The following is a 144179-nucleotide window of genomic DNA, read 5'->3' on the forward strand; positions in this document are numbered from 1 at the left end:
AAGTGGCTGCATATATTACTTCCTGCCTCTGTTACTGACTGTTGATTTTATAAATGTGTATGCAACTGCCTCTGTTAATGCTGAATGTATAGGTGATGTGTGGATATGTCACAGACCTTTGTCTCTCCCTTACAGTCAAGGTGAGTAAATCTGTTTTTGTAAATATGTATATAACTTGCAGTATGGGTAAAGTACAGCATATTTAACTATGCCTAGGGCTCGCAAAGCACACATGTGAGTATGGGTGAAAGACTGCATATGTAACTATGACTAAGGGTCACAAAGTACACATGTGTGTCATGTGAGTCAGTGAGACTTTTAAGTGCATGTCTAACCCTCTAAGCATATACCACCCTGTCCTATGGCTTACCTACACTAACCCTGGGCGTAGTTCGCGAAGTAGCACTTTGCGAAGCTACGCAAAGTGCAGTTCGCACTACGCGAGCTACGCGTAGCACTTCGCGAACTGCGTAGTACCTTGTTCGCACTGTGCCAGATGTCGTTTTCAATGATTGCACAGTGCGGACAAGCAACCGGCACTGTGCAATCATTGAAAATGGCATCTTGCACAGTGCGAGCTGTAGTTTTCTGCTGCTCGAGTAGATTTTTACTCGAGCGGCAGCTTTCTCAACGCGAACTGGTAGTTTCTCATCTTGAGCGGTCGCGAGCATACGCGACCACTCGCAATGAGAAACCTGACCTCCTCGCGTTGGGAATCTCGCCGGGAGGTTTATTTTCAATGCTCGCAATCGCCAACTTGATGTTGCTGATCGCGAACAAGGAAAAAGTCTCGCCAGGATGTCATTTTGCTTGCTCGCGGTCGCCAACTTGACGTTGAGGACCGCGAGCAAGCAAAAAATGACCGCAGCACTACGCAACACTACGCTACGCGTATTCGCACTGTGCTACGTGCAATTCGCGTAGTGGGAAGTAGCGCAAACTTTGCTAACTACGCGAGCGTAGCGTAGTGCTTTGCCCAGGCCTAACCTACACCCTACCTTAGGGGTAACTAGTACACAGAACAACAGAATATTAAAGCTCATCAAGGAGTTTTAATGACAACTCAACCATGTAGTCAAACAACACCGACACTCTACAGTTCTAGGACAACACATGATTAAAGGACTTCTCACACACCTACTCTCAGACCCAGACAGACACTGAAATACTCACTCAAACGTCGATAGGGACAATCACGCACATTCATAAACCAACAAAAACATTCAAACACCCACTCACTGATTCTTTCATACACTCACAAAACTTTTGTATATATCGTGCACACTTTTATTAACTTCACTATGCACGTACCGTTAAAATCATATTTTTGTAAAATGACACCATAATCCAAATACCTGTAAATTGAGTTGGTTGATCAGGTTTTTTCTTATGCTCTCAGTTAGACTGTAGGCTCGGTGTGACTGTAAAAACTAAGCATAAAAATGGTGCACCACTCTCATATAAAGCAACCATTAACGGCAACTTTTGCAACTTTGCTCTCAGTGATACTGCCGAAGGTATAACATCAAAGTCTCCCTTTTATACTTTACTTTTCTTAACCCACTTCTAAATGGTCAGTGTTTCTTAACCCTTTCTTGCACTCCAGTAAAGAAGCCCAATGTGGTGGACTTTTTGGTAGTATTCGTAAATTCATCGGCCCCTCATGTAACTTCGAGACAAATTTGCAAATATCTACGGGAGTCCAAAAACATATTTAGCTTTGTATTCTTCATACTTTGCAACTGCTCTAATCTTTGCTACATGCATACCACTAAGACAATAAACCCTCATTAATACAAAATTAGTGTAAACCACAAGAATTTTAACAGACTACAGTTTAAAAAAAAAAAATGTAATACAACATGTCCAGAAAAATATAAATGCAAATTCATACAGATTCAGAGAATGAAAAAAGGAGACAAAGAACAATTAACTTAAACTTTACAAGTTTGAGAGATAGATCCTAGAAAGGTTAGATTAGGAGGATCAGAAGAGCAGCAAAGATTTCATTACAACTTAGTCAAGATAATATTCCCTTCCTTTCTTCCCCACCCTTCCCCCCCCCTACTCCATCCTTACTTCTCTGCTCCATTCTGCAATGTGTGCCCAAATCTTCCTCCCCATGGCTCTAGCCTGTCTGCCTCGGCATGAATATATGGACAGCTCTTGTTTACATATTCCTAGGATTCTAGCAAGCCACATATGGAAGCTTGGTGGCTCGGCATCCTTCCATCTTGCAGCTAGTAGTATCCTAAATACCGCTGCCCCCAGAAACAAACCATATTCTTGTTCGGTATTAACAGCCAATGTACTATCGTAGCCGAGAACCAGCAGGGTTGGGGTTATTTCTAACCTAAGACCGAACAGTGCCTCCCAAAAACCTAGTAGCCCTTCTTTCAATGGAGCCAGCTTCTCACATTCATATAACATATGCATCAAAGTAGCGGGTCCTGAACCACATCTAGGACATTTGTCATCTGCTCTTTTTCCCCAAAGATACAGTTTAGCAGGGGTAAAAAAGAGGTTAAATAATGTTTTATATAGTTGTGCTTTTAGGCTCGAGGATACCAACATTTTTGAGGATAAGGAAAGGCACATATAAATATCCACATCTGGATTTCCCAGTTTGTTTGCCCAGGACGCCTCCGTTTTTTCCAAGTCGTCCGGGCTTTTGTCGAGAAGTATTTTATAGAAATCTCTAATTCTGCATGTATCTCTAGCTGCTACTTCCAAAAGCGGTATCTTTTCTAGCGTAATTTTGGGGCCCCATATAGTAAGAATGTTCTTAATCTGAATGAATTTAAAGTATTGGTTGTCTAAGATTCCGAACGTCTGTTGTAGCCTAGAAAATTGGAAATCTTGTCCTCCCCCACAGAAATCCCCTATTGATCCTATCCCATATTTTTCCCATTTTTTCCCCATATCGTCATTAGCCAGACGGGGCAGTAATTGCGAACGCCATAGGGGGTGTATCTAGAGATTCTCGGAATTGCCAAAAATTTTGAAACCTGCTTCCAAATTTTCCTGAACTATAGATTACTTTGAACCACACCTTTTTATAATAGCTAGGTTCCAATTGTCTCAGTAGCAGCCCGGGGGCTTCCTTCCCCATGGAAAGTTCATAAATTGTGGGTATTTTTAGACCCTGCGCTGGCTCCCTAGTGTTATTTACCGATAATAGGGGGGTCATCTGATGTAAAAAAGCTGCCCAGTAATATAAAGTAATATTCGGAACTGCGAGCCCGCCCCTGTCCTGGGGTAATGCTACATATTTCAATGCTCCTCTGACCTTCCCGTATTGCCCTAAGAAGCTAGAAAAAATAGATTCCAGCGCCCTCAATAGATTATCCTCTACGACCAGGGGAATGGCCCGAAACAGATATATCGTATTTTTGGTAACATAGTCATTTTTAAAAAGTTCCCCCGCTCAATAATTGACAGATGTAGCCCATTAACCCTTCTTAATTCATTTCCTATATTTTTAATCAAAGGTTCAAAATTGATTCTGGTAATTTGTTCCACTTTGGCGCTAATTCGAACCCCAGGGTACACTGCCGAGGTTGCTCTTTTAGAATCATTAAAGACAATATTGTCCATGCATAAAACTATAGTTTTCCCAGCATTCAAGGCATACCCAGAGAGAAGGCCAAAGCCTTCTGCAATCCTACTAATTTCTTTGATCGCCTCAGCAGGGTTCGCCGTTAAAACCGCGATATCATCCGCGTAGGCCAAAACTTTTATCTCAAACCCACCGGTAATTATTGGCTCAATTTTCGAACTCTGCAGCAGCATAGCCACAAGGGGGTTGATATACAATGCAAATAAAATAGGGGAGCAGGGACACCCCTGCTTGGTCCCCCTTGATATATTAATATTTCCGGACTCCCCCCCCCATTAGTTGTAAACGTGCTTTAGGCTGGCAATACATTGCCTTAATAGCCTTTATTAACTGAGGGCCAAAACCATAAAATTCCAATATCTGCCATAGATACTCCCAGGCACCCGATCAAAGGCTTTTTCGGCATCGAGGAGGATCATAGCCATCTGGCCCCCCACCCTGGTTACAATATCAAAAAGAGAAATAACTCTTCGGGTATGGTCTGTTGTTCCTTTGCCAGGGGTAAACCCATGTTGCCATAGGGAAACCAGATGCTCTATGACCCTCCCCAGCTGATTAGCCAAAATCTTAGAGTAGATTTTAGTGTCAGAGTTGATCAGGGAAATCGGCCGATAAGAGGATGGATCATCCACCGGTTTCCCTTTTTTAGGGAAGATTATAATGGCTGTCTCTTTCCAAGACTCAGGGGGGGGGGGGGTTCCATTATACTGTACACCCTTGAATAGATCTAAGAGCAGAGGAGTTATAACTATGCCTAGGGTTTTGTAAAACTCAAGGGGTATCCGGTCAGGACCAGCCGCTTTCCCTGAAGCCATTCCTAACAATGCAAGTTCAACTTCTTCGAGTGTAATTTCTGCCTCTAACTCCTCTCTAGTTAGCCTGCCCAGCCCCTCCCCAACATTAATATCGGCGACCAGCCCTGCCATACACTGAGAAACCTCTTCCCGGCTCTTGTTAATGTCATCTTGATACAGGACCTGGAAATAATTTTGAAACCCCCTAGTTATCTCCTGTGGATCGGTATAGACTTGCCCATTTATTTTAATCATAGATATAGCATTTAGGGAGATCTTCTGCCTGGTACAGAACGCTAGCCTCCTGCCAACTTGTTCTCCGGTTTCATAGACACTGTTCCGGTGAAATTGATACTCCTCAGCAGATTTCTGCGTTAGCCAGTTGGTTAGTTCCGCTCGCAGTGCCATTATTCAAAGCTGAGTTTGATCTCCCCCCTGTCCCTGTGCTATCTTCAAAATATGCTGTTCTTCGGCCCTGGCTAGATCCTGCATTAGTTGATGATTCTTTTTTTCCTGAAGCTTCCAAGCCCAATTGACAAAAGAAATAGTCTCACCTCGAAGAGCGGCCTTAAAAGAGTCCCAAACCGACCCCCTGCTGGCACTAAACCTGTTTATATCGAAAAATTCCTGTGTCCACTTTTTCATATACTCAATGTATTCAATGTTGACAAGAAGTTTCCTGTTGAAGGTCCATTTGGTTCGTGATCTTTTAAAATTGGCAAGTTCCAATTCTAAAATCAGAGGGTTATGATCGGAAATTATTTTGGGGAGTTTCTTAATCCCAGCCTGCCCTACTAAATCCCTTGTGCGAAAAAATTAGTAAATTCTGACGTATTTTTTATGGGGACAGGAAAAGAATGTGAACCCAGGATTAGCAGAGTTCTTCGTAGCCCAAATATCCACCAGACCATGACTAGCTATTAAGGAGTTAAAAGCCCTATAGACTCGTGGCTTTCTACCCGCATAGCCCCCTGGGCCCTGATTGCCAGGTTTATGATCCAAAGAAATGTTAAAGTCTCCGCAAAGAATCAATGAGGTTGGCCAAATGGCAAGTTCAACTTCCAAAGCCTCTAATATCTGAGGATCATCTTGATTAGATCCATAAATTGCGCAAACAGTACCACCCATAGGAAGCTCTACAATCACCCATCTGCCCAGGGCATCCACTAATTTACGCTTGGTGATACCCAGAGACGTCTTTGCTAAAACAGCCACGCCACGTATATTGGATGTCTGGGTTGTACATGGTAATAGGTTATATCCTGCTATTCTTAATATTTCTCTTCTACCCCAAGGAATATGTGTCTCCTGTAGACATATTACATCGGTGCGGTTAAGCCTTATCAGTTCAGCATATCTAGCCCTCTTTGCCCTGTCATTCAACCCAGCAATGTTCCATGAACATATAGTTATCCTCCCCATCTTAACTTGGACTTGGTTTCGCAAATTCCTCCATGGAGCCTACTCAAGCTCATTCCCCCATTAAGTTCTTGTCTCTCTTGCTGCCACCTATTTACCTCCTTTGATTGTCTCCTTATTTTCTTATATTTTCTAGATATGTTCTTTTTCCCCAAGCATTTCGCCCCCCCCTTCGCCACCCCTTTTGCCTCCCTTCCCACCCACTATATGCCCACCCACCCCTCGAAAATCGCCTCCTCCCCACATGAAACAGACTACAGTTTGTTTAATGCCCTTACCCCACACTCTTCTAGCAATGTTACCATAGGAATCTCCTTAGAACACACTCATGAACCAGGTCGCAAGTTCACAACACATTCTAGAAGCAGCACATTACTTTTAAACTCAACTGCAGCAAGTGTGGTTGACTGTTAGTAAATAAAAGCAAATGAAAGATTGCATTACATTTTTTTCTGTTCACCAGAACCTACAGATCTACCTACTTTTTCATAAAAATCACTACTGAATTTTAACTGCCTCCATATTTACACCATCCAATCAAAGATATCCTTTTTAAAACAGGTCCTATCCTCCATTTTAACTGCCTTTAATTTTAAAAGCGTCTCAATCTCCTCCAGCCTTCTCCTGTGTGCCACTCCTTATTGCCTTCAAAATGGTTAGCATGTGAATTGTGGGTCACAGCTTTGTGTTTTGGGCTAGAGAGTATGCTAGAAAGAGTGGTATTGGCAGGGACATGGGGTTGCCTAATGTGGACATTACATGGATTAACCAGGGAGGGTTAAACTGGCCTCAGTTGCTGCCTTTGGTAAAAAGCATTATGGACTGCAAACACCCTGACCTCATGATAATGCACTGTGTGCGGAGATGACCTAGGCACACTTACTGGGGTAGAAGTGGAAATCGTAATGAAGGATACCTTTGCTCAACTAATGGTACTTTTCCCTCAGAATGCCTTGGTATTCTCCAACAAATGCCAAAGACAGAAAGGAAAGTGGTCATACACATCCTGTCCACAGATAGACAAAGCCAGGAAACATGTAAATAAAACTGTTTCTGCATTTCTCAGAGACTATAACATGGGCTTTATCTCCAACAACAACTTGAGCTTTATCATGGAGGGTATATATAGAAGTGATGGAGTTCACTTCACAGAGAAAGGCAACAGGGTGTTTCTCAACAACTTGAAACACTGCATCCTGTTTTATGTGTAATCATCATCTACACACAATAAACACAAAGGCTCTCATCAGAGCCACCCTATTTCCCAAACACTGGTTCATTTTCTTTTAAAATCTCTTTTTAAAGAATTTTTTTTATTCGCAAATACATTGCAACTATGCAAAACAAAAGCAGATGTTCAATAGATACAAGCACATTTATAATTCACTATATAAGTGATACTGTGCATCTGACTGGGTACATTAGTATGTGAATGGGTCTGTGAGTGGGTGTAAGAGTGTCTTAGTGGGTCTGAGTGTGAGTCTCTGAATGGGTCTGCCAGTGGGTGCATGACACTCTCAGTGGATCTGTCAGTTGATACGTAAGAGTCTGTCCAGTGGGTGTGTGAGTCTATGAGTGGGTGCATGAGTCTCTGGGTCTGTGAGTGGGTGCATGACTCTCTGGGTCTGTGAGTGGGTGCCCGAGTGTGTCTGTGAGGAGGTACATAAGTCTCTGAGTGGATCTGTGAGTGAGTTTGTGAGTCTGTGAGTGGGAGCAAGAGTCTCTGAGTAGGTCTCTCAGGGCTGTGTGATTCTCTGAGTGGGTCTGTGAGTGGGTGTGTAAGTCTCTAAGTGGGTGCTGGAGTCTCACAGTAGATCTGTGAGTGGGTGCATGAGTCTCTGAGTGGGTCTGTGAGTGGATATGTGAGTCTCTGTTGGATCTCTCAGTTGATGTGTGTCTGTATGGGTCTGTGAGTGGGTACATGAGTCTCTGAGTGGGTCTGTGAGTAGGTGGGGGAGTCTCTGAGTAGGTCTGTCAGTGGGTGAATGAGTGTCTGAGTGGGTCTGTGACTGGGTGCATGACTCTGTGAGTGGGTGTGTGAGTGTCTGAGTGGGTCTGTGAATGGGTCCAAGAGACAGATTGTATCTGTGAGTGTGTGCATAAGTCTCTGAGTGAGTCTGTGAGTGAGTGCATGAATGTCTGAGTGGGTCAGTGAGTGGGTGGGTGAGTGTCTGAGTCAATCTGTGAGTGGGTGCATGAGTCTGTGAGCATGCCTGTGAGTGAGTGTGTGAGTCTGTGAGTGGGTCTGTGAGTAGGTGCATGAGTGTCTGAGGCAGTCTGTGAGTGGGTGAGCGAATGTATGATGAGGTCTGTGAGTGGTGAATCAGTTTCTGAGTGGGTCTGTGAGTGGCTGCATGAGTGTCTGAGTGGGTCTGTGAGTGGCTGCATTAGTGTAGGAGTGTATCTGTGAGTGGGTGTGAATCTATCATGTTTTTTTCATTTTAGCTCCGATATTCACAAATTTGTCACAATGTAAAAATAAACCATTTTACTAAATATTTTATACATAACGAGCCTCTGAAACACCCTTATATTGCATCCTGGGTTGGATCTCTTCCAATGGAACCTAGGATATTCGTGACTAGCCTTTCATAAGAATTTAAGAATTTCCTTAAAAGACAAGTATAATTCCCTATCCTGTGCTATCATTTGCTGTTTGTGGCTTGATTGTTGTCCTGTTCAATGCTGGAACACCCTGTTGGGGAGCTGTGCATTCTATAAATATATAAATAAATGGTTTCAGGGTTCCTCTACCCTGAATCCCTTATACCACTTTTCGTTAATAGTTTCAGCCCTGGGGGCTGTGTCCCATTACGTAAAATGATGGCACCAACTTTCCACAAAGGTTGTGAACAGGCAATCACAGAATTCCTCGGGGCATTGATATTCATGATTCATTGCGAAATAGTCGCAAATACTTCATGACCCTAGATATACAAATTTAGATTTTCTTTAATATCTTCGAAACTACTGAACTGATTTACACCAAGAGCACGGTTCTGCCAAATTTGGTGTAATTCCGAACCAGTGATACAGGCAGTAGTTGTGATTAAAATCTCTCAGTTAAATAATTTGGAAAGCGCACTTTTTTGGACCCCCCCCCTTTTTCTCGACCTACACTTGACGAATAACCCTGAAACTTTCCATATACAATAAGACTCACTGGCATACTCTTTACTCTTTTTTGGTAAATTTTGGGAATATTCAACAAATGGTATCACAGATATAGGCAAGTCAAAAAACGCTTGTCCTATGGAAAAAAAAGTCCTAACTATAGCTACCTACTAGCAACTGCAATCCATCAAATTGCCCTTGGCTGAAAATGCACTCCACAAAAGACAAATTCCAGGAATTCTTTATTTTAGGCAAAACCGGCATTCTTGCATTTGGAGTCATTCCTTCGCCTCACGCGTTTTGGACCTCCACAGCTCCTTGATCACAGACATGCTTGTTAGTGCCCAGTACTGAAGAAAAGGCAGTGCTCCCTGCATGGTGATTATATTGCCCTCCAGTGGGCTTTCAAAGTATGAACAACTTGTGTTGCATGCAGGAGAATGAAGTACCTTTGCCTCTGATTATTTCCTTGAGTAGGATCTGTAAATTAACAAAATTTACATTAATTATTATTACCCTCAGTGGGCCTTTAAAATTGCAATTGCCAGTCAAATTACGCTTGTCTTTTGTTCCATTATATAACTCGGGACAGTCCCAAGCTCTCGTGGCCTGTAAATGTCGGTATTGATAAAGGCACACTGCCGAAACACATCTGAGTGTACAACAGATCCAATATATATTGGATTTTCCTCTCCCCCGTGAGTTCTGCTCTTTTCGTTAAGAGCATTGGATTGATCAAACAAGTGCACCCTCGTGTGACTCAGCACCCACCGAGCATGCAGGGGCACTGGTGCAAACGGAGCTTCAAATATTTTATATATAAACGCGTCTGGCTGATCATGATTTTGGATGCCTTTTCCTTGCGGGGTGCCTGCTTGAGATGTGTCATCATAATTAAAGGGAACATTTCACTACCTGTTTTGGCGTCTCCCTTGGAGGTTACCTTTGCGATTGATGTTAAGAGGCTGAGCCTAGCCGCGGGAGTTTGCCAGCCACTGAAGAGTGGATCTGTGATGGCGCCATGTCAGGTGCTGTCGGAAAAACAGACGGTAGTTTCCGGAATGGCATGCAGCAACGTGGCTGGTGCTGCTTTAAGGACTGTGCATCCCCCACATGGGGTATCAATGCCTTGTTCTAATTCAAATTCTGGGAAAACTGACTCACTGTAGTTTAATTATCCTAACACTGCAAGATCCAGAAGTCCATGCAATGGGCTACGCCCACAGGGGCGGGGACTTTAATATTTAAAGAGTGTAGGAGAACCGCTTTCATGTTTTTTCTTAACGAATCCACTGAAGAAAGGTTAACACCCTGAAACGCGTCTGGGTGATCATGATTTTGGATGCCTTTTCCTTGCGGGGTGCCTGCTTGAGATGTGTCATCATAATTAAAGGTAACATTTCACTACCTGTTTTGGCGTCTCCCTTGGATGTTACCTTTGAGATTGATGTTAAGCGGCTGAGCCTAGCTGCGGGAGTTCGCCAGTCACTGAAGAGTGGATCTGTGATGGCGCCATAACAGGTGCTGTCGGAAAAACAGAAGGTAGTTTCCGGAATGGCATGCAGCAACGTGGCTGGTGCTGCTTAAAGGACTGTGCATCCCCCACATGGGGTATCAATGCCTTGTTCTAATTCAAATTCTGGGAAAACGGACTCACTGTAGTTTAATTATCCTAACACTGCAATATCCAGAAGTCCATGGAAAGGGCTACGCCCACAGGGGCGGGGACTTTAATATTTAAAGAGTGTAGGAGAACCGCTTTCCTGTTTTTTCTTAACAAAGCCACTGAAAAAAGGTTAACACCCTGAAACGCGTCTGGCTGATCATGATTTTGGATGCCTTTTCCTTGCGGGGTGCCTGCTTGAGATGTGTCATCATAATTAAAGGGAACATTTCACTACCAGTTTTGGCGTCTCCCTTGGAGGTTACCTTTTTGATTGAGATATATATATATATATATATTCACTGAAAAAAACATGGGTTTCAGGGGCGTTATAGTTAGCTGGACATTTCCCTTGTACAAAACCCTAGAAATTCCCCTGTTATAGTTAGTTCAGCTAACTATAACTCGCGCCCCCGCAATGCACTGCTGATGACGTCACATATCACATCACTCATGACATGGTCAGTGACATCACTGATGACATCACTGATGACATCTCAAATGACATCACTGAGGACATCACTGATGACGTCATCCATGTGATAAATTAATGCATCTTCTCACACCCTAATATAACCTTTGATACACCGACTCAAAATTTCAGATGGCCATTTTGACAACCATAGATACTACAATACCAATAACTACTCACCCACTCATTGACTTTTAGGTCTACATACATGTCCACTCACTCACCTCTACAGTCACTCATACTTACAGTCACTCTGTGCATTTATACACCTATATAGACACTCACACACCACCAATCATCCATTGAGGTACTGACACATCTAGTCAGTCATGCAAATAATTAATCACAGTCCAATTTACTCACCTATACAGTTAAACACACTCAAGTTCACTTACTCATAAAAATACTAACAAATTCTGTGTCTTCCTGCAGAAAAAACAAACAGCACATGACACAGATATCCTTGCACTATGGCGTATACAGCCACTCCCAAAATCTCACACACTCAGATATAGATTGTTATATACTCTTACACACATATACACTGTGTTTCACATATGTAGTTACTGACACATGTACAACTGAGATATACATTCAATCACTAACACACCCATACATACACTCACCCAACCATACAGTCCATCACAGGTGCACTCTTAAAACCATGCACCCAGTGAATCACCCACTCACACATCTAGTCACAGAGTCTCACACACCCTACCCACACAAACACTCAGGCACCCATACAGATACTCAGACAACTAATCAATAACCCATATAGACACTCATATAGCTATTTACAAAACCATACAGCCACTTATACACCAACACACAGACACATACAGACATTCACACAGTTTAGTCACTAGTCTGCAGTAAGATACATTTAATGACTCACTTATAGAGTCAGTTACGCACCTAGAAAATCATCCATTCACACACTTGTACACCCACTTATTCTTCAACAGGCCTTTCACTATATATATTAAACATAATAAAACTGTTCAGAAACACATACTCAATGGATGATGTCATCAGTGATGTCATCAGTGATGTCATTTGAGATGTCATCAGTGATGTCATCAGTGATGTCACTGACCATGTCATGAGTGATGTAATATGTGACGCCATCAGCAGTGCATTGCGGGGGCGCGAGTTATAGTTAGCTGAACTAACTATAACAGGGGAATTTCTAGGGTTTTGAACAAGGGAAATGTCCAGCTAACTATAACACCCCTGAAACCTGTTTTTTTCAGTGAATTTCTAAGGTTTTTTAAATGCCAATTCCTAACTATAACGCCCCTGAAACCTTTGGTTTTTTCAGTGAATTTCAAAGGTTTTTTAAATGCCAATTCCTAACTATAACGTGCATGAAACCTACGGTTTTTTCAGTGAATTTCAAAGGTTTTTAAATGCTAATTCCTATCTATAACTTATCTCTGAAGATATCATGAAAAGCATTCTTTTTTAAAAGTAGGGTGCACATTAGTTTTGTGGAAAAGCATCTTTGTGATTGGTTAAGAAAAAGCAGTTTCAACGTGGAGTATATATCATAGGATAAAATTTGCTCAGCTCAACCACACCTGCTACTTGCATTTGGAAGGCACTGTCAACTTTTAACCTGCACGTGTCGTTAAATGTTCAAGAAAATGTTACAAAAAAATATCGTAAAGTTTTAAAAAATTGATGAACTTTTAACCTGCACGTATTGTAGAATGTTCTAGAAAGTGTGTTGATAGAATACGTTGCACTTCTGACTTCTATGTGTTGTTGAATATTTATAAAAATGGTTCATATGGAAAATTAAAAAGAAACCAATAGAGAAGATTTGAAACCTAAAAGAATCAAGGAACTATTCTAATTTATTCTTTACATGTATTTATGTGTGCAGCAACAAAATTATAGACACAACAGCACTAGGAAGAGGAAGAAGCAGGGAGTGGGGGGAGGGGGGAGATGGGCAGAATGGCACACATGCACAATTAGGTACAACACACATATAGACTAACAATGGCCAAAATGAAACACACCAACAAGGAGCACAAGTCACACAGCCTGCCAACATCACACCACTGAACGAGCATAGAAGTGAAAACCACGCTGCATTCATACAGGATGTGTACAAAGGCCAGTCGCTGGTGTTGTGGGATGTCTGCGACCGTGGTCATCATGGATGAGATGCCCAGCATGTGGCACATGGTCGAGATCACTGTGTGTTATGTTGCCAAACAGCTGCTCCTCCCTCCCACGAGCCCCCACACTTTTGTACAGTGAGCAGTTGTATCTCGTGCACTCATACGGCACGCCATTGTAATGCCTATTTGCGCATGTCCTGCTACATTCCAACTACAACATCACAGTGCCGTTTGGAGGTGGTGCATGCCACTTTACAACATCGACTGCTGCGGCTCTTGTAACAGGCCACACCAGAACACAGAGACACACTTACCGTACTTCCTGTACACCGACATGTCCGAGACACCTCGTTCCCCTTGCCAGATAGGCACACTCCTGCACTGACCTGTGAACAACAGACCAGCACACGCCAGTTGTGCATGCAGGAGGATGCGTATGTAGCTACACATCCAGGCTCACTGCCAACGCTGAGGTGACAGCACACTGTGATGTTGCAGGGCTCGTGCCTATCATGCTAAGACAATGACCACAGGGACACATTTACTAAGATGTGGGTTTGGGGGGCATTGGCGGTCCTGGAGTTGTTGAGATGAGTCTTCTGGCCCTCATGGGTATCCCTGTATCATGCTCATTGACTCTATGGCACCTGTGGGTGTTCTGGTGTGGCTCTTGGCTGTGTTCCCTTTCATGGCGCAGGTAGTTGTCCTGCTTAACACCAGCAGAAAGCAGGTGTAAAATCCCTGGTGCTAACGTGTCTTATCGCCGGAATTTGTTTCGCATTGCAATTGGTGTGAAAGTTGTGATGTGATTTTTTTCGTGTGCACAACAATATACGAACTGAGCAGTGTATCTCGTCAAGATCCAGCACTATTCAGAAGTTGGTGCAAACTGCACATATCACCAGTATTCCAGCGATAAGTGCCCCAAAATTTAACACCATGGTGGACTCCATCAAATAACAGTAATAAGAACAAGAAAGAGTCACACAGCAGTTAAGAGAACAACCAAAAACGTTAATAATTTTTTTCAAACTTTATTTTTTATAATAATAAATATATAAACGAAAAACTATTTTCAAACTTTATTTTTTTATTAACATATATATGAACAATAAACTAATAAACAAAATGTAACAACGATAACAAAAAACAACAAGGCGGAACACTACTGTGGGGACAATGGATGTCGATGACAGACCTGGAAAATAAGAAAGATTGTTAAAAAAAAAAATACATGGTATTCTCAAGAAAATACCACAAGAAACAAATCACAGATATATAAAATGCATACAGCTAACAAAATTTTATAAGTTTATCTTACAAAAAAACTGTAAATGTTGCCGCTTTAAAATATTTACCGAATCTGAAGAAAATGTTTTGCAGAAGGCACCACACCAACAACGTTTTTCTTCAGTGGTGAGGAAATTTTTTACTTTTTCCAAGGAGAAAACAAAGACCAATGCCACCTTCTTCACTCGCAAGATTTGCCAAAGAGTTCTGTTACGAGGGGATCCTAACAAAAAATACTTGTGCGGCACAGCAAGTATGATGAAACACCTAAGGACCCTTCATCCAAACAATCTTGCACGAGAAGAGTGCAAACAGATGAGAAACACTCCTGTTCTGTATCTGTAAAAAAGAATCACAAGTAAATGTATATTAATAACTTTCAAATTTATACTATTCCATTACTGTACAAACACATTTTATATAAAAACTGACCAAGAAACTATAGCCCTGAACCACAAGTGTGACGATCGTTAAAACACTACATGCATAGTGCATACTACTTTGAAGCAGTTCATGCCCTAAAGACTACCTCACTAAAAGACTACATGCTAACTGACTAAATAATTACAGTACTATAAGGAGACACACTGGGTGAGTGACAGGGTGTTTGCTAGAAGAGTATGAATACTAACTAGGGAAATGAAGGTGTGAAACACAACTGTGTAGGTGATTAGAGGACTGCATCCATACTGCATAGGCATTTAAAGCAGTCCATGTGCTAAGGCCTGGCTCACTGCATGACTACTTGCGTACTGACTGAATGATTAGAGTACAGCAAGGAGTGTGCCTAGGTGAATTTATAAGTGCTAGGCTTTTCGCACAGGGAATGGATTAGTACTTGGTACTGAATGGGTCACTAGAGGAGTGCAAAGGCAGTGTCAAGTGCTGGACTGTATGGATACTGACTAGGAAATTGAAAGTGTGAAAGACAAGTGTCTAGGTGGTTATAAGACTGCATGCATAGTGCATAGGGGTTTGAAGCAGTCAATGTGCTAAGGCCTGGCTCAGTGCATGAATACTTAGGCATTGACTGAATGATTAGAGTACTGCAAAGATAGCATCTCGGTGAATTTATAAGTGTTTGGGTTTTAGCACAGTGAATGGATTAGTACATGGTGCTGAATGGGTCACTAGAGGACTGCAAAAGGAGTGACAGGGTATTTCCTGGAAGTGTATGGATACTGATTAGGGAATTGAATGTGAGAAAGACAATTGTGTAGGTGGTTAGAGGACTGCATGCATAGAGGATAAGGGTTTGAAGCTGTCCATATACTAAGGCCTGGGTCACTGGATGAGTACTTGGGTACTGACTGAATGATTAGAGTACTGCAAGGAGAGTGCCTGGGTGAATTTATTAAAGTTTGGCGCTGTGAATGGATTAGTACATGATGCTGAATGGGTCACTAGAGGAGTGCAACGGCAGTGACAGGGTGTTTGCTGGAAGTGAACGGATACTGACTGGGGAATTGAAGGTGTGAAAGACAAGTGTGTAGGTGGTTAGAGGACTGCATGCATAGTGGATATGGGTTTGACGTAGTCCATGTGCTAAGACCTGGCTCAGTGCTTGAATACTTAGGCAGTGACTGAATCATTAGAGTACTGGAAAGAGAGTGTCTAGGTGAATTTATAAGTGTTTGAGTTTTGGCACAGTCAATGGATTAGTACATGCTGTTGAATGGGTCTCTAGAGGACTGCAAAAAGGAAGTGACAGGATGTTTCCTGGAAGTGTATGGATACTGACTAGGGAATTGAAGGTGTAAAAGACAAGTGTATAGTATGTCAGAACACTTTTACTTGAAGCAATCTATTTGGTACTTAGAAACTGACTAAATAATCAGACTACTTCTAGGACAGTGCTTAGGTAAAACTTTTAAATTTTCAGTTCTGCCACAGTGAACAGAATAGTACATGGTACTGCACCTTAGTGTCAAACCCTGACTCATTTTATCAATGCATAAGCAAAGACTAACTTCTAATGCTACTAAAACTTGACAACATGAGAGGTTTTAAATTAGTTATCTGTCAGCAAATACACAATGTTACCAAATGCTTCTCTCACAGTTGTTCTCAAATGCACACAGACTCACAGTGTGATTCTAGACAACAACCACTATACCTAGGAGTTTACCAAAAATCATTCACTACTGTGGAAGTGGTAAGCGAACTGCACACAATCTTCATATTTCAGGACTGCACTTTTATGTCAAAGCCTGACTCATATAATCAAAGCATAAGCAATGACTGGCTTCTAATACTACTAAAACTTGACAACATGACAAGTTTTAAAACAGTTTTCTGTCAGCAAATACACGATGTTACCAAACGCTTCTTTCACAGTGGTTCCCAAATGCACAAAGACTCACAGTGTGATTCTAGACAAGCACCAGTATCCCTAGGAGTTTACCAAAACTCATTCACTACACTGGAAGTGATAAAGGAACTGCACACAATCTACATATTTCACGACTGCAATTTACTGTCAGTGCCTGACTCATATAATGAAAGAATAAGCCATAACTGTCTTCTAATGCTACTAAAACCTGACAACATGACAGGTTTTAAAACAGTTATCTGTCAGCAAATACACGATGTTACCAAATGCTTCTCTCACAATCCTTACCCAAATGCACAGACTCACAGTGTGATTTTAGACAAGCAACACTATCCTAGGAGTTTACCAAAACTCATTCACTACTCTGGAAGAGTTAATGGTACTGCACACAATCTACATATTTAAGTACACCACATCAGTGTCAAAGCATGACTCATTTAATCAACGCATAAGCAAAGACTGGATTCTAATCCTACTAAAACTTCACAACATGACAGGTTTTAAACCAGTTATCTGTCAGCAAATACATGATGTTACCAAATGCTTCTCTCACAGTGATCCCAAATACACACTAACTCACAGTGTGATTCTAGACAAGCACCACTATCCCTATGAGTTTACCAAAACTCATTCACTACAGTGCAAGTGGTAAGGGAACTGCACACAATCTACATATTTCACGATGAAAGAGAAGGGAAAACATGGCGGCCAGCTAGTGTGACTGGTCGGGAGTGTCGGCTCAGTGGCGTGATGATCGAGTGTCTGTTGAACTAGCGTCCATTGTGCTACTTCTATCAGAGTGGAAGCACGGTGCAAATATTTCCATGTTCGGTGCTTTAATCGCTGCTTACCGCTGAATCCCGTCATTGTGGAAAAACTTCTTTTTTACTTCTTCGGCTTTTTCGGCGGCAGTGTATGGCGAATGCTACGGAGCAAGAGGAGGAGGAAACCTTACCTCAGAAACCGGCGGATCCGGAGGTGGGGCTTTCGGAGAGATCAACGGAGGAGCTCTCTCCGGTAGTGGCAGCAGCAGCAGGAGGAACAACGGGTTCTGGACGCTGGAGTCGTGCCGTCATTGAGCGAGGTAGAGGGAGGCGGGCGGCGTCCAGAGTTCAGTTCAGTGCGGGTGGGGCTGTGGGAAGGGGGACTGCCAGCAAGCGAGATCCTAAGCTTTCCCTGTCGTCCCTACCCCATTTGGATGCGCAGGTTTTGGGAGCTGCTTCTAATGCTGCAAATAACTTTTTAGAGGCAGAGGAAAAGGAGGGAGGTACTCGCACAAAAGATAGTACAAAAATTTCTCACAAGATTAACAAGGGCTATGAGCTTAGAAGTATAAGCAAGGTAGAAGTGAGGGAAAGTGAGGTCCTACAACTGGGTTGCAAACCCCGTAACCACTCAAAAAAATATATTAAGCAACCACACAAGGCCGGGCTATTAAATAAGAAAATCAATTCCAACCCCTCTTTAAATGCTTATTTTAAGCCGGTTCCCAGAGTACATATACTTTCAAAAGATATAAGCTCAATAGATACAGTCTATGCTAAACCTGTCGAAAACGAATCAGATTCTGTGGATTTTAAGGCTATCTCGGGTGGTTGGCTAGATTATCTGAGTCCTAATAGATATAAGCCTTTATAGATCGAAGCCGAGATGGAAGCAGAAAATTTAGAGGCTTCTAAATTGGATGGGGAAATTGATGTATTACTGGATAAACCTTGTCAGGCTATTCCCTCCGCTATAGTAGAGACGCCGAATTTAAATTTAAATACAGGTCCACATTGTAATGATATAGCGGCTGAAGTTACAGAGGGGGGGCCCCACCCAGATACAGTTGTTATTACCCTGTTAAAAAAGCTTGACTTGGATATGCATAGGGGGTTTGAGGAGTCTAAGGTCAAACAGGATGGTATTAGAGAGGCAGTGGGTTTATTAGAAGCTAGATTTGATGAGTTAAATGTGCGCATGACTTCCCTTGAGGAGGAGGTTAAGGTGGTACATGCCAAGCTTGACGATAATTGTAAAGAGTTAGAGCAGGTCAAGTCTAGAGAAAAGACCTATGAGGATCGCCTGGAAAAATTGGAGAACTTACAGCGAAGAAACAATTTAAACATTTTGAGGCTTCCAGAGGGGAAGGAAGGGTCAGATCTAAAGAGCTTTATTGCTCATTTATTAAAAACAGAGCTACAGCTGGAGGAAACTGAGGACGAGATTGCTCAAGATATTCAAAGGGTCCACCGTGATCCCTTCAAATTGAATCCAAATCGTTCGAAGCCCAGGAAGATTCTGATAAATTTTTTAACTTATGGGCTAAAAGAGAAAATACTTACAGCAGCATTGAAGAAGGGTCGTTTAATGGTTGGAGAGGCAAGAATCGAGGTCAGGTCGGACCTTTCCATACTGACAGCAAACAAACAGTGGGAGTTGGGCAAGAGAATTGAACCTCTAAGGAAGCTAGGTGCTACAGTCCAGTTGAAATTTCCGGCATTCTTAAAAGTGATGTGGAATAACAAGATGCATACTTTTACGGCAGTAGAGGAGGTAGATAGTTTTTTGGAGTATTGCCAGGCTGGAGGCCTATAACGTGATGGGAAAAAAAAAAAAAAAAAAAAATATAAGATTTATTTAGGCTATGGATGCTAAAAAAAAAAAGTATGGTGACAGTTCACTAGAGCCGGCACTCAATAGGCCCAGGCTTGGGCCTTAGGTTAATGGATGGGTTTTCCCGGGAGGGGGGTTTTGGGGTTCAGGGAAGGGAATGGGGGGGGTTAGGGTTGGAGGGTTTGGGAGCTAGGGTAGGGGGAAAAAGTTCTAAAATGTTCTCATATGTCACGGTTATGGATATAGATATGGCTTGCAGTTGGGTGTTAGGTAGTGATAAATAGTGGAAACGATGTTGGAGGACAGAATGGATGTAGTGAGTTGGATGTCATGGAATGTTAATGGGTTAAGGGGTAAGAACAGGAGAGATAGGATCATGAGATATTTGAAAGATGCTCCAGTTAATATTATCATTCTTCAAGAGTCTCATCTAACGGAAGAAGAAAGCAAGAAATTTATTGGTTCACTCCCATGGTTAGATTATGTTTTTTATACACCACAGACATTAGTTACGAAAGGAATTGTTCTATTGGTTAGAAAGGGACTGGATTGTCAGATTGAGGGTAAAAAGGCAGATATTAGTGGCAGGTGGCTAATAGTAAATATAAGGTTGCTGGCCTTATATATAATGTTATCGGCTACTATGGGCCAAATCAAGATGATGTTGGTCCATTAGATGAATTAGCTAAGGAGATGATCGGCCTTTCGGGATATATAATTTTTGCTGGAGATTTTAATACAGTATTGGACCCTAGGTTAGACCGCTCGATGAGTAGTAGGGCTTTGGTGAACAATAAAATGGCATGCAGAGTAAGAGGCCTGATGGAGCAATTTGGATTATGTGATGTATGGCGACAGAGGGCAGGCCAGAATGTTGGGTATACCTTCTATAATAAAAAATATCAACATAAATCCAGAATCGACTATTTTTTAATCGATTCAAGATTACTAGGCAAGGTAAAAAATAGTATGCATGTTGGGGTACATTTGTCGGATCACTCGGCGGTTATTCTAGAACTTGTGCTTGGGAAGCGTGATTTGGATTCAGTTTGGAGGTTGGATCGCACAGTTTTATATGATCAAGGAGCAATGCAGTCCCTCCAGCAAGAACTTGAGATTTTTGTTGAACAAAATCTGGGCACAGCCAAAATAGATATTGTGTGGGAGACAACGAAGGCTTATTTGCGAGGTAGATTAGGTGCTATGGCAGCCAGTAGAAGAAGGAAGTATTTTTCTGAAGTAGCAGGATTGGAAGTAGAAATCAGGCAGAGTGAAGCAGAACTTGTAAATAGGGAGAGAGTGCAGAAGGAAGAGGTTATTCAAAAGCTGGTGGAGTTGAAAGGAAAATTATCTTCGGTTGTTAATAATCGAGTAAAAGAAAAATGGGAGGCTAGCAGATTAGCGCATTTTGAATATGGGGAGGCTACAAGCAAATTACTTGCTTGGAAGGCTAGGAAAGACCGGATTAGGAACACGATCAAAGAAGTGAAAATAAGCGAGCTAGGCGACCTAGCTACAGAGACTAAAGATATTGTGGAAGCCTTCTTTAGATATTTTACAGCGGTATATAGGGAAGATTTGGTCCCGGATACGAAGCAGATAGAGGACTGGCTGAAATTTCTAAATCCTCTGACTGAGGATTTGCAGTATTTTCTGGATCAAGATATTTCTCCAGGGGAATTAGATGAGGCTATTAAACAAGCTAAAACAGGAAAGACCCCTGGCCCAGATGGCCTCTCAGTTGAGGTATATAAAACTTTATCAGCGAGCCTTTTGCCGCTATTGCTTAAACTATTTAATGGAGTTTTTCATGGTAATGTAGCGCTCCCTGCCTCTTGGAATCAGGCTAATATAGTCGTTATTCTTAAAACAGGGAAATTACCAAGATGTATGGAATCATATAGGCCTATTTCATTGCTAAACAGTGATTACAAACTTTATGCAAAGATTTTGGAAGATAGGCTTGCTAAGGTGATCCCCGGTATAGTCCATGAAGATCAGAAAGGGTTTATTAAGAATTGATTCCTTAAAGAATTAACATTTTCTTTGATAGCGAGCATTGATGTTGCCACCGATCAGAAGCTCCCCTTGGCAATTATTGCCTTGGATGCAGCTAAAGCTTTCGATCGCGTTAACTGGATTTTTTTGAAGGCTTTAATTATGCATCTGCGTCTGGGGAGACACTTTGCTCAATCTTTGGTCTCTCTTTATCAGTCACCTACTTCAAGGGTTTTAGTTAATGGAGTTTTAACTAAATCTATTAAGGTCATGAGGGGTACAAGGCAGGGTTGTCCCCTTTCCCCTCTGTTATTCGATCTTTATATTGAACCGTTGGCTTGCAAAATTAGAGGGGCAGATAGTATTCCTCCTTTTATATGTCAGCAATGGTCTAAGAAGATTGGTCTCTATGCTGATGATATAGTCATTTTTACATCAGATTTGAACCAATCATTAGCAAGGATAGAAACAATTACAAAGGACTTTGGTGCAGTTTCAGAATATTGTCTGAACACGGACAAAACGGAAATCATGTCGTGGAATTTGGCAACGGGCGCTATAATTCCCAAAAGGCAGATCAGATATTTAGGGCTCCAAATAACTCAAGATATTACACAAATTGCCACAACAAATGTCCTCAAAATAGGGAAGGATATTTCTAGTTTGATGAAAGGCTGGAAACATCTTCCACTAACTATTTTCGACCGTGTTAATTTGATTAAGATGATGGTCCTGCCGAAGTTAACTTTTTTATTTGATTCTATCCCCCTAATGTTTGAAAAAAAGGGGTTGGCAAAACTGCAAAGTGAAATTGCTTCATTTATATGGTCCTCTAAGGGATCCAGGCTTTCATGGAAAAAGATCAGGAGGAAGTATATAAAGGGGGGCCTGGCAGCCCCGGACTTTCAGATTTATTCTTGGGCCTTTCTCCTCAAAAACTGCAGAATGCTTTTGGGAAACCCAGGGAGCTCAGTTAATGGGGAATTATTCTCTGCTTTGCTAAATATCGAGGGGGTTAAGCAGTTTGGTTTTATGTACAAATTTTCAGATCCAAAGTACTTTAAAAAAGTAAGATTGAAGACTTTGAGAGATTTGGCCATGGTCTGGTATCGGGTCAGAAGAACTATAAATATCCCGTATTTCAGTGCAGGAGCACCAATTTGGGAAACTCCGGGCGCTCCAAGCTGGACGGCTGATGCACTGGCAAGGACTTTAAAAGCAGAAGGTCCCCAAAAGTGGGGCGATATGTTTGTTGAAGGTATTTTATTACCATGGTCTGAATGTGAGTTGGTTTGGGGCACTAAGTTTTCAAAATTTAAATATCTTCAGATACAAAGCTGGGCCATAGGGAAAGGTCATCTTATTGGTCGCCATAATGACTTTGAAGAAAAATTGGTACTGGACGTTTCTTTTAAAAAGGAGGTCGCGATGTGGTATTGGGATATTATCGAGCTGGAAGATGGCCCCTTTTTGTTGCCGGAGTCCCTTTGGAGAGAGTGCTTGCCGAGGATTGCGACAGAAGAACAATGGCAAGTAACTATGTTGATTCTATATAAGTTGGTAAAACCTGCAAATTTAAGGAGGAATCATCTGTTCACTCTCCACAGGGCATATTGGACTCCAAAGAGGTTGGCCAAATTTAAAAATGGTGGTGAAGTGAGATGTCCTAAATGCAACAGTCCAAACGAGGACGATATCCATATGTTTGTTACGTGCCCGGGAATCAAGATATTTTGGGATGCTGTAAGTAACTGCTTATCAACAATTTTAAAGCAAAGAATAAAGGTAAGCCCCGAAACTATTATTACTGGCAGAGTGGATCTACAATCCAAGAGTTTGGACGATAAAATGAAGTTAGTGTTTTATAGGCCTGGGCGGTAAATTCCGTTCCGTTCGCGGAATTTGCGAAATTTGGGTAATTTCGCGTTCCGCGGAGAACGCGAAATTGCAAAAAAATCTACGTTCCGCAACTTCGCGAAATTTTTTGCTTGTTCGCGTTCTCCAGATGCGTGTTCGCGAGATATTTCACCCCGAGCACGCAAGCAGCGATCGCGAACAGGAAAAAAGTATCGCGAACAAGCAATTTCGCGTGTTCGCGGAATTTCTGCATGTTCGCGGAGATTTTTTACCGTTTCGCGGAGATTTGCGTAACGCGATTACGCAAATTCCGCCCACCCCTAGTGTTTTATGCTATTCTGCTGGCCCGCAGGGAAATTTGTAAACTCTGGGTTTCTCCTGACTCTCCGACAGTTTTAACCTAGATAAAAGCTATGAGATCTACTGGAAAACTAGATATGGCTGTTCCTCAGAAAGAAAAGAAGTTTAGATTTTGGTCTCTATTTTTTGAACACTATGGGTGAAGGGCTGGGACATATATAGAAGTTTGAATTTAAAGTTAAATTATCGGCAAAGTCCGGTCCTATGATTAAGTTGCTTTTAATCTCTTGGCGGATCTCTTTGTTGTGGAATAGTCGGAGTTAAGTTCTTGTAATTTTCCTCCCTTAGGCTTTTCAAATCAGAAGGATCCTTCCATTATATCAGAGAATTAACACCCTAGGGCGTCACCAAGAGAGAAAGGGTGGAAAGTGACATATGAGGACAAAAAAAAAAAAACAATCTACATATTTCACAACTGTAATTTACTGTCAATGCCTGACTCATATAATGAAAACATAAGCCATAACTGTCTTCTAATGCTACTAAAACTTGACAACATGACATGTTTTACAACACTTATCTGTCAGCAAATACACGATGTTACCAAACACTTCTCTCACAGTGGTTCCCAAATACACACAGACTCACAGTGTGATTCTAGACAAACAACACTTTCCCTAGCAGCTTACCAAAACTCATTCACTACAGTGGAAGTGGTAAGGGAACTGCACACAATCTACATATTTCACGACTGCACTTTAGTGTCAATGCCTGACTAATTTAATCAACGCATAAGCAAAGACTGGCTTCTAATGCTACTAAAACTTGACAACATGACAGGTTTTAAAACAGTTTTCTGTCAGCAAATACACAATGTTACCAAACGCTTCTTTCACTGTGGTTCCCAAATGTACAAAGACTCACAGTGTGATTCTAGACAAGCACCAGTATCCCTAGGAGTTAACCAAAACTCATTCACTACACTGGAAGTGATAAGGGAACTGCACACAATCTACATATTTCACGACTGCACTTTAGTGTCAATGCCTGACTCATGTAATCAACACATAAGCAAAGACTGGCTTCTAATGCTACTAAAACTTGACAACATGACAAGTTTTAAAACAGTTTTCTGTCAGCAAATACACGATGTTACCAAACACTTCTCTCACAGTGGTTCCCAAATACACACAGACTCACAGTGTGATTCTAGACAAACAACACTATCCCTAGTAGCTTACCAAAACTCATTCACTACAGTGGAAGTGGTAAGGGAACTGCACACAATCTACATATTTCACGACTGCACTTTAGTGTCAATGCGTGACTCATTTAATCAACGCATAAGCAAAGACTGGCTTCTAATGCCACTAAAACTTGACAACATGACAGGTTTTAAAACAGTTTTCTCCCAGCAAATACACAATGTTACCAAAAACTTCTTTCACTGTGGTTCCCAGATGCACAAAGACTCACAGTGTGATTCTAGACAAGCACCAGTATCCCTAGGAGTTTACCAAAACTCATTCACTACACTGGAAGTGATAAAGGAACTGCACACAATCTACATATTTCACGACTGCAATTTACTCTCAATGCCTGACTCATATAATGAAAGCATAAGCCATAACTGTCTTCTAATGCTACTAAAACTTGACAACATGACAGGTTTTAAAACAGTTATCTGTCAGCAAATACGCGATGTTACCAAATGCTTCTCTCACAATCCTTACCCAAATGCACACAGACTCACAGTGTAATTTTAGACAAGCAACACTATCCTAGGAGTTTACCAAAACTCATTCACTAGTCTGGAAGAGTTAATGGTACTGCACACAATCTACATATTTAAGTACAGCACATCAGTGTCAAAGCATGACTCATGTAATCAACATATAAGCAAAGACTGGATTCTAATGCTACTAAAACTTTACAACATGACAGATTTTAAAACAGTAATCTGTCAGCAAATACATGATGTTACCAAATGATTCTCTCACACTGATCCCAAATACACACTAACTCACAGTGTGATTCTAGACAAGCACCACTATCCCTATGAGCTTACCAAAATTCATTCACTACAGTGCAAGTGGTAAGGGAACTGCACACAATCTACATATTTCACGACTGCAATTTACTGTCAATGCCTCACTCATTTAATGAAAGCATAAGCCATAATTGTCTTCTAATGCTACTAAAACTTGACAACCTGACTGGTTTTAAAACAGTTATCTGTCAGCAAATACACGATATTACCAAATGCTTCTCTCACAGTTGTTCCCAAATGCACACAGACTCACTATGTGATTCTAGACAAACAACACTATCCCTTGCACTATACCAAAACACATTTCTTCATCTAGAAGTAGTACTACATTTTAGTATAGAAACATAACATAACTCATTTCACAAATTCATAAACAATGACTGGTTTCTAATTCTACCAAAATATAAAAACTGCACAGTTGTCTGTCTACAAACACATGAAAAACACAAAAGCCTATCACAGAGTGGTTTCTACATGCACACACATTGTAGAGAAAAAAAGTACTCCCTACACTTTAGTAGGAAAAATACATTAGTCTGATTAAAATCAAAATAGTCTACATACATCCCCTCACAATTAAATAACTCATCTTTCAAGTTCTTTTGTAGATTAAGGAGTATATCAATCACTCACCATATTTTCTTTTACAAAATCTTTGCACTGTGCACCTCTCAGCAAAAGCAAAGAATGGAAAAGTTTCCCTTTCATTTTCCACACATATATATGTAAACATCAAATCACAATCCTTCGCACATAAACATTTCAACCCTTTCCAACTGAAATACATTTCAACCCTTCCCCCAATCTGCCTTCTGCCTGTTACCATAGAAACAGGTCATGGAACACTGCACTGAGCTCACAGGTCACAAGTTCAGCACACAATGTTCCTACACAAGACAGGAAGTGTGCTTGACTTTTCAACATATCAGCTTATCATATATAATGTTCCTTACAATCTGTTTTTGTTAACCAATAACAATCATACCTTTAAAAAACAAAAATATACACCCTATCTTTCAGTGTAGAAAGTTGTTATACAACCAATGATTTCTTGTCATTTTTCAAAAAACGTTGCTGTGGATCCGCGCACCCACCGCGAGAGAATCCGTGCATCCAACGCGATAGGACGCGGGCACCATGCGTGCATTTCGCCGCTTTTCTTTTTAAAAAAAAGGGGGGCCACAGGGGTCCTTCTGGGACCCCCTAAGCAGATCTAGAGGGTCAGAGTATTTCCACTCTGCCCCCTTTATATCTTTTACACACTTATTCCCCTTCCATCTTCAGCCTCGCTTCTACCAAGGCAGAAAATGGCCGCCAACAGTTCCTGGTTTTGAATGTAAAGAGACGCTCGACAGCCAATTAGCATTCAGCGCGCGATCGGGAGGGTGCGCGCTCCGTTCGGGGAGAGTGCGCTTACGGTGCGGGTACGGTCCGCGGATCCTCCGCGGCCATAGATATCACTAACTTTTTTATCCTAATTTTCTCAGGAACTACTGAACAGATTCACATCAAATATGCAAAAGGCACGAGTCCGAACTGAGGACTACCTCTTTACCAAATTTGGTGTCATTCCGTTCAGCGGTTCAGGCTGTAGCTGCAACAACAGATCCTATGGGAAATTGCATGGGGAAAATGCGTTTTGGGACCCCCCTTTTTTCTCGGCCCCAACTTCACGGATCGACCGCCAGTAGATAATATATATATTATCTACTGGCGGTCGCCAGTAGATAGTTATAGTTAGGACCGAGTTCCCATAGGAAATCTGAAAATTCTATTTTGAATAACTTTGGCGCCGGTTGACTTATCTTCGGGAAATTTTCAAAACTAATGGGGCGCTCCGCTCAGCTCCTACCCAGAAAGTCTCGGGGTGATTCGTCAAGCGGGGGCTGAGAAAAAAGGGGGGTCCCAAAATGCGTTTTCCCCATGCATTTTCCCGTAGGACCTTTAGTCGAAGGTACAGCCCGAACGGCTGAACAGAATTACTTGAAATTTGGCAAAGAGGTAGTCCTGAGGTCAGGCATGTGCCTTTTGCATATATGGTGTCAATCTGTTCAGTAGTTCCTGAGAAAATTGCAGTTAAAAGTACATAAATATCTATATGCGCGCACCGTGCATGCACGGTGCGCACACGGTGCGAGCACCAAATGTCCGCGAGCGTAATTCTGATTGGTGGTTAGATATCAGTCAACATTCCAATCGGTCGAAATCAGGAAGTGTCGGACGCCATTTTGTGTGTGACAGTGAAAAAGAAAGGTCTAGAACGTGAAAAGGGGGCAGGGTAGAGAGTGCCTGACCCCCTAGCCTTTGTCAGGGGGTCCCTGAAGGACCCCGAAGGGTGAAAATTTTTTTTTATTTTTTTTCAAAAAATCGCGTGGTGCGCGCACCGTGCGCTCACCGTGAAAAACCCTTAAAAAAACATTTTAAACTGTTTATAACTTTATAGAAGATATTAACTATGCTGTTCAACTTTATCCAAATTAAAAAAAAAAGAGCTGAGCCATTCCATATTACAGGATACAGTCAATATATAACTATATACATAGGTAGTTTATTGTAAAATAAATATATAAAAAATATTATAATACATAGATAAATTAGCATTTAAAAAACCTTACAAATTCACTAAAAAAAACATAGGTTTCACACACGTTACAGTTAGAAATTAGCATTTAAAAAACCTTGCAAATTCACTTAAAAAACCATAGGTTTCACACACATTATAGTTAGGAATTAGCATTTAAAAAACCTTGCAAATCCACTGAAAAAACCATAGGTTTCACACATGTTATAGTTAGCTGGACATTTCACTCGTAAAAAACCATTGAAATTCCCCCGTTATAGTTAGTTCAGCTAACTATAACTCGCGCGACCGCAATCCACTGCTGATGACGTCACATATTACATCACTGTATTCACTAAGATACTGTTAATAAGTCAGTTATATAATTAATTTTACAAAAAAAACATCCATTTAGACACTTATTTACCTATTTATTCTTCCATGAACCTTTAGATATACATATATAAAAAATATTTATTTTTCAGAAAGACACATATTCACTGGATGATGTCATCAGTGATGTCATGAGTGTTGTCATGAGTGATGTCACTGACCATGTCATGAGTGATGTAATATGTGACATCATCAGCAGTGGATTGCGGTCGCGCGAGTTATAGTTAGCTGAACTAACTATAACGGGGGAATTTCAATGGTTTTTTACGAGTGAAATGTCCAGCTAACTATAACATGTGTGAAACCTATGGTTTTTTCAGTGAATATATATATATATATATATATATATATATATATATATATATATATATATATATATATATATACATATATATTATCTACTGGCGGTCGCCAGTAGATAGTTATAGTTAGGACCGTGTTTCCTTAGGAAATCCGCAACATTCTATTTGGAATAACTTTGGCGCCGGTTGACGAATCCTCGCAAAATTTTCAAAATAGGTGGGGTGCTCCGCTCCGCTCCTACCCTGAAAATCTCGGGGGCATTCGTCAAGCAGGGGCTGAGAAAAAAGGGGGGTCCCAAAATGCGTTTTCCCCATGCAATTTTCCATAGGGACCTTTAGTCCAAGGTACAGCCCGAACGGCTGAACAGAATTACTTGAAATTTGGCAAAGAGGTAGTCCTCAGGTCAGGCATGTGCCTTTTGCATATATGGTGTCAATCTGTTCAGTAGTTCCTGAGAAAATCAAAAGTAAAATCACATACATATCTGGGCGGAGCCTAGCCACACATCTCATCGTGAGATCTGATTGGCTGTCAGTACTTCATCCATGAAGTGTTGGCAGCCATCTTGGGACCAATATACATGATAGCACCTCATTAAAAAGCATTGCAGTTAATAGAAGGTTTTAAGACTTTAGTTACATTATAAATCATGTGTTGATGGTACCACACTCATTTTAGGAATTGTGGTGTGTTCTAAGGTGATTTTACCATGTGAAAAAGCCTTCTGCTGTGATATCACGAACCATGTTTGAGAGAAAACTATTTTCTCATACTTTTCCCACAGAGGTTTGGAAGGTGATCTATAAGCTAAACTGAGAGCATATTTTCTGTAAATTCACATTATCTTTCTCAGGAATGTAAGAATGAAGTCTGACATTCTCAGTAAAACATGTACATCCAACAAGGGCAGAGACTGTCAGTTGATTCCTTTGTGTTCTACTGCAGTTTCCCAGAGTGCTCTAAAGAACAACTAGAGCGCTAACAGTCTTACTTATGACAAAAGTATGGCACACCTGAAGCCATCTTGATTGGAATAAAGTGGTAACACTTAAAACATTTAATTTACAAAGGAACAAAATGAGGGGGTTCATTTTGCCATATAAATTATGATTAGTGCTGCAGAAAGAAAAACTAGGGCACATTTTGACTTCTGAAATCCTCTTTTATTTCATAAAAACATTCTGACATGCAGACTGAAACATGCACTTTGAATACCAGCAGCAGACTTGCCTGGTGAGCAGTAGCTGTACTACAGTGATCTAATGAGCAACTAGAGTGCTAACATTCAGAATTTATGGAAAATGTGTGACACATCTGAATGCCTTCTTGATGGAATCAAAGTAAAAAAATGAAAGTATTTCCTACTGAGTAGACTGCAGTAAATGAGGAAATTAGGAATCTTCATAACAAATAAATCTCCCAAGATGGCCACCAGAGACAAAAGAGCCCAAATGTAGCCCAAATATCACCCAGATGTAGCCCAAGTATAGCCCAATGACAGAATGTCCCAGAGTGTTCTTAAGAACGACTAGAGCGCTTACTGTCTTACTTATGACAAAAGTATGGCACACCTGAAGCCATCTTGATTGGAATAAACTGGTAAGACTTAAAACATTTAATTTAAAAAGGAACACAATGAGGGGGTTCATTTTGCCATAGAAATTATGATTAGTGCTGAAGAAAGAAAAATTAGGGCACATTTTGAGTGACTTCTCAAATCCTCTTCTATTTCATTAAAAAATTCTGATATGCAGACTGAAACATGCACTTCTAATACTAGCAGCAGACTTCCGTGGTGAGCAGTAGCTTTACTACAGTGATCTAATGAGCAACTAGAGTGCTAACATTCAGAATTCATGGCAAATGTGTGACATATCTGAATACCTTCTTGATGGAATCAAAGTAAAAAACTGAAAGCATTTCCTACTGAGGAGAATGCAGTAAATGAGGAAATTAGGAAACTTCAAAACAAATAAATCTCCTAAAATGGCCACCAGAGACAAAAGAGCCCAAATGTAGCTCAAATATCACCCAGATGTAGCCCAAATGTAGCCCAATGACAGAAGTGTGTAAAACACTTATTTTTTGTGTATTTGCAGTGTTATATAGTGCACACTTGTCAGGTATTGGAGTGCTTTACATGAACATTGGTTACATCACAGAAGATCAAATTCATTTTGGTTGTAGACATGGGGAGATTAAGTGATTTGACCAGAATCACAGAATGTTGAGCTGAAGGAGAAACTCCAACCCGGTTCCCCAGTTGCAAAGTCTGCAGCTCTGGAAGTAACACCACACCCTCTCCCCTTGGATGCAACATTTGATCAAGTGGTCAACTGGATAAAAAAACTAAGATTACAAATAATTTAAAAGTTCTTTGTCGCTATTTGAAAACTCAGAAAATATGTCCTCATTTTAGTTTTTTAGAGCACTAACCATAATTTTGATGCAAATAAGACCCTCTCATATATGTAATTTCTAAAGGAAATGCTCTAGGCATTACAGTTTTGATTACATCAAGATGATGTCAGGCATTCCACACTTTTGTAATAAATATAGAATGTTAGCAATCTAGTTGTTCATTGGGATACTGTTGAGAGGCAGAGGCCAGGGGCACAGACTCTGAAAATTGAAGGCAGGTAGGAGAGTGCAGAGGCAACAATTTGACCACACTAGGCAGGCAGGAAGAGCAGTGGCAGCACAACAGACTATAGAGGGCAGTGGAAAGGGGGGCAGGGGCAACAAACCAACAATACAGGACTGGCAAGAGAGGCTGTGGCAATATAATAGACCATTGTGGGCAGAAGGAAGAGGCAGTGGTCATACAACCATACATCTCAACAGACCAGTTTCAGCCAGGAAACGTCCAATGTTTTTAAGCTCAAATGGGCTTTACATGATCTGTTTCCTTTCTACAATCTTCTCTTTTTCAATGTAACTGAAAGGGGAAAATCAATACCCCAGTTTTATTTCAAAATCTCCTTCTTACCAAGTTCAAAATGTTTGCAAGTATGGTACATTGGATCATGGTAGGCAGGAGGAATTGGGGTAGGGACATGGACTCGGATAACAGAGGACAGAAGGGACATTGAGAGGTGCACCAAACTGACCCTACAGGGCAGGCATCAGGGATTGCAGCAGCACAATACACCACACAGGGCATGCGGCACGGGAGTGCAGCACAACAATCCATAGAAAGCAATAGGGAGGGGACAGGACCAAGCACATGGACAACAGACAACAGAGGAGAAAGAGGCAATGGTAGTTAGCTGACCATAATGGACAGACAGGAGAGAAAGCTGCAGCATAACAGACCATAAAGGGCAGGAGGGACGGATCAGGGGCATTACAATGGAACCGACAAGCCAGGAGGGAGGGAATAGGGGTCTGCACATGGAAACAGAGGGCTGGGGGCAAAGGGGCAGGGCAGGAGCTGCAAGATGACCATGGAGGTCAGGCAGGATGGGCACTGGAAACAAGACACACCATGGAGAGCATCAGTAAGACTATGATGGCATACACACAGACCATGGAGGGAAGGTGGGAGGGGGTCAGGAGCAGCTAGCTGACCACACAGGGAAGGTGGGAGGGGCCATGGCAGCACAGAAGACCATGCATGGCAAGCGGGAGGGTTAGTGGCAGCACAATGGCTATGATGGGCAAGAAGGAGGGTGCAGGGGCATGTACAAAGGACCATGGAGGATAGAAGGGAGGGTCAGGACCTGGGCACAGACAAAAGAGTTCAGGGGAAGGGGACTCACAACAGACCGCGCGGGGCAGGCAGGAGGAGCAGTTGCAGCACAACAGACCAGGGAGGGCAGAAGGGTGTGGCAGTAAAATGGACCATGGAAGACAGGAGGAAGGGGATAGGTGCATGGCATGTAGACAGGCAGGGTGGAGGTGGCAGGGACAGGTTACAGTCATCTGACAATGCTAGGCAGGTGGTAGGGGAGTGGCAGCTCAACAGAACACCCAGAGTAGATAGGAGTGGCAGGTCCATGGAACATGGTGGTCAAAAAGGATTGAGCAGGGGCATGCACAAAGACATCGGAGGGCAGGGGGAAGGAGAATAGGGGCAGCAAGCAAAGCACAGGGGCTACGCAGGAGGTCAATGATGGGCCATAGAATTGGGCAATGGAGGGCAGGATGAGTGGACTGGTACATCATGCTAAATGCAGGGCAGTGGCAGCACATCAGACCATGCATGGCAGGAGAGAGGAGGCTAGTCCATGGATTCAGACAACAGAGGATAGGGAGGAGGTGGATGGGGCAGCAAGCTAACTGTTCATAGAAGGTGGGTATTAGGAATTTTATTGTTTTCAAAATGTGTGTCTGTGCGAACTACTTAAAATATGAACAAGTATGCAGCATAATCTCACTTTTATTCAGGAAGAAGAGGACGTTTGGGACTGTGACTCCGGGCTCACTTGGCAAAAACATCCCCTGACCCTCCACCCCCCATCGCAAAATGTAATGCCCGTGAAAAGGGTAGGTGGACGCAGTGTTATATAGAACATAGTCCTGAGAGCACGATTGAAAATGAAAACTAGATATAGTATATGGTATAAACTATGCACCAAAAAGTGTGATATAAGATGAACCGGGGCATGAAATATAATATGCAATACATTGTGCGCAATGACAGATTCATTGGAGAGCGCGAGATAGCACAGGCACTAGCGCTTGCTATGTGATATGCGCCTTGGAGTGTAATATGCACAGGGCAGTGTTGTGTAACCTAAGTAGTCTCTAAAGTTGTAATATAAAATATGTGCTGGGTAGTGTAACATTGCATATGCACTGTGACAAAGATATGGATCCCAGATTGTAATATGTATGGCATAGCGCTGTGCTTTATAACATAGGCATCGAGGAAGGCACGTTAGATGGGGCAATATAACCCGTGCGAAGGCAAGTGTGGCATGACATATTCACGGGGTGGTGTTACAGTGCATATGGGCTAGAGAGTGTCATAGCATACGCACTAGCTGGTGGAATACAACACAGAGGTGTGTGGCACTCGGCGGGCACTGGTGGGTGTAACACAGCATTGGGCTCAGCCAGGAGCAGGCTGTGACTCTCAAGTGAGGTTTGTCTCCTTTCCAGAGAGTAAAATAAAAAGTATTACACATCCGGCGGTGGTTGTGTGTTTTATTAACCGTGAGGGGGTTTCTTGCATAGTTTGGTCGAATTTTTGTCGAATCCCCTTTGAATGGCTTGGTGTGCATGTGTATTAAATGTGCCCGTCAATAGCTACCCATGTTTGTATAAATAAACGACAAGGGTGTCTACTTGGAGAGTACCCACCAGCGGGGGCGCCGGGATTAGGCACGGTAGGGTGTCAGACATGTCAGAGCTTCACTAGCAGTGTGAATACATTCTACGTGGATTCATTGTATGCATAGTCGCCTTTTAATGAATATCACGCAAATCGTCATGTTGATAGGTACATACGGTTTGTCCAGCATGTCCTAAGTGTTTCTATAAATATATATTTAAAAAAATAAAATAAAAAACAAAGGCCGGCCCCGGGAGGGGGGCAACACAGCCCCCTCCTAAAGAATAAAAAAATTAAAAAAAGGCCATGGCCTGGGGGTTGGGGTCCCCATGGCCGATTAAGGCCTTGGGAGGGCCAAATTAATTTTTTTCAACAAAAAAAATTAGGGTGCAGGCCCTGGGGGATGGGGTCCCCAGGGCTACTAAACTAGAAAAAGAAAGGGGGCCACACAGCCCTCCTTCTTAAAAATAAATAAATAAAAGACCGGCATCGCGCCTGAGGCCACGCCCCCTCCTTGCAGCACTCTGCAAATGCGCCCCCTGGCCAGTTGTAAGTTGAGGAATTAATTCCCCTTCAATACTGAGGGTCCCTGAGGGCCAACTAGCCCAACAGGTATCTCCAGTATGCGCCAGGGAGCTGCGTTGCAGACATGTGTTCTGAGGCCACGCCCCTTTTTACACCTCCATGCAACGCAGCTCTGTGGCGCTTACTGGAGGTACCTAGTGGGCTAGTTTGACCCTAGGGACCCTTAGGATTCAAGGGGACTTAATCTCTCAACTCAGAACGCCCACAGGCCCTGTGGCGCGTTTTTATGTTGGGGAAATAATTCCCTTTCAATCCTGAGGGACCCTGGGGTCCAACTAGCCCACCAGGTGCTTCCAGTAAGCACCACTGCTCTGCGTTGCAGAGAGGTGGTGCAGGCCGTGCCACTTTTTACACCTCTCTACAACGCAGCTCTGTGGCGCTTACTGGAGGTACCTAGTGGTCTAGTTGGACCCTAGGGACCCTCAGGATTCAAGGAGACTTAATCTCCCAACTTAAAACGGCTACAGGGCGTGTTTACACAGTGGGGAAGGGATGGGACGGGGCATGAGGTGACGTGTTCAAACACGCCCTGTGGTGCGTTTTAAGAGGTAGTTTTAATCCCCTGCCCTATTATATAATAGGGGCTTACAGAGGAGGTCATGCTAATCACAGGGGGACCCCAACACATAGTGTGCCCTAGTGTATGTAGGTGTTTTCACTGTATTCTGAGTGTCTTTTAACATAGCACTGGCTCTAGGACTGGTTAGTCAGACTCAGTTACCGCCAGTATCCGTCTGGAAAAGTTGAGGGTACAGGATGATTTTGCAACAAGCCTTGTTTCTGCTCTTCTGTTTGTTCTTTCTGCACGTTATACTTCTTCCTGCACTTTTCTTCGTCTTTGAGGACTTCTGTTGCTTCTTTCTGCATTTCTTTTTTTTCTTTCTGTGTGTTTTTCCTTCTTTCTTCACATGTCCTATCTCTGTAGGCATAGCTAGAAATCAGCATTTAAAAAACCTTTGAAATTCACTGAAAAAACATAGGTTTCAGGCACGTTATAGCTAGGAATTAGCATTTAAAAAACCTTAGAAATTCACTGAAAAAACCATAGGTTTCAGGGGCGTTATAGTTAGCTGGACTTTTCACTCGTACAAAACCATAGAAATTCCCCCGTTAAAATTAGTTCAGCTAACTATAACTCGCGCGCCCGCAATGCACTGCTGATGACGTCACATATTACATCACTCATGACATGGTCAGTGACATCACTCATGACATCACTGATGACATCACTGATGACATCATCCTTGTGATAGAGTGGCAGACCTCCTCTCCCCCTAATATAACCTTATATACACACATTCAAAAATAGAAATTAAAATTTTCAAAACAACGGACATCCCAATACCAGTTACAACAACCTATTCAGTAATTGTAAGATCCACATCCACATCCACTCATTCACCAACAGTCCTATACAGTCAATCATACATGTACTCACTCATCATATGTACTCATACACCTATACATCCTGTTACACAACGCCACTCATCCATAAAGTTACTCACACACATAGTTACTCATGCTAATAAAGAATCAAACATCTGTTTACCTGCATAAACAGTTATACACACACCACCACACTTACTTCTACAGAAACTTACACATACTTAGTCTTTTTAACAATCACTTAGAGAAACACATACTTATTCATACAGGAAGTCTTTCAATCTCTCACTCTCACATATACTCACTTATATACACCAATAGTCACATATACTAGTTTAAATCATATGTAGTTACTCATAGAGACACTATTGAGACAGTCATTCACTCACTAACACACCCATGCACACACTCATCCACCCATACAGTCCTGCACACATGCTGTCTTCAACACATACAAACAGTGAGTCACTCATTCATGCACCTATGCACTACGTAATACCCCCCACCGAACCATACAGACATCAGACACTTATACTGATACTCAAAAAAACAACTAATAACCTATATAGACACTCATGTAGCTACTCACCAACCCATGCAGCCACTTATACACAAAGTGAGAGACTGATACAGATATTTACATATTTAAACATTACTCACTAAGCCATGTATTCACTAAGATACACTTAATCAGTCAGTTATACAATCAATTTTTCAAAAACAAATCATCCATTTAGACACTTATATACCCATTTATTCTTCCATCGACCTTGAGATATACATATATAAAACATATGTAATTTTCAGAAAAACACACATACACTGGATGATGTAATCAGTGATGTCATCAGTGATGTCATTTGAGATGTCATCAGTGATGTCATGAGTGATGTCACTGACCATGTCATGAGTGATGTAATATGTGACGTCATCAGCAGTGCATTGCGGGCGCGCGAGTTATAGTTAGCTGAACTAACTATAACGGGGGAATTTCTATGGTTTTGTACGAGTGAAAAGTCCAGCTAACTATAACGCCCCTGAAACCTATGGTTTTTTCAGTGAATATATATATATATATATAATCTACTGCCAGTCGCCAGTAGATAGTTATAGTTAGGACCTATTTTCCATAGGAAATCCGCAACATTCTGTTTCCAATAACTTTGGCGCCGGTCGACGAATCTTCGCAAAATTATCAAAACTTGTGGGGCACTCCGGTCCGCTCCTATCCTGCAAGTTTTGGGTTGATTCATCAAGCAGGGGCCAAGAAAAAAGGGGGGTCCCAAAACGCATTTTCCCCATGCAATTTTCCATAGGAATCTTTAGCCGTGGCTACTGCCCCAACTGCTGAACGGAATTACTCCAAATTTGGCAAAGAGGTAGCCCTTGGTTCAGACTGAGGAGATGTATGTGCACTTATGAGACTGAAAGAATGAACTGAATGCATGAACCAAGGATATAATTGGAAATGACAAGAAACTTTTCAAAATACTATATGTTGGGACAATAAATATTATGTTGAAAATGAGGTAACATCAAAGTGATATAGGAGGGATATTGTATTGATTGAAAGTTTATAATAGGTGAAGCCCATCATCTAACAACAATTGAACAAATGTAGTGTTGCATGATTTCTGTCTGGCTGTCCTGTGGACATAGATGCGATAGCAAAGGCTAAGGGCACTTAGCCCGCTACTGTAAATAGGACACTCAGTCCAAAATTACACACCAGGTAAATCGACTGTTTAAATATGCAGGAATGGTTACTTTAATTCGAGGCTTAACCAAGAATTAATATGCGCGCTGTCCTTACTTAAGAAATGAGCACACGATGGGTGTAACATTAAATATACTCTTTACAACATGACATCTAAGCCACCGGCCATGCCAGAGTTAAGATAGTCAACTGGTAAATAAAGTTATATCAAACGTGGTAAAAGATATACTACATAATCCACAATGCACCAGTATAGAAAGCATATAAAAGTAAGAATTGTAAAAGGACTAAGTCAATACACTACTGTGATCAGGAACTACGGTTCGAAATGCGTAGGAGAAAGACACGATTTAAATAAATAACATCGTACCATCAAGAGGAGTGCCGCGCCATTATTTTTGTCATAATAAACATTGCGAGACCCTCTCCTGGTCTCGGCGCGGGCACCAACTGGAAAGTGCTCCCACTGCTAATTGGACGTTTGAGGAAAGATATATAGTCCTCTTTCTGTGACTACACCTATGTCCAATGGGAATCATTCATCTGGTTTAAATGGACTACCCGCGAAATTCTTTCAATTTTGAACTTTCCAGCATACAACCGGCATTGAGGAAGGCATCCGCCGAAACGCGTCGCCAGGAGCTGTGAGGGGACATCGCGTGATTTAAAAGTGCTTTAATGGTGGCATTAAATTTCCAAAGTGCAGCCCAAGCAAGTGTCAGACCCGTTTTTACTCAGAAGGCGGGAGTGGTGGCATATTTGAAGCGGAGGTCGGCTCCGCGTTCTGACACGCCTCTTGGTCTGGTGCTCCGCATATCGCCGACAAAATCTAGTGGATCCCGTGCATGAACTGCACAATGCGGCGCCCCCCCAGCCTTGATAATGGTACAGGTACTGGGGAAAGAGCAACAGATGCACTGTTGATGTGCTGCACTTCGGCGATACAATCCGCCATGGATCGCGCATTGCACTAGGAGCATGGCGCTTGAGGGCTGACTCAGTCGGTACACAAATGGATGTACGAGCGGGTTACTGAACCTGGCTCGCGATTCGAGTATCCACTGCTCTTGAAGCGCGATCATTGCACTGAGGAACCTTGGACTCAGAGAGGGGTACAGTACTTACTTAAGGAACTTTCCGAGTCCTCTTTCTGTGACTACACCTATGTCCAATGGGAATCATTCATCTGGTTTAAATGGACTACCCGAGAAATTCTTTCAATTTTGAACTTTCCAGCATACAACCGGCATTGAGGAAGGCATCCGCCGAAACGCGTCACCAGGAGCTGTGAGAGGACATCGCATGATTTAAAAGTGCTTTAATGGTGGCATTAAATTTCCAAAGTGCAGCCCAAGCAAGTGTCAGACCCGTTTTTACTCAGAAGGCGGGAGTGGTGGCATAATTGAAGCGGAGGTCGGCTCCGCGTTCTGACACGCCTCTTGGTCTGGTGCTCCGCATATCGCCGACAAAATCTAGTGGATCCCGTGCATGAACTGCACAATGCGGCACCCCCCCAGCCTTGATAATGGTACAGGTACTGGGGAAAGAGCAACAGATGCACTGTTGATGTGCTGCACTTCGGCGATACAATCCGCCATGGATCGCTCATTGCACTAGGAGCATGGCGCTTGAGGGCTGACTCAGTCGGTACACAAATGGATGTACGAGCGGGTTACTGAACCTAGCTCGCGATTCGAGTATCCACTGCTCTTGACACGCGATCATTGCACTGAGGAACCTTGGACTCAGAGAGGGGTACAGTACTTACTTAAGGAACTTTCCGAGTCCTCTTTCTGTGACTACACCTATGTCCAATGGGAATCATTCATCTGGTTTAAATGGACTACCCGAGAAATTCTTTCAATTTTGAACTTTCCAGCATACAACCGGCATTGAGGAAGGCATCCGCCGAAACGCGTCGCCAGGAGCTGTGAGAGGACATCGCATGATTTAAAAGTGCTTTAATGGTGGCATTAAATTTCCAAAGTGCAGCCCAAGCAAGTGTCAGACCCGTTTTTACTCAGAAGGCGGGAGTGGGGGCATAATTGAAGCGGAGGTCGGCTCCGCGTTCTGACACGCCTCTTGGTCTGGTGCTCCGCATATCGCCGACAAAATCTAGTGGATGCCGTGCATGAACTGCACAATGCGGCGCCCCCCCAGCCTTGATAATGGTACAGGTACTGGGGAAAGAGCAACAGATGCACTGTTGATGTGCTGCACTTCGGCGATACAATCCGCCATGGATCGCGCATTGCACTAAGAGCATGGCGCTTGAGGGCTGACTCAGTCGGTACACAAATGGATGTACGAGCGGGTTACTGAACCTGGCTCGCGATTCGAGTATCCACTGCTCTTGAAGCGCGATCATTGCACTGAGGAACCTTGGACTCAGAGAGGGGTACAGTACTTACTTAAGGAACTTTCCGAGTCCTCTTTCTGTGACTACACCTATGTCCAATGGGAATCATTCATCTGGTTTAAATGGACTACCCGAGAAATTCTTTCAATTTTGAACTTTCCAGCATACAACCGGCATTGAGGAAGGCATCCGCCGAAACGCGTCGCCAGGAGCTGTGAGAGGACATCGCATGATTTAAAAGTGCTTTAATGGTGGCATTAAATTTCCAAAGTGCAGCCCAAGCAAGTGTCAGACCCGTTTTTACTCAGAAGGCGGGAGTGGTGGCATAATTGAAGCGGAGGTCGGCTCCGCGTTCTGACACGCCTCTTGGTCTGGTGCTCCGCATATCGCCGACAAAATCTAGTGGATCCCGTGCATGAACTGCACAATGCGGCACCCCCCCAGCCTTGATAATGGTACAGGTACTGGGGAAAGAGCAACAGATGCACTGTTGATGTGCTGCACTTCGGCGATACAATCCGCCATGGATCGCTCATTGCACTAGGAGCATGGCGCTTGAGGGCTGACTCAGTCGGTACACAAATGGATGTACGAGCGGGTTACTGAACCTGGCTCGCGATTCGAGCATCCACTGCTCTTGAAGCGCGATCATTGCACTGAGGAACCTTGGACTCAGAGAGGGGTACAGTACTTACTTAAGGAACTTTCCGAGTCCTCTTTCTGTGACTACACCTATGTCCAATGGGAATCATTCATCTGGTTTAAATGGACTACCCAAGAAATTCTTTCAATTTTGAACTTTCCAGCATACAACCGGCATTGAGGAAGGCATCCGCCGAAACGCGTCGCCAGGAGCTGTGAGAGGACATCGCATGATTTAAAAGTGCTTTAATGGTGGCATTAAATTTCCAAAGTGCAGCCCAAGCAAGTGTCAGACCCGTTTTTACTCAGAAGGCGGGAGTGGTGGCATAATTGAAGCGGAGGTCGGCTCCGCGTTCTGACACGCCTCTTGGTCTGGTGCTCCGCATATCGCCGACAAAATCTAGTGGATGCCGTGCATGAACTGCACAATGCGGCGCCCCCCCAGCCTTGATAATGGTACAGGTACTGGGGAAAGAGCAACAGATGCACTGTTGATGTGCTGCACTTCGGCGATACAATCCGCCATGGATCGCGCATTGCACTAAGAGCATGGCGCTTGAGGGCTGACTCAGTCGGTACACAAATGGATGTACGAGCGGGTTACTGAACCTGGCTCGCGATTCGAGTATCCACTGCTCTTGAAGCGCGATCATTGCACTGAGGAACCTTGGACTCAGAGAGGGGTACAGTACTTACTTAAGGAACTTTCCGAGTCCTCTTTCTGTGACTACACCTATGTCCAATGGGAATCATTCATCTGGTTTAAATGGACTACCCGCGAAATTCTTTCAATTTTGAACTTTCCAGCATACAACCGGCATTGAGGAAGGCATCCGCCGAAACGCGTCGCCAGGAGCTGTGAGAGGACATTGCGTGATTTAAAAGTGCTTTAATGGTGGCATTAAATTTCCAAAGTGCAGCCCAAGCAAGTGTCAGACCCGTTTTTACTCAGAAGGCGGGAGTGGTGGCATATATATATACATATATATATATATATATATATATATATATATATATATATATATATATATATATATATATATATATATATATATATATATATATTACCTACTGGCGGTCGCCAGTAGGTAGTTATAGTTAGGACCCCTTTTCCATAGGAAATCCGCAACATTCTATTTTGAATAACTTTGGCGCCGGTCGACGAATCCTCGCGAATTTCTCAAAATAGGTGGGGCGCTACGCTCCGCTCCTACCCTGAAAGTCTCGGGGGGATTCGTCAAGCGGGGGCTGAGATAAAAGGGGGGTCCCAAAACGCGTTTTTCCCATGCATTTTTCCATAGGACCTTTAGACAGGGCTACAGCCCGAACGGCTGAACAGAATTACTTGAAATTTGGCAGAGAGGTAGTCCTCAGGTCAAGGAAGTGCCTTTTGTAGGTTTGGTGTAAATCTGTTCAGTAGATTCTGAGAAAATAGCCTTTAAATCAATATATATATCTGAGCCAGCTTACGGTACGCTTACCGTAAGCTTACCGTACGCGTACGGTGGCGTGCGCGAGCGCGATTCTGATTGGCTCTTAGATCTTAGTAAACATTCGAATCGGTCGAAACCAGGAAGCGGCGGCCGCCATTTTGTGTGTTTCACTCAGAAAAAAAAGAGTGATAACAAGAAAAGGGGGCAAGGAGGAGAGTTACAGACCCCCTTACATTTGTGAGGGGGTCAAAGAAGGACAGAAAAGTACAAAGAAAACATTTATTGATTTTAAAAAAAATCACGGGGTACGCGTACGGTAAGCTCACCGTAAGCGTACGGTAAAAAAAAAATAAAAAAAGAAATGAAATGCAGATTTAAGTGTTTAGATATTAGGGGGCTCTAAAAAGAGCCGTTGTGTTTATGAAGTGATTTTTTATTGGTACCTACAAGTAAGTACCGATGCAGAGTCTAAGGTTCAAGAGGAAGACTCTGTTCCCTTCATCATTGAAGTGCACACCATCTCCTCTATAAATGTCTTGCATGTCGTAACGCAAGTTGTTGTGGTAAATGGAACCCATACCATAGTCACGGAGGAAAGCAGAAACAGATTTTTTTTTTTTTTTTTTTTTTTTTTTTTTTGAAACCGTTTATTGCAGTTTGAAAAGTTACAGGTATGGGCCTACAACCACTCGGCCGGCCGCTAGAGTGACAAAAGCATATTGCGTACATACAGTAAAAGTCTCTTGGCGGTACAGATTAGCAAAGCAGGAGAAATCAATGTTGTAGGCCGCATAGCTCCATGCCCACAATACGGTTCCCTTTTATCAGAACAAAACAACACACAAAACCACACCCGCAAGGCAACCCGCGATCCAAAGTGATCGCACGTGCTCCATAAGTGGGGGATCCCAACCAGCAGCAGAACTCTGAAGAGGGGGATGGGAGTAGATCAGGGACTGGGGAACCGCGTGCCCACGGCTGAGGGGGGGGGGGGACCATCTAGGGAGACGGAGCTGGCGAGGCAGCCGGTAGCAGTGGCGGCTCACAAATACCCCCGCGGTAGGCGTTCCAGGGGCCCCAGATTTTCACCCACGCACCAGGCTTACCCCTCGCCACATACACCACCTTTTCACGAAACATACACCAATCCATATGTTCTTTCCAGGCCAACACCGCCGGGGGCCTCTGGGATCCCCACAATTGAGCAATGTCACGCTTAGCTATCATGTATCCCAGAGTCACCCACCGCGTCTGCGGGACCGAATAGTCATTTGGTTCCCACACATTCAGCAAGCATCTCCTCGCTTCAGGCGACAGCGCGACACGCGTAACCACACGCAGGACCTCATGCACACCACGCCAGAATCGCTCCACCTTAGGGCACTCCCACAATATATGCATGAAAGTTGCCAGAGCACCACAGCCACGCTTACACAGTCCGTCACCAGCAAAGCCCCTACGTAGAAGCCTTGGCCCCGTCACGTAAACCCGGTGAAGGATCTTAAGCTGGACGAAGCGAAGGCGAGCCGGGATGGCCACCTCTTTCGGAGAGGCCACCGCGGAAATCCAATCCTCGTCGTCCAGCTCCAGCCCGTCGGCAACCCAGGCCTCGCGGAGACTAGTCAGCAGGCACGATCTGTCGTTGATCAGTTTTTTATATATGAGGGAGATCGTGCTGTCCGGGACATGGCCATCCAGCACTCTGTCCTCCAGGGGGGAAGACTCCGGAATGGACGCGACATCCGGGAAGACAGAGCCCAGCGCATGGCGGACTTGTAGGTACCGAAAGTACTCACCGTCCTGCAGCTGAAACTCCGTCTGCAGCGTCGCAAAAGTCTTGAATCCCCCCCTCGTCCAGAGATCTCCCACCGTGCTGATTCCGATCGTGTCCCACTTCTCGAAGCCCTTCGACTTCCACAGGGAGCCCAACCTCTCAGACGCGTACAGCGGTGACGCCCGGGTCAAACGGTCCTTCCACCCCATAGCTGCATTAGCCGCGTGCCAGACACGCACCATGACACGCGTCGGTCCCGTCAGACGGGAGTCGGGCGCGCCAGAGTAGAGCGCTCGATTATAGTCGCCACCGGGCAGGAGCATCTTGTCCATCTCAAATGCCGGGTTCAAGGCGGGCCCGTAAAGGCCATGATTAATTGCAGCTAGTTGGGAGGCCCAGTAATACCGTTTAATGTCCGGGAGGGCGACCCCCCCATCATACCACGGGAGCGTCAGTTTAGCCAGAGCAATGCGCGGCCGCCCGTCCCAGAACAGGCGCCGCTGGAGGCCCTCCACCTCACGGAAGTAGCGTGCCGGCACCAAGTCCATAGTATTCTGGAGGGCGTAGAGGAAGCGCGGCAAGGACATCATTTTAAACAAGGCCGCTCGGCCAAGCGGCGAAAGCGGCAGACGCCGCCAGCGCACCACGTCCTCCTTCAAGCGCTGGAGGGGGGGCAGCAAATTCCGCTCATAGCGGGCCTCCGGGTCAAGAGTGATATAAATACCCAGGTACCGAAACCCCTGGGAGGCAATCTGGATCGGACAGTCCCGTGGTAGGACCGGAGCCTCCCCGGAAAGCACATATACACAGGATTTCGCCCAGTTGATGACAAGGCCTGAGTTGCGACCGAATGAGCGCAAAACATCAACCAGGACGATCAGTGATTTACGCGGGGAGGCGAGATACAGGAGGATATCGTCAGCGTAGAGGGACACGCGGTCCTCATGCTCGGGGGTCCAGCGGAGACCACGGATGGAAGGGTGCCACCGCAGCCACTCCGCCAGGGGCTCCAGGGCCAGGGCAAACAGGAGAGGTGACAGGGGGCAACCCTGTCGCGTGCCCCGCCCCAGCGCGAATGGGGCCGAGACTCGCCCATTCACCACCACCTGCGCCAATGGGCCCGAGTACAGCAATTTGACCCAGCTAATAAAGCCCGGTCCAAATCCAAATTTCGCCAGCATCGCCCAGATGTATGGCCATTCAAGCGTGTCAAACGCCATGGTGGCGTCCAAGGACGCCAAGATGGCCGGCTCTCGCACAAATGGGACACGCGCGAGCACCCCGTGCAAGCGCCGCAGATTGAGCGCCGTGTTGCGGTGTGGTATAAAGCCAGATTGGTCTTGGTGGACCAAATCGCCCACCACGCCAACCAACCGGTTGGCCAACACCTTGGCGAGGATTTTGGGCTCCGCGTTCAAGAGCGAGATCGGCCTATAGGATGTGACCCGCTCACGGGGCTTCCCCTCCTTGTGGATCACCACGATTGTGGCCAGACGCTGGTCCGGCGGGAGGGAACCCTGCGAGCGGGCCGCCAGGAACATCGCGCGCAGGTGGGGCGCCAGTACATCCGGGCGTAGCTTGTATAGCTCGATGGGAATACCATTGGGGCCCATGGCCTTGCCGGATGCAACCGAGCGAATAGCCAAGGCAATTTCGTCCGAGGTGGGAGGAGCGTCCAGCGAGTCCCTGTCCTCCACCGTAAGGGAGGGCAGTGCGATGTCCCGAAGCAGGGCATGGGAATCTTCCTCCGAGCAGGGGGAAACCGGGGAGTAGACCTCGCGGAAATAATCCGCAAAGCAGGAGACAATGGCTTCCGGCTCGGTGACACACGCACCATCCACACTCTCAACCAAAGGAACCACGCGACTCGCTCTCTCCCTCTTATCCAACCACGCAATCAATTTGCCAGCCTTATCACCCACATCATACAATCGCCCCTGCTGCTCTCTACTGAGGCCCCTGGCCGCCTCCGTGACGAGGGCCCGATAGGCCGCCTGCTTTAGGTGTAGAACATGCAGCTTGGCATCCGTTACCCCGCTCCCCAGGTCACCCTCTAGTTCTGCAATCTCGGCCTCTATCCGGGTCACCTCCTCCCGCTCGCGCCGCCGGGCATGGGAGATAAAGGAGAGGGCCTCCCCTCTAAGAACTACCTTAAAAGCCTCCCACAGGGAGATGGCCGAAGGGACCGACCCCACATTCTCGTCGAAATATCGCTGTAAGGATTTGATCAAATCGGCACGAATGGTGGGGTCGCGCAAATACCATGCATTGATTGGAGCCACCCTGCCATCCCCCCTCGGGAAGACATCGAAATGTAACAGCAATGGGGAGTGGTCTGAGATACCCCGCGCCAGATGGCACACCTCCCCCACCCTCCCTGCATGGGCCGCCGGGACAAGGATGTAATCAAGCCGCGAGAGGCTGCCATGGGCACCCGAGTGGAAGGTGTATTGCCGCTGTGCGGGATGCTTTAGTCGCCAGCAATCCACCAGGCCCAGCGTGGCTAAAAGGCCGGGCAGCCACGCCTGCGCCCGGGGGAGGTCCCTGGGGGGGTGGCGATCCATAGACCCAGAAGCTACCGCATTAAAGTCCCCTCCAACCACCAGCAGGCCACTCGGAAGGTCCAGAAGGAGGTGCCCCAGGTCCGCAAAGGTAGTGGCTTGTAACCCAGGCGGGACGTACACTGAGATAAAAATAAACACTCTACCCTCCATTCTTCCCACCAGAACAGTGTAGCGTCCCCTCTCATCATGGCGCACCTCATCGATCTCCAACGGGAGCGAGTTCTTGACCATAATACCCACCCCCCGCGAGCCCGAAGTGAAGCCAGAATGGGCCGCCAAACGATAGCCCCGCCGATTCATTGCATGAAAGGAGTTACCTATAAGGTGTGTCTCCTGCAGGAAGACAACATCTGGTGAAATACGTTTCAAGTACTGCAGGACCACACCACGCTTAATCCTATCCCCCAGGCCGTTAACATTCCATGACAACACAGTCAAATCCCTACCCCCCATCATACGTCGAAACAATCGGTCGTCCCCCACAGAGCATCTTAAAAGCGACAATACAGTAGCGGGTTTGCCTTGCGGTGCAAACAAACAACACACCCCCCCACCCCCCCATCCCAACAGAACTCCCCCCTCCCTGCACCCCTGCATGAGCCCAGACAGCCCCCCCAAAGTGCAGTGTGCCTGTCGCCCCATAGCTGAAAACTAACTAGTCCCCCAGAGGAGGAGGGAAGCCCCCAACAGACCCCGCACGACCTCCATAGGAGGGGAACATATGCAATCAATAAATGGTGAAGGAACATCGTCCAGAGCAAGGCCTATTTAGTCACCCCTCAATTCTGATCCGGCGGGCCCTCCTCGCCAGCCGCGCCCCCCCCGCCCCCCCGGCCCCGATCTCCAGGCAGAGTGTCCAACCAGTCCCCAGCCGCCTCGGGCCGGTCAAAGAAGTGCGTGCGACCATCCACCTCCACCCTCAGCTTAGCTGGAAAAAGCATTGAGTACTTAAGGTTCAGGTCCCGTAGGCGACGTTTAACACCAAGAAAACTCTGTCTCTGCTTCTGAACCGCCGGAGTAAAGTCTGGGTAGAAATGCACATCCATGTTATCAAGCTTGACCGGTCCCTGTTGCCTGGAGGACTGCAGGATAGCGTCTCTGTCCCGAAAGTTAAAAATCCGGGCAATGAGAGGCCGCGGCGGGGCACCGGCCTTAGGTCTGCCCCCAGGGACTCGATGAGCGCGTTCCACGGCAAAAAGCTTACTCAGCCCCCGGGGCTGGAGATGGGTAAGGATCAACTCTTCCACAAAAAGATCCGCCGCCTCCGCCTCTCGTCCCTCCGGCACCCCCACAATACGAACATTATTCCTCCGGGCCCGACCCTCGGAATCCTCCAGTCGCCGGTCCATCAGGGCGCTCGCCTGGCCGAGCCGGCGCACCTCCTTTTGGAGGGCCTCCACATCCGTCATGAGGCTCGTTGTGGTGTGGGCCAGGGAATCGACCCGGTCGTTCGTTTTGGACAGGTCAGCCCTCACAAGGCTCACATCCACAAGGACCGAGTCTATTTTTTGCGCTAGGGTGTCGAAGCGCTGGTCCACCGAGGCCTTCATCTCTGCGATGGCGCCCATGACGTCCCGGAGGGTCAGATCCACCGGCTGAGCAGATGCCTCCGTCGGGCCCGCCGGGGATGTGCGCGATGTCTCCGGAGATCCCTTCTGGAGAGTGTAGCGATCCATACTGTTGGATTGGTGCGCCGGGCCACGGCGGGTCGCCTTCACCTTCGCCCGGTCGCCATCTTGTTTAGTGGACATGCTTGCTCTCCCACCGTCGTGCCAATCTCCTCGAACGGGCCGCTATACCAATTCACGGGTTCCGGGGGGGGGGGGCGACCACCGAACCGCCGGTCAACCCACAGCCGGCGGGTCAGCCGGGCACCTGGACACGACCACACCACCGCACCCCGCTCCGCAACCCTACCTTGCTTGAGGGCAAGGAGGGTGCAAAAGCGAAAGTGAAAGTGCGGGCTACGTGAGTCGCCCAGCCTTGCCCGCCGCTGTTGTTCACTTTGTCCCCGGATCGCCCCACTACTCCAATCCGGGGGGCCGGCGCGGAGAAGGCCGCAACCTTCGATCGGTGCTCCCACCGGTGTCCGGGGTCCGATTCGAGCCCGAAAAACGGGTGGCGCCTCAGCTCGGGTTCCCCGACACAGTCCCCTCAACCAGGACAGGATATCGCCAGGATTAATTCAGGAGGTCGCGGAGGTCCTCGGGAGCCTCGCACCTACGCGGCCATCTTGGTTACGCGCTAGGCTCCTCCTCCAGAAAGAAACAGATTTGTTGACGTGCTTTCTTGCTTTGTCAATTTGCGGACAGAAATGATTGGACCAGTTCCATTTTTGCCTTTGGCATATGTTGGAAAACACAAAGGCAGTTTTAGGGAAAAGAGAAAACAGTTGTGCAAAGGTGTCCTTCATAAGCATTTCCAGACCTACCCCAGTCAAAGTGCCTAGGTCATTGCCACCACAGTGCACTATTATGAGGTCAGGGTGTTGGATTTGCATGAAGGATTTCACCAATGGCATCAATTGGTGCCACTTTAACCCTCTCTGACCAATCCATTTAATGTCTACATTTGGTAAAGCAAGGTCTCTCACCATATCTGTTTTCTCTGCATACTTTTCACTCCAGAAGACATAGCTGTGCCCTACAATCCACACTGTGAACATCTTCCAAGGAGAACTGGATGCACTCAGGAGGTGTAATTCAGTAGAATGGTAAAAAGAAATGAAAGACAGTTTGGAAATGGAGGCATACATATTTTTTTAATACAAAAAAGAACTGATTGGCTGTTTCATACCATTCTACACTAAAAACTAGGCTGTATGTGTAAATTTATAGAAGCATGTTTTGTATTGGTACAGAAAAATGTGTTACCAAAGAACAGTACTATGGATTTGCTGTTAGGTTTGAAAAGTCAAGCACTCTTGCTCTGTGGAATTGAAACATTGTTTGGCGAACTTCTGACCTAACTCCACACAGCAGTGTTCCATGAGCTGTTGCTATGGTAGCAGGCAGAAGTCAAGTTGGGGGAAGGGTACTAGGCAGAAGTCAAGTTGGGGGAAGGGTACTTTTGGAAAAGGGTTGGTTTTCAACCAATAGAAATGTGTGATTACATTTGAAAAAAAGGGGGAAGCACTGAGATTTGAAACTTACATGTATATGTGTGGAAAAATAGAGGGAAACTTTGCCATTATCTGGTTCTGCTGAGAGGAGAGAGGTGTAGAGAACAGAGATCCTGGCTCTGATAATCTGCTGTTTGAGTGCCACATTTCTTTCACAACTAACTAATTTTAAAGGTGAGGTTAGAGTTTGAGAGGAGATGTATATGGTAAATTAAGAAATGAATAATAGAAATGTAATTCTTTTTGTTGAAGTTGCGTTTATTATTTTCTGTTTTGGGAGAAATTTAAATGTGAGGAACATGTAAAATAATATGGACTATGTTTTCATGATAAATTAAGGTGTACTGGTATAAAAAAAGAATAGTTTAAGGGTTTGAGGTTGGACTCAGTAATGCAAATACATTCAGCATCACTAAGGCTGGTTGCCCTTGCTGGAATGTAGGCAGTCACCCAGGTTACACATGGTGGGAAATATAGGCAGAGATTTATTGTGTACAACTCTGGTAAATTTATATTTGCATTAGTAGGAAAAAGGGGGAGCGATTTTTTGGTGCAGAAGCAGACTCTTAGCACACACCCAGCTCCTTTCCATGTATAATCATGCACAGTATTTACAAGCGAGTGGGGTTTTGAGGTTTCAGTCTGTAATGCAAATACATTCAGCATCACTAAGGCTGGTTGCCCTTGCTGGAGTGTAGGCAGTCACCCAGGATAGACATGGTGGTGGTCTGAAAAAGCAGTTTGGACATGTGCATTTAAAAAAATCTGAAAAGTGGATTCATAATGTGTCAGTCTGTAAAAGTGATTTTCACTTGCCAACAAAAAAGAGCAGTAAGTGTGCATTCAAATTGGCAAAGAAATTTCGTTTTGTGACTAATGTGAAAACATGACTCTGTGTGCAAATTGGAATTACAGGCAGAGATTTATTGCGTTTTGCTCTGGTGATTTCACAGTTGCATTAGTAGGAAAAAGGGGGAGCGATTTTTTTGGTGCAGAAGCAGACTCTCAGCACACACCCAGCTCCTTTCCATGTATAATCATGCACAGTATTTACAAGCGAGTGGGGTTTTGAGGTTTCAGTCTGTAATGCAAATACATTCAGCATCACTAAGGCTAGTTGCCCTTGCTGGAGTGTAGCCAGTCACCCAGGATACACATGTTGGGAAATATAGGCAGAGATTTATTGTGTACAACTCTGGTAATTTTATATTTGCATTAGTAGGAAAAAGGGAGAGCGATTTTTTTGGTGCAGAAGCAGACTCTTAGCACACACCCAGCTCCTTTCCATGTATAATCATGCACAGTATTTACAAGCGAGTGGGGTTTTGAGGTTTCAGTCTGTAATGCAAATACATTCAACATCACTAAGGCTGGTTGCCCTTGCTGGAGTGTAGGCAGTCACTCAGGATACGCATGGTGGTGGTCTGAAAAAGCAGTTTGGACATGTGCATTTAAAAAAATCTGAAAAGTGGATTCATAATGTGTCAGTCTGTAAAAGTGATTTTCACTTGCCAACAAAAAAGAGCAGTAAGTGTGCATTCAAATTGGCAAAGAAATTTCGTTTTGTGACTAATGTGAAAACATGACTCTGTGTGCAAATAGGAATTACAGGCAGAGATTTATTGCGTTTTGCTCTGGTGATTTCACAGTTGCATTAGTAGGAAAAAGGGGGAGCGATTTTTTTGGTGCAGAAGCAGACTCTTAGCACACACCCAGCTCCTTTCCATGTATAATCATGCACAGTATTTACAAGCGAGTGGGGTTTTGAGGTTTCAGTCTGTAATGCAAATACATTCAGCATCACTAAGGCTGGTTGCCCTTGCTGGAGTGTAGGCAGTCACCCAGGATACGCATGGTGGTGGTCTGAAAAAGCAGTCTGGACATGGGCTTTTAAAAAAATCTAAAAAGTGGATTCATAATGTGTCAGTCTGTAAAAGTGATTTTCACTTGCAAAAAAAAAAGAGCAGTAAGTGTGCTTTCAAATTGGCAAAGAAATTTCGTTTTGTGACTAATGTGAAAACATGACTCTGTGTGCAAATAGGAATTACAGGCAGAGATTTATTGCGTTTTGCTCTGGTGATTTCACAGTTGCATTAGTAGGAAAAAGGGGGAGTGATTTTTTTGGTGCAGAAGCAGACTCTTAGCACACACCCAGCTCCTTTCCATGTATAATCATGCACAGTATTTACAAGCGAGTGGGGTTTTGAGGTTTCAGTCTGTAATGCAAATACATTCAGCATCACTAAGGCTGGTTGCCCTTGCTGGAGTGTAGGCAGTCACCCAGGATACGCATGGTGGTGGTCTGAAAAAGCAGTTTGGACATGTGCATTTAAAAAAATCTAAAAAGTGGATTCATAATGTGTCAGTCTGTAAAAGTGATTTTCACTTGCAAAAAAAAAAGAGCAGTAAGTGTGCTTTCAAATTGGCAAAGAAATTTCGTTTTGTGACTAATGTGAAAACATGACTCTGTGTGCAAATAGGAATTACAGGCAGAGATTTATTGCGTTTTGCTCTGGTGATTTCACAGTTGCATTAGTAGGAAAAAGGGGGAGCGATTTTTTTGGTGCAGAAGCAGACTCTTAGCACACACCCAGCTCCTTTCCATGTATAATCATGCACAGTATTTACAAGCGAGTGGGGTTTTGAGGTTTCAGTCTGTAATGCAAATACATTCAGCATCACTAAGGCTGGTTGCCCTTGCTGGAGTGTAGGCAGTCACCCAGGATACGCATGGTGGTGGTCTGAAAAAGCAGTTTGGACATGTGCATTTAAAAAAATCTGAAAAGTGGATTCATAATGTGTCAGTCTGTAAAAGTGATTTTCACTTGCCAACAAAAAAGAGCAGTAAGTGTGCATTCAAATTGGCAAAGAAATTTCGTTTTGTGACTAATGTGAAAACATGACTCTGTGTGCAAATAGGAATTACAGGCAGAGATTTATTGCGTTTTGCTCTGGTGATTTCACAGTTGCATTAGTAGGAAAAAGGGGGAGCGATTTTTTGGTGCAGAAGCAGAGTCTTAGCACACACCCAGCTCCTTTCCATGTATAATCATGCACAGTATTTACAAGCGAGTGGGGTTTTGAGGTTTCAGTCTGTAATGCAAATACATTCAGCATCACTAAGGCTGGTTGCCCTTGCTGGAGTGTAGGCAGTCACCCAGGATACACATGGTGGTGGTCTGAAAAAGCAGTCTGGACATGGGCTTTTAAAAAAATCTGAAAAGTGGATTCATAATGTGTCAGTCTGTAAAAGTGATTTTCACTTGCCAAAAAAAAAGAGCAGTAAGTGTGCATTCAAATTGGCAATATATTCTGAAAACAGCAAAAAATAAGGCAAAAATATTTTTTGATAAATATGTAAATATGTGTACTGTATTATAAAATGTTTTAAAAAATATTAATACTTTTTTCTTTTTTTTCAGATTGATATAGAAAATTTTCGAAAACTAGAACCATTTTTAAAGCATTTTTTTTTTAAAAAAAAAAAGAATAAATATTTTTTTGAGTGGGTATGGTAAGTGAATAATTTCATGGTTCCTTTTTTTCTACTTCTCTACAATCACATTTTCAGTTTTTAATTGTAGTCTCTCAAGGACCTTGTAATGTGATAATTGATTTTTAGTGTTTTTTAAAAAAAAAAAAAAATTACGCGCACCGTACGCGTACGGTAAAAAAAAAAAAAAAAAAAAGTTTTAAAAAACATATATAAAAAAAAGATGAAAGATAAGGTTGGCTCTTAAAAGAGCCGTTGTGTTCATGCAGGGACAGAGGAAAGAAAGAATGGGAAAATTAGTCTCTGCGACAAGTGTGCTGATCTATTTTGAGGTTCACTAGGGAAACACTGGTCTCCCTATGACAAATTAGATCATGACAAGAGGCGCATCGAATATCAACCCTCAGAAATCGAGGGTTAATTTCCAGAGGGCCAGCAAAAGGAGATGCTCCCCCCACAGATGAAGGGCTCACCTGACCTGCAGAAGAAGGAGTCAGCCCTGCAGATGATGGTCCAGGCTGAGCTGCTGTGGATGTGCTTGGTTCACTTACTGAAGGGTTACCTCCAGTAAGTCGAGCATGTGTCCTTCTGTGTACATCCCTGAGGTGCCTCATCATGGTATGATTCCCAAAGGAATACTTCCTGTCAGGATTACCTCTTGAAAGTACACGCTTACACAGCCTACAAGTCACTAAGGGTGCATTTACCTTTTGCTGGCCTTCAGGAAAAGTAAAATAATCCCATACATAAGAGGTCTTTTGTTTCCTCGCTCTCTGCCTCAAGGTAGTGCTGCTAGTGCTAGCCTCACTCTCAGAAGGGCTCTGCTGGTCTGCCATCGTATCACAAAGACAACCCAGCTCCTTCTCCTAAGGGATCACAAGCAGAAATGAGGGGAATGGGTGTGGTGTAGGAGAGTTCTAGAACTGAAAGTAGTTTCAACCAATCAAAAGTTGTGTTTCATGATCACATGACCTACCGTACGCTTACGGTACGCTTACGGTGCGCTTACGGCAAAAAGTACGCATGCGCGTAAAAAAGACACTCGCTTGCGCGCATGCGCTTAACAGTCACTCCCGGACACTTCCGCGTAACGTGGGCATGTAGCGTATACGCGTACACGGCCCACGCATAGTACGCGCGGCTACGCAAATTGCGTAAATATACGCAAACAGCGTAAATAAATTACGGACGTTGCGTAAACCGTACGCTTACCGTAAGCTTACGGTACGCGTACTAAAAAAAAAAAAAAAAGGAAAAAATGTACTACAAATAAATTTAACATGTTTATTTTATGAAATATATTTAAAAAAACATATTAAATAATTTTAAAAATTTAACCATAGTCTTTATAAAAGGTTAGAACATTAAATTAAAAATATGTTTAAAAAAATAGAAGAAAAAAAAAATAATTAGCATTTAAAAAACCTTGCAAATTCACTGAAAAAACCATGGGTTTCACACACGTTATAGTTAGGAATTAGCATTTAAAAAACCTTGCAAATTCACTGAAAAAACCATGGGTTTCACACACGTTATAGTTAGGAATTAGCATTTAAAAAACCTTAGAAATTCAGTGAAAAAACCCATGGGTTTCACACACGTTATAGTTAGGAATTAGCATTTAAAAAACCTTAGAAATTCAGTGAAAAAACCATAGGTTTCACACATGTTATAGTTAGCTGGACATTTTACTCGTAAAAAACCAATGAAATTCCCCCGTTATAGTTAGTTCAGCTAACTATAACTCGCGTGCCCGCAATGCACTGCTGATGACGTCACATATTACATCACTCATGACATGGTCAGTGACATCACTCATGACATCACTGATGACATCTCAAATGACATCACTGATGACATCACTGATGACATCATCCTTGTGATAGAGTGGCAGACCTCCTCTTCCTCTAATATAACCTTTGATATACACATTAAAAAATAGAAATTAAAATTTAAAAAACAATGGACATACCAATACCAGTTACAACAACCTATACAGTTATTCTAAGATCCAAATACACATCCACTCATTCACTAACAGTCCTATACAGTCACTCATACATGTACTCACTCATCATATGTACTCATACACGTATACATCCTGTTACACAATGCCACTCATCCATAGAGGTACTCACACACATAGTCACTCATGCTAATAAAGAATCAAACATACATTTACTTGCATATACAGTTATACACACACCGCCACACTTACTTCTACGGAAACTTACACATACTTATTCTTTTAAACAATCACTTATAGAAACACATACTTATTCATTCAGGAACTCTTTCAATCTCTCACTCTCACATATACTCGCTTATATACACCAATAATCACATATACTAGTATAAAACATATGTAGTTACTCGTAGAGACACTATTGAGACAGTCTATCACTCACTAACACACCCATGCACACACTCATGCACCCATACAGTCCTGCACACATGCTGTCTTCAACACATACAAAGAGTGAGTCATTCATTCATGCACCTATACACTACGTAATACCCCCCTACCGAACCATACAGACATCAGACACTGATACTCAAAAAACCAACTAATAACCTATATAGACACTCATGTAGCTACTCACCAACCCATGCAGCCACTTATACACAAAGTGCGAGACTGATACAGATATTTACATATTTAAACATTACTCACTAAGCCATGTATTCACTAAGATACACTTAATCAGTCAGTTATACAATCAATTTTTCAAAAACAATTCATTCATTTAGACACTTATATACCCATTTATTATTCCATCGACCTTGAGATATACATATATAAAACATATGTAATTTTCAGAAAAACACACATTCACTGGATGATGTCATCAGTGATGTCATCAGTGATGTCATTTGAGATGTCATCAGTGATGTCATGAGTGATGTCACTGACCATGTCATGAGTGATGTAATATGTGACGTCATCAGCAGTGCATTGCGGGCGCGCGAGTTATAGTTAGCTGAACTAACTATAACGGGGGAATTTCATTGGTTTTTTACGAGTAAAATGTCCAGCTAACTATAACATGTGTGAAACCTATGGTTTTTTCACTGAATTTCTAAGGTTTTTTAAATGCTAATTCCTAACTATAACGTGTGTGAAACCCATGGTTTTTTCACTGAATTTCTAAGGTTTTTTAAATGCTAATTCCTAACTATAACGTGTGTGAAACCCATGGTTTTTTCAGTGAATATATATATATATAAATATATATATATATATCTATATATAAAATCTACTGGCAGTCGCCAATAGATAGCTATAGTTAGGACCTAGTTTCCATAGGAAATCCGCAACATTCTGTTTCCAACAACTTTGGCGCCGGTCGATGAATCTTCGCGAAATTTTCAAAACTTGTGGGGCGCTCTGGTCCGCTCCTATCCTGCAAGTTTTGGGGTGATTTGTCAAGCAGGGGCTAAGAAAAAAGGGGGGTCCCAAAACGCATTTTCCCCATGCAATTTTCCATAGGAATCTTTAGCCGTGGCTACTGCCCCAATTGCTGAACGGAATTACTCCAAATTTGGCAAAGAGGTGGCGCTTGGTTCAGACTGAGGAGATGTATGTGCACTTATGAGACTGAAAGAATGAACTGAATGCATGAACCAAGGATATAATTGGAAATGACAAGAAACTTTTCAAAATACTATATGTTGGGAAAATAAATATTATGTTGAAAATGAGGTAACATCAAAGTGATATAGGAGGAATATTGTATTGATTGAAAGTTTATAATAGGTGAAGCCCATCATCTAACAACAATTGAACAAATGTAGTGTTGCATGATCTCTGTCTGGCTGTCCTGTGGACATAGATGCCATAGCAAAGGCTAAGGGCACTTAGCCCGCTACTGTAAATAGGACACTCAGTCCAAAATTACACACCAGGTAAATCGACTGTTTAAATATGCAGGAATGGTTACTTTAATTCGAGGCTTAGCCAAGAATTAATATGCGCGCTGTCCTTACTTAAGAAATGAGCACACGATGGGTGTAACATTAAATATACTCTTTACAACATGACATCTAAGCCACCGGCCATGCCAGAGTTAAGTTAGTCAACTGGTAAATAAAGTTATATCAAACGTGGTAAAAGATATACTACATAATCCACAATGCACCAGTATAGAAAGCATATAAAAGTAAAAATTGTAAAAGGACTAAGTCAATACACTACCGTGATCAGGAACTACGGTTCGAAACGCGTAGGAGAAAGACACGATTTAAATAAATAACATCGTACCATCAAGAGGAGTGCCGCGCCATTATTTTTGGGGCACCGACTGGAAAGTGCTCCCACTGCTAATTGGACGTTTGAGGAAAGATATATATATATATATATTCACTGAAAAAACCATAGGTTTCAGGGGTGTTATAGTTAGCTGGACTTTTCACTTGTACAAAACCATTGAAATTCCCCCGTTATAGTTAGTTCAGCTAACTGTAACTCGCGCGCCCGCAATGCACTGCTGATGACGTCACATATTACATCACTCATGACATGGTCAGTGACATCACTCATGACATCACTGATGACATCTCAAATGACATCACTGATGACATCACTGATGACATCATCCAGTGAATGTGTGTTTTTCTGAAAATTAAATATGTTTTATATATGTATATCTCAAGGTCGATGGAAGAATAAATGGGTATATAAGTGTCTAAATGGATGATTTGTTTTTGAAAAATTGATTGTGTAACTGACTGATTAAGTGTATCATAGTGAATACATGGCTTAGTGAGTAATGTTTAAATATGTAAATATCTGTATCAGTCTCTCACTTTGTGTATAAGTGGCTGCATGGGTTGGTGAGTAGCTACATGGGTGTCTATATAGGTTATTAGTTGGTTTTTTGAGTATCAGTCTGAGTGTCTGCATGGTTCGGTGGGGGGTATTACGTAGTGCATAGGTGCATGAATGAGTGACTCACTGTTTGTATGTGTTGAACACAGCATGTGTGCAGGACTGTATGGGTGGATGAGTGTGTGTATGGGTGTGTTAGTGAGTGAATGACTGTCTCAATAGTGTCTTTATGAGTAACTACATATGTTTTAAACTAGTATATGTGACTATTGGTGTATATATGTGAGTATATGTGAGAGTGAGAGATTGAAAGAGTTCCTGTATGAATAAGTATGTGTTTCTATAAGTGATTGTTTAAAAGACTAAGTATGTGTAAGTTTCCGTAGAAGTAAGTATGGTGGTGTGTGTATAACTGTATATGCAAGTAAATGTATGTTTGATTCTTTATTAGCATGAGTGACTATGTGTGTGAGTAACTCTATGGATGAGTGGCATTGTGTAACAGGATGTATAGGTGTATGAGTACATATGATGAGTGAGTACATGTATGAGTGACTGTATAGGACTGTTGGTGAATGAGTGGATGTGTATGTGGATCTTAGAATTACTGAAGAGGTTGTTGTAACTGGTATTGGTATGTCCATTGTTTTGAAAATTTTAGTCTCTATTTTTGAATGTGTGTATCAAAGGTTATATTAGGGTGAGAGGAGGTCTGCCACTCTATCACAAGGATGATGTCATCAGTGATGTCATCAGTGATGTCATTTGAGATGTCATCAGTGATGTCATGAGTGATGTCACTGACCATGTCATGAGTGATGTAATATGTGACGTCATCAGCAGTGCATTGCGGGTGCGCGAGTTATAGTTAGCTGAACTAACTATAACGGGGGAATTTCAATGGTTTTGTACAAGTGAAAAGTCCAGCTAACTATAACACCCCTGAAACCTATGGTTTTTTCAGTGAATTTCTGAGGTTTTTTAAATGCTAATTCCTAACTATAACGTGCCTGAAACCTATGGTTTTTTCTGTGAATTTCAAAGGTTTTTTAAATGCTAATTTCTAACTATGCCTACAGAGATAGGACATGTGAAGAAAGAAGAAAAAATGCACAGAAAGAAACAAAAGAAGTGCAGAAAGAAGCAACAGAAGTCCTCAAATACGAAGATAAGTGCAGGAAGAAGGATAACGTGCAGAAAGAACAAAAAGAAGAGCAGTAAAGAAGCCTTGTTGCAAAATCATCCTGTACCCTCAACTTTTTCAGACGGATACTGGTGGTAACTGAGTCTGACTAACCAGTCCTAGAGCCAGTGCTATGTTAAAAGACACTTAGAATACAGTGAAAACACCTACATACACTAGGGAACATTATGCGTTGGGGTCCCCCTGTGATTAGCATGACCTCCTCTGTAAGCCCCTAGTGTATAATAGGGCATGGGGATTAAAACTACCTCTTAAAACAGGCCACAGGGCGTTTTTGCACACGTTAACTCAGGCCCCGTCCCCTCCCTTCACCACTGTGTGAACACGCCCTGTGTCCATTTTTAGTTGGGAGATTAAGTTCATTTGAATCCTGAGGGTCCCTAGGGTCCAACTAGCCCACTAGGTACCTCCAGTAAGTGCCACAGAGCTGCGTTGCAGAGAGGTGTAAAAAGTGGCACGGCCTGGACCACCTCTCTGCAATGCAGCTCAGTGGCGCTTACTGGAAGCACTTGGTGGGCTAGTTAGCCCCCAGGGGCCCTCAGTATTGAAGGGAAATTATATCCCCAATTTAAAACGTGCCATAGTGCGTGTTTGCACACGTCACCTCAGGCCCCGTCCCCTCCCTTCACCACTGTGTAAACGCGCCCTGTGGCTGTTCTAAGTTGAGAGATTAAGTCCCCCTGAATCCTAAGGGTCCCTAGGGTCAAACTAGACCACTAGGTACCTCCAGTAAGCGCCACAGAGCTGCGTTGCAGAGAGGTGTAAAAAGGGGCTTGGCCTCAGAACACCTGGCTGCAGCGCAGCTCCCTGGCGCATACTGGAGATGCCTGTTGGGGGCGCGTTTGCAGAGTGCTGCACGGAGGGGGCATGGCCTCCGGCACGATGCCAGTCTTTTATTTATTTTAGTTTTTTAAGAAGGGGGGCTGTTTGGTTCCCCTTCTTATTCTAATTTATTGGCCCTGATGACCCCATCCCCCAGGGCCAGTCTCCTAATTATATTTTTTTGACCCCAATCCCCAGGGCCGACCACTGTTTTTTATTATTTTTAAAAAATATATATTTATAGACACACCTAGGACATGCTGGACAAACCGTACGTACCTATCACCATGACGATTTGCGTGATATTCATTAAAAGGCGACTATGCATGCAATGAATCCACGTGGAATGTATTTACACCACTAGTGAAGCTCTGACATGTCTGATGCCCTACCGTGCCTAATCCTGGTAGACACCCTTGTCGTTTATTTATACAAACATGGGTAGCTATTGACGGGCACATTTAATACACATGCACACCAAGCCATTCAAAGGGGATTCGACAAAAATTCGACCAAAACTATGCAAGAAACCCCCCTCACGGTTAATAAAACACACATCCACTGCCGGATGTGTAATACTTTTTATTTTACTCTCTGGAAAGGGGACGAACATCACTTGAGAGTCACAGCGTGCTCCTGACAGAGCCCAATGCTGTGTTACACCCACCATTGCCTGCCGAGTGCCACACACCTCTGTGTTGTATTCCACTAGCTAGTGCATATGCTATGACACTCTCTAGCCCATGTGCACTGTAACACCACCCCGTGAATATGTCATGCCACACTTGTCTTCGCACGGGTTATATTGCCCCATCTAACGTGCCTTTCTCGATGCCTATGTTATAACGCACAGTGCTATGCCATACATATTACAATCTGGGATCCATATCTTTGTCACAGTGCATATGCAACGTTACACTCCCCAGCACATATTTTATATTACAACTTTAGAGACTAGTTAGGTTACACAACACTGCCCTGTGCATATTACACTCCAAGGCGCGTATCGCATAGCACGCGCTAGTGCCTGTGCTATCTCGCGCTCTCCAATGAATCTGTCATTGCGCACAATGTATTGCATATTATATTTCACGCCCGGTTCATCTTATATCACACTTTTTGGTGCATAGTTTATACCATACACTATATCTAGTTTTCATTTTCAATCGTGCTCTCAGGACTATGTTCTATATAACACTGTGTTCACCTACCCTTTTCACGGGCATTACATTTTGCGATAGGGGGTGGAGGGTCAGGGGGTGTTTCTGCCAAGTGAGTCCGGAGTCACAGTCACAAACGTCCTCTTCTTCCTGAATAAAAGTGAGATTATGCTGCATACTTGTTCATATTTTAAGTAGTTCGCACAGACACAATGTTTTAAAAACAATAAAGTTACTAATACCCGCCTTCTCTGAACAGTTAGCTTGCTGCCCCATCCCCTTCCTCCCTATCCTCTGTTGTGTGAATCCATGGACTAGCCTCCTCCCTCCTGCCATGCATGGTCTGATGTGCTGCCACTGCCCTCAATTTAGTATGATGTACCAGTCCACTCCTCCTGCCCTCCATTGCCCAATTCTATGCCCCATCATTGACCTCCTGCTTAAACTCTGTGCTTAGCTTGCTGCCCCTATTCTCCTTCCCCCTGCCCTCCGATGTCTTTGTGCATGCCCCTGCTCCATCCTTTTTGCCCACCATGTCCCATGGACCTGCCACTCCTATCTACTCTGAGTGTTCTGTTGAGCTGCCACTCCCCTCCCACTTGCCTAGCATTGCCAGATGACTGTAACCTGTCCCTGCCACCTCCACCCTGCCTGTCCACATGCCATGCCCCTATCCTCTTCCTCCTGTCCTACATGGTCCATTGTACTGCCACACCCTTCTGCCCTCCCTGGTCTGTTGTGCTGCAACTGCTCCTCCTGCCTGCCCTGTGTGGTCTGTTGTGAGGTCCCTTCCCCTGAACTTTCTTGTCTGTGCACAGGTCCTGACCCTCCCTTCTATCCTCCATCGTCCTTTGTGCATGCCCCTCCACCCTCCTTCTTGCCCATCATAGCCATTGTGCTGCCACTAACCCTCCCACTTGCCATGCATGGTCTTCTGTGCTGCCATGGCCCCTCCCACCTTCCCTGTGTGGTCAGTTAGCTGCCCCTGACCCCCTCCCACCTTCCCTCCATGGTCTGTGTGTATGCCATCACAGTCTCACTGTTGGTCTTCATGGTGTGTCTTGCTTCTAGTGCCCATCCTGCCTGACCTCCATGACTATCTTGCTGCTCCTGTCCTGCCCCCTTGCCCCCAGCCCTACTCCCTCCCTCCTGGCTTGTCTGTTCCATTGTAATGCCCCTGATCCGTCCCTCCTGCCCTTTATGGTCTGTTATGCTGCAGCTTTCTCTCCTGTCTGTCCATTATGGTCAGCTAGCTACCATTGCCTCTTGCCCCTCTGTTCTCTGTTGTCCATGTGCATGGTCCTGTCCCCTCCCTCTTGCTTTCTATGGATTGTTGTGCTGCACTCCCGTCCTGCATGCCCTGTGTGGTGTATTGTGCTGCTGCAAACCCTGATGCCTGCCCTGCAGGGTCAGTTTGGTGCACCTCTCCATGTCCCTCCTGTCCTCTGTTATCCAAGTCCATGTCCCTATCCCATTTCCTTCCATGATCCAATGTACCATACTTGCGAACATTTTGAACTTGGTAAGAGGGAGATTTTGAAAAAAAACTGGGGTATTGATTTTCCCCTTTGAGTTACATTGAAAAAGAGGATATTGTAGACAGGAGACAGATCAAATAAAGCCCATTTGAGCTTAAGAACATTGGACGTTTCCTGGCTGAATCGGGTCTGTTGGCATGTATGGTTGTACTACCATTGCCTCTTCCTTCTGCCCACAATGGTCTATTACATTGCCACAGCCTTGAAGGAGGGTATATTTTGTATCACAGGGGGCCCCTGGCCCGTTCTGTCCACACCTGAAGTATGAGACCCTTGTCCTTGCCCTGCCAGCTGCATTTGTAGGCCGTATTAAATTGACCAGCGAGTCCTGTGTTGCTATATAATTATCCTGAGACATCCTTACCACTCAGCCAGCATAAAACCCCTGTGTAGGCCCTTCTGTTCAATATGTAGGCCTCTTTGTTAAATTGACCATAGCTTTGCAATTTTAGTGTATAGCAGTCTGAAGGCAGGTCTGCGAGGCCTTCTGATCCAAACTAGTAGCCCCCACCCTACCCGAGTGCTCCGTGCTCGGTATCAAAGTTCAACATCCCCCTGAAGCTGTCGACATACAGTAGGCTGCATCCTGGACTGGTACTTGCTTCCTGGGCAGGTTTCCCGTTTTTAAGGAAGTGGCAACCGCAGAGCGTCAAGTTAGGAGAACTGAGGAGATTTTATACATGAATATATTGAATTCCCGTACAATACCCATTATTTTCTGCTTGCTCTATGGAACTTACGATAAGCGATTGGCCTGAGAGACTGACCTTTTCACCCAGTCCATTGTCAGCATTAAGTGGGTAAATGACGAAATGTCTGGTAAAATCTGCAGACGAAGCTTTTGGGTAGCATACGTAGGTAGATGTAGCGTGCAAAGGAGCCCACAAAATGATATAAAAAGGGAGCACCCACAGATATCGACGGACTACCTCGCCGTCTGTATGTAGGTTAACAGGCAGTGCAGGTTTTTCCCAAGAGTTGGGAGCTCTTGTCTTCCTTTGCTTAAAATGTCTTGCTCTGCTTTGCTTGAAGTATCTTATTCTATTTTACCTATATGAAATGTCATGTTATGTTTAACCATTGTTCTCTTTACTTTTGCATTTAAAAGATTTTGTATTGTAATTGCAGGAATGCTTGATCTAAGAGTAAACGTGAGTGTTCCTAGGTAACATTTTCCTTGGTGTAACTTGTTTCTCATGATGCATTTATAGATGTGTTTTCTCTCTCTCTCTGTCAGTACATTAATTGAGATACAGAGAATATTATGACAGCTGTATGATTATCTGGATTCTGTATTTTGTACTTTATGTCTCTATTCTGCGGTTTCTTTGAAGTTGCATCTTCTCATTAAACTGCCATTGTATTCTGCCTCCAATTCCATGTCTCGTGTGTCTGTTTTCTTCATTTTTGGAGCAAGCGTTCCTAGGCACCCCGGCTCAAATTAAGGTGCCCCTTTTGTCCCTGACTTACTCTCCTGCTCAGTTCTGTGGTGGCTCCCGGGGATCTGGGGACCGCCCCTAGCTTCCTTGACCCGTAATAGATCTTCCCTCCAACAGCCTCTCTTGCAAGTCCTGTATTGTTGGTTTGTTGCCCCTGCCCCCCTTTCCACTGCCCTCCATAGTCTGTTGTGCTTCCACGGCCCTTCCTGCCTGCTCAGTGTGTTTAAATTGTTGCCTTTGCACCCTCCTACCTGCCTTCAATTTTCAGAGTCCGTGCCCCTGGCCTCTGCCTCTCAACAGTATCCTAATGAACAACTAGATTGCTAACATTCTATGTTTATTACAAAAGTGTGGAACGCCTGACATCTTGATGTAATCAAAACTGTAATACCTAGAGCATTTCCTTTAGAAATTACATATATGAGAGGGTCTTATTGGTATCAAAATTATGGTTAGTGCTCTAAAAGACTAAAATAAGGACATATTTTCTGAGTTTTCAAATAGCGACAAAGCACTTTTAAATTATTTGTTATCTTTAGGTTTTTTTATCCAGTTGACCACTTGATTAAATGTTGCACTTAGGGGAGAGGATGTGGTGTTACTTCCAGAACTGCAGACTTTGCAACTGGGGAACCAGGTTGAAGTTTCTGCTTCAGCTCGACATTCTGTGATTCTGGTCAAATCACTTAATCTCCCCATGTCTACAACCAAAATGAATTTGTTCTTGTGTGATGTAACCAATGCTCATGTAAAGCACTCCAATACCTGACAAGTCTGCACTATATAACACTGCAAAAACACAAAATAATAAGTGTTTTGCACACTTCTGTCATTGGGCTATATTTGGGCTACATCTGGGTGATTTTGGGCTACATTTGGGCTCTTTTGTCTCCGGTGGCCATCTTGGGAGATTTATTTGTTATGAAGTTTCCTAATTTTCTCATGTACTGCAGTCTCCTCAGTAGGAAATGCTTTCAGTTTTTTACTTTGATTCCATCATGAAGGTATTCAGATATGTCACACATTTGCCATAAATTCTGAATGTTAGCACTCTAGTTGCTCATTAGATCGCTGTAGTAAAACTACTGCACCATGGAAGTCTGCTCCTGGTATTAAAAGTGCATGTTTCAGTCTGCATGTCAGAACTTTTTAATGAAATAGAAGAGGATTTGAGAAGTCACTCAAAATGTGCCCTCATTTTCTTTCTTCAGCATTAATCATAATTTCTATGGCAAAATGAACCTCCTCATTGTGTTCCTTTTTAAATTAAATGTTTTAAGTTTTACCAGTTTATTCCAATCAAGATGGCTTCAGGTGTGCCATACTTTTGTCATAATGAAGACAGTAAGCGCTCTAGTTGTTTTTAAGAACATTCTGGGACATTCTGTCATTGGGCTATACTTGGGCTACATCTGGGTGATATTTGGGCTACATTTGGGCTCTTTTGTCTCTGGTGGCCATCTTGGGAGACTTATTTGTTATGAAGTTTCCTAATTTCCTCATTTACTGCAGTCTCCTCAGTAGGAAATACTTTCAGTTTTTTACTTTGATTCCATCAAGAAGGCATTCAGATGTGTCACACATTTGCCATAAATTCAGAATGTTAGCACTCTTTTTTGCTCATTAGATCACTGTAGTAAAGCTACTGCTCACCAGGGAAAACTGCTGCTGGTATTGAAAGTGCATGTTTCAGTCTGCATGTCAGAATTTTTTAATGAAATAGAAGAGGACTTGAGAAGTCACTCAAAATGTGCCCTAATTTTTCTTTCTGCAGCACTAATCATACTTTTTATGGAAAAATTAACCCCCTCATTTTGTTCATTTTTAAATTAAATGTTTTAAGAGTTACCACTTTAATCTAAGCAAGATGGCTTCAGGTGTGCCATACGTTTATCATAAGTAGGACTGTTAGCGCTCTAGTAGTTCTTTGGAACACTCTGGGAAGCTGCAGTAGAACACAAAGGAATCAACTGACAGTCTCTGCCCTTGTTGGATGTACATGTTTTACTGAGAATGTCAGACTTCATTCTCACATGACTGAGAAAGATAATGTGAATTTACAGAAAATAAGCTCTCAGTTTAGCCTATAGATCACCTTCCAAACCTCTGTGGTAAAAGCATGAGAAAATATTTTTCTCTCAATCATGATATCCCAGCAGAAGGCTTTTTCACATGGTGAAATCACCTTAGAACATACCACAATTCCTAAAATGAGTATGGTACCATCAACAAATGATTTATAATGTAACTAAAGTCTTAAAACCTTCTATTAACTGCAATGCTTTTTAATGAGGTGCTATCATGTATATTGGTCCCAAGATGGCTGCCAACACTTCTTGGATGAAGTGCTGACAGCCAATCAGATCTCAGGATGAGATGTGTGGTTAGGCTCTGCCCACATATATATATGCTTTTAAATGCTATTTTCTCAGGAAATACAGAACAGATTTACACCAGACCTGCAAAAGGCACTTCCTTGACCTTATGGCTACCTCTCTGCCAAATTTCAAGTAATTCTGTTCAGCCGTTCGGGCTGTAGCTCTGTCTAAAGGTCCTATGGAAAAATGCATGGGAAAAACGCGTTTTGGGACCCCCCTTTTATCTCAGCCCCCGCTTGACGAATCCCCCCCGAGACTTTCAGGGTAGGAGCGGAGCGTAGCGCCCCACCTATTTTGAGAAATTCGCGAGGATTCATCGACCGGCGCCAAAGTTATTCAAAATAGAATGTTGCGGATTTCCTATGGAAAAGGGGTCCTAACTATAACTACCTACTGGCGACCGCCAGTAGGTAATATATATATATATATATATATATATATATATATATATATATATATATATATATATATATATATATATATAAAACTACTGGCAGTCGCCAATAGATAGCTATAGTTAGGACCTATTTTCCGTAGGAAATCCACAACATTCTGTTTCCAATAACTTTGGCGCCGGTCGATGAATCTTCGCGAAATTTTCAAAACTTGTGGGGCGCTCCGGTCCACTCCTATCCTGCAAGTTTTGGGGTGATTTGTCAAGCGGGGGCTAAAAAAAAAGGGGGGTCCCAAAACGCATTTTCCCCATGCAATTTTCCATAGGAATCTTTAGCCGTGGCTACTGCCCGAACTGCTGAACGGAATTACTCCAAATTTGGCAAAGAGGTAGCCCTTGGTTCAGACTCGTGCCTTTTAAGTTAAATGGTGTAAATCTGTTCAGTAGTTGCTGAGAAAATCAAAAGTAAAAACATATGTATATCTATGGCCGCGGAGGATCTACGCTACATGTGCGCACCCTGGGTGCACCCTCCCGATCACGAGCTGCATGCTAATTGGCTGTCAACACTCCCAAAGCAGGAAGTGTTGTCAGCCATTTTGTGCCTCGGTAGAACCAAGGAACAGGAAATCAGTGCAACAAGTGCAGAAAACATAAAAAAAAGGGGGCCGGGTAGAAACACTCTGACCCCCTAGGCCTGCTAAGGGGGTCCCACAAGGATCCCTAGGGCAAAAAACACAATTTTTTTATATAAAAAATCCGCAAAATCCGCGCAGGGTGCGCAGATTCTGCTGTAAAAAAAAAACCAAAGCGCGGCCTCCCGCGCTTCTTTAATAATTAGCACCCGGGGGGGGTCAAATCCCAGGGGCAAAAATATTTAATGTAATGTGGGCCCAGAGGGGCCCCCCAGCCACGGGACCACCACCCCCGGGGCTTTTAGCAAATATTTGCGGGCGGCTCCCACCCTGCCATAGCCCTGCCATAGCAAACTTGGTTTGGATTTTGAAAGAGAGAGCAGGGAAACCTGCTTTCTCTTTCAAAATGCAAACCAGATTGCTTTTCCACAGGGGGAGCTGCATGTTAGCAGCTCCCCAAGTGGAAAAGCAATGCCGGCTCCCGAAGGACGCGGGGAGCCGGTGGGACCGTGGGGGCATTCGAGCTCCCCCCACGGTCCCCAATGCTGTATATATGCCCCGGGGGATGGGGTCCCAGGGGAGAATAAAAATTAGGGGTAGGTGCTCAGCACGGCCCCCTGGTATGAACACGTTGGGTGCGTGACTCCCCCAAAAAGAATTAAGAAAATAATATAAATATATTAAAACAAAAAAAACAAAAATATTGAGTTTCAATATTTAAAAAAATATTTTTTTATCCATTTATATTAAAAATATATATTGTAATTTAAAAAATAAAATATGTAAAAATAAATAGTTAAAAAAAATTACAAAATCAGTATTAAAAAAATAAATATAACTATTATTACATTTAAAAATTGTCATTTAAAAAACCTTAGAGATTCACTGAAAAAACCATAGGTTTCAGGGCTGTTATAGTTAGCTGGACATTTCACTCGTACAAAACCATTGAAATTCCTCTGTTATAGTTAGTTCTACTAACTATAACTCGCGTGCCCGCAATCCACTGCTGATGATGTCAGATATTACATCATTCATGACATGGTCAGTGACATTACTGCATTTCCAGACCTACCCCAGTCAAAGTGCCTAGGTCATTGCCACCACAGTGCACAATTATGAGGTCAGGGTGTTGGAGATGCAACAAGGATTTAACCAATGGCATCAACTGGTGCCACTTTATTCCTATCTGACCAATCCAATTAATGTCAACATTTGGCAAAGCTAGGTCTTTGTCAATACCTGTGTTTTCTGCATACCTTTGGCTCCAGAAAATATAGCTGTGTCCCACAATCCACACTCTAAGCATCTTGGAAGGAGGTCTGGATGCACTCAGAAGGTGTCTGTATGTGAAATGGCAGTTTCAAAAGTGAGATTTTTCTAAAATGGTGGATTAGATGCAGTTTTGAAAAAAGAAAATACATGTTTGGCTATTTGAGAACATTCTAGACTGAAAAGTAGGGTGCATGTTTGTATTTGTTAAAATCATGTTTCTTATTGGTTAACAAAAACAATTTGAAAGGAACATTGCATAGGATAAGCTGATATTTTGAAAAGTCAAGCACACTTGCTATTTGGAGTAGCAACATTGTGTGCAGAACTTGTGACCTTTGTGTTCAGTTGACTGTTTCTTGACCTGTTACTGTGGTAACAGGCAGTAAGCAGGTTGGGGGTAGGGTTCAAAATTATGTCAATTGGAAAGGGTTGAAATGTGTAGCCAATACACAATGTGTTAGCTTTTGAATTAATGTGGGAAGCATTGTGATTTGATATTTACATGTATATGTGTGCAGAATGAGAGGGAAAGTTTGCAATTTTTTGGTTTTGCTAAGAGCATTGCAGTACAGACATTCTGTATAAGAAAATCTGGTGTGTGCCCGACATACTTCTTAATCTACAAATCAATTTCAAAGGTGAGTTACTAATTTGTGAGTGGTTGTATGTGGTGCCTTTGTTTTTAATAAGAGTAATGTGTTTCTCCTGCTAAAAGTCCAGGGAGTAGTTTTGCTTGTGTAGTATCACATTGTGAGTCTGTGTGCATTTGGGAACCATTGTGACAGAAGCATTTGGGTACTTCATGTCTTTGTATACACATAACTGCTTAAAAACCTATCCTGTTCTCAAGTTTTGGTAGAATTAGAAGCCAGTCATTGCATGTGTGCAGTTACCTTATCCCTTCCAGAGTAGTGAATGTGTTTTGGTAAAGTCCAAGGGATAGTGTTGCTTGTCTACACTGTGAGTCTGTCTGCATTTGGGTAATTATTGTGAGAGAAGCATTTGGTAACATCATGTATTTGCTGACAGATAATTGCTTTAAAACTTGTCATGTTGTCAAGTTTTAGTAGCATTAGAAGCCAGTCATTGCTTATGCATTCACAAAATGAGTCAGCCTTTCACAGTATTGTTCAGTATTGAAATATGTAGAATGTGTGCAGTCACCTTACCCCTTCCAGACTACTAAATGTGTTTTGTTAAAGTACAAGGGATAGTGTTGCTTGTCTAGAATCACACTGTGAGTTTTTGTGCATTTGGGAACCACTGAGAGAGAAGCATTTGGGTACTTCGTGTCTTTGCATAGACATAACTGCTTAAAAACCGTTCCTGTGCTCAACTTTTGGTAGAATTAGAAGACAGTCATTGCTTATGTATTTGGAAAATGAGTCAGGCTTTGCCACTAAAGTGCAGTACTGAAATATGTAGAATGTGTGCCGTTACCTTATCCCTTGCAGACTAGTGAATGTGTTTTGGTAAAGTACAAGGGATCGTGTTGCTTGTCTAGAATCACACTGTGAGTCTGTGTGCATTTGGGAAACACTGAAAGAGAAGCATTTGGGTACTTCATGTCTTTGCATAGACATAACTGCTTAAAAACCTTTCCTGTTCTCAAGTTTTGGTAGAATTAGAAGCCAGTCATTGCTTATGCATTTGGAAAATGAGTCAGGCTTTGACACTAAAGTGCAGTACTGAAATATGTAGAATGTGTGCAGTCACCTTACCCCTTCCAGACTACTAAATGTGTTTTGTTAAAGTACAAGGGATAGTGTTGCTTGTCTAGAATCACACTGTGAGTTTTTGTGCATTTGGGAACCACTGAGAGAGAAGCATTTGGGTACTTCGTGTCTTTGCATAGACATAACTGCTTAAAAACCGTTCCTGTGCTCAACTTTTGGTAGAATTAGAAGACAGTCATTGCTTATGTATTTGGAAAATGAGTCAGGCTTTGCCACTAAAGTGCAGTACTGAAATATGTAGAATGTGTGCCGTTACCTTATCCCTTGCAGACTAGTGAATGTGTTTTGGTAAAGTACAAGGGATCGTGTTGCTTGTCTAGAATCACACTGTGAGTCTGTGTGCATTTGGGAAACACTGAAAGAGAAGCATTTGGGTACTTCATGTCTTTGCATAGACATAACTGCTTAAAAACCTTTCCTGTTCTCAAGTTTTGGTAGAATTAGAAGCCAGTCATTGCTTATGCATTTGGAAAATGAGTCAGGCTTTGACACTAAAGTGCAGTACTGAAATATGTAGAATGTGTGCAGTTACCTTATCCCTTCCAAAATAGTGAATGTGTTTTGGTAAAATACAAGGGCTAGTTGGTTGTCTAGAATTACACTGGGAGTCTGTGTGCATTTGGGCAACTAATGTGAGAAAAGTATTTGGTAATATCATGTATTTGCTGGCAGATAACTGTTTTAAAACCTGTCATGTTGTCAAGTTTTAGTAGCATTAGAGGCCAAGGCTTTCACAGTAGTGTGCAGTATTGAAATATGTAGAATGTGTGCAGTCACCTTGCCCCTTCCAGACTAGTAAATGTGTTTTGTTAAAGTACAAGGGATAGTGTTGCTTGTCTAGAATCACACTGTGAGTTTGTGTGCATTTGGGAACCACTGAGAGAGAAGCATTTAGGTACTTCATGTCTTTGCATAGACATAACTGCTTAAAAACCTTTCCTGTTCTCAAGTTTTGGTAGAATTAGAAGCCAGTTATTGCTTAAGCAATTGGAAAATGAGTCAGGCTTTGACACTAAAGTGCAGTACTGAAATATGTAGAATGTGTGCAGTTACCTTATCCCTTCCAAAATAGTGAATGTGTTTTGGTAAAATACAAGGGATAGTTGGTTGTCTAAAATTACACTGGGAGTCTGTGTGCATTTGGGCAACTATTGTGAGAAAAACATTTGGTAACATCATGTTTTTGCTGACAGATAACTGCTTTAAAACCTGTCATGTTGTCAAGATTTTGTAGCATTAGAAGCCAGTCATTGCTTATGCATTCACGAAATGAATCAGGCTTTTACAGTAGTGTGCAGTATTGAAATATGTAGAATGTGTGCAGTTACCTTACCCCTTCCAGAGTTCTAAATGTGTCTTGGTAAAGTAGAAGGGATAGTGTTGCTTGTCTAGAATCACACTGTGAGTCTGTGTGCATTTGGACAACCATTGTGAGAGAAGCATTTGGTAACATCATGTATTTGCTGACAGATAACTGCTTTAAAACCTGTCATGTTGTCAAGTTTTTGTAGCATCAGAAGCTAGTCATTGCTTATGCATTCACAAAATGAATCAGCCTTTTACAGTAGTGTGCAGTATTGAAATATGTAGAATGTGTGCAGTTACCTTACCCCTTCCAGACTACTAAATGTGTCTTGGTAAAGTACAAGGGATAGTGTTGCTTTTCTAGAATCACACTGCGAGTCTGTGTGCATTTAGACATAACTGCTTAGAAACCTTTCCTGTTCTTAAGTTTTGGTAGAATTAGAAGCCAGTCATTGCTTATGCATTTGGAAAATGAGTCAGGCTTTGACACTAAAGTGCAGTACTGAAATATGTAGAATGTGTGCAGATACCTTATCCCTTCCAAAATAGTGAATATGTTTTGGTAAAATACAAGGGATAGTTGGTTGTCTAGAATTACACTGTGAGTCTGTGTGCATTTGGAAGAACTATTGTGAGAAAAGCATTTGGTAACATCATATATTTTCTGGCAGATAACTGCTTTAAAACCTGTCATGTTGTCAAGTTTTAGTAGCATTAGAGGCCAAGGCTTTCACAGTAGTGTGCAGTATTGAAATATGTAGATGGTGTGCAGTCACCATACCCCTTAAAGTCTAGTGAATGTGTCTTGGTAAAGTACAAGGGATAGTGTTGCTTATCTAGAATCACACTGTGAGTCTGTCTGCATCCGGGCAAACATTGTGAGAGAAGTATTGTGGTACTTTATGTCTTTGCAAAAACATAACTGCTTAAAAATATTTCTGGTTCTCAAGTTTTAGTAGTATTAGAAGCTGGTCATTGCTTATGCATTTGCAGAATGAGTGAGGCATTCACACTAGAGTGCATTAGTGAAATAAGTAGAATGTGTGCAGTTACCTTACCCCTTCCACTCTAGTGAGTTTCTCCTGCTAAAGTCCAGGGAATAGTGTTGCTTGTTTAGAATGCAAAAACAACAATTGATGGACAGAATGCAGAACAATGTCATACATTCACCCTTGTTTAGAATCACACTGTGAGTCTGTGTGCACTTGTGCAACCATTGTGACAGAAGCATGTGGTTACTTCATGTCTTTGCTGAGACATAACTGCTGAAAAACCTATCCTGTTGTCAAGTTTCAGTAGTATTAGAACCCAGTCATTGCTTATGCTTTCACAGAATGAGTCAGGCATTCACACTAGAGTGCAGTAGGAGCGCCCCTTGACCTTCCTGGTAGGTCGCTCCCCCCGACACACCTCCGCCTGCACCCCCGCTGTAGTGTCCTGATCGCCGCCGAAGTCGAAGCCCTCCACCCCCGCAGGCTTCTACCTGTGCCTCATCCCTGGTGGCCAGTGGTGGCCCTGGTTTGTATCCATTCCACTGTGCCTTCTCTGCCTGTCCGCTCCTCCTCTGTGCCACTCTGCCCCCCGCTCGCCGCTCTGTTCTGTGCCCCATTACCTGATTCTGTGCCCCGCTCTTCTCAACTGTTGCCCCGTTGCTTGATTCTGTGCCCCGTTTTACTCTGCTGTCGCCCCATTGCTTGACTCTGTGCCCCGTCACCTGATTCTATTCCCCGTTTTTCTCTGCTGTTGCCCCCTTTTGATTCTGTGCCCCACTCTTCTCTGATTCTGCCCCCTTTGATTCTGTGCCCCGTTATTCTCTGCTGTTGCCCCATTGCTTGATTCTGTACCCCATTTTTCTCTGCTGTTGCCCCATTGCTTGATTCTGTGCCCCGTCTTTCTCTGCTGTTGCCCCATTGCTCGATTCTATGCCCTGTTTTTCTCTGCTGTTGCCCCATTGCCTGATTATGTGCCCCGTTACCTGATTCTGTTCCCCTTTTTTCTCTGCTGTCGCCCCCTTTTGATTCTGTGCCCCGCTCTTCTCTGCTGCTGCCCCCCCTGATTCTGTGCCCCGCTGCTGACTTCCATGCCCTCCTGATCCCTGCCCGTTTCCTTCCTGAGATCGCCCCGCTCCATTCCCCTGCCCCCACTGCTGCTTCCCCTGCGGCCCCACCCCCTCCGCGCCCATTCACTGCCCCTGCTCACACACCTCCCGCCTCCCAACTGCTCCTCCCTCCCCTCCTCCCCATATATGGCGGCCGCTGCGCAGTGAGGAGTGCGACCCTTGACCGTCCTGGTAGGTCGCTCCCCCCACCGCAGCTCCGCCTGCACCCCCGCTGTAGTGTCTTGATCGCCACCGAAGTCGAGACCCTCCACCACCCGCACTCTTCCACCTGCGCCTCATCCCTGGTGACCAGTGGTGGCCCTGGTTTGTATCCGTTCCACTGTGCCTTCTCTGCCTGTCCGCTCCTCCTCTGTGCCCCCCTGCCCCCGCTCGCCGCTCTGTTCTGTGCCCCATTACTTGATTCTGTGCCCCTCTCTTCTCTACTGTTGCCCCGTTGCTTGATTCTGTGTCCCGTTTTTCTCTGCTGTCGCCCCATTGCTTGACTCTGTGCCCCGTCACCTGATTCTGTGCCCCGTTTTTCTCTGCTGCTGCCTCCTTTTGATTCTGTGCCCCGCTCTTCTCTGCTGCTGCCCCCTTTGATTCTGTGCCCTGTTTTTCTCTGCTGTTGTCCCATTGCGTGATTCTGTGCCCCGTTTTTCTCTGCTGTTGCCCCATTGCTTGATTCTGTGCCCGTTTTTCTCTGCTGTTGCCCCATTGCACGATTCTATGCCCCGTTTTTCTCTGCTGTTGCCCCAGTGCCTGATTCTGTGCCCCGTTACCTGATTCTGTGCCCCGGTTTTCCCTGCTGTCGACTGTCGCCCCCTTTTGATTCTGTGTCCCGCTCTTCTCTGCTGCTGCCCCCCTGATTCTGTGCCCCGCTGCTGACTTCCATGCCCTCCTGATCCCCGCCCCTGCCCGTTTCCTTCCCGAGATCGCCCACTCCGCTCCCCTGCGCCTGCCGCTGCTTCCCCTGTGGCCCCGCCCACTCCACGCCCATTCGCTGCCCCTGCTAAGACACCTCCCACCTCCCAGCTGCTCCTCCCTCCCCTCCTCCTCATATATTGCGGCCGCTGCGCGGTGAGGAGAGTAACCCTTGACCTTCCTGGTAGGTCGCTCCCCCCACCACAACTCCGCCTGCACCCCCGCTGTAGTGTCCTGATCGCCGCCGAAGTCAAGGCCCTCCACCACCCGCAGGCTTCCACCTGCGCCTCATCTCTGGTGGCCAGTGGTGGCCCTGGTTTGTATCCGTTCCACTTTGCCTTCTCTGCCTGTCCGCTCCTCCTCTGTGCCATCCTGCCCCCCGCGCGCCGCTCTGTTCTGTGCCCCATTACCTGATTCTGTGCCCGCTCTTCTCTACTGTTGCCCCGTTGCTTGATTCTGTGCCCCGTTTTTCTCAGCTGTCACCCCATTGCTTGACTCTGTGCCCCATCACCTGATTCTGTGCCTGTTTTTCTCTGCTGTTGCCCCCTTTTGATTCTGTGCCCCGCTCTTCTCTGCTGCTGCCCCCTTTGATTCTGTGCCCCGTTTTTCTCTGTTGTTGCCCCATTGCTTGATTCTGTGCCACGTTTTTCTCTGCTGTTGCCCCATTGCTTGATTCTGTGCTACGTTTTTCTCTGCTGTTGCCCCATTTGCTTGATTCTGTGCCCCGTATTTCTCTGCTGTTGCCCCATTGCTTGATTCTGTGCCCCGTTTTTCTCTGCTGTTGCCCCATTGCCTGATTCTGTGGCCCGTTACCTGATTCTGTGCCCCGTTTTTCTCTGCTGTCGCCCCCTTTTGATTCTGTGCCCAGCTCTTCTCTGCTGCTACCCCCTGATTCTGTGCCCCGCTGCTGACTTCCATGCCCTCCTGATCCCTGCCCCTACCCATTTCCATCCCGAGATCGCCCCGCTCCGCTCCCCTGCCCCTGCCGCTGCTTCCCCTGCGGCCCCACCCCCTCCGCGCCCATTCGCTGCCCCTGCTAGCACACCTCCCGCCTCCCAGCTGCTCCTTCCTCCCCTCCTCCCCATATATGGCGGGCGCTGTGCGGCTGCACAGAGGACGCACCGAAGGCGTGCCTAAGGCAAGCCCGTCTGCGCCTGTACGCGCATGGACGTCGGCCAGTGCCAGAACTCCTGCCCCGCGCAGCAGCCACGAAGACCGCCGCCGCTACGACGCCAACACCCTCGTCGCTCTCAACCCAGGAAGGACCCACACCTGCTGCAAGGCCGCTCAGAAGCGCACCCACGGTCCCTTCACCTGCCTGAACTGCAGCTTCTCCTGCCTCGAAAGCGCCGAGACGCCTGCCATGACGGAACCCAACCAGCTTAGATGCATCCTGATCAACACCCGCTCCACACACAAACACGGCGTCGAACTCTGGAACCTACTTGACACCGCATCCCCGGACGTCGCCTTCCTGACCGAGACCTGGATGAACGAAGCCTCCTCGCCAGACATCGCCATAGCCATCCCAGACGGGTACAAGATCACCCGCAGAGACCGCACCAACAGGGCCGGAGGAGGAATCGCCATCATCCACAAAAACACCATCAGGGTCTCAACAAACACCAACGACACCCTCAGCACCGCTGAACACATGCTTCCAGATCCACACGGACCCCAAGACCACCCTAAGAGGAACCCTCGTCTACAGACCGCCAGGCACCCGGCCTCAATTCTGTGACTCCATCGCTGACCTCATCACCACGCACGCGCTGACCTCCACCGACTACATCCTCCTCGGAGACCTGAACTATTATCTGGAGAACAACAACGACAACAACTCCTCCACCCTGATCGCCAACCTCAGACTGGAATAGCTCGTTAAGACGCCAACCCACTTCGCCGGACACACGCTTGATGCCATCTTCTCCTCAAGCCCCCACGTCACCTTCAGCCATGCCGCCGAACTCACCTGGACAGACCACCACTGCATCCACTTCTCCTTCCGAAAACCCCTCACACACCACCGCACCCTTCAGACCCCCCGCCGCTGCTGGGGCAAAGTCACTGAAGAACAACTACAGACAAGCCTCGCACTCAACCCCCCAACCAACCCCACCAACCCTGCTGATGGTGCACTCACCCTCGAACGCTGGAGGAACGACTGCGCCAACACCATAGCCCCGATGAAAAAACCCACCAACAGAGACACCAGCAAAAGAGTCAGCTGGTTCAACCCGGAACTCCTCGACTCAAAGCGCACCTGCCGGAAATTGGAGAACATATGGCACAATGACAAGACACCGGACAGCCGCGCCGCCCACAAAGACGCCATCCGCAACCACCACCACCTAATCAGGACTGCCAAAAGGAACTCCTTCACAGACCACCTTGACAACAACGCACACAACAGCAAGGAACTCTTCACCATTGTGAAGGAACTCTCCAACCCCAGCTCCAGCGCCAACGACATCCCGCCATCGCAAGCCCTATGTGACTCCCTCGCCACCTTCTTTCACCGGAAAATCACCGACATCCATCACAGCTTCAAACCCCGGATGACCCCTGCAGACCTCGCTGCACCGGACCCACCAAACCCCACCGCCCATGACACCCTGACAACCTGGGCCAACGTGAGCATCGAGGACACAATCAAGACCATGAGCACAATTCACTCTGAGTCCCCGTACGACCCTCTCCCACACCACATCTTCAACAAACCCAGCAATTCCATCGCACCCCACCTGCACAAAATCATCAACCTCTCCTTCGAGACCGCTACCTTCCCTGAGAACTGGAAGCATGCAGAGATCAATGCCCTACCGAAGAAACCCAAGGCGGATCCGAGCGACCACAAGAACTTCCGACCCATCTCCCTGCTTCCGTTTTCAGCAAAGGTCATCGAGAAGGTAGTTAACACCCAGCTCACCCGTCACCTCGAAGACAACAACATCCTGGTCCCCTCCCAATCTAGATTCCGCAGCAACCACAGCACCGAGACCGCCCTCATCACCGCCACAGCCGACATCAGGATCCTTCTTGACAATGGTGAGACAGAGGCCCTCACCCTCCTGGATCTCTCCGCTACCTTCGACACCGTCTGCCACCGCACACTACGCACGTGACTCCAAGATGCAGGGATCCGGGAGAAGGCCCTGGACTGGACCACCTCCGTCCTCTCGGGCAGAACTCAGAGAGTCCGCCTCCCCCCGTTCCAGTCCAAGGCCTCCGAGATCATCTGCGGCGTCCCACAAGGATCTTCCCTCAGCCTGACGCTGTTCAACGTCTACACGGCACCACTAGCACGCATCGCCCAACAGCACGACCTCAATATAATCTCCTATGCCGACAACACTCAGCTGATCCTCTCCCTCACGAAGGACCCTCTCACCGCCAAAACCAACCTCCACCAGGGAATGAAGGCAGTCGCCGACTGAATGAAGGAAAGCCGACTCAAGCTGAACTCAGACAAGACGGAGATCCTCATCCTCGAGTCCAACCCCTCAGCATGGGATGACTCACGGTGGCCCGCATCACTGGGGACCCCCCCGGCCCCCACCGACCACGCACGCAACCTGGGAGTCATCCTCGACTCAAAACTCACCATGACCAAACATGTCAACGCTGTCTCCTCCACCTGCTTCAACACCCTCTGCATGCTCCGCAAGATCTACAGATGGAGCCCGACAAACACAAGGAAAACAGTCACCCAGGCCCTAGTCAGCAGCAGACTCGACTACGGGAACGCCCTCAATGCCGGAGTCTCGTCCAAGCTCATCAACAGACTGCAAAGAATCCAGAACGCCTCTGCACGCCTGATCCTCGACGTCCACGCCACGACCACATCACCCCTCACCTGAGGAACCTGCACTGGCTCCCCATCGACAGGAGAATCTCCTTCAAGCTCCTGATCCACGCACACAAGGCACTCCACAAGACCGGACCAGCCTATCTCAACAGTCAACTCTCCTTCTACGTACCCAACAGGAAACTCCGCTCTGCTGACCACGCCCTGGCCACGGTCACGCGTATCCGTAGAACCACTTCCAGAGGCAGGTCCTTCTCCCACCATGCCGCCAAGACCTGGAACACCCTCCCCCTCTACCTGCGACAAACCAAAGACCTGCTGACCTTCAGGAGACAACTCAAGACCTGGCTCTTCGAAATAGCAGCAGCACCCCCCCCCCAGCGCCTTGAAACCCTTACGGGTAAGTAGTGCGCTTTACAAATTAAATTATTGATTGATTGATTGATTGATTGATTGAAATGTGTAGAATGTATGCAGTCACTCCCCTTGCACTCCTCCAATGAGCCATTCAGCACCATTAACTAATCCATTCACTGCACCAAAACCCAACCACTTATAAATTCACCCATGCACTCTCCTTGCAGTACTCTAATCATTCAGTCAGTACCCAAGTACTCATGCAGTGAGCCAGGCCTTAGCACATGGACTGCTTCAAACGCCTATCCACTATGCATGTAGTCCTCTAACCACCTACACACTTGTCTTTCACACCTTCAATTCCCCAGTCAGTATTCATACACTTCCAGCAAACACCCTGTCACTCCCCTTGCACTCCTCTAGTGACCCATTCAGCACCATGTACTAATCCATTCACTATGCCAAAACCCAACCACTTATAAATTCACCCAGGCACTCTCCTTGCAGTACTCTAATCATTCAGTCAGTACCCAAGCACTCATGCACTGAGCCAGGCCTTAGCACATGGACTGGTACAAATCCTATCCACTATGCATGCAGACGTCTAACCACCTACACACTTGTATTTCACACCTTTAATTCCCCAGTCAGTATTCATACAGTTGCAGCAGACACCCTGTCACTCACCTTGCACTCCTCCAGTGACCCATTCAGCACCATGAACTAATCCATTCACTGCACCAAAACCCAACCACTTATAAATTCACCCAGGCACTCTCCTTGCAGTACTCTAATCATTCAGTCAGTACCCAAGTACTCATGCAGTGAGCCAGGCCTTAGCACATGGACTGCTTCAATGCCTATCCACTATGCATGCTGTCCTGTAACCACCTACACACTTGTCTTTCACACCTTCAATTCCCCAGTCAGTACCCATACACTTCCAGGAAAAACCCTAACACTCCTCTAGCACCATGTATGAATCCATTCACTGAGCAAAAACCCAAGCACTTATAAATTCACCAAGGCACTCACCTTGCAGTACTCTACTCATACAGGCAGTGCGTAAGTCTTCATATAATGTCTTAACACAAACACTGGTAGGAACTTTTGTCTATTACACATGCTGACCTGTAATCAGCTTTACAGTTATGTATACACCTTGAATTACAATTTCAAATAGTGATAAGAAAAGAAAGTGGTTAGATGGTTTTTATGTAGAATGTGTTTGTATAATAATTGACAAGCATAATTTATAAATGTATTACAATATATTTATCTATGTTTATTTTTTACAGATATTGTTTATCATCATTACAATAAAGTTATCATGCCTGAAAAATCAAGAAAGAGAAAAGAACAGTTAAAGGACACTGATGCGAAGAAAATTCAACAACAAGTATTGGATGACCAACATCATGTGGCTAAAAAGAAAAAGTCTTCCGGTAAGACAACAAAAACATTCATTAAAAAACTTACAAAGCCTAGAAGCAGTGTGCAGAATGTGCAAACTACTGAGAGTGGTTCAACAACAAAAAAGAGTACGAATTACAGGAAAGGAAAAAAAGAAAATTTAAATTAAAAAGATTTGATGTATGGTAAAAGAAGGCAAAATCAGTATAAAGAAATCCGTAAAACAAATGTTTATAATACAGTGGTTATTAACTTGCTTAAAGATGTGAAAAAATATAGAAAAAGTAAAAAGGAAACTATTAATTTTAGTTTTAAACAGAATTTGATCATTGGATAAACCAATCCATTTAATGAAGGCCAAAAGCAAGAGGAAAAGAGTAATTAACAGAACTAATGTTTGTGATGTTTTTTTGGGTGAATGGAAATACAGTTCAAGTTCAGAGCCTTTCTTTAATAAAGAGAGTTATTTTCAGACCAATAATTTATTGCATGCAGTTGATACCAGTGGTCGAGCTTATGAGGTTAGAAATGGTTGTCCAATTGAGAAAGAGAAGATGGTTGCCAGAGATGTAGAAGAAAGATTGGCTGATGAAGTTCTAGGGAGACGTCCTAAAGCCTGAGTGTACACTTGGGATTGCAGTAGTATTTGTAGTGTACGACAAGAATCTATTGATATTTTACGCAATTTCTTATAAGAATATAGTAAAAAAAGTGTTAAACAAAAGATTAAGAATTTGCAAGGACTAGACCCTTGTAGAGTGAGAAAAAAAACTGGTTTGCAAGGTCATTCTCTGGCTTGTCTTTCTAGGAAAGTGTGTTAAAGTGTTTTTCACCATTTCAGGATGTTAGCAGTACATCATTCTCAGATGCAGAAGTTAGTCAGAAGATTGTATTACGCAAAAAGTCCAGCACTAATGTTAAATGAGTTGAACATTGCTCTTTTGCGTGGATCAGTATCAGATGTGAAGAAGGTTTGTGATGAAATTGAGTTTTTTTTCTTTGGCCCTCAACAAGAGAGTGCAGAAACTGACACATTAATTGAAGAAAATGTTGAAGAGAATGTGCAACTTGTACTACAAAATTGTTTGAAGAACAATTACAAAGTTTAAGGTGATATCAGGTGAAAGGTCAAATTATTCTTGTATTTGTTGTCGGTGAACTCTCTATAAAAATCAGACTTGGACTGTTGATCTATATTTAAAAAGTGAAACAGAAAATAATGATAAGTGGAAGGAATTTGCAACTAATTTGTTGGTAGAGAATTGTTTTGATTTGGGTTCTGATCAGCGTATTTGTAAATATTGTTATAATAAATTGGATGAGAATAAAATGCCAGCTAGAGCTGTGCATAATAATCTAGAGTTGGTAACTATTCCTCCAGAACTGATAGATTTAAATACCTATGAGTCTAGTCTCATTCAATGTGTGCACCCATTTCAGGCTATTGTTTGTATAGAGCCTAAAACTGGTAAATTACCTCCTTCAGATTTACTGAGAGGATTAAAAGAAAGAGTTGTATATTTACCTCTAGATTTAAAGAAAAATATTGAAACAATTGGTGTAGAGAGTGTAGAAAATGAACCACTAGTTATTCTAGTTAATGGCGTTCCTACTAAGAGCAAGAAAATCTGGCAAGAATTAGTGGATGTTAGGAAAGTGCAGAAGGCAACATTGTATCTGATTAAAACAATGAGTACTATGAAAATGTGTATATGGAAGAAGAAGAAATACTTTTAGGAGATGATACTGAAGCGTCAACTGGTCAAATTGAAAAACTGGACATGTCCAAAAGTGAAGAAATCTATGAACATTACAGTGTACATCCACTTCATTCCAAAGAAGTGATGGGGAATACTATTGAGTTATTCCAAATGAAAAAAGCAAAGGGGACTCCCATGAGTGTATGGGAAAAAAGCTTGGAAGCTCGTTGTTTTCCACAGTTGTTCCCAACAGAAAAAGGTGGACGATATGATGAACGACCTGTGCAGATTCCTCCATCTGAATATCGCACAACAAGATTGTATGCAGAGGATCCAAGATTTTGACAATGTATTCCATATGTATTTCATCTTTTGCTTGAGAGTGACTTGTCTGGACTTTCATATGAAGTGAATCATATATTGAAAACAGGAGTACATTTTCAAAATGTTTCTGCAAAGGAATTTATTGATAAAGTACATCAAAGAGATGATCATTTAGAATCTCAGCTGATAATTCTGATGGCATGTCAGCGTGGCACTAATGAGTATTGGTACCGTCATCATGGAAAACTTAAATGTATGCTAAGGAACTTAGGAACTCCTACGTGGTTCCTTACCCTAAGCTGTGCTGAATATGCTTGGGATGATTTACTTGAATTACTTGGAGAGGCAAATTCGAATATAAAAAATATTGAATACAAGACACCTGGAGAATTGTGCTCTTTGGATCCTGTTAATGTATGCAGGTATTTTAATCATAGATTTGAAGCTATGATATCTTTTATCTGCAATAAAAAAGAATCCTCCTCTCGGAGAAGTTGTGGATTTCTTTTGGAGAAAGGAGTATCAAGCTCGAGGTGCTCCTCACATACATATACTCATATGGATCAAAGATGCCCCCACATTTGGAACTGATTCTAATGATACTGTTTTGTCGTTCATTGAAGAATATGCCACATGTGCCATACCCAAAAGCACAGAAGAAAACAACTTAAGACAACAAGTCTTACTATTCCAAAGCCATCGATGTGGAAAATAATGTCGACGAAAGTACAAGTTTAAGGAAAAGTTTTATACCAAATGTCGTTTTGGATTTCCACGTCCTGTAATATCAAAAGGAAGAGTAAACAGTTTTATGTCAGCAGTGAGACATACAATCACTAGAAAGTCTCCAAAAAATTCCTACAATTTGAGAAGATGTGAAGAATCAAAATACATAAATGATTACAATCCGGTTATTCTGTCTTTGTGGAATGCTAACATGGATATTCAGTACATAGCGGATAATTCCATTGCTGTCACTCGGTATGTAACATCCTACATTACAACATCAGAAAAAACGGAATTAAAAGAAATGTGGGAAGAGATTTCTCACGAGAAGAGTCTAAGTAAGAAACTATACAGTTTCAGTTTGAAGATGTTATCCCATCGAGAAATTGGAGCGTATGAATGCTCAGATCGGTTATCATCTGCAAGTTTATACTCCAAATCTAGAAGAATCATTTGGGTGAGTCTAGGTCTTGCTGCAACACGAAATCGAGTACTTAAATCTGTACAAGAAATTGAATATTTAGCATTAAATGAACCAGAAAGTACAGATATTCTGAAAACAAATATGTTGGACACATATTATCCAAATAGAAGTCATCATCTTGAGAACATATGTCCCTATGAAGTGCTGCAAAACTACACTTTTAAACAGAATACTACAGAAAACATCAATGATGGAAAATATGCAGTGATTGCTTCTGAAGGATTTTTGGTGAAACAAAGGAAAGGAAGTTTAATTAATCACAGGAAACTGAGTTGAGACACTCCTGATAAAGGGAATTTTACTATTTAGCACTTTTGCAACTGTTCAAACTGTGGCGTTTAGAATTGGAATTACTTGGAGATTTTCACAGCTATGAAGATTGCTTCAATGCTTGCAAAGATACCATAGAATGTATTGTTTTTGCAAATTATGTGACAATGTTCAACGATGAAATTGATCAAGAAGCTGCTATTGCAGCTGAGATTGCTAGGGACAGTTCTCAAGACAGTCAAAGCTCTGCTCCACTGAGTCAAGATCCATTAATATAACCAATTGTTGAAAATGAATCAGCAATCGCCATGAATGAGGTGGAAACAGCAATGCATCAAGTTCAAGAAGATATTATGGACTTACCCAACTTGGAAGAACAACTAAATGTTGAACAGAATGAAATATATCAGCAAGTGAGACAACAGATTGACCATGGATTTCTTCATGAAAAGAAAGAATGCACATGCACCTCATTTCAACCTATACGAATGTATGTGAGTAGAGAAGCTGGAACAGGAAAAAGTTTCTTAATTAAAGTAATCACAAGTTATCTGCAGAAAACAACGGACTCACATTTGTCTTGTGTTGCAACTGCTCCAACTGGGTTGGCAGCAAACAACATTAAAGGAATTACATTGCATCTTTTACTTATGCTACCTGTGGAGAATGAAAACAAATTGGAATGTCACAAGCTATCTGGAGAAGCGTGTTATGAAGTTTCAAGAGTGCTAAAAAAATGAAACTTCTGATTATTGATGAGGTAAGCATGGTCTCAAACTTAATGCTTGCTTTTGTGCATTTAAGAATGCAGCAAATTCTTAAAACAGAGTATGATGTGTTATTTGGAGGAAAACATGTCATAGTTTTTGGAGATCTACTGCAACTTACTCCCGTAAAAGGACAACTAGTATTTAAAACACTTGCAAATGAAGACGCCAAAAAGTCTTTGGGAAGTGTTGGAAACGTTAACATTTGGTCACATTTTGAGTACAAAGAACTCACTAAAAATATGCGACAGGCAAATGATAAATGATGCTGAATATGGAAGTATTCTTCAAGATATAAGAATTGGAGTACTGACAGAACATGGCAAACAAGCTTTGCAAAGTCGACGACTTACAAACTTGTTTCCAAATGAAAATATACTTCCTGAAAAAATATATAAAAAAGTTGCAGAAAATAATTCTATAATCTGCTTAATGCCAACAGTGCGTGAGTGCTCTATTTTCAATGAAGAACTTTTGAAGCTAGAAAATGAACAAATAATAAAAATGGAAGCCATTGATAAAATAGAGCATGAAGGAATCACTCTTATTTTGACAGACAAATTGAAAACAAAGTTGGATTCTTTAGAAAAATATATTTCTAAAACTGCAGGTTTAGAAAAGAATTTTTATGTATGTGTAAACTGTCGGGTTATTTTGCGGCATAATTTGGATGTTGAAAAAGGGTTAGTGAATGGAGCAATGGGAAAAGTTGTTGATTTTGTGAACTATCAAAAAAAAGATGGAACTGAATGTTTAAAAATAAAATTTGATCGGATTGAAGAAGTGAAACAAATTGCTCGTTGTTCTGCTCGTTTTTTGCTTGTTAAAGATTTGTATGTACGTAGAAAACAGTTTCCTCTTTCTTTGGCATATGCAGTGACTATTCATAAATCTCAAGGGTTAAGTGTAGACAGTGCTTTGGTGAACATTGGAAGTACTGTGTTTAAAGAGGGTATGGCATATGTTGCTTTGTCGCGAGTCAGAAGTTTATCTGGTTTGTTTTTGATTGATTTTGATGCAAACTGTGTAAAAGAGTATAATAGGTTAAGAAGAGCGTTTGCTCCCCATTTAGGGCACTATCCTGTGTTAGAAAAGCGTGTGGTAGGTCGAAAAAGAAGATACGAGAATATCTGTAGTGAAGTTCTGGAGAAGGAAAAAAATCATAATAATGTTGAGATTGCAAGCAAAAAGAAAAAGGATACTGTAGAAGAGATTGTTGGTTATCAGTTTGAAAATACTTCTGGTATCAACTGCTATGCTAATGTAGTGGTCAATGTTGTTTTTTTTCTTGAAAGATTTCAACAGCATGTTGAGGAGAATCAGGAAAAAAAATGTTGTTCCTTGTTGCAATCTGTTTATGAAAAATTGAGAACAGATAAAATTAAAATGCAAAGCGTTTCTGATATTAGTAATCTTTTGGATATAGGTTCTGGTTGTACACAATTTACGTAGAATATCCAACAAGATGCTCAGGAATTTCTAATGTATATGCTTACCGTATTGGAAAATGAAGGCATAGAAATTGAAAATCTTTTTGGCCATCGTTATAAATGGGAACATCAATGTGAAAATTGTATGTTTACATGTAGCACTGACATAGACACTGAAAGATTTATATATTTGACATTACCAGACTGTAAGTCAGTGTCTTTCAACAAACTAGTTAAAGCAGCAAATCAGTACATGGAGTGCAGCCAATGCAACTCAGAAATGTTATCAACATTATTTATACAAAGATATGGACAATATATAATTTTAATGATGCAGCGTTGTACAGCTGATGGAAGAAAATTGGAAACTTTAATAACATTTTTTGTAGCAAGTCAACTTTCAATATCAGGAAGAACTTTTGTAGTAGTAGCAATAATTTTCCATGATGGTCCTTCTACAACATCTGGACATTACACTGCGTATTTAAAATGTGATAATGGATGGACATATTGTAATGATGCTCAATTGGATTTTAAACAATGTTCGCCTCGCAAATTACCAAATTCCTACCTAATATTTTTGAAGCCAAAGTTTTAGGAACATAATTCAGCATATTAGGAATATGTCAAAATGTCTTAATATGATTACTATTGGACAATTTCAGTTTAAAGGATTTCAGCAATACCATTTGGTCATGAGGAAAGGTATACATTTGAATTATGGACTTTTTGTTGCACATTCTCACAGCATATATTTTTTAAAACCTCATTTACAGTGTACAGAAATTATAAAAATAATTCTTTATTGAATCATTATTTGAGTACTTTCAGATTGAAGTAAAAAAATTTGCTTAGAAGGAACCATTTTAAATATATGTGTGATTTGAATGAAATGGTTTGTTTATGACGATTTATAAATAATAGTTCATTGTATTATTTGATTTCTTTCATATTCAAGTAAGAAATTTCTCTTAGAAGAAAGCATTTTACATATGGGTGATTTGTATTATATGGTTTGTTCTTGAGGATGTAGTTTTTGTGGAATATTCAAAAACAGTTGGATATATGATAAATATGTTAGATAGAGTTTTTTTTTTTAAACAATCTAATTGATCGGTTTTTTTTGCCCGCTGTTATGTGATGAGTACGATTGAAATCACTGTTTGTAGTGAAATTCAATTTATTCTGAGAACAGCAAAAAAGGCAAAGAAAATAATTTAACAAAATGTTAAAATCATGTTGTGTTGTAAAAAATATATCATTATATATTATAACTGTATTTTTTCTTCTCTTTCACAGATACTAATTACAACATTTGACATTTTCTGAAATTTAAATTATAAAAAACAACTGAAAAAAATGTGTTGCATTTTTTTTTAATTAATGTGAAGGTAACTTTAACTAAGTATTAATATGCACAATTGCCCGTGTTTCCACACTGGTGAAGAAAGGGGGAATGGACGGAGTAGATAAGTGTGGAAAGATGCTCAGTGTCCGTTTTAGGTTACAGGATAAAGTTAACATGAATACTGAGTGTCCCTGTGACCAAGTAACCCACCAGATAAATGTAGGAAGTGCCAAAGACTTGCATTGGAGAGAGTTATAAAATGGGACATGGGTTGCCAAAACATGAGTACTTATACATTTATCTTGTTCTCTGTTTGCAGTACTGAAATTACTCTACTTATTACTCATATAGTCAAGGATTGGCCTAGCCATTAACCCTAGCACAAGATAATTTATTTATATACTTTGCAAAAAGATCTGCAAAAAGCATTAAAGTATTAATACAATCTTCAAAACAGCAAGTTTATATCTATGTAGGTTTGGAATCTCCTTGTCATAGGATATCATGTGACCTGAAAAAAAAAGATTTGACTGGTTCATAATATTTCCCATTGTACCTATTGAAGGACCACAATCTTTTCAATCATTCTTCTTTGAGCATCTTTGGAGACAATAGTTTGTGCTTACCTCCTATCATTCTCGTGCAATTTTTAAAACAATGTACTACCAAAATGTTCTTATTGTAATAGTCTGCCAATCCCTAAGCATTTATAGGGTAATTTTAGAAGCATCCTGTGCCAAAAATATGTCACTTTTTATAACATACTTATAGTGCAAGACACTCTTTCATATTTACAAAGAGAGGAAAAGGCACTCTGTGTACCTTTTCTTCTCCATGTAAATTCGACCTCATCATACACACCACTTTGTGTTGAAAGGGCGTTCTATAGGTGTTGCTGTGCGTGATTGCACAGAACACTCATAGAACAAGACACATCTCCAGATTTATCAGAAATAATAAATCTGGATATGTGTGTGAATGCTGCACCATCCTCCAATTGGTGTAGCAAGGCACAACAAGGAGATTTGTTTTCATTTCTCCTCATTTTTTCTCTTTCAATATATGCTACAATGCTCAGCATACATTGAAGGAGAAAAATGCCTTTACTGATTGCTTTTGTGCAGGAAGATGTGTCTTCCTGCACAAAAACAAACTCCACACGACACAGATATCCTTGCACCATGGTGCAAGGGTGCCTGTATCACTACATGGCTGTGTTTAAGCAGCAGTGCAGAGGGAAGCATAGACTTGCAACATATTAATGTACATATGTTGCATCCCTGTGCTTCCGATGTACCACAGCACTCTGCAGTTAAAGAGCTTATTGTGTGATGCTGAAGCACTTCCTCATAGTTCTGCACTTATACATTCACCATACACTACTAATGCATTCTTTCAGTCAAATATGCACTACACATACATTAATTTAAACTTTCACACACTAGCATACAAATATAGCTCTTTATTAACCAGAGAAGTTAGTTCTGACAAGAACTTTTTTTTTCTTCCTTTTTGTTTTATTTTTTTTTTGATCGTCTGAACAATTTTTTGATGTTTTGGGGGGTTTTTCAAAAGAGAAAAAAACAGAACTGGAGCGAAAAAAAATGATCTTCAGGGGAAAAAAAAACCTCTAACACCGATGGTTTTCTTGCAACCGGCAAATTAAATTGATGGACTGCTCTCCATAACACAGTAATTTGTTGCACTTCATGCAGAGCACCTTTAGGGTTGCAAATTGTGGATGTATGTCCATATCTTCATCAAAGGCAGATGTCCTGGAAGTACTCGGTGCTGCAGGTGGTGGAAGAACTCGCATTCTTCTACACTCCTCACGCGCCAGGTTAACAGGATGAAGAGTCTTTAGATGTTTCATCATGCTTGCAGTCCTGCAAGAGTACTTTTTTGTGGGATCACCGTGTGACAGGACTCTTTGGCAGATTTTGCATGTCACTTTGGTGGCATTGGTTTTATTTTGTCCCTCTGGAAACAGTTTTTTTTTCCAAACAGTAGAGGTATACCTCTCAGGGCGTGGAGGTTCAGCCAAAAATTCATCATCTAATGAATGCTCAGATTGAGGTGATGGCTGCTGTCCTGAAGCCATTGTTTTAGTAAAAGAATCAATACTAAGTGTCCACTTAGCCAAAAAAAGGTTCTTCAAAGTACAGAGATGCTCCTCCAAAGAAGGTCTAAGAAGAATGATTGAAATGGGTGGGGTCATTCAATAGTTAGAATAGGAAGTCTAATGAACCAATCAAATCTCTTTTTTTCAGGTCACAAGGGGTCTGCGCACCCACGCATAGGCAGCACGCACCCAGCGCCACTTTGCGACATCGCATTAAAAAGTAATATAGGTTTATTAAAAGTAAAAATACATAATTTTTATGATTAGCTCAGATTATGTCTTGCCTTAATATTTATATTAAATACATATATATATCTTTTTTGACATTAAAAAATTTTGCGGGACTCGCGCACTCACCGCGCCAAATACGTATATGAGGTCACGCGGAAGTGCGCGAGCGTCGCGTACCGTACAACATATGTGTCGCGTATGTGCTTGAATTCGTGTACGGCTCGCATAGCAATCAAGCAGGAAAATATGTACTCATCGCACACCCTACGGGGATCATGAACAACAATCGTAAAGTGGCAGCTAGGTTCCGCGCATTGTTCGAGAACGGTACGCATTGGGTGCGCGACTTCCCAAAAAAAATGGATACAAAATATTAAAAATATATTTTAAAAAATATAAAATAAAATTTAAAAAAATAGAGTTTAAATATTTTTTTGAATATTTTTTTAAATGTTTCATTAAAAACATAATGTAATTTAAAAAAAATATATTTTTTAAAAAAAGTTTAAATAATGAAGAAAAACAGTATAAAAACCTAAATAAAACAATTAATACACTTAAAAATTATGATTTAAAAAACCTATGAAATTCAGTAAAAAACCATAGGTTAGAGATATGTTATTGATAGGAAATAGGTTTTAAAAAACCTTAGATATTTACTGAAAAAACAGGTTTTAGGACGTTATAGTTAGAAATTAGCATTTAAAAAACCTTTGAAATTCACTGACAAAAACATAGGTTTCAGGGGCGTTATAGTTAGGAATTAGCATTTAAAAAACCTTTGAAATTCACTGAAAAAACCATAGGTTTCAGGTATGTTATAGTTAGGAATTAGCATTTAAAAAACCTTAGAAATTCACTGAAAAAACCATAGGTTTCAGGGGCGTTATAGTTAGCTGGACATTTCGCTTGTACAAAACCATAGCAATTCCTCTGTTACAGTTAGTTCTACTAACTATAACTCGCGCACCCGCAATCCACTGCTGATGATGTAAAATATTACATCATTCATGACATGGTCAGTGACATCACTGATGACATCACTGATGACATCTCTAATGACATCACTGATGACATCACTGATGACATCATCCACGTTACAATCAGATACACCTCATCATACACTAGTATAACCTTTCATCACTCACTGTAAAATACAGAGTACCATATTTGAATCCATTTACACACCAGTACAAGTACAAGTTTCTAAAAATCCATTCAGTGATTCCGAGATCTACACACACACATCCAATCACTTACCTATAGATTCACTCATAAATGCTGTCAATCATCAATAGAACACTATCAAATATACTTATACACGACACGATGCCGAATTCTTTAAAGTTTTTTTTCCCGCCTTTTCGGATCTTTTTTTACAACTCATTAACTCGATGCTCACTGGAGCTCCTATTCCAGATTCGTTTCATGAGGGCACGGTGGTCAGCTTTCTGAAGAAAGGGAAGGATGCTAAGGATCCTAATTCATATCGCCCCATTACTCTTCTAAATTCTGACTGTAAGATTGTTACTAAACTACTTGCTATCCGGTTCAATTATATTGCTTCCGATCTGATCCATGAAGATCAAAATGGGTTTATTGCTGGTAGACAATTGATGACTAATACTCATTTTCTAGCAGAAGCTTTGGATTATTTTCAGACACTGACGATTCCTGCCCTAATTATGTTATTCGATGCGGAAAAAGCTTTTGATTTGGTGGTTTGGGAAACTCTTTTTATTATTTTGCAATATTTTCATATCCCATTAATTATTATTAATTTTATTCGTAATCTTTACACGGGTGCTAAAGCTAATATTATTATTAATTCATCAACAGTGGGATCCGTATCAGTTAATCGGGGTACACGCCAGGGCTGCCCCTTATCACCAATTCTTTTTGCTTTTTTTATTGAACCCCTTGCAATCGCAATTCGACAATGTGCTGAGATTTCGCCTCCGATTCCATTAATGTCCAAAATAAAACTTTACGCTGACGACATTATGCTCCTTATTAAACCCGAGTTGCAGTCTCAAGTTCGTGTATTTCAGCTCTTTGAGGAATTTGAGACTTTCGGGGGATATCGTATTAACAAAAAAAAGACTGAAATATTGATCTGTGGTAACTATAAACCTGAATTATATCCGGATCTAAGGAGCTGTATTAATAATAAACCCAAAAGATATTTAGGGATTTTTTTCTCAACCTCAGTTAAAGATCTTTTTAGTCTTAATTTTGACCCCCTCCTTCAGAAAGTTGGCTCCATGCTTACTCGTTGGAATAAATTACCACTAGCAATCCTTGGGCGGGTCGCTTTGATTAAAATGTCTATTTTACCGCTGTTTAACTTTTTGTTTTCAACGATTCCTTGCTTTCTCTCGGGTAGTTTTTTTTCTAAAGTCGAATCTTTATTTTTGCGGTTTTTGTGGGCACACAAAACGCCTCGTATCGCGCTGAATACTCTTTATGAGGATTTGGACAATGGTGGTCTTGCACTACCCAATGTTAGAGATTACTATAATGCTTACTTTGCTCAGTATTTGACTCGCTTTAAATCTCCAATGTCAAACCCCAACGTATTTATTAGTTTTTTTGTCGATTTAATTTTGTCGGAAAGTCAAATCTTTCCCCCCCTCCAAATTACTAAATCCCCTAAATTGGTTAGGTACAAAATATTTGCTTGGTTTTTTAGGAAACGCACGGCCATGTTAAAAAGATATTCTCTATCTCTCTTTCATTCTTCGTCCCCGTTGTTTAATTTACTTTTATTTGATGGACAGCCGTTTGACTCTGAGTTAATAGGTCAATGGAAAAATGCTGGATTTAGTAAAGTGGGCGATTTTTACAAAATACAAGATGGATTACTCCGATGGAGATGCGATTAGTTATTCCAAAAAATGTTTTGTTAATTGGCTCCTATACTTACATTCATCAACTTTTGCAGCGACACGCCCCCACAGCATTAACTCAGATTTCTTCTTTAAACAATGATCTTTTTTTAATAATAACCTGGTAAGAAAACCTGGAGAGTGGAAACGTTGTCTTGCTCAATCAAGACAAAGGGATCTGTGTGTCAAAGCTGTAAAAAAATGGTGGGAACAAGAAAACCATGTTCTGACACTGTCTACATGGCGAACTATTAATAAGATGAACTTTTCTACATTAAGGGGAGCCAACTGGCGTAGAATGATATTTTTTGGAAAATGGCTTTTGTATCGTACCCCGGCGGGAATAGCCAAAATGTATAGTAGTTATCCATCAAATTGTTTTCGATGCTCAAATTTTTCCCCTGCAAACTGGACTCATGTAATCGCCGATTGTAGTTTGGTTAAAATATTCTGGGATGACATTTTTGCTTTTTTAAGCTCTAATTGCCATATTCAGATATCTTTAAATGTAAATCTGATGCTTTATGGCTTTGATTCGCATCTTAATCTATCTGTATCATTTGTTAAACTAGTCTTTATCTGCATGGCCGTTGCTAGATCTTTGTTACTTCAAAATTGGCGTACAAATCAAATTCCATCCTTTTACGAATAGTTTTCCAAAATGCGAAGAGTAAAGAGGAGTGAACGAAGTTACGCTTTGAGGATTGGGGGGGGGGGGAGGAAATTCGAAAAAATTTGGGGGACTTTTTTTGATTAACTTTTTTTAAATACTTTGTCTGATTGATCAGTATGGGTAACTGTAAATTCATTATTTGTATATATTTAGTGATGACAGCAGGATATGTTTTTGAGAAGATTTTCATGCTTTATTTTAGTCCTCATTGTACATATAATTCATATTCCGTATATGTATGCCATCATTCAACTTCAATAAAAAAAAAAAAAAAAAAAAAAAAAATATACTTATACACCTTTATCGACATTACACACCAGCACACATCCTATTCACGTATGCAGTCATCCTACTCACTTATGCAAACAATATATCATACTTACATTTATTCAGCTACACACTTATACAAACACCACTTCATTTATTCAGTAACTCATACTTAGAGTGTTATAAAATCACTAATACAAGTATACAGTTATCCATACAGTCACTCAAACAATCACTGAGTCTTATGTATACTTATTTATATACAACAACTGTCACATACACTGCCTTTTATTTTTCTAGTTTGTTGGACATGTACCATTGAGAGATATATTTGCTCATCACCACACCCATAAAGATATTCACTCACCCAAACAACTGTTACAACATGTAGTCTTAACCTCATATGCCTACTGAATCAACTATTCACACATCTTTGGGCAGTCACACACCCCCCACCGAACCACACACGCATTCACTCTCCCATACAAATACTCAGTTAACTAATCAGTAACTAATATAGACTTTCACATTGCTAGTAACCAATTGGTGCAGCAGTTTACACAACAACTGACAAAGTGATACAGATATTCACACAGTTTAGTCACTATCCAGTATATTTAGTGAGACACTATAAATTAGTCAAGTAAACAGTCAATCACACTGCTACTAAATCATCCATCCAGATATTTATATTTATATATCCACTCATTCTTCAATGCAGATTGCTATATATATATAATACATATTTAAATAACGAACCAAACCACATTCACTGGATGATGTCATCAGTGATGTCATCAGTGATGTCATTTGAGATGTCATCAGTGATGTCACTGACCATGTCATGAATGATGTAATATGTGACATCATCAGCAGTGGATTGCGGGCGCGCGAGTTATAGTTAGTAGAACTAACTATAACAGAGGAATTTCTATGGTTTTGTACGAGTGAAATGTCCAGCTAACCATAACGCCCCTGAAACCTATGGTTTTTTCAGTGAATATATATATATATATATATATATATATATATATATATATATATATATATTACCTACTGGCGGTCGCCAGTAGGTAGTTATAGTTAGGACCACGTTTCCATAGGAAAACCTCAACATTCTATTTTGAATAACTTTGGCGCCGGTCGACGAATCCTCGCGAATTTCTCAAAATAGGTGGGGCGCTACGCTCCGCTCCTACCCTGAAAGTCTCGGGGGGATTCGTCAAGCGGGGGCTGAGATAAAAGGGGGGTCCCAAAACGCGTTTTTCCCATGCATTTTTCCATAGGACCTTTAGAACGAGCTACAGCCCGAACGGCTGAACAGAATTACTCAAAATTTGGCAGAGAGGTAGTCCCTAGGTCAAGGAAGTGCCTTTTGTAGGTTTGGTGTAAATCTGTTCAGTAGATTCTGAGAAAATAGCCTTTAAATCAATATATATATCTGAGCCAGCTTACGGTACGCTTACCGTACGCTTACGGTAAGCGTACGGTAGCGTGCGCGAGCGCGATTCTGATTGGCTCTTAGATCTTAGTAAACATTCGAATCGGCCGAAACCAGGAAGCGGCGGCCGCCATTTTGTGTATTTCACTCTGAAAAAAAAGAGTGAAAACAAGGAAAGGGGGCAATGAGGAGAGTTACAGACCCCCTAACAATTGTAAGGGGGTCAAAGAAGGACAGAAAAGTACAAAAAAAACATTTATTGATTTTAAAAAAAATCACGGGGTACGCGTACGGTAAGCTTACGGTAAGCGTACGGTAAAAAAAAATAAATAAATAAATGAAAATCAGATTTAAGAGTTTAGATATTAGGGAGCTCTAAAAAGAGCTGTTGTGTTTATGGAGTCATTTTTTTAGTGGTACCTACAAGTAAGTACCGATGCAGAGTCTAAGGTTCAAGAGGAAGACTCTGTTCCCTTCATCATTGAAGTGCACACCATCTCCTCTATAAATGTCTTGCATGTCGTAACGCAAGTTGTTGTGGTAAATGGCACCCATACCATAGTCACGGAGGAAAGCAGAAACAGATTTGTTGACGTGCTTTCTTGCTTTGTCAATCTGCGGACAGAAATGATTGGACCAGTTCCATTTTTGCCTTTGGCATATGTTGGAAAACACAAAGGCAGTTTTAGGGAAAAGTGAAAACAGTTGTGCAAAGGTGTCCTTCATAAGCATTTCCAGACCTACCCCAGTCAAAGTGCCTAGGTCATTGCCACCACAGTGCACTATTATGAGGTCAGGGTGTTGGATTTGAATGAAGGATTTCACCAATGGCATCAATTGGTGCCACTTTAACCCTCTCTGACCAATCCATTTAATGTCTACATTTGGCAAAGCAAGGTCTCTCACCATATCTGTTTTCTCTGCAAACTTTTCACTCCAGAAGACATAGCTGTGCCCTACAATCCACACTGTGAACATCTTCAAAGGAGAACTGGATGCACTCAGGAGGTGTCTTTCAGTAGAATGGCAATATGAAAAGAAAGACAGTTTGGAAATGGAGGCATACATATTTTTTACAAAACAAAAAGAACTGATTGGCTGTTTCATACCATTCTAGAAAAAAAACTAGTCTGTATGTGAAAATTAATAGAAGCATGTTTTGTATTGGTACAAAAAAATGTGTAACCAAAGAACAGTACTATGGATTTGCTGTTAGGTTTGAAAAGTCAAGCACTCTTGCTCTGTGGAATTGAAACATTGTGTGTCGAACTTCTGACCTAACTGCACACAGCAGTGTTCCATGAGCTGTTGCTATGGTAGCAGGCAGAAGTCAAGTTGGGGGAAGGGTACTAGGCAGAAGTCAAGTTGGGGGAAGGGTACTTTTGGAAAAGGGTTGGTTTTCAACCAATAGAAATGTGTCATTACATTTGAAAAAAAGGGGGAAGCACTGAGATTTGAAACTTACATGTATATGTGTGGAAAAATAGAGGGAAAGTTTGCCATTATCTGGTTCTGCTGAGAGGAGAGAGGTGAACACAACAGAGATCCTGGCTCTAATAATCTGCTGTTTGAGTGTCACATTTCTTTCACAACTAACTAATTTTAAAGGTGAGTTTACAGTTTGAGAGGGGATGTATGTGGTAACTTAAGAAATGAATAATAGAAATGGGAATTGTTTTTGTTGTAGTTACACATGGTGGTTTCATAATGTGTCAGTCTGTAAAAGTGATTTTCACTTGGCCCGAAAAAAAAAGAGCAGTAAGTGTGCTTTCAAATTGGCAAAGAAATTTCGTTTTGGCACTAATGTGAAAACATGACTCTGTGTGCATAGAAGAATTATAGGCAGAGATTTATTGCGTCTTGCTCTGGTGATTTCACAGTTGCAGTAGATGGAAAAGAGGAGCGGATTTTTGGGGGAAGAAGCAGAGGCTTAGCACACACCCATGTGCTTGCCATGTATAGTCATGCACAGTAATTAGAAGCGAGTGGGGTTTTCAGGTTTAAGTCTGTAAGGCAAATACATTCAGCATCACTAAGGCTGGTTGCCCCTGCTGGAGTGTAGGCAGTCACAGAGAATACACACGGTGGTGGTCTGAAAAAAAAACAGCTTGGACATGTGCATTTAAATAAATTTAAAAAAAAAGGTTTCAGAATGTGTCAGTCTGTAAAAGTGATTTCAAATTGTAAAAAGAGATTTTCACTTGGCCCGAAAAAAAAAGAGCAGTAAGTGTGCTTTCAAATTGGCAAAGAAATTTCGTTTTGGCACTAATGTGAAAACATGACTCTGTGTGCATAGAAGAATTATAGGCAGAGATTTATTGCGTCTTGCTCTGGTGATTTCACAGTTGCAGTAGATGGAAAAGAGGAGCGAATTTTTGGGGGAAGAAGCAGAGGCTTAGCACACAGCCATGTGCTTGCCATGTATAGTCATGCACAGTAATTAGAAGCGAGTGGGGTTTTCAGGTTTAAGTCTGTAAGGCAAATACATTCAGCATCACTAAGGCTGGTTGCCCCTGCTGGAGTGTAGGCAGTCACAGAGAATACACATGGTGGTGGTCTGAAAAAAAAACAGCTTGGACATGTGCATTTAAATAAATTTTAAAAAAAAGGTTTCAGAATGTGTCAGTCTGTAAAAGTGATTTCAAATTGTAAAAAGAGATTTTCACTTGGCCCGAAAAAAAAAGAGCAGTAAGTGTGCTTTCAAATTGGCAAAGAAATTTCGTTTTGGCACTAATGTGAAAACATGACTCTGTGTGCATAGAAGAATTATAGGCAGAGATTTATTGCGTCTTGCTCTGGTGATTTCACAGTTGCAGTAGATGGAAAGGGGGAGCGAATTTTTGGGGGAAGAAGCAGAGGCTTAGCACACAGCCATGTGCTTGCCATGTATAGTCATGCACAGTAATTAGAAGCGAGTGGGGTTTTCAGGTTTAAGTCTGTAAGGCAAATACATTCAGCATCACTAAGGCTGGTTGCCCCTGCTGGAGTGTAGGCAGTCACAGAGAATACACACGGTGGTGGTCTGAAAAAAAAACAGCTTGGACATGTGCATTTAAATAAATTTAAAAAAAAAGGTTTCAGAATGTGTCAGTCTGTAAAAGTGATTTCAAATTGTAAAAAGAGATTTTCACTTGGCCCGAAAAAAAAAGAGCAGTAAGTGTGCTTTCAAATTGGCAAAGAAATTTCGTTTTGGCACTAATGTGAAACATGACTCTGTGTGCATAGAAGAATTATAGGCAGAGATTTATTGCGTCTTGCTCTGGTGATTTCACAGTTGCAGTAGATGGAAAAGAGGAGCGAATTTTTGGGGGAAGAAGCAGAGGCTTAGCACACACCCATGTGCTTGCCATGTATAGTCATGCACAGTAATTAGAAGCGAGTGGGGTTTTCAGGTTTAAGTCTGTAAGGCAAATACATTCAGCATCACTAAGGCTGGTTGCCCCTGCTGGAGTGTAGGCAGTCACAGAGAATACACACGGTGGTGGTCTGAAAAAAAAACAGCTTGGACATGTGCATTTAAATAAATTTTAAAAAAAAGGTTTCAGAATGTGTCAGTCTGTAAAAGTGATTTCAAATTGTAAAAAGAGATTTTCACTTGGCCCGAAAAAAAAAGAGCAGTAAGTGTGCTTTCAAATTGGCAAAGAAATTTCGTTTTGGCACTAATGAGAAAACATGACTCTGTGTGCATAGAAGAATTATAGGCAGAGATTTATTGCGTCTTGCTCTGGTGATTTCACAGTTGCAGTAGATGGAAAGGGGGAGCGAATTTTTGGGGGAAGAAGCAGAGGCTTAGCACACACCCATGTGCTTGCCATGTATAGTCATGCACAGTAATTAGAAGCGAGTGGGGTTTTCAGGTTTAAGTCTGTAAGGCAAATACATTCAGCATCACTAAGGCTGGTTGCCCCTGCTGGAGTGTAGGCAGTCACAGAGAATACACACGGTGGTGGTCTGAAAAAAAAACAGCTTGGACATGTGCATTTAAATATATTTTTAAAAAAAGGTTTCAGAATGTGTCAGTCTGTAAAAGTGATTTCAAATTGTAAAAAGAGATTTTCACTTGGCCCGAAAAAAAAAGAGCAGTAAGTGTGCTTTCAAATTGGCAAAGAAATTTCGTTTTGGCACTAATGTGAAAACATGACTCTGTGTGCATAGAAGAATTATAGGCAGAGATTTATTGCGTCTTGCTCTGGTGATTTCACAGTTGCAGTAGATGGAAAAGAGGAGCGAATTTTTGGGGGAAGAAGCAGAGGCTTAGCACACAGCCATGTGCTTGCCATGTATAGTCATGCACAGTAATTAGAAGCGAGTGGGGTTTTCAGGTTTAAGTCTGTAAGGCAAATACATTCAGCATCACTAAGGCTGGTTGCCCCTGCTGGAGTGTAGGCAGTCACAGAGAATACACACGGTGGTGGTCTGAAAAAAAAACAGCTTGGACATGTGCATTTAAATAAATTTAAAAAAAAGGTTTCAGAATGTGTCAGTCTGTAAAAGTGATTTCAAATTGTAAAAAGAGATTTTCACTTAGCCCGAAAAAAAAAGAGCAGTAAGTGTGCTTTCAAATTGGCAAAGAAATTTCGTTTTGGCACTAATGTGAAAACATGACTCTGTGTGCATAGAAGAATTATAGGCAGAGATTTATTGCGTCTTGCTCTGGTGATTTCACAGTTGCAGTAGATGGAAAGGGGGAGCGAATTTTTGGGGGATGAAGCAGAGGCTTAGCACACACCCATGTGCTTGCCATGTATAGTCATGCACAGTAATTAGAAGCGAGTGGGGTTTTCAGGTTTAAGTCTGTAAGGCAAATACATTCAGCATCACTAAGGCTGGTTGCCCCTGCTGGAGTGTAGGCAGTCACAGAGAATACACACGGTGGTGGTCTGAAAAAACAGCTTGGTTTCATAATGTGACAGTTTGTAAAAGAGATTTTCACTTGCCCAAAAAAAAGAGCAGTTTGTGTGCATTCAAATTGGAAAAGAAATTTCGTTTTGTGACTATTGTGAAAAGAAATGTAGTAATATATTTAAATACAATAAAGGATTTTTTTTTAAGTTTTTTTCAGGTATTGCTGAAGAACAGTGAACAAAATTTAAGATGCCTACAAAATCTCGAGTTCAAAAAACGCTAAAAAAAAAACTATATTTGAAGACAACTGGAGGACCAAAGTTAGTAGAAGATGCTGATGTTGGGAAAAAGAAAAAATCTTCTGGTAAGCAAAAAAAACAATTTCTAAACAAAATATTCAAAACAAAGAAAAATGTACAAAATGTCTGTTCTCGGAAAAATGTAACAAAACATAAAGAACAGCAAAAAATGAGAATTTAGTTAATGCAAATATACCTTCTGCAATTGAAAAGTTTAACATAAACAGAAAAACAGCATTTAAAGAGATACGTAGAAAAATGTTTCAGAGAAGAGTTATGTCCAATTTGATAAAGGATATAAAGAAATATAAGCAAAAGGCTAAGTTTTATAAGAGAAAAAAAGAAATTGAAGCCATTGCAGCAAAAGCATTAGAATTAAAAAGGAAACTATTCATATTAATTTTGAATAGGATGCGTACATTAGATAAAATGGTTAATGTACTGAAATCACAAAGCAAAAGCAAAAGAGTAGTGAACAGAACAAACTTTTGTAAAGTGTTTTTAGGAAAGTGGATGCATAGTTCAAGTAGTGAACCTTTTTTTAATGAAGAGAGCTATTTTCAAAGTAATAGTTTGCTGCATGCAGTTGACACCAGAGGTCGTTCATACGAAGTAAAAAATGGTTGCATAATGGAGAAGGAGATAATGGTTCCAAGAGATGAGGTACAAGTGATGGCAGATGAGGCAATGGGGAGACGTCCTAAAGCCCCAGTGTACACTTGGAATTGTAGTAGTATTTGCACTGTGCGTCAGGAATCTATTGACAGATTTCGAGAGTTTCTAAGAGAATATAGTAAAAAAAGTGTAAAACAAAAGATTAAGGTGCTTCAAAGTCTGGATCCATGCAGAGTGAGAGAGAATACTGGTTTGCAGGGTCATTCTCTTGCTTGTCTATCTAGAAAAGTGTGCAATAGTGTTTTCCATCATTTTAGGATGCTGGCTGTTCATCATACTGAAATGAGAAAGTTTGTGAGACGGTTGTATTTTGCCAAAAGTCCAGCAATAAAGTTAAATGAATTGAATAGGGCTCTGTTCCGAGGAACGGTATCAGATGTAGAGAAGGTTGTTGATGAAATTCAGTTTTGTTACTTTGGTCCTGAACAAAACAGTGCAGAGAAGGACACAGTAAATGAGGCAGAAGTGGAAGAGAATGTAGAACCTTGTGTAAGTAAGACATTTAATGATCACATAACAAAATTTGCAATAGTCTCTAATGAAAGACCAAATGTTACTTGTATTTGTTGCCGCAGAACTCATTATAGAAAACAAACTAGGAATGTTGATCTCTACAGAAAGAGTGAAAATGAAGATAATTATAAGTGGATGGATTTTGCCACATATATATTTCTTGAAAATTGTTTTGATTTGGGTGAAGATCAGCGTATTTGTAAATACTGCTACAACAAGTTAGAAGAAAATAGAATGCCGACCAGAGCTGTACATAATAATTTAGAATTGGATGCTATTCCTGCTGAACTTTCTGAATTAAATACATATGAGTCTATACTCATTCAATGTGTTCATCCGTTCCAGACCATAGTACGTATGGAGCCCAAAACTGGTAAATTACCTCCTTCAGATTTACTGAGAGGTTTAAAAGGTAGAGTGGTGTATTTGCCCTTGGATTTGAAAAAAAATATGGAAACTATTGATGCGGATACTTTGGAAACTGAACCATTAATTATTCTGGTTAATGGTGTACCTACAAAGAATAAGAAGATTTGGCAGGAGCTGGTAGATGTGCGGAAAGTACAAAGAGCAAATTTGTATTTGAAAAAAAATAACAAATGGTATGAATCAATTTATATAGAAGAAGAAGAAGAAGAAGAAGATTTACAAGGAGACACAGAAACACCAACTGGACAAATTGAAAAAGTGGACAAGTCAAAGGAAGAAGAAATTTATGAACATTTTAGCATACATCCTCTCCATTCGAAAGAAGTTATGGGAGACAATATTGATCTCTTTCAGATGAAGAAAGCACAAGGAAATCCCGTGAGTGTATGGGAGGAGAGCTTGGAAGCTCGATGTTTTCCCCAGCTGTTTCCTAAAGGAAAAGGAGGACGATACGATGAACGTCCAGAACAGATTCCAGCTTCAGAGTATCGGACTACAAGACTACATGCTGAAGATCCCAGATTTCGACAAAGTATTCCTTATTTGTTCCATCTTTTATTTGAAAGCGACTTGTCTGCACTGTCTTATGCAGTAAATCACATTTTAAAAAGTGGAGTACATTTACAAAATGTGTCTGCTAAGGATTTTATGGAGAAAGTGCAGCACCGAGATGATCATTTGGAAACACAACTGATCAATCTGATGGCTTGTCAGCGTGGGACAAATGAATATTGGTACCGACGCCATGGTGAACTAAAATGCATGTTACGCAATTTAGGAACACCAACATGGTTCCTTACCCTAAGCTGTGCCGAGTACGCTTGGGATGATTTACTGGATTTTCTACGAGAGGCCAATTCAAACATTAAAAACATCGAATACAAGACAGCAGGAGAACTGTGCTCATTGGATCCGGTTAATGTTTGCAGATATTTCAATCATAGATTTGAGGCTATGATGTCCTTCATCTGCAATAAAAAAAATCCACCCCTTGGAGAAGTAGTGGATTTCTTTTGGAGAAAAGAGTACCAGGCAAGAGGTGCTCCTCATATTCATATGCTGCTGTGGATCAAGGATGCCCCAAAGTTTGGAACAGATACTGATGAAGCAGTGTTATCTTACATTGAAGAATATGCAACATGTGCTATACCTAAAAGCACAGAAGAGAACAAGTTAAAGGAGCAAGTTCTACGTTTCCAAAATCATCGGTGTGGAAAATACTGTCGACGGAAATACAAGAGCAAAGAAAAATACTACACTAAATGTCGATTTGGATTTCCTAGACCTGTTCTTTCAAATGGAAGAGTCAACAGTTTTATGTCAGCTGTGAGACATACTATCACAAGAAAATCACCTAAGAATACCTACAACCTTAAAAGAAAAGAAGAATCAAAAAATATAAATGACTACAACCCAGTCATTTTATCCATGTGGAACGCTAACATGGATATACAGTATGTTGCTGACAATTCCATTGCCGTTGCTCGATATGTAACGTCTTACATTACGAAATCAGAAAAAACAGAATTGAAGGAAATGTGGGAAGAGATTTCTCACGAGAAGACTGTCAGTAAGAAGCTGTACAGTTTCAGTTTGAAGATGTTATCGCATCGAGAAATTGGATCCTACGAATGTTCAGATAGGTTATCTTCTGCAAGTCTCTACTCGAAGTCAAGAAGAATAATTTGGGCAAGTTTAGGCCTTGCAGCAATGAGAAATCGGGTACTGAAATCTGTTGGAGAAATTGAATATTTGGCTGAGAATGACCCAGAAAGTACAGATATATTGAAAACAAACATGTTGGACACATATTATCCCAAGAGAAGTCATCATCTGGAGAACATGTGTCTCTATGAAGTGTTACAGAACTACATTTATTCACGGAAAGCTGCAGAAGACATCAACAGTGGAAAATATAAAGTTGTTGGTGAAGAAGGATGTTTGGTGAAGCAAACCAAAGGAAGTTTGATAAATCACCGGAAGCTGAGTTGCGACACTACCGACAAGAAAGAATTTTACTACTTGGCTCTTTTACAGTTGTTTAAACCATGGCGTACAGAGGATGAACTACTGGGAGAATTCCAGAGCTATGAAGATTCTTTTAATGCTTGCAAAGACAGCATACAATGCAGTACATTCTCAACTTATCTGCAAATGTTAAATGAAGAAATTGAACAGGAAACTACAATTGCAGCAGAAATAGCTAGAGACAGTTCTCAGGACAGCCAAAGTTCAGGAACATACAGTCAAGATCCCCTAGGACAACCAATCGTTGAAAATGAAGCATCAATAGCCATGAATGAAGTGGAAACGGCTATGAATCAAGCTCAAGAAGAATTTATAGACTTAGAAAATTTGGAAAGACAACTGAATCAAGAGCAGCAACAAATTTATGAAGAGATCAAAAACAAAATTGATCACGGATTTCTACATATCAAAAAAGAGTGCTCATGCACATCATTTCATCCAATCAGGATGTATGTAAGCGGACAAGCTGGCACTGGAAAAAGTTTCCTAATTAAAGTCATCAGAAGCTACCTAAAGCAAAAAACGGATTCTACTTTGTCTTGTGTGGTTACTGCTCCAACTGGGTTAGCAGCATATAACATAAAAGGAATCACCTTACATCGTTTGCTAATGTTACCAGTGGAGCATGAGAACAAAATACAATTCAACAAGCTAACTGGAGAAGCATCCTTGGAAGTTTCAAGAGTATTGAAGAAGATGCAAGTTCTCATTATTGATGAGGTGAGCATGGTATCAAACTTAATGCTTGCCTTTGTGCATTTAAGAATGCAGCAAACTTTGAAGACAGACTATGACGTGTTATTTGGTGGAAAACATGTCATAGTTTTTGGAGATCTTTTGCAACTTACTCCAGTTAAAGGACAACCAGTGTTTAATACTGTGACACATGAAGACACGAAGAAGTCATTGGGAAGCATTGGAAATACAAATATTTGGTCCTTCTTTGAGTACAAGGAACTTACAACTAATATGAGGCAAGCAAACGATGAAGAATATGGAAGTATTCTGAAAGATATCAGGATTGGACTACTCACAGAAGCTGGCAAAAAAGCATTACAGAGTCGGCTGCTACATAATTTATTTCCAAAGGAAGAAATAGTTGCAGAGAAAATATACAAGAATATTGCAGAAAACAAAAGTGTCATCTGCTTAATGCCAACTCTACGTGAATGCTCAATATTTAATGAGGAGCTTTTGAAATTGGAAAAGGAAGAGATCAGGAAATTGGAAGCAGTGGACAAAATTGAGGATGGAAGAATTACTGTCACAGTAACAGGCAAACTGAAAAATAAATTGGACTCACTAGAGAAGAACATCTCCAAAACAGCAGGATTAGAAAAAAATCTATATGTTTGCATGAACTGTAGAGTGTTTTTAAGGAGAAATTTGGATGTTGAGAAAGGCTTAGTGAATGGAGCGATGGGAAGAGTTGTGGGTTTTATTAATTATCAGAAAAAAGAAGGAATTGAATGTTTAAAAATAAAATTTGATCAGATAGAAGAAGTTAAAGATATTTGTCGTTGTACAGTTCGTTTTATGCTTGTGAAAGACTTATATGTACGTAGGAAGCAGTTTCCGTTTTCGCTAGCATATGCTGTAACTATCCACAAGTCTCAAGGATTGACTGTAGATTGTGCATTTGTGAACATTGGTTCAACTGTGTTCAAAGAAGGTATGGCATATGTAGCTTTGTCACGAGTCAAAACATTATCAGGTTTATTCATGATAGACTTTGATGACTCAAAAGTTAGTGCTGATACAAACTGTGTAAAGGAGTATAATAGATTAAGAAGAAGCTATGCTCCTCATTTAGGTCAGTATCCTGTGTTGGAGAAACGTGTAGTTTCTCGTAAAAGGAGAAATGAGAATATCTGTAATGAAGATGTAGAGAAGAGGAAAAAAAAGAGGAGTGATGTAATTGCAAACAAAAAGAAAAAGGAAAATGAAGAACAGCTTGTAGGATGTCATTTTGAAAATAGCTCTGGTGTCAACTGCTACGCTAATGTAGTGCTGAATGTTGCATTTTATCTGGAAAGTTTGCAAGAGCAGATAATAGTAAATCAGGGAAAAAGATTCTGTTCTGAGTTGAGTCTCCTTTTTCAAAAGCTGAGTAAAGATAAAACTCAAATAGAAAGTGCTACTGATATTAGAAAACTTTTAGATGTATGTTCAGGACGAACACAGTTTTCTCAAAATGAACAGCAAGATGCACACGAATTTTTGATGTTTTTTCTTCAGGTAGTGGAAGAAGAAGGAGTTCCCATTGACATTTTTTTTGGTCTCTCTTATAAATGGGAACATAGTTGTGATAATTGTTATAATATATGTGGCTCTATTGTTGATAATGAAAGGTTTATTTATTTGACATTGCCAGAGAGTAAAACAGTCACTTTTGCAAAATTAGTTAAAGATGCTAATCATAGCATGAAATGTGGTGAGTGTAATTCTGACATGTTATCAAAATTAATTTTAAGGGAATACGGACAGTATGTAATTTTAATGATGCAACGATGTAGAGCTGATGGATCAAAATTGGATACTTTAATAAAGAAGTTTACAGGACAGCAATTATCAATTTCAGGAAAAACTTTTGTAACTGTTGCAATAATTTTCCATGATGGACCTACTGTTACTTCTGGACATTACACAGTTTATCTAAAATGTGAAAAAGGCTGGACACTGTGTAATGATTCCCAATTGATTTTCAAACAACGTTTGCCTTTTGATTTAGCAAATTCCTATCTAATCTTCCTGAAACCTAAATTTTAGAGAGACTTGGCAAGATCTGGACAAAATAATTTTACCATTTTACTGGATTACCATTGCAATTTTGTAGAAAAAATATTTTTAAAATTATCATTTGGCCTAAAGGAAAGATAACCAATTGTAATGTGGACTTTTTTAATTTTTAATGCAATTTTGAAAAACCAATAATTTAGAGATAATTGGTAACTTCTGCACATTTTAAATTTTGGAATGCTATTGGACTGCCATTGGAAATTTTTTCAAAAATGATTTAAAAAATTACTATTTGGCCATGTGGAAAAGTAAGCAATTCTATTGTGGACTAAATAAATTATTCAAAAAATTTTCGTGAACCAAAATGTTACAGAGAATCGGTGAGATCTGGACAGATTAAACTTTAGAATTTTGATGCATTTCCCTTGGAAATTTATTCCAGGAACAAAAAAAAAATACTATTTGGCCTAAAGGAAATAAAATCAGATGTATTTTGGAGTTATTTGAGATATAATATTGTGATTATACTCCTGAAACAAAAATATCAGACGGTATTTTAAAGAAAAAAGTATTGTTGTTAGATGATATTTTTTTAGAATAATATGCATTTCTGTAATGATAAGTTTCAGTGAGAAGAGATTCTGGGCTTTTTTAATACAATCTTTGAGATTGTTAATTTTTTTTGCCCGCTGTAAAATGATGAATGCAATTGCTTTCACAATTTATAGTGAAATGCAATATATTCTGAAAACAGCAAAAATAAGGCAAAAATATTTTTTGGAAAAAAATGTAAATATGTGTACTGTATTATAAATTGTTATAAAAATATTAATACTTTTTTCTTTTTTTTCAGATCGATATAGAAAATTTTCGAAAAAAACAACCATTTTAAAAACTATTTTTTAAAAAAACAAATGAATAAATATTTTTTTGAGTGAGTATGGTAAGTCAATAATAATAATTGTAGTCTCTCAAGGACCTTGTAATGTGATAAATGATTTTTAGTGTTTTTTTTAAAAAATAAAAAAAAGGTACGCTTACCGTACGCGTACGGTAAAAAAAAAATAAAAAAAAGTTTTTAAAAACATGTAAAAAAAAGATGAAAGATAAGGTTGGCTCTTAAAAGAACCGTTGTGTTCATGCAGGGACAGAGGAAAGGAACCATGGGAAAATCATTCAAAGCTACAAATGTGCTGATCTATTTTGTTGTTCACTAGGGAAACACTGGTCTCCCTATAACAAATTAGAGCTTTACAAAATGTGCAATGAATATCAACCTTCCGAAATCGAAGGTTCATTTCCAGAGGGCCAGCAAAAGGAGATTCTCCCCCCACAGATGAAGGGCTCACCTGACCTGCAGAAGAAGGAGTAAGCTCTGCAGATGATGGTCCAGGCTGAGCTGCTGTGGATGTACTGGCTCGTCTTTCTGAAGAGTTACCTCCAAAAAGATGACCATGTGTCCTTCTGTGTACATCCTTGAGGTGCCTCATCATGGTGTGATTCCCAAAGGAATACTTCCTGTCAGGATTACCTCTTGAAAGTACACGCTTACACAGCTTGCAAGTAACTAAGGGTGCATTCACCTTTTGCTGGCCTTCAGGAAAAGTAAAATAATCCCATACATAAGAGGGCTTTACTTTCCTCGCTCTCTGCCTCAAGACAGTGCTGCTGGTGCTAGCCTCACTCTCAGAAGAGCTCTGCTGTTCTGCCATCGTATCCCAAAGACAAACCAGCTCCTTCTCGCAAGGGATCACAAGCAGAAATGAGGGGAATGGGTGTGGTGTAGGAGAGTTCTAGAACTGAAAGTAGTTTCAACCAATCAAAAGTTGTGTTTCATGATCACATGACCTACCGTACGCTTACGGTACGCTTACGGTACGCTTACGGCAAAAAGTACGCATGCGCGTAAAAAAGACACTCGCTTGCGCGCATGCGCATAACAGTCACTCCCCGGCACTTCCGCGTAACGTGCGCGTGTGGCGTAAGCGCGCACGCGTCCCACGCGCAGTCCGTGCGGCCACGCAAAGTACGTAACTATACGCAAGCAGCGTAGATAGATTACGGACGTTGCGTAAACCGTACGCTTACCGTGAGCTTACGGTACGCGTACTATAAAAAAAAAAAAAAAAAAATCTGGAATTAAATTTTACATGTTTATTTTAAAAAATATATTAAAAAAAAAATATTTAATGATTTTAAAAATTTAAGCACAGTCTTTATAAAAGGTAAGAAAATTAAAATAAAAATATGTTTGAAAAAAATGAAGAATAAAAAAAAAAAATAGCATTTAAAAAACCTTGCAAATTCACTGAAAAAACCATGGGTTTCACACACGTTATAGTTAGGAATTAGCATTTAAAAAACCTTGCAAATTCACTGAAAAAACCATGGGTTTCACACACGTTATAGTTAGGAATTAGCATTTAAAAAACCTTGCAAATTCACTGAAAAAACCATAGGTTTCACACACGTTATAGTTAGGAATTAGCATTTAAAAAACCTTAGAAATTCAGTGAAAAAACCATAGGTTTCACACATGTTATAGTTAGCTGGACATTTTACTCGTAAAAAACCAATGAAATTGCCCCGTTATAGTTAGTTCAGCTAACTATAACTCGCGCGCCCGCAATGCACTGCTGATGACGTCACATATTACATCACTCATGACATGGTCAGTGACATCACTCATGACATCACTGATGACATCTCAAATGACATCACTGATGACATCACTGATGACATAATCCTTGTGATAGAGTGGCAGACCTCCTCTCACCCTAATATAACCTTTGATACACACATTCAAAAATAGAGACTAAAATTTTCAAAACAATGGACATACCAATACCAATTACAACAACCTCTTCAGTAATTCTAAGATCCACATACACATCCACTCATTCACCAACAGTCCTATACAGTCACTCATACATGTACTCACTCATCATATGTACTCATACACCTATACATCCTGTTACACAATGCCACTCATCCATAGAGTTACTCACACACATAGTCACTCATGCTAATAAAGAATCAAACATACATTCACCTGCATATACAGTTATACACACACCACCACACTTACTTCTACGGAAACTTACACATACTTAGTCTTTTAAACAATCACTTATAGAAACACATACTTATTCATACAGGAACTCTTTCAATCTCTCCCTCTCACATATACTCACATATATACACCAATAGTCACATATACTAGTTTAAAACATATGTAGTTACTCCTGAAGACACTATTGACACAGTCATTCACTCACTAACACACCCATACACACACTCATCCACCCATACAGTCCTGCACACATGCTGTGTTCAACACATACAAACAGTGAGTCACTCATTCATGCACCTATGCACTACGTAATACCCCCCACCGAACCATGCAGACACTCAGACTGATACTCAAAAAAACAACTAATAACCTATATAGACACCCATGTAGCTACTCACCAACCCATGCAGCCACTTATACACAAAGTGAGAGACTGTCACAGATATTTATATGTTTAAACATTACTCACTAAACCATGTATTCACTATGATACACTTAAACAGTCAGTTACACAATCAATTTTTCAAAAAAAAAACAACCATTTAGACACTTATATACCCATTTATTCTTCCATCGACCTTGAGATATACATATATAAAACATATTTAATTTTCAGAAAAACACACATTCACTGGATGATGTCATCAGTGATGTCATCAGTGATGTCATTTGAGATGTCATCAGTGATGTCATGAGTGATGTCACTGACCATGTCATGAGTGATGTAATATGTGACGTCATCAGCAGTGCATTGCGGGCGCGCGAGTTATAGTTAGCTGAACTAACTATAACGGGGCAATTTCATTGGTTTTTTAAGAGTAAAATGTCCAGCTAACTATAACATGTGTGAAACCTATGGTTTTTTCACTGAATTTCTAAGGTTTTTTAAATGCTAATTCCTAACTATAACGTGTGTGAAACCTATGGTTTTTTCAGTGAATATATATATATATACATCACAACAAAATCCAATAAGGTGCGCTCTCAGGAATAAAGCAGGCAAAACACAAAGTATTTGTCCAGGTTTATTCCACACAACGCGTTTCAGCGAGAGCCTTGTGTTTTGCCTGCTTTCTTCCTGAGAGCGCACCTTATTGGATTTTGTTGTGGTGATTAAAGTGCCGGCACGCTCCGTCTGAGTGTGCGATATATATTGCGATATATATATATATATATATATATATATATATATATATTACCTACTGGCGGTCGCCAGTAGGTAGTTATAGTTAGGACCACGTTTCCATAGGAAATCCGCAACATTCTATTTTGAATAACTTTGGCGCCGGTCGACGAATCCTCGCGAATTTTTCAAAATAGTTGGGGCGCTACGCTCCGCTCCTACCCTGAAAGTCTCGGGGGGATTCGTCAAGCGGGGGCTGAGATAAAAGGGGGGTCCCAAAACGCGTTTTTCCCATGCATTTTTCCATAGGACCTTTAGACAGGGCTACAGCCCGAACGGCTGAACAGAATTACTAGAAATTTGGCAGAGAGGTAGTCCTCAGGTCAAGGAAGTGCCTTTTGTAGGTTTGGTGTAAATCTGTTCAGTAGATTCTGAGAAAATAGCCTTTAAATCAATATATATATCTGAGCCAGCTTACGGTGCGCTTACGGTACGCTTACCGTACGCGTACGGTGGCGTGCGCGAGCGCGATTCTGATTGGCTCTTAGATCTTAGTAAACATTCGAATCGGCCGAAACCAGGAAGCGGCGTCCGCCATTTTCTCTCTCGCACTGAGAGTGATGATTAAAATACAAAGCACAAAAACATGTAAAGGGGCTGTTTAGACAGCTCCCACACACATAGCCATGTTGAGGGAGTCCCCAAAGATCCCCCAAGACCAAAAACGGAATTTTTATTTTTTCGCCAATTTCGCCGATTACGCTTACCGTACGCGTACGGTAAAAAAATCTAAAAACAAAAAAATAATCCACAATCTCCTCACCCCGTGTGCAAACGGTGCCCGAAGGGCACCATTTGTGTATGGCATGTTAGAGATGGGAAAACCTAAAATATAAAAAAAAAAAATATTTAAAATAAAAATTATCCACACTCTCCCCACCCCGTGTGCAAATGGTGCCCGAAGTGCACCATTTGTGCATGGCTTCTAACAGGCTGCGAAAAATTAAAATATTACCTTTCAAAACGAAGTGCATCATATGTCCTCCATGTGCGCACGGTGCGCGAAGCGCATCGTGCGTACATGGCCCATCTAGCGTAACGTGGGCACGCGGTGCGCGTAGCGCACCGCGTGCCCACCGTGCGTGCACGGCACTAACTGAGTAAAGTGGGCACTCACTGTGTGCGCACGGTGCGCGAAGCGCACCGTGCGCGCACGGAACGAACTGCGTTAAGTGGGCGTGCACGCCACGAATGGCGTAAAGTAACTTAGCATTTAAAAAACCGTACAAATTCACTGAAAAAACCATAGGTTTCACACACGTTATAGTTAGGAATTAGCATTTAAAAAACCTTGCAAATTCACTGAAAAAACCATAGGTTTCACACATGTTATAGTTAGCGGAAATTTTACTGATAAAAAACCAATGAAATTCCCCCGTTATAGTTAGTGCAGGCAACTATAACTCACGCGACCGCAATCTTCTGCTGATGACATATGTGTCTTTATGAAAAAAAAATATTTGTAATATATGTATAGCTAAAAATGTATGGAAGAAGACATGGGCAAATAAGTGTCTAAATACAGTATTAGCATCAGCAGAGGATTGCGGTCGCGTGAGTTATAGTTGCCTGCACTAACTATAACGGGGGAATTTCATTGGTTTTTTATCAGTAAAATTTCCGCTAACTATAACATCTGTGAAACCTATGGTTTTTTCAGTGAATATATATATATATATATACATATATATCCAGTCACCCCTGCAAAGCGCTCACAGGCACCAAGCAGAGAGACGGACAACTTTACTTTGCTGTTATGCTTGCCGAGATGGCGTTTTAATGTTTCAATCAGTGTATACGGTCATAACGCGTTTCGGCCAACGCAGTGGCCTTGCTCACATATATACATATATTCGAACCGGTTTTTGGCACTTCCCAGCCGGCGAAGAGAAAGTCACGGACTCCAATATTTTGTGGCAGAATCAGGTCTTTATTTGCATAGCCATGTGACGCGTTTCAGACAACTGAGTGTCCTTGTTCACATGTCCCTTGTTATATATACCAAATCCAGTCTTCCCCTAAAAAAACAAACACCGACACCAGGAGGAAAGTTCTTGATCACATACAATCGGCACCATTGCTACTGCCATTTAAATAATGGAACACATGATATTTGCAAATGCTAAAGATAGTAGAAACACTTTTGCAAATATTACAGTATAGTCTTTTTTCATTTGATTTTTCATCTTTTACTCTTTTGATTTTTGTTTTTTCATTATTTGTATATAAAGTGCTCATGCTGTGCAATACCCTAATTCACTACAACTACTAATTATCATATCTTGATGGGTTTAAGGTGCTAGTGCTGTGCAGCAATAATATTATTGTCACAACTCTGTCTATCATTAATGGTTTAGATTAAGGTGCAAATTGCATCATCTCAAGACGCGACACATTTTTAAAGTGCTAGTGCTGTATTAAAATATTCATACCACCATTTCTATAATACATTTTTTTTGAGATGTTATAATATTTCTAAAACTGATCGAGCAGGACTTTGTATCTCCATGATAATCAACTCCCTTAAAAAATGAGAAATAAACATCACTGGCTAGTACCCATGAAGATATAAATATCAACGGCTAGTGCCTAAATCATTCCCATGCTCCAATTGAATGTCACGTAATAATAAGCTCAACTTAAAAAAGATGAATTGCAATATCAATTTAAGAGAGGAGACGGAGAGAGAGGATAGGTCTTTGATGAGTCCCCTATCTCACAAAGTATACCCTTCTCACAAATGTTTTCTCTACTCAGTTTAGCACAGAACACAGCCTGTTATATAAACACGTGCTCTAGTTCCTCATTTTTACATTTTTTCTTTTTTTTCTAAAGTGCTCAATATCTGTGATACAAATTAAATCCTTAAACATAATTTTCCAACATAAACAAATGCAGTCCATTGTTCCTTTTAGCTTCTTTGTCAATCAAGGGAAGAATCCTTTCTAAATATGTACATATAATTCTTCATCAGAATTTAGGCCATATGGTATTTTGGTGTTTAGCATCTTAAAATGTATTTCAATTCTAATTGCCTTAGTTTAAGTTCTCGATTCCCACCTCGTCTGTTCTTAAGGACTGAGTGAATGAAATAGTAAAGTATTTTTTTCAAATTACCTCCATGTATCTCAATTATATGCCTGGCACCAGGATAGCTCTTGTCACAATTTTTCACCTCCCTGAGGTGTTGCAAAATTCTCACATGCCATAAGTATGTACTCCTTGCATAACATTTACAGCAGGAACACTGTAGGATATACACTAAATAGTCGCTCCTACAATAATAGGGATTAAGGATCTTCCATGGGATTTTTCAATAGTGGTGATTTTACTTCTCTGCTATTTAGGCCATGTTTACAAGCTATGCACCTGTAATAGCTAAGGAACCCAGGGCTGGCTCTCAGACGACCTTCCGGTTCTGTCACTTCAGGACTACTTACGACTAGCTCTAGACGCATTGACTTAGCACGTCTGAAGGTCAGCAGGGGTTTACGAGATGTATCTCTACCTAATGTAGATCAATTTCTCTACCTAATGTCACATTACTCTTATTTAAATGGCAATGCCTAGTCGTTATCTCTCTCACCTTCGCATGATAGGCATTGAATCATGTGATCATTCGCCATTCATCCTTGCCTTTGTTCTTTCTCGCGCCTCTCGTCCCCTTATGTTCCTCCTTGTTTGAGAATAACAAGGAGTCTTTAGTGATTCCTTCAACCTTGTGTTTGGTTTGTTCTAATACATGGGAGCTGTAACCTCTCTCAATAAATCTTTCCAGTAATTGCTCCTGAGCTTCCTTCAGAGCTATTGAATCTCTACAGTTCCTCTTCACCTGCAGATGTACCGCATAGGGAACACTCTGCTTCAGGTTATTTGGATGAAAAATATCTAAATGTAAAATGGAATTCCCCGCCGTGGGTCTCCTATGTGTTTCTGTATTGATTTTATTATTTTTCACAAATACCCCCAAATCCAAAAAGCAAATCTCAGATGTACTAATGGTTGAAGAAATTTTAGGTTTAGAGTGCTGATGTTCACTTTTGCCACAAAAGCCTAGGCTGATTCAGGGGTGCCCTTCCACAAGATGAATATATCATCTATAAATCTTGTCCAAAGAACGACATTCTCGGACTCCCCCCCCCTGGCATACTTAACCCTGAGCACCTGCTCCTCCCACCATCCCACATGAAGATTGGCATACCTCAAGGGGGAAAGCAGGTGCTCATGGCAATAACCATGTCTTCAAACCTTTCCGAAAAGAGATGAGATCTGGAGCATTTCTCAGTTGGAAAGGCAGTTCATTCCAAGCCTTAGAGGCACAATGAACAAAACTTCTACCTCCCCAGTTTGTTTTCTTATAAGGGGGAGTTATTACTTGTTTGGAACCAGTTGACCTTAGTGTTCTGTTTGGGATATACCATGAGAACTTGGATTTAAGGAACTCAGGACCTGTTCCATTCACAGCTTTAAAGACAATACAAAGCGCTTTAAAGCGAGATCTTAATATAACTGGAAGCCAGTGCAATTTCTTGAGTTCTCCCTTAACTGAGACGAACCTGGGTGTTCTGGTCAGCAATCTGGCTGCCACATTCTGGACCACTTGCAACCTGTTCAGATGTTGTTTTTGAACATTAAGATATAAACTGTTGCAGTAGTCGAGATGCAACATTATGAGTGCCGTCACCACAGTCCTCAGGCTCCACTCAGACAGGAAGAACCTAATTTTCTGGATCATTCTGAGGACCATGAAGCATGCAGACGTAACCATGCTCACTTGGTCCCCCATGGTGAGTTTATTGTCCACCACAATACCAAGATTCTTGGCTTTTCTTGATGGTACAGGACACAAGCCCAGATCCTCTGGCCACCACTCTGGTGTCCACACCCATGGATTGTTGCCAAATTTTAGAACCTCGGTCTTAGCTGAGTTAAGCTTTAAAAAATTGGCAGACATCCAGGTTGAAATAGATCCCATACAGTCATGGAAGCGATCGCCTGCCTCCTTTTCCGCTCCCTCCATCAGCGACAACACAATTTGTGTGTCGTCAGCATAGGAAGTGAGCTGGAACCCTAAAGGACCTAATGATGCCAGCCAGGGGTGCCACATAGATGTTAAAAAGCGTGGGGCTAAGAGCTGAGCCCTGTGGCACCCCACATGGCAGTGAAAAGGGTTGTGAGATGTTACCATCTAGGTCTACAGTTTGTGACCAGTCCTTCAGGAACGATTTTAACAGTTTCCAGGCCGAACCACTTATACCTATTTCAGATAGCCGGTTAAGCAGTACCATGTGGTGAACCGTATCAAAGGCCGCGGATAGGTCTAATAGGATCAACATCGCATTCCCTCCTCTATCCATGGCCTCTCTGATTTCCTCGGTAGATTTTAACAGAGCCAACTCAGTGCTATGCAAAGCTCAGAACCCATATTGCGATGGATCCAAGGAATTATTAAAGAGAAGGAAATCACTGAGTTGGTTACTCATTGCTTTTTCCAACAGTTTGGCTGGCATGGGAAGTCTGGAGATTGGTCGATAGTTATTAGGGTCCTTGGGATCCAGTGACTGTTTCTTCAATACTGGAAGAACGGAGGCTTTTTTCCATATTTTTGGAATAATTCCGGATGAAAAGACAACAGTAAGCAAGGGAGTAAGTGTGGTACAGATAATATCAGGGCTTTGCTTAATAATCCAAGCTGGACAAGGGTCACTGGGAGCACCAGATTTGATGCAGTTCACAAGTTTCGGTGTATCTAACCTCTCCAGGGGGGTAAAATGATCAAATGTCATCTCTGAAGGATGAGAGCTTTCCAATTTTTTTATATTAAGATCGGTCTGGTTTTTGTTAATCAAACCCGTCAGAGATGAAAATATAGTCTCAATTTTCGACTTAAAAAATTCTGCAATTTTATTGCAGAAATCAGGAGCATCGTGATTCTTGGGCATTTTGGGACTGGACAATTTAATAACAGTTTTAAAAACTTCTTTAGAATTGGATTCGGTCTTAGTTATTTGTAAAGAGAAATACTCTTTCTTTGCTGCCAAAAGAGATTGCTTGTAGTTGGAGATAGCGATTTTGAACTCTACCTTCTCAGATCCTGCATAGTATTTACGCCATTTCCTTTCAGCGTGTTTACATATCAATTTCTTAGCCTTAAGCTTTCCTGAGTACCAAGGAGCAGTGGGAGAGATTCGTTTAGGTGTCCATTTTTTAGGTGGAACTAGTTGTTCACATGCCTTAGCAAGACATTTGTTGTGAAGAGTCGTTGCCACCTCAACGTCCAGCGGAAGCTGATACATTGAATTTGTAAGAGTGGATTTAAGACTATTGGCATCCAATTTGCCTCAAGCTCTAGTAATAATCTCTTTGGTCTGTCTGGGACCAGAGGAATGAGCAGGCAAACTGTTTAGTTCAAAGCTCTAAGCACCATCTTGTCATTTTGATAAGCATGTCGAAATGTTGGTACAATAAATTGGTCTCAAACCTAACAAGCATTTGCAATGCAATTGGTCTTGCCTTTGGGACCTTAAATGTATTTAGCTATGCAGCACATTAGCCTGGCTGCTGAAACATCCACTGTTCTTTAACATGGAGGGAACGTAAGCACCAAACTGAGTGACATCCCTGGTATGGGAACACATGGAGAGAAATATTGCCTTTCAGCGGGAAATGGTATTGTCCAAAGCTCTTTTTTTAATTTAAAATCAGGGCCTTCGGTGGTCATATCAATGAAAATACAAGATTTGAAAAAAATATTATTGTCTACGGGTGCTTGTGGAAGACAATTTCTATGGACTGGAATATAGAGCATGCTAAAGTTATTCTGGCATTATACTGACCTCTGCTGTTCGTTTTCTATCAAGAAAGTTAAATAGAGGCAGTTGCCAGAAAAATAAAAAAAGGAAGTCCCTCAGCAGAAAGTAATTTTGGTATTTTACTGACCTCAACTGGTTGTTTTCTATCAAGACAGTTAAATAGAGGCCGTTGAATAGAAAATAAAGTGCAGAAGCAGACAATTCCTAGGGTTGATCTCCAGAGCCCACAAATTGCATACACATATAAGTATATACTAAAGTATATACAAGAGGTCTTGAATGCTCGACCTAAAAAGTACTTCATGGCTCTAAGCCCTTCCTCATGGGAAATGCTGGTGTACAGCACGGTCACGTCCAATGGCATCAAGACATAGGACTCTTCCCATGGAATGTCGTAGATTCTTTTGAGAAAGTCCCCTGTATCTCGTATGTAGGACAGTAGACTACCTTCAAATTCTTGCAGAAAATGGTCAATATATCTGGACGTGGTTTCAAATAAGCTGCCTTTTGCTGAAATAATGGGTCTCCCGGGGGGAGTTTCCTGATTCGTATATATTTTTGGAATCAGGTAAAGTACTGGAGTTATAGGGACATCCACCTTCAGATACAAAATATTCACTCTGAGAGATTAGACCTGTCTCTCTCCACCCTGCTAAATCAGCATTGAACCCACAATTAATTTAAACTAGGTTGGCTTGTGGTACTTTATAACACATTTCATCCTTTAACTGCAACTTAGCCTCAATATTGTACATGTCAAGGGGCCACAAGGCAATGTTCCCTCCCTTGTCGGACTGACGGACCACAATGTACTTTCTGCCTTTGATTTTTTGCAATGACTTGCTGATATTTCAGCCCTTGCCTTTTACTGCCACTCAGAAGGTTCTCACTAGACATTAATGATAATGCCTTTAAATCATTAATGACAAGTTCTGAATATATGTCCAGAGAATCTCTTGAAAGATTTGGTACAAAAATTGACTTGGGCTTGAAGGGTGTCTTAATACTTCCAGAAATATCTAAACCCAAAGTGGCCGCCATTTCTCTGGATGATGAAAGGGGGCATCTTCCTTCATCATCCCTCTCCAGCTGTTCCAGATCATGCAATAGGTCCATATCACCTACTACCAAATTGGAATCAGGCATCGTCTGTCTAGGACATTCCATATCTTCCTGCTTACTTTTGTTGTAAAAAAACTTCCTTAGCTTCAATTTCCTCATGAATTTGAAAAAAACTATTTGCGTCTGTCCATAGTTGAAATTAGTTTGTGTACAAAATGAGAGTCCCAAAGACAGAATGCTTTCTTCTTCTGATAGCACCAAGTCCGATAGATTGTCCACAATTCCAGCAATTGATGTTACCTGCATTGCCGCACCTGTTTTGTTTTGACCATGGATCTGAGCTCCATGCCTCCTCTGTTGAATTTTCCATTTTTGTTGTGGGTGTGATCTGGCATTCATTGTGTGGTCTAGGTGTTAAAAAAAGGAGCTCATAGATTGCTGTTGGTGGTTCTATGATTTCTCTTCCCTTAGTAGACACCCCCACTCCCACCCCTTCCTCCTGATCTGTCTCCAGTTCTGAACTGAACTCAGAACTTGTTTCTTATGATATTTGTTTTTCCCGATCTATGGTTTGTGGAGCAGCCTTATCGGAGAGTTTTTGTCTGCTTAGTGTATCAAAGCAGCGTGCAAATGTAGAAATGTGACCCCTTTAAACCTTATAAACTTAATTGCCTTTCATTCTCTAATGGTCTGCTCATGTTTTTTCAGTTTACTTTCCAGATCTTTTTCGAATTGCCTCTGGATTGGAGAGGTGACTAATCTCTTGCCGGAACATTCTTAATTCCTCTAGTATTTTTTCTGTGTCCCGCTTGGCATATTTAATAAGATTCTTCATCATATTCTGTGATGATTCAGCACTGTTAGCGGCCCATTCCTCCAGCATCTCGGGGTCTGGGTTCTCAAAGGTTGGGGCAATCAACACCCTCAACCCTCGCGGAACCCTCTGCACCTCCAGATATTATTCAAGTGACTTGCATTCCCACCATTTTGAGATCTCAGTTCTATTCAATTTCTCCAACTTCTGTATTTTTGTCTGGAGACCCATCTAGTAGTAGTGCTACTGGAGGTCTGTATTCAATCTGTTGGATTCGCTGCATTATCTTCAAACATGGCCTCTGCCGCTTCCTCTCTCTCTTTAATCCAATTTTCAGCCATTTTTACAATATAAGCTTCTTTCCAGCTAGTTTTCCTAGCTTTTTTTTCGTGCGATCCTCATCCTGCTGAGAAAGTTTATCTCAGCAACTCTCCTCAATGCTAATAAAATATTCTGCACAGTGTATGAGGAGCTGCTTACATGCTTCACAGGCATCCTCTGACTCTACGATAATAGTCCCCAATGCTCTTCTCCACTAGCCGTATATCATCTATATTCGGGTTCAGATATTAAAACTATAAAAGTACAAAAGACAAACAATAAAAAACAATCCTTTCAGCGGCACACCAGAATACAAGGGCTTAGGTAAGCAAACACACAAATGCAAAGCCACAGGTGGGTTACATACAGTACCACAATATAAAAAAATTAATCACGGGCACAATATATCACCACTCTTTGCTTTGCTTTTGTGTCCTACGCGTATGATTCGCAACTGGTCATTTCGCTATCCGACACACCAGAGTTAACAGCGGTACGGTTCCATGCTTGTCTTAAGGACATCATGGCCTGGATGACGCAAAGTTTCCTAAAGATTAATATGGAGAAGACTGAAGTTATGGAATTTGGGAAAGGACCACCAATTTGGAACAATCTTTGGTGGCCATTAGAGGCAGGAGTCTGCCCTCTCCCTGTGGAAAAGGTCAGAAATGTTGGCGTTATCTTTGACAATAAAATGAATATTTTTCAGTTCATGTTAAGAGCATAACCTCTGCTTGTTTTTTCCTGCTCAAACCCCTCCGTAAAATCTCTCCTTTTATTCCCATGGCACTCCAGAAGACGGTTATGGCCGCTCTTTTCATGTCGAAACTTGACTACTGCAACGCTATGTTGTTGGGCATCGATAGGTTCCAGATCAGCAAAATCCAATCGTTGCAGAACACCGCTTTTCGCGTTCTTTTACAAATTCCGAAGGGCCATCCCATCTCCTCCGCTAGGAGATCACTGCACTGGCTCCCTGTCCCACAGAGAATCGAGTTCAAGGCATTATGCCTGGTCCACAAGGCACGATATGGTGGTGATTCCACCTACTGTCAGAATCTGTTCAGACCTTATGTCCCCCGACCAGATCTACGTTCGGCCAACCTTGGCCTGATTTGCACCTCCAGATATAGACGTGCTAGATGGGGCAGCCGCTCATTCTCCATCTGTACCTCCCAGCTATGGAACAAGCTTCCAGCCTCCCTACGCCTCCAGCCAGACCTCCTTTCCTTTAGGAAAGCTTTGAAGTCTAGGGTGTTTAATGTCCATTAGTTCACTCAGCTCCATCTTCGCTGTCCTTCTCACACTTTAGCGCCAAGACGCCTTTGGGCATTCGAGCGCTTAACAAGCTTTTTTATACTTATACTTATACTTATACTCTTGAAATTCAAGGGGGTCAGACCGAAAAGCCAAACCTTCCAAAGTGCATAGTGCTGGGAAGGGTGGGTGTAACCCAGCCTGATTAATCGCCGGTGCACCGGAGTCTTATAGCTGACTTTAAAAAATGAAGTACATAAAAAACTGTGCTGCCCATAAGCATTCGTAAAAACATAAAAGGAAGTTGCACTTGCCTAAAATTTGCTTTTTTGAGAAATAGGATTGAAAAAGACTTCCTAGAGGTATCCTAAAAAACTGCAAAACATCATAAAATGTACCATAACCTGTGGGGATTGTCCATCACAACCACAGGACGGAAGTATTTGACACTTGCTTAGTCCCCTAGGATGGGCTAAAAGGAGATGAAAAGGGTCAAACCTGAACCTAGTCAGTAAAAATATATCATATGAATTTATAAAGCCCAGTAGATACGGCTGCTCCAGCTGGGTGGTTCTTAACATGATAAAACGGGAAACACTGGGCTTCAGAAGCTCCTTCCCTTACCTGGCCACCATATGCTGCTCAAAGAAGGCTGCCTTGATGGTGTTTAAATCTATCTTGTTGATCCGGTCCGGATTAGTAAAGAGGTTTCCTCTCCCCATACTCATTAGACTTCATTCAATGTATTTAAACCACAGTACATGAGAGGCATGGTCTAGGGCCAAACAGTCTTTTAAAATCGCCTTAATCAGCATGATCCCCTTAACTACCCAAATTTGTAACCATAGGGCCACCGGGTGAAATGCTATTAAATCTGAGATATAGGTCAAGCTCCTCGTGTTCCGTGAAGGAAGGAGGACTCTGTGGGACAGATAAAAGTTGTCTCATGAACTTGTTGTCCACCGTTTGGAGATCATCTGAATTGATATACCCCCAGATTTCGCTGCCATAAAGTGCCTTGGAAATACATTTGGCCCTATAAATCATTAGTATATCCCCTACCGGTCTCTTCCCTAATCTAGAGGCAAAATTAAACGTGGCTGCTGTATCCCCTACCAGGTCAATATTCTTACGAATGACTTGGGGCCCCCATTTCGATTTAGCATCTATCAAAACACCCAGATAGGAGAAGACACTCGATTTAGGGATCGGTGACAACCCTACCTTAAAGGTGTAAGGTCTGCTACTATGGGCCCCCATTTGCATAATGTAGGACTTAAAATTGTTAACCTTAAAGTCCAATTCACCCACAAGGTGAACAAAAGAGTTTAAAAGGGATTGCAAGCCCTGTTCGGTCCAGGCCATTAAAACAGCGCTGTCTGATTACAGTAAAACTGGAGTCCTCGCTGTCCCACCTGGGGAAAATCCACCTCAGTCTCCAGTAAGGCCTTCTCCAAATTATTGATATGGAAGTTAAATAAAAAAGGGGCAAGATACAACCCTGGAAGACCCCACTCCATTTAGGGAAGGAGCGTGAGTCCTTCTGGTCGCCTGAATAGCATAAAGTTGCATTAGTGTCCCTGTGTAGATCTTGCAAGAAGAAAAGTATGTCTCTATTCACTCCAATAGATAACAGAATCCACCAGAGCTTGGTTCTGTTCATGCAATCAAATGCGGAAGAGAGGTCAATAAAGGCCAAAAAAATTGTACCAGGGCGCGCAAATGTATATTTATTCGTTAGCATGAAGACATTCAGGCACTGGTCTAACATTGAGTGACCAGAGCGGAAACCCTACTGTACGTCCAACAAGAAGTTATTTTCACCAGCCATGTAGACAGCTATCTATCAGGATCCTTCCAACAACTTTGACCACTGAATAGGGAAATCGTCCAATAACAGTGTGTGCTATCTCTGTTCCCCTTTTTAAACACTGGCACAACAATGGATGTGGCCCGTGAGAATGGGGGGACCAGACCTAACAGCTGCATTTATAACAGGGGAAAGAACTGAAACCCAGAAATCTAGATGGGACATCTAGAGGTCGGGGGATTCCAACGGGGCCAGGGTCATACCATGTATTCCCCGCCTCACTTCGCCCTCTGTAACAGACAGAGCTTATTTTCCATTACTTATTCCCGGTAGGGTGCTCTAGATAGTGGAACCCCCAAACATACCCCCGAAGTGGCTGACCCAGTCACTTTCTGTAATGTGGGCGTCTAAAGCATTGGATGTCCCCCCCAGTAATGGACTATTGACAATATTCCAAAACTTAGTGCTGCTGTTGGTGGTACTAGCTTCCATGAGCTTGCTCCAGGCATCCTCCTTCAAGGCTTCCTTGTAGGTACGCAGTGCCACTTTATACTGCTTTCTATATGTTCTAATTAAAACATTATTACTATGAGTGATATGCAGTGCATTTTTAGGTGTAGTGGCCGCTAAAGAACAGCCTGAGTCAAAACTCCTCGGTCCCCTGTCGTGTTCGCTTTTAGACGATGGGACCGATAATTGGTCAGTGATAACAGGAGAGATGAATTCAAAAGCTTTAGCAATCTTCTCCTCTGACTGAGAATGGACAGTCAGGCAAATCTGAATCTCATTCAGACAAGTAGCTTGAAGAGACGCAAAAAAGGAGTCCGGAATGATTTGTGTCCATTTCATCCTTCTTCCCCCATCAGTTGTCCGGTTGTGCGACACCACCCCCACTCCCCTTCTTCATGCCAAAACAGACCATCTGGCTTTAAGTCATTGTGGATTGCGGTTGCTAAAAATGCTTGCTTTAATAATAAATCAGCTATCAGATCAAAAAGAGGGGTAGAAACAACAATGTAATGAATACAATTATCACCACCTTGCCCCTTAAACGTGGGAATGATGGGCCTCTGATCCGGATCCAATTTGTTCTTAGCTGATTGGAGGTCAAAGTCACAAGTTAGGGTGTTCATGTTTCAGATGTACTATGGAATAACGAGGCAAACTGAACCCCAGTCTTGATTGCACCTATCAGATAATACAGAATCTTACACACGGTAGCCCAGCACCCGGCGCAGTCAAAGACTTTAACTCAAAACAAACAACACCTTTAGATAAGGGTTTTATTTTACAAAAACCGAGGACTCTCTCTTTTAGAATAAGGCTTTGGGTTTTATTCTACACAATGATCTCAAAAGCTTTCCCGATGTCAAATGCAAAAGATTCAAATATACAAAGAGATATATATATGTTTATATACAAGCAATAATAACCTAAATGCATGAGTAATACTGATTAATAAACACGCAAATAATATGAGATAAGACTCACACAAATATACTGGACATCCTGCAAGAGATCAGAGAGCTACATATACATCAAATGAGTACTTTGGAGGTGCACCTTGACTCACTCACACATCACAAAGAAAACACACTCACTCACACATCAAATGATCACAGCCACTGGCTCACATCACAATGGCAATAATCAAAACTCAATACATGACCTGGTGCAAAAACACCACATCTCAGACTGGGGAAGTAAACAGCTGTGATTGAGAGCCTCAGCAACCAGGGTCTACGCTCCGAGATGGACGCGTCCGTCCTTGATCGAATTCCAAACTCCTGGTTTCTAAGTCCACAACCCTCAGCTTTAAACACACTAGAAGGTTCGAGAAAGACCTCCCCCGGGACAGAGGAATCTTACCAGAACTGGCCAGGTTCCCAGCAAGCATTCCCATGGCAGAAAGGAGCTCTCACGTCCCCTTCTTCAAATCTCGCATGTTCCAGCCTCTACCTTGACGAAGCTCACAAAAGCCTTTCAGAGTACATAAACAATCCCTCACAAAAATAGAAAGACCTTGAACGTGAATAACCCAAGCACCTTGGAAGCGCTGCTGTGCACGCAGAAAATCTGAAGCAAGGCAAAGCCATGAAAAAAGGATGACATGAGGCCATGTCAAAGCCAATAGTAAGCACTTCATAATTCTCATTAATGTATAACATAATCCCAAAACACTGCACTTCGAGATCAAAAAGTACATTCCACAACTCTCTCTCCCTTTCATGCTTTCCAATGCACATCCCGCACGCTCTGCTCTTGGCAAGACTGTTCTACTCCGTGACAGCTTCCACTGAAAGACAGCAAGATTACAAGAAAGAAGAGAAGCAGGCATATTCAGGACTGTCTCGTACATCCAGGCTAGTATAAATAACACACTAAAGTCAGTTAAAATAATGGTAGTCAAAGGTCATCACTGGGTGTCAAACCACAAGAGTGCCTCTAGCAAAACAACCCCCTCTGCTTTACGATATTGAATTCCTGCATGGGTGAATAATAAAATCTCCCACCATATCGATGTTACAAGTGTGGCAGGTGGAGCTGTTAAACTTAGTCAAAAAGGTGCCCAGACGCATTATAATACACACTTCAGGTAGAGATGATGTGGCATTATAAAATTTAGGAGCAATGAACTTCTAGTTCCTAAAGAAATTAACAAGACCTGCAAACACTGTTTGTGTTCAATTCAACAATAACCCCTTTTAACCGTAATGAGACATAAACAGTAAGACCCCCCTTGGCTCTACCCACCCTTAAAGGGATTGCAGGTACTGTAATTGACTTGTACCCTTCCAACAGAGAGGAAATAATGGTGACCCAGGTCTCTTGAAAACAAATCAGGTCAAACAGTTTAACAAAGCAACACCACTCTGTTACTGTCAACTTGCTAGCCAACCCAGCTATGTTCCAGGATATAAGATTACAAAAGTTGGGGTCCCTGGGGTAAGGTCCATGAACAGTATGGTCCAGCTGGTGCTGAGAGGCTAATGGCGGTAACAGAGCTATAGGGAAGATAGTTATGGGTTCTGCAAGTCAATCACAGGTATCAAGATTCCCTAGGGAAGCAAAAGAGTTGAAAACTTGGACCGGTGCTGGGGCCTGAAACCATTCCTGTGAGGTTGTACATGACGGTTTCATAGGGCACCATGGGTTTGGAGTTAAAGCCAGGGGCGTCAGTCTGCAAAAGAAGCCCAGGGGAAGGGTCATGATGGAAGAAACAGGGCCTGTTGTGGAACAGTCATTGACAGAGTGAAGGATTCTCTGTGCCAAGTACGGCTGGTTAAAATTTATTATTACACAGTCGCCACTGCAGCTCTTTTTTGACCCTCCTATCCGGGCCATGATTATGTGCTTCTCCACTCTGATTCCCACAGATTTTTGTTCAACAAGTGCAAAACTTTATCTTTTAGCTGGTAAAAATCTTTGGTGGAACCAGGCTTTAGCACTGGTACATTACCCAGTACCACAACGTATGGTGTTGCTTCTGTTGGAAAAGTGAATAATAGTTGAGCCCTGGGACTGCACACTTAAATCCCTGATTGAAGAGGGGGGTCTAGGGGGCAAGTTGCTACTTTGGCAACACTCTGTCCCAACAGCTACCTTGGGATATGCCCCCGCATGGGGTCCTTCTTTTAGCGGCAATGGCGGAGGCAGGGCTGGCCGTAGCAAAGGAAAAGTAGGTGGGATAATAGGCTCCTCAAAGTGAGGGTGAGTCGAACATACCCTGCCTTGAATTGACGCGGTGCCAAACTGATCTGCACCCTTATGACTCCTACAGGCCGCTTTAGCCGTATGATCAATGGGGGCTATGTTGCTAGACTTTTTGTTGAATTGGAACCAATGAGAAATGTCCCTTTCAATTGCGGTAAGGTGGTTCGTGATTGGGTCCAACCCCTCAATGAGGGAAACCACACAGGCGGCCAACATATTCGCAATCTCGTATTTCGTGGGTGGTGCTACACCCGAGCTAGAAGAAATGAGGCTATCCACTCTAGAACAGTTTGCCTTGGCCCCCAGCACTGTACACTTACGCTTAGTCCCCGGTCCTGGCCCTCTACTAGACACCTCAACTCCTGTAGTCTGGCAAGTGGCAGAGAAATGTACCACGGACACACCAGAGCAGTCAAGATCACTGATACAGAGAGACCCCTACACACCCCTCCAACATACTCCTAATCCAGGCTTGAGGGGGGTGCTAGGGATACGTGGGGCACCAGGTCCAGTAGACTCAAAACGAGGGCCTGACCGGGAACCAAGCTCGAAATACAAGGATCCAAATGGCTAGCGGGAGATTGCGACAACCTGCGAGTCACCAACGCGATCTCCTTATCTAGAACACCCACAGATCTCTGCAATAAGCAGTCTATCGTCGTGATAGCCGGGGCCACATGAACAATTGCTACGGTCTTTTGTTTCGCCATGGAGCCAGGCGAGGTAGAAGGAGCCCCTCACAGTAAACAGAGGGCTCTGCAACAGGCGCAAGGAGGAGTCCTTGTAACACCGATCCATCAAATCCTCCAGACTAGCAGCTTGTCTCAAAATATATAGGAGCCACCATGTACCCCCAAGTTGACTGGGTGGTCAGATACCACATATACCCTGGCCCTGGTTAGAAAGAAAAAGCACATACCGTCCCTGGGTATCCAAGGTCTCGCCTCTTTGAGGGATGACTGTACAGGAATGTGCTGGGGAGGTCCTGGGGGCATTTGTGGCATGAAACCAAGAGGGAGGGCCCAGTCCCGGCTCCTCTGGGCTCTGACTGGTGCAGGATGGGCCCGCCCTTGACCCGGACTTTGCCCGGGCATGGCGCGGGCATCCTGCACTGCGGGGACTGCCGCTGGATTTGGGCTCTCCTGCGCCGGATCTGATGTCTCTGTTGCTCCTGCGAGACTGATACTGGCTGGGAGTCATGGTCTCCCCTGCTGTTGCCTCAACAAAATGCTGTTCCGTGCCGCAGGTGACTGCCGCTGGATTTGGCCATTCCTGCGCCGGATCAGATGTCACCGCAGCCCCTGCGAGACTGAAGCTGGCTGGGAGTCATGGTCTCCCCTGCTGCTGCCCCCACAAAACGCTGTCCGCACCGCAGTTGACTGCCGCTCGATTTGGGTGCTCCTGTGCAAGATTTGATGTCACCGAGGCCCCTGCGAGACTGATGGTGGCTGGGATTCGTGGTCTTCTCTGTTGCTGCTATCCAGAAAAAAATATATATACATATCTACATATATATATATATATATATATATTATGTGATCAAGGCCGTTTTACCGGCCGAAACGCGTCATGGCAGGCATTAGGGAGAAAACAATAAAAAAAACTCTATTCACCGATGAATAGGAGTTTGTGCATTCATTCTCGCTGCACGCTGGAGGTTTGTGAATGCTTTGAAGTCAATATATATATATATTACCTACTGGCGGTCGCCAGTAGGTAGTTATAGTTAGGACCCCTTTTCCATAGGAAATCCGCAACATTCTATTTTGAATAACTTTGGCGCCGGTCGACGAATCCTTGCGAATTTCTCAAAATAGGTGGGGCGCTACGCTCCGCTCCTACCCTGAAAGTCTCGGGGGGATCCGTCAAGCGGGGGCTGAGATAAAAGGGGGGTCCCAAAACGCGTTTTTCCCATGCATTTTTCCATAGGACCTTTAGAACGAGCTACAGCCCGAATGGCTGAACAGAATTACTCGAAATTTGGCAGAGAGGTAGTCCTCAGGTCAAGGAAGTGCCTTTTGTAGGTTTGGTGTAAATCTGTTCAGTAGATTCTGAGAAAATAGCCTTTAAATCAATATATATATCTGAGCCAGCTTACGGTGCGCTTACGGTACGCTTACCGTGCGCGTACGGTGGCGTGCGCGAGCGCGATTCTGATTGGCTGTTAGATCTTAGTAAACATTCGAATCGGCCGAAACCAGGAAGCGGCGGCCGCCATTTTGTGTATTTCACTCTGAAAAAAAAGAGTGAAAACAAGAAAAGGGGGCAATTAGGAGAGTTACAGACCCCCTAACATTTGTAAGGGGGTCAAAGAAGGACAGAAAAGTACAAAAAAAACATTTATTGATTTTAAAAAAAATCACGGGGTACGCGTACGGTAAGCTTACGGTAAGCGTACGGAAGAAAAAATAAAAAAAAAGAAATTAAATGCAGATTTAAGTGTTTAGATATTAGGGGGCTCTAAAAAGAGCCGTTGTGTTTATGAAGTGATTTTTTATTGGTACCTACAAGTAAGTACCGATGCAGAGTCTAAGGTTCAAGAGGAAGACTCTGTTCCCTTCATCATTGAAGTGCACACCATCTCCTCTATAAATGTCTTGCATGTCGTAACGCAAGTTGTTGTGGTAAATGGCACCCATACCATAGTCACGGAGGAAAGCAGAAACAGATTTGTTGACGTGCTTTCTTGCTTTGTCAATCTGCGGACAGAAATGATTGGACCAGTTCCATTTTTGCCTTTGGCATATGTTGGAAAACACAAAGGCAGTTTTAGGGAAAAGAGAAAACAGTTGTGCAAAGGTGTCCTTCATAAGCATTTCCAGACCTACCCCAGTCAAAGTGCCTAGGTCATTGCCACCACAGTGCACTATTATGAGGTCAGGGTGTTGGATTTGCATGAAGGATTTCACCAATGGCATCAATTGGTGCCACTTTAACCCTCTCTGACCAATCCATTTAATGTCTACATTTGGCAAAGCAAGGTCTCTCACCATATCTGTTTGCTCTGCATACTTTTCACTCCAGAAGACATAGCTGTGACCTACAATCCACACTGTGAACATCTTCCAAGGAGAACTGGATGCACTCAGGAGGTGTAATTCAGTAGAATGGTAAAAAGAAATGAAAGACAGTTTGGAAATGGAGGCATACATATTTTTTTCAAAACAAAAAGAACTGATTGGCTGTTTCATACCATTCTAGAATAAAAACTAGGCTGTATGTGTAAATTAATAGAAGCATGTTTTGTATTGGTACAAAAAAATGTGTTACCAAAGAACAGTACTATGGATTTGCTGTTAGGTTTGAAAAGTCAAGCACTCTTGCTCTGTGGAATTGAAACATTGTGTGGCGAACTTCTGACCTAACTCTACACAGCAGTGTTCCATGAGCTGTTGCTATGGTAGCAGGCAGAAGTCAAGTTGGGGGAAGGGTACTAGGCAGAAGTCAAGTTGGGGGAAGGGTACTTTTGGAAAAGGGTTGGTTTTCAACCAATAGAAATGTGTGATTACATTTGAAAAAAAGGGGGAAGCACTGAGATTTGAAACTTACATGTATATGTGTGGAAAAATAGAGGGAAAGTTTGCCATTATCTGGTTCTGCTGAGAGGAGAGAGGTGAACACAACAGAGATCCTGGCTCTGATAATCTGCTGTTTGAGTGTCACATTTCTTTCACAACTAACTAATTTTAAAGGTGAGTTTAGAGTTTGAGAGGGGATGTATGTGGTAACTTAAGAAATGAATAATAGAAATGGAAATTCTTTTTGTTGTAGTTGCGTTTATCATTTTCTGTTTTGGGAGAAATTTAAATGTGAGGAACATGTAAAATAATATGGAGTATGTTTTCACAATAAATTAAGGTGTACTGCAAAAAAAAAGAATAGTTTAAGGGTTTGAGGTTGGACTCAGTAATGCAAATACATTCAGCATCACTAAGGCTGGTTGCCCTTGCTGGAGTGTAGGCAGCCACCCAGGTTACACATGGAGGTGGTCTGAAAAAGAAGTTTGGACATGTGCATTTAAGAAAATCGAAAAAAGTGGTTTCATAATGTGTCAGTCTGTAAAAGTGATTTTCACTTGCCCGAAAAAAAAAGAGCAGTAAGTGTGCTTTCAAATTGGCAAAGAAATTTCGTTTTGGGACTAATGTGAAAACATGACTGTGTGCAGAGAGGAATTATAGGCAGAGATTTATTGCGTATTGCTCTGGTGATTTCACAGTTGCATTAGATGGAAAGGGGGAGCGATTTTTTGGGGGAAGAAGCAGACTCTTAGCACACACCCATGTGCTTGCCATGTATAATCATGCACAGTATTTACAAGCGAGTGGGGTTTTCAGGTTTCAGTCTGTAATGCAAATACATTCAGCATCACTAAGGCTGGTTGCCCTTGCTGGAGTGTAGGCAGCCACCCAGGTTACACATGGAGGTGGTCTGAAAAAGAAGTTTGGACATGTGCATTTAAGAAAATCGAAAAAGTGGTTTCATAATGTGTCAGTCTGTAAAAGTGATTTTCACTTGCCCCCAAAAAAAAGAGCAGTAAGTGTGCTTTCAAATTGGCAAAGAAATTTCGTTTTGGGACTAATGTGAAAACATGACTCTGTGTGCAGAGAGGAATTATAGGCAGAGATTTATTGCGTATTGCTCTGGTGATTTCACAGTTGCATTAGATGGAAAGGGGGAGCGATTTTTTGGGGGAAGAAGCAGACTCTTAGCACACACCCATGTGCTTGCCATGTATAATCATGCACAGTATTTACAAGCGAGTGGGGTTTTCAGGTTTCAGTCTGTAATGCAAATACATTCAGCATCACTAAGGCTGGTTGCCCTTGCTGGAGTGTAGGCAGCCACCCAGGTTACACATGGAGGTGGTCTGAAAAAGAAGTTTGGACATGTGCATTTAAGAAAATCGAAAAAGTGGTTTCATAATGTGTCAGTCTGTAAAAGTGATTTTCACTTGCCCCAAAAAAAAAGAGCAGTAAGTGTGCTTTCAAATTGGCAAAGAAATTTCGTTTTGGGACTAATGTGAAAACATGACTCTGTGTGCAGAGAGGAATTATAGGCAGAGATTTATTGCGTATTGCTCTGGTGATTTCACAGTTGCATTAGATGGAAAGGGGGAGCGATTTTTTGGGGGAAGAAGCAGACTCTTAGCACACACCCATGTGCTTGCCATGTATAATCATGCACAGTATTTACAAGCGAGTGGGGTTTTCAGGTTTCAGTCTGTAATGCAAATACATTCAGCATCACTAAGGCTGGTTGCCCTTGCTGGAGTGTAGGCAGCCACCCAGGTTACACATGGATGTGGTCTGAAAAAGAAGTATGGACATGTGCATTTAAGAAAATCAAAAAAGTGGTTTCATAATGTGTCAGTCTGTAAAAGTGATTTTCACTTGCCCCAAAAAAAAAGAGCAGTAAGTGTGCTTTCAAATTGGCAAAGAAATTTCGTTTTGGGACTAATGTGAAAACATGACTCTGTGTGCAGAGAGGAATTATAGGCAGAGATTTATTGCGTATTGCTCTGGTGATTTCACAGTTGCATTAGATGGAAAGGGGGAGCGATTTTTGGGGGGAAGAATCAGACTCTTAGCACACACCCATGTGCTTGCCATGTATAATCATGCACAGTATTTACAAGCGAGTGGGGTTTTCAGGTTTCAGTCTGTAATGCAAATACATTCAGCATCACTAAGGCTGGTTGCCCTTGCTGGAGTGTAGGCAGCCACCCAGGTTACACATGGAGGTGGTCTGAAAAAGAAGTTTGGACATGTGCATTTAAGAAAATCGAAAAAGTGGTTTCATAATGTGTCAGTCTGTAAAAGTGATTTTCACTTGCCCCAAAAAAAAAGAGCAGTAAGTGTGCTTTCAAATTGGCAAAGAAATTTAGTTTTGGGACTAATGTGAAAACATGACTCTGTGTGCAGAGAGGAATTATAGGCAGAGATTTATTGCGTATTGCTCTGGTGATTTCACAGTTGCATTAGATGGAAAGGGGGAGCGATTTTTGGGGGGAAGAATCAGACTCTTAGCACACACCCATGTGCTTGCCATGTATAATCATGCACAGTATTTACAAGCGAGTGGGGTTTTCAGGTTTCAGTCTGTAATGCAAATACATTCAGCATCACTAAGGCTGGTTGCCCTTGCTGGAGTGTAGGCAGCCACCCAGGTTACACATGGAGGTGGTCTGAAAAAGAAGTTTGGACATGTGCATTTAAGAAAATCGAAAAAGTGGTTTCATAATGTGTCAGTCTGTAAAAGTGATTTTCACTTGCCCAAAAAAAAAAGAGCAGTAAGTGTGCTTTCAAATTGGCAAAGAAATTTAGTTTTGGGACTAATGTGAAAACATGACTCTGTGTGCAGAGAGGAATTATAGGCAGAGATTTATTGCGTATTGCTCTGGTGATTTCACAGTTGCATTAGTAGGAAAGGGGGAGCTATTTTTGGGGGGAAGAAGCAGACTCTTAGCACACACCCATGTGCTTGCCATGTATAATCATGCACAGTATTTACAAGCGAGTGGGGTTTTCAGGTTTCAGTCTGTAATGCAAATACATTCAGCATCACTAAGGCTGGTTGCCCTTGCTGGAGTGTAGCAGTCTGGACATGGGCTTATTAAAAAATCTGAAAAGTGGTTTCATAATGTGACAGTTTGTAAAAGTGATTTTCACTTGCCCAAAAAAAAGAGCAGTTAGTGTGCATTCAAATTGGCAAAGAAATTTCGTTTTTTGACTATTGTGAAAAGAAATGTAGTAATATATTTAAATAAAATAAAGGAATTTTTTTTTAGTTTTTTTCAGGTATTGCTGAAGAGCAGTGAACAAAATTTAAGATGCCTACAAAATCCAGAGTTCAAAAAACGCTAAAAAAAAACTATATTTGAAGACAACTAGAGGATCAAAGTTAGTAGAAGATGCTGATGTTGGAAGGAAGAAAAAATCTTCTGGTAAGCAAAAAAAAGATTTTCTAAGGAATATATTCAAAAAAAGGAAAAATGTACAAAATGTCTGTACAGGAGAGAATGATTTCAAACAAAAAGGACAAGAAAAAATTGAGAATTTATTTAATGCAAATATACCTTCTGCAACTAAAAAGTTAAACTTAAACAGAAAAACAGCGTTTAAAGAGATACGTAGAAAAATGTTTCAGAGAAGAGTTATGTCCAATTTGATAAAGGATGTGAAGAAATATAAGAAAAAAACAAAGTTTTATAAGAGAAAAAAAGAAATTGAAGCCATTGCAGCAAAGGCATTAGAATTAAAAAGGAAACTATTCATATTAATTTTGAATAGGATGCGTACATTAGACAAAATGGTTAATGTACTGAAATCACATAGCAAAAGGAAAAGAGTAGTGAACAGAACAAACTTTTGTAAAGTGTTTTTAGGAAAGTGGATGCATAGTTCAAGTAGTGAACCTTTTTTTAATGAAGAGAGCTATTTTCAAAGTAATAGTTTGCTGCATGCAGTTGACACCAGAGGTCGTTCATACGAAGTAAAAAATGGTTGCATAATGGAGAAGGAGATAATGGTTCCAAGAGATGAGGTACAAGTGATGGCAGATGAGGCAATGGGGAGACGTCCTAAAGCCCCAGTGTACACTTGGAATTGTAGTAGTATTTGCACTGTGCGTCAGGAATCTATTGACAAATTTCGAGAGTTTCTAAGAGAATATAGTAAAAAAAGTGTAAAACAGAAGATTAAGGTGCTTCAAAGTCTGGATCCATGCAGAGTGAGAGAGAATACTGGTTTGCAGGGTCATTCTCTGGCTTGTCTATCTAGAAAAGTGTGCAATAGTGTTTTCCATCATTTTAGGATGCTGGCTGTTCATCATACTGAAATGAGAAAGTTTGTGAGACGGTTGTATTTTGCCAAAAGTCCAGCAATAAAGTTAAATGAATTGAATAGGGCTCTGTTCCAAGGAACGGTATCAGATGTAGAGAAGGTTGTTGATGAAATTCAGTTTTGTTTTTTTGGTCCTGAACAAAACAGTGCAGAGAAGGACACAGTAAATGAGGAAGAAGTGGAAGAGAATGTAGAACCCTCTGTAAGTAACACATTTAATGATCACATAACAAAATTTGCAATAGTCTCTAATGAAAGACCAAATTTTACTTGTATTTGTTGCCGTAGAACTCATTATAGAAAACAAACTAGGAATGTTGATCTCTACAGAAAGAGTGAAAATGAAGATAATTATAAGTGGAAGGATTTTGCCACATATATATTTCTAGAAAATTGTTTTGAATTGGGTGAAGATCAGCGTATTTGTAAATACTGTTACAACAAGTTAGAGGAAAATAGAATGCCGACCAGAGCTGTACATAATAATTTAGAATTGGATGCTATTCCTGCTGAACTTTCTGAATTAAATACATATGAGTCTATACTCATTCAATGTGTTCATCCGTTCCAGACCATAGTACGTATGGAGCCCAAAACTGGTAAATTACCTCCTTCAGATTTACTGAGAGGTTTAAAAGGTAGAGTGGTGTATTTGCCCTTGGATTTGAAAAAAAATATGGAAACTATTGATGCGGATACTTTGGAAACTGAACCATTAATTATTCTGGTTAATGGTGTACCTACAAAGAATAAGAAGATTTGGCAGGAGCTGGTAGATGTGCGGAAAGTACAAAGAGCAAATTTGTATTTGAAAAAAAATAACAAATGGTATGAATCAATTTATATAGAAGAAGAAGAAGAAGAAGATTTACAAGAAGACACAGAAACACCAACTGGACAAATTGAAAAAGTGGACAAGTCAAAGGAAGAAGAAATTTATGAACATTTTAGCATACATCCTCTTCATTCGAAAGAAGTTATGGGAGACAATATTGATCTCTTTCAGATGAAGAAAGCAAAAGGAACTCCCATGAGTGTATGGGAGGAGAGCTTGGAAGCTCGATGTTTTCCCCAGCTGTTTCCTAAAGGAAAAGGAGGACGATACGATGAACGTCCAGAACAGATTCCAGCTTCTGAGTATCGGACTACAAGACTATATGCTGAAGATCCCAGATTTCGACAAAGTATTCCTTATTTGTTCCATCTTTTATTTGAAAGCGACTTGTCTGCACTGTCTTATGCAGTAAATCACATTTTAAAAAGTGGAGTACATTTACAAAATGTGTCTGCTAAGGATTTTATGGAGAAAGTGCAGCACCGAGATGATCATTTGGAAACACAACTGATCAATCTGATGGCTTGTCAGCGTGGGACAAATGAATATTGGTACCGACGCCATGGTGAACTAAAATGCATGTTACGGAATTTAGGAACACCAACATGGTTCCTTACCCTAAGCTGTGCCGAGTACGCTTGGGATGATTTACTGGATTTTCTACGAGAGGCCAATTCAAACATTAAAAACCTCGAATACAAGACAGCAGGAGAACTGTGCTCATTGGATCCGGTTAATGTTTGCAGATATTTCAATCATAGATTTGAGGCTATGATGTCCTTCATCTGCAATAAAAAAAATCCACCCCTTGGAGAAGTAGTGGATTTCTTTTGGAGAAAAGAGTACCAGGCAAGAGGTGCTCCTCATATTCATATGCTGTTGTGGATCAAGGATGCCCCAAAGTTTGGAACAGATACTGATGAAGCAGTGTTATCTTACATTGAAGAATATGCAACATGTGCTATACCAAAAAGCACAGAAGAGAACAAGTTAAAGGAGCAAGTTTTACGTTTCCAAAGTCATCGGTGTGGAAAATACTGTCGACGGAAATACAAGAGCAAAGAAAAATACTACACTAAATGTCGATTTGGATTTCCTAGACCTGTTCTTTCAAATGGAAGAGTAAACAGTTTTATGTCAGCTGTGAGACATACTATCACAAGAAAATCACCTAAGAATACCTACAACCTTAAAAGAAAAGAAGAATCAAAAAATATAAATGACTACAACCCAGTCATTTTATCCATGTGGAACGCTAACATGGATATACAGTATGTTGCTGACAATTCCATTGCTGTTGCTCGATATGTAACGTCTTACATTACAAAATCAGAAAAAACAGAATTGAAGGAAATGTGGGAAGAGATTTCTCACGAGAAGACTGTCAGTAAGAAGCTGTACAGTTTCAGTTTGAAGATGTTATCGCATCGAGAAATTGGATCCTACGAATGTTCAGATAGGTTATCTTCTGCAAGTCTCTACTCGAAGTCAAGAAGAATAATTTGGGCAAGTTTAGGCCTTGCAGCAATGAGAAATCGGGTACTGAAATCTGTAGGAGAAATTGAATATTTGGCCGAGAATGACCCAGAAAGTACAGATATTTTGAAATCAAACATGTTGGACACATATTATCCCAAGAGAAGTCATCATCTGGAGAACATGTGTCTCTATGAAGTGCTGCAGAACTACATTTATTCACGGAAAGCTGCAGAAGACATCAACAATGGAAAATATAAATTCGTTGGTGAAGAAGGATGTTTGGTGAAGCAAACAAAAGGAAGTTTGATAAATCACCGGAAGCTGAGTTGCGACACTACTGACAAGAAGGAATTTTACTACTTGGCTCTTTTACAGTTGTTTAAACCATGGCGTACAGAGGATGAACTACTGGGAGAATTCCAGAGCTATGAAGATTCTTTTAATGCTTGCACAGACAGCATACAATGCAGTACATTCTCAAGTTATCTGCAAATGTTAAATGAAGAAATTGAACAGGAAACTACAATTGCAGCAGAAATAGCTAGAGATAGTTCTCAGGACAGCCAAAGTTCAGGAACACTCAGTCAAGATCCCCTAGGACAACCAATCGTTGAAAATGAAGCATCAATAGCCATGAATGAAGTGGAAACGGCTATGAATCAAGCTCAAGAAGAATTTATAGACTTAGAAAATTTGGAAAGACAACTGAATCAAGAGCAGCAACAAATTTATGAAGAGATCAAAAACAAAATTGATCACGGATTTCTACATGAAAAAAAAGAGTGCTCATGCACATCATTTCATCCAATCAGGATGTATGTAAGCGGACAAGCTGGAACTGGAAAAAGTTTCCTAATAAAAGTCATCAGAAGCTACCTACAGCAAAAAACGGATTCTACTTTGTCTTGTGTGGTTACTGCTCCAACTGGGTTAGCAGCCTATAACATAAAAGGAATCACCTTACATCGTTTGCTAATGTTACCAGTGGAGCATGAGAACAAAATACAATACAACAAGCTAACTGGAGAAGCATGCTTGGAAGTTTCAAGAGTATTGAAGAAGATGCAAGTTCTCATTATTGATGAGGTGAGCATGGTATCAAACTTAATGCTTGCCTTTGTGCATTTAAGAATGCAGCAAATTTTGAAGACAGACTATGACATGTTATTTGGTGGAAAACACGTCATAGTTTTTGGAGATCTTTTGCAACTTACTCCAGTTAAAGGACAACCAGTATTTAATACTGTCACACATGAAGACACGAAGAAGTCATTGGGAAGCATCGGAAATACAAATATTTGGTCCTTCTTTGAGTACAAGGAACTTACTACTAATATGAGGCAAGCAAGCGATGAAGAATATGGAAGTATTTTGAAAGATATCAGAATTGGACTACTCACAGAAGTTGGCAAAAAAGTATTACAGAGTCGGCTGCTACATAATTTATTTCCAAAGGAAGAAATAGTTGCAGAGAAGATATACAAGAATATTGCAGAAAACAAAAGTGTCATCTGCTTAATGCCAACTCTACGTGAATGCTCAATATTTAATGAGGAGCTTTTGAAATTGGAAAAGGAAGAGATCAGGAAATTGGAAGCAGTGGACAAAATTGAGGATGGAAGAATTACTGTCACAGTAACAGGCAAACTGAAAAATAAATTGGACTCACTAGAGAAGAACATCTCCAAAACAGCTGGATTAGAAAAAAATCTATATGTTTGCATGAACTGTAGAGTATTTTTAAGAAGAAATTTGGATGTTGAAAAAGGTTTAGTTAATGGAGCTATGGGAAGAGTTGTGGGTTTTATTAATTATCAGAAAAAAGAAGGAATTGAATGTTTAAAAATAAAATTTGATCAGATAGAAGAAGTTAAAGATATTTGTCGTTGTACAGTTCGTTTCATGCTTGTGAAAGACTTATATGTACGTAGGAAGCAGTTTCCGTTTTCTCTAGCATATGCTGTAACTATTCACAAGTCTCAAGGATTGACTGTAGATTGTGCATTTGTGAACATTGGTTCAACTGTGTTCAAAGAGGGTATGGCATATGTTGCTTTGTCACGAGTGAAAACATTATCTGGTTTATTCATGATAGACTTTGATGATTCAAAAGTTAGTGCTGATACAAACTGTGTAAAGGAGTATAATAGATTAAGAAGAAGCTATGCTCCTCATTTAGGTCAGTATCCTGTGTTGGAGAAACGTGTAGTTTCTCGTAAAAGAAAAAATGAGAATATCTGTAATGAAGATGTAGAGAAGAGGAAAAAAAAGAGGAGTGATGTAATTGCAAGCAAAAAGAAAAAGGAAAATGAAGAACAGGTTGTAGGATGTCATTTTGAAAATAGCTCTGGTGTCAACTGCTACGCAAATGTAGTGCTGAATGTTGCATTTTATCTGGAAAGTTTGCAAGAGCAGATAATAGTAAATCAGGGAAAAAGATTCTGTTCAGAGCTGAGTCTCCTTTTTCAAAAGCTGAGTAAAGATAAAACTCAAATAGAAAGTGCTACTGAAATTAGAAAACTTTTAGATATATGTTCAGGACGAACACAGTTTTCTCAAAATGAACAGCAAGATGCACATGAATTTTTGATGTATTTTCTTCAGGTAGTGGAAGAAGAAGGAGTTCCCATTGAAATTTTTTTTGGTCTCTCTTATAAATGGGAACATAGTTGTGAAAATTGTTATAATATATGTGGCTCTAATGTTGATAATGAAAGGTTTATTTATTTGACATTGCCAGAGAGTAAAACAGTCACTTTTGCAAAATTAGTTAAAGATGCTAATCATAGCATGAAATGCAGTGAGTGTCAATCTGACATGTTTTCAACATTAATTTTAAAGGAATACGGACAGTATGTAATTTTAATGATGCAACGATGTAGAGCTGATGGTTCAAAATTGGATACTTTAATAAAGAAGTTTACAGGACAGCAATTATCAATTTCAGGAAAAACTTTTGTAACTGTTGCAATAATTTTCCATGAAGGACCTACTGTAGCTTCTGGTCATTACACAGTTTATCTTAAATGTGAAAAAGGCTGGACACTGTGTAATGATTCCCAATTGATTTTCAAACAACGTTTGCCTTTTGATTTAGCAAATTCCTATCTAATCTTCCTGAAACCTAAATTTTAGAGACACTTGGCAAGATCTGGACAAAATAATTTTACCATTTTACTGGATTACCATTGTAATTTTCTACAAAAAAGATTTTTTAAATTATCATTTGGCCTAATGGAAAGATAACCAATTGTAATGTGGACTTTTTTAATTTTTAATGAAACTTTCAAAAACCAATAATTTAGAGATAATCGGTAACATCTGCACAATTTAAATTTTGGAATGTTATTGGAGTGCCATTCGAAATTTTTTCAAAAATGATTTTAAAAATTACTATTTGGCCATGCGGAAAAGTAACCAATTCTATTGTGGACTTAATAAATTATTCAAAAATTTTTCGTGAACCAAAATGTTACAGAGAATCGGTGAGATCTGGACAAATTAAAGTTTAGAATTTTATTGGATTACCGTTGGAAATTTATTCCCCAAAAAATTTTTAAATTACTATTTGGCCTAAAGGAAATGGAATCAGATGTATTGTGGAGTTATTTGAGATATAATATTGTGATTATACTTCTGAAACAAACATATCAGACGGTATTTTAAAGAAATAAGTATTGGTATTAGATGATATTTTTTTAGAATATTATGCATTTCTATAATGTTAAGTTTAAGTAAAAAGAGATTCTGGGCTTTTTTAATACAATCTTTGAGATTGTTATTTTTTTTTGCCCGCTGTAAAATGATGAATGCAATTGCTTTCACAATTTATAGTGAAATGCAATATATTCTGAAAACAGCAAAAATAATGCAAAAATATTTTTTGAAAAATATGTAAATATGTGTACTGTATTATAAAATGTTTTAAAAATATTAATACTTTTTTCTTTTTTTTCAGATTGATATAGAAAATTTTCGTAAACTAGAACCATTTTTAAAGCAATTTTTTTTTAAAACAAATGAATAAATATTTTTTTGAGTGGGTATGGTAAGTCAATAATAATAATTGTAGTCTCTCAAGGACCTTGTAATGTGATAATTGATTTTTAGTGTTTTTTTAAAAAAAAATAAAAAATTACGCGCACCGTACGCGTACGGTAAAAAAAAAAAAAAAGTTTTTAAAAACATATATAAAAAAAAGATGAAAGATAAGGTTGGCTCTTAAAAGAGCCGTTGTGTTCATGCAGGGACAGAGGAAAGAAAGATTGGGAATATTAGACGGTACGACAAGTGTGCTGATCTATTTTACTGTTCACCAGGGAAACACTGGTCTCCCTATAAGTAATTAGATCATGACAATGGGCGCACCGTACTTCGACCCTCGCAAACCGAGGGTTAATTTCCAGAGGGCCAGCAAAAGGAGATGCACCCCCCACAGATGAAGGGCTCACCTGACCTGCAGAAGAAGGAGTCAGCCCTGCAGATGATGGTCCAGGCTGAGCTGCTGTGGATGTGCTTGGTTGACTTTCTGAAGAGTTACCTCCAAAAAGTCGAGCATGTGTCCTTCTGTGTACATCCTTGAGGTGTCTCTTCATGGTATGATTCCCAAAGGAATACTTCCTGTCAGGATTACCTCTTGAAAGTACACGCTGACACAGCTTGCAAGTTACTAAGGGTGCATTCACCTTTTGCTGGCCTTCAGGAAAAGTAAAATAATCCCATACATAAGAGGGCTTTTGTTTCCTCGCTCTCTGCCTCAAAACAGTGCTGGTAGTGCTAGCCTCACTCTCAGAAGAGCTCTGCTGTTCTGCCATCGTATCACAAAGACAACCCAGCTCCTTCTCCTAAGGGATCACAAGCAGAAATGAGGGGAATGGGTGTGGTGTAGGAGAGTTCTAGAACTGAAAGTAGTTTCAACCAATCAAAAGTTGTGTTTCATGATCACATGACCTACCGTACGCTTACGGTACGCTTACGGTACGCTTACGGCAAAAGTACGCATGCGCGTAAAAAAGACATGCGCTTGCGCGCATGCGCTTAACAGTCACTCCCCGACACTTCCGCGTAACGTGCGCGTGTAGCGTACACGCGTACGCGTCCCACGTAGAGTACGCGCGGCTACGCAAATTGCGTAACTATACGCAAGCAGCGTAGAAAATTTACGGGCGTTGCGTAAACCGTACGCTTACCGTAAGCTTACGGTACGCGTACTAAAAAAATAATAAAAAAAATAGAAAAAATGTACTGCAAATAAATTTAACATGTTTATTTTAAAAAATATATTAAAAAAAAACATATTAAAGAATTTTAAAAATTTAACCATAGTCTTTATAAAAGGTAAGAAAATTAAAATAAAAATATGTTTAAAAAAATAGAAGAAAAAAAAAAATTAGCATTTAAAAAACCTTGCAAATTCACTGAAAAAACCATGGGTTTCACACACGTTATAGTTAGGAATTAGCATTTAAAAAACCTTAGAAATTCAGTGAAAAAACCATAGGTTTCACACACGTTATAGTTAGGAATTAGCATTTAAAAAACCTTAGAAATTCAGTGAAAAAAACCATAGGTTTCACACATGTTATAGTTAACTGGACATTTTACTGATAAAAAACCAATGAAATTGCCCCGTTATAGTTAGTTCACCTAACTATAACTCGCGCGCCCGCAATGCACTGCTGATTACGTCACATATTACATCACTCATTACATGGTCAGTGACATCACTCATGACATCACTGATGACATCTCAAATGACAGCGAATTTGATGACTGCTCCAGGTGCCCCTCTCATAGAAACGCACTCGAAAGAGTTGATGTAGCAATCCTTTATAAGGCAAACATCTCACAGCGCTGATGGCGTTACAGCATGTCAAAAAGCCTGACGCGTTTCAAAGCTAGATTGCTTCTTCCTCAGAGGCTTGACAAATGCAAGAGGACACACCCACAGTTTTAAATCACATCCCACGCCCATCATAGGGCAAAGCATTCTGGGTCCTGTAGTGCGTCCATCAAATTACACCCCATATGGGCGCATCACTGTTTCATTGCTGTCCATATTTAAAGCCCACAGATGGGCCCCAGCGCGAAGATGCATCCTGCGCCATCAACAGACTCCCACACATGAGGTCAGGTAAATAGCCCGCCACGTGGCTCCCAGTTATCAGGGTGGTGCGTTTCTCGCGGCAGGGGCTGCCGCGTATTCAATTACTGCTCCAAGTGTCCCTCTCTTAGAAATGCACTCAACACATGAGACCGGGTAAATATATATATATTCAATGAAAAAACCAAAGGTTTCACACATGTTATAGTTAGCTGGACATTTCACTCGTAAAAAACCAATGAAATTTCCCCGTTATAGTTAGTTCAGCTAACTATAACTCGCGCACCCGCAATGCACTACTGATGACGTCACATATTACATCACTCATGACATGGTCACTGACATCACTGATGACATCTCAAATGACATCACTGATGACATCACTGATGACATCATCCAGTGAATGTGTGTTTTTCTGAAAATTAAATAGGTTTTATATAAGTATATCTCAAGCTCGATGGAAGATTAAATGGGTTTATAAGTGTCTAAATGGATGATTTTTTTTGGAAAAATGTATTGTGTAACTGATTGTTAAAATGTATCATAGTGAATACATGGCTTAGTGAGTAATGTTTAAATATATAAATATTTGTATCAGTCTCTCACTTTGTGTATAAGTGGCTGCATGGGTTGGTGAGTAGCTACATGGGAGTCAATATAGGTTATTAGTTGGTTTTTTTAGTATCAGTCTGAGTGTCTGCATGGTTCGGTGGGGGGTATTACGTAGTGCATAGGTGCATGAATGAGTGACTCACTGTATGTGTTGAAGACAGCATATGTGCAGGACTGTATGGGTGGATGAGTGTGTGTATGGGTGTGTTAGTGAGTGAAAGACTGTCTCAATAGTGTCTCCATGAGTAACTACATATGTTTTTTACTGTTATATGTGTCTATTGGTGTATATAACTGAGTATATGTGAGAGTAAGAGAGTAAAAGAGTTCCTGTATGAATAAGTATGTGTTTCTATAAGTGATTGTTTAAAAGACTAAGTATGTGTAAGTTTCTGTAGAAGTAGGTGTGGTGGTGTGTGTATAACTGTATATGCAACTAAATGGATGTTTGATTCTTTATTAGCATGAGTGACTATGTGTGTGAGTAACTCTATGGATGAGTGG

This window comes from Triturus cristatus, chromosome 11 (genome assembly GCF_964204655.1).
Source record: "Triturus cristatus chromosome 11, aTriCri1.1, whole genome shotgun sequence".
NCBI classification, from domain to species: Eukaryota; Metazoa; Chordata; class Amphibia; order Caudata; family Salamandridae; genus Triturus; species Triturus cristatus.